The 120528-nt window shown below is 46.2% G+C and overlaps 1 protein-coding gene and 2 long non-coding RNA genes across 5 annotated transcripts; 1 reads left to right on the top strand and 2 right to left on the bottom strand.

Moving 5' to 3' along the window:
• Positions 1-26410: 26410 nt before the first annotated feature.
• On the bottom strand, positions 26411-112361 carry ADCY9 (adenylate cyclase 9). 2 transcript variants are annotated; one of them, XM_032703899.1, is made up of 10 exons: positions 110488-112361; positions 65008-65180; positions 59691-59795; positions 55226-55443; positions 50906-51008; positions 47537-47745; positions 40479-40638; positions 37294-37442; positions 34365-34406; positions 26411-28576 (listed from the first exon to the last, which is right to left on the bottom strand). In XM_032703899.1, exons 1-10 carry the CDS (start codon positions 112184-112186, stop codon positions 27388-27390), a joined length of 4047 nt encoding a protein of 1348 aa, XP_032559790.1. In that variant the 5' UTR covers positions 112187-112361; the 3' UTR covers positions 26411-27387. The 2 variants fall into 2 exon arrangements, with proteins under 2 accessions (XP_032559790.1, XP_032559791.1); XM_032703900.1 differs by lacking the exon at positions 59691-59795.
• On the bottom strand, positions 38381-39118 carry LOC116794809. The gene is made up of 2 exons (XR_004359887.1): positions 38857-39118; positions 38381-38670 (listed from the first exon to the last, which is right to left on the bottom strand). It is a non-coding gene; the product is annotated as an uncharacterized LOC116794809 (long non-coding RNA).
• Positions 112362-112989: 628 nt separating the features above from the next.
• LOC116794874 lies at positions 112990-117132 on the top strand. 2 transcript variants are annotated; one of them, XR_004359906.1, is made up of 4 exons: positions 112990-113255; positions 113364-113429; positions 114494-114592; positions 116664-117132. It is a non-coding gene; the product is annotated as an uncharacterized LOC116794874 (long non-coding RNA). The 2 variants fall into 2 exon arrangements; XR_004359905.1 differs by having other exon boundaries at positions 112990-113429; positions 116664-117131.
• Positions 117133-120528: the final 3396 nt, after the last annotated feature.

Below are 120528 nucleotides of genomic sequence, written 5' to 3'. Positions count from 1 at the left end.
TTTTAGCAGTTGCAATTAGTGGTTTGTGGGTGGTTTCAGCCAACATGGGCCAAAAGAAAGACATGGAACTTTTTCTCCCCTGCAGATTACGGTGAAAGATCCCTTCCCTGAGCACACAGAAAGGCAGGATGCCCATAGATACACTCTGGCCATTTGTGATGGGAAGATTTCTGTGTTTCCCACCTCCCTGCCTTGTCCTTCAGTTAAAGATTTGGCCTTCCCCATCACACCATCAGGAGGAGGGTGCATTAGCAAGCTCTTCAGGTGCTGCTGCTCACACCTTGGCATGAGGTCAATCCCAGATGAAAGGCAGTCCAAGTTCAGGTGCTGAACTGTGAACTCTGGCAGCGAGCACTGATCTCAATTCCCCTCTGGATCCCCACAGGATCCACCTCTTGCCTGAACCCATATATTGGAGAAAGACCCCATCCTTCCCACGAGGCTGATGCCTCCCTCCATTCGTTCTCCTGTTCTCTCCTGGCAGCTCAGAGCAGTGGTGTGTCAGCATCTTCAAACCTGGGGGAGGGGGTGATTCCTCGTCCCCTGAAAGCTGTCTCCAGACTCCTCCTCACCCATCTCTGCCCTCTGCTCTTCCCACCATGGCAGAAGAGAGACGAGGCCAGTACCTTCCAGTACCTGAAGGGAACTTATGGGAAAGATGGGGCAGGACTATTTACAGGAGCATGTGGTGACAGAACAAGATGGAATGGGTTCAAACTGACAGACAGTGGTTTAGATATTAGGAAAAAAATCACCCCTGTGAGAGTGGTGAGGACCTGGCACAGGTTGCCCAGAGAAGCTGTGGCTGCCCCATCCCTAGAAATGTTCAAGGCCAGGTTGGACAGGGCTTGGAGCAACCTGGGCTAGTGGAAGGTGTCCCTGCCCATGGCAGGGATTGGAATGAGATGAGCTTTAAGGTCCCTTCTAATCCAAACTATTCTCTAATTCTAGGATCAAGGGCTCAGCATGTTTGACCACACTAAGCATTGCTCCTTTTGATCCAAGGCCATCCTACCATCTATTAACTCCTTTGGACACACTGCATATGTCTTTTATGGAAGCAATTCATTACTATAAATCTCAAAGTTCAGGGTTTTTTCTCTCTCTGCATATAGCTTTCATTTTTTTACTGGTAGCAGTGCTCACAGCAATGCAGTGACTTCCACGTAAGTGTCTGGGATGACATTTGGAAACGCCCTCCCTGTGTTCTGGCTGACGGTCCTTATTTTTTGCTGCAGCAAAATCTGGTGTTCCCAAGAAAACTCTGCCCAAGCTCATAGTCTCACCACCATCCTGTGAGCAAAACTCTGCTGAGCCACTGCAAAGCCAGGCCATGGGGACACTGGTGGCACTTCTCCCTGCTTTGCCACTGCTGTGGCTGGTGGAGGCAGCTACAACAGCACAGCTCTGCAGTTCCTCCTGCTCCATTCAGCCTTGCCTGTACCTCTGCCTCTCCTCTCCTTGGTGTCAGCCATGGCTCAGTGCAAGGCTTTGGTGATCTCTAGGAGCTTCATTCCTGGGAAATTCTCCATACCTTATCAATGTTAATCTTGGCTCCCCCACCAACCTTTAACCTTTTGCTGTGGGTTCAATTCTTAAAAAACTTTATTTCTCATCAGAGACTCTCTTGAACTCCCAGAGTCACCCAGAGAGCAACTCCAAGCTCTTTTGCAGTGTCAGCCTCTCTCCATCACCCAGGTTAAAAGCCAACTGTGAAATGTTTTGGATTTAGGTGGCAGACAGGTCCCTCACCTTCTGTGTTAGGCTCCAAGGGTCAACTCTGCCCAAGTTCTTGGAGAAAGGTGCAGCCTCAGAGGTGACTGCCCTGTCCTTGCTCAGGCACTGCCATGTGCTATCACAGAATCATGGAATGGTTTGGGTTGGAAGGGACTTTGAAGATCATCTTGTTCCACTCCCTGCCATGGGCAGGGACACCTTCCACTAGCCCAGGTTGCTCCAAGCCCCGTCCAACCTGGCCTTGGACACTTGTAGGGCTGGGGCAGCCACAGCTTCTCTGGGCAACCTGTGCCAGGGCCCCTCATGGAGAAGGATCCCTTCCTGCGGACTGCGTGCTCCTCCCAGGGAGGAAAGGGCCCCCAGCGGTGGCCAGGAAGCCTTTCTGGAAAACTGTCCTGCTGAACCAGTTCCAATTTGTATGAAATTCTTCAATATTCATCAGGGCAGGGAGCATACTGAGTTGGGCTGACAGGGGGAATACATTAACTGCCAGTTTGTGCCTCCACCCTCTGTCTTCCTCTACCAGAAGGTGTTTTGTTTTGTTTTGGACGAAAAAAGGGCAACTTCCAAGGAGTTCAGAGCTCAATGCTGTCTGGTTTGGGACCAGTGGAAAGTGGGACCTGGCCCAGTCCCACATTGCCCCACAAGTCGGATGATGATGGCTCTTTTCCCCCTTTTTCTAGCAGATAACAAGTTTGTGGAAAACTACTTTATTCAGGTGGGTAACTCTGGAGTATTCAGGGATTCAGTGAGTATTCAGAAACCCCCTGAGGTTTTAGTTTTTGGAATTCGGAAAGCACTGAAACCTTCTGATCTATTAATTGATAAAGAAAACACTTAATTTCCATGCTGTGTGAGCAAAGCTTTAAAAACAGCTTTTACCTCTGAAACTGAGAAAATGAAAGAAGTAAGAAAGGACAAAGTGACATCAATACACCAATCCACTAACCTTCCCCTCACTGAATTTTTCACATCAGTTTGATTCAAACCAAATTCCTTATTTTTTCTTTTTATGGCAACAACCAGTTCAAAGGCCCCACTGTTTCTCCAGCCCCGTGGTTCTCTCAGAGAGCTCCTTGGGTATGGTCTGGCTCTCGTGCATCATCCTGCTGGATGCTTCTTGCATCCCTCCTATCACCTTGTTTCAGCTGCCTGAATCACACCTGGAATCTCCTGGGTGCCCAGCATAGAGCCAGACCCAAACTCTTCCTGGTGGCCAAATCCAGAGTTTCTCCCATCACAGCACGAGGGCTTTAGCTGGAAAACCTCTTTTTCAGCAGAAATCACCTTTCTCCATAAGTTTGCACAGTGCCTAAACAGTGGGCTCAGGTGAAAGTAGAAACAACTATTGTCATTGTATCTTCTAGCTCACAGAATCATGGAATCACAGACTGGTTTGGGCTGGAAGGGACCTTAAAACTCATCTCATTCCACCCCCAGCTCATTCCACCACATTCCACTAGACCAGGTTGCTCCAAGCCCCATCCAACATGACCTTGAACCCTTCCAGGGATGGGGCAGCCACAGCTTCTCTGGGCAACCTGTTCGGGTTAAGGGGATCAGAGCAGGGCAGCAGAGTGGCTGTGGAGGTGGTAATAATCAGCACAGGAAAAACTGGGATCATTTCCACTGGAAAATCGGTGTGAGAATGACTCCAGTGAGGTGCCCGACTCTGTTGTTTCAAGGTTATCAAAGAAATGATCACCCTCCCAGCTGTGATGTCCCACTCTGTGACATTAATGGCAGGGAAATTTAAAGCCGAAGGAATGTCTTGGCACAGTATGTAATTTGCCTGGGGAAATTAGTTTCAAAAAGGATCAGAAAGTTAAATACTACTGCTGAGCTTAAACGAAGGTGAATAATTTTATAGCCAAAATAATATTTTTCTACGATAAATTATGTAGAAGGCGAGAGTAATAAAATGTCATGCTCCAGGGTATAAAACAATCCCTGTAAAGGTCAGGAAGCTCTTTTAACATACCTGCACATCCCTCCAGATGCATTTTAATTTGTTTGGATTTTGTGTCCTTGATTGGACATGATACTTGTCTCGCCTGAAGTTCCTCAAGGCCAAACACCTCGTTGGGTGGACAGAGAAACCTTCCCCGGCTCTCCCAGGATATTGCTCCATCCTTTTAAGCATGAGGCAGAAGATTGTTACACATATCACTCCTGTCCCATTCCTGCAAGACTTGGCATTGGTGGCATCTCACCTTCTGACTTGTGACTTCACAATTTTGCTGTCACAACACTGCCTCTGATTACATCAGGATTAACTTTTCAGCCCAAGCTGTCCACCCTGGGCATGATGCTCAATTCCTGCAATGTGGAGTTCCACAGTTTGGCTGTCGTTGTTCTCTGTGCTTTCGCCTTGGATCAGCCACAGCACATTCAGCATTAAGAAGAGAAACTCCCTTTTTTCTTGCTTTTCTTCCTGCCACACATCAGCCATTAAAGCTGATCCCAGCCTTGTGCTCAGCAGGGGAGTGGAGCCAGGGCAGCTCCGAATCACCCAGCCTGGAGGTCCTGTCATTGCCATCCTGGAGTGGGGCTTGACAAACTGCTGCCGCTCATCTCAGTCCCCCAGCTCCTCCACATCCAGTGTACTCTTAAATATCCATTATGTGCTACTAAACAACCCCCAAGCAATAAGTTTGGCCCCTCAGTCAGGTCAGCTCCGCTCTCCGTGGCCCAAGCCCACATCTCCCTGCTTACCTGAAGGCATCTCAGCTGCCTGCCAGGTTCCTCTACACAAGACAACATTTGGTGCTCATTCAGGGCAATTTACTGGGCTGGTTTGAATATGAGAGCTCTGAAATTTATTTCACACTTGTGAAACGAACCCAGACCCAGGCTCTTCACAGCGGCTGTCAGTGATGCTTGCAGCATCCTGCAATCCTGTGTGGAATTTGCTTGTGAGCTTTGTACAGTTACCCTCTGGGAGAGAGAAAATAGGGGAGAATTCAAGCTAGGAAAGGCAATTTACATTATTGAAGTGTTAAAGCAGGACAGAGCTGTTATCTCAAACCTAAAAGCAGCCAAAGACTTCGTAAAATACAGGATTTTCATAGAATCATAGACTGGGTTGGGTTGGAAGGGACTGTAAAGCTCATCCAGTTCCACCCCTGCCATGGGCAGGGACACCTTCCACTAGCCCAGGTTGCTCCAAGCCCTGTCCAACCTGGCCTTGAACACTTCCAGGGATGGGGCAGCCACAGCATCTCTGGCCAACCTGTGCCAGGGCCTCCCCACCCTCCCAGCCAAGAATTCCTTCCCAATATTCCATCTAACCCTGCCCTCTGGCAGTGGAAATCCATTGCCCCTTGTCCTGTCCCTCCAGGCCCTTGTCCAAAGTCCCTCTCCAGCTCTCCTGGAGCCCCTTTAGGCCCTGGAAGGTGCAGAATACAGATCACCTGAGGCATCTGCAAAGAGGTACCAGTAACCACTGCAGTCATGACATGGCCCTGGTCTCCCCCCAGCCTTCAATCAGAGATGCCCAGAATGATCTTTGCCTCTTCCAGAGCAACAGCAGCTCCATCTCCTCCTTCTCCACCTCTCCTTGAGCAAGCAGTGACCCTCTGCACCTGCAGGCCAGCGCGAGTTCCCCCCGTGACACTGCGACATCTTCACGGCTTTGGTTATGAACCTGCATCATCTGTGCCCAAACCAACAAAAATACATCCCAAAACTGTCTGGCTTTGTATTTTCCTGGAGTTTGAGTCCAGTTGAAGGCATTAGACCGTTTTTTCTATATTTTTGGATGCCACAAGTCAGTGCATTTCGGGTGAACATGGAGCCCTGTCACTCAGGTCAGATTAAAGCCTCAAGAGAGCAGAGCTACTGTCTGACAAGATGGGAAGCCACGAGGTGCCAGCACAGCCCCGGCGCTGCCAGGGAAGGTTTCGAAGTTCACAGCACCAGCCTGGTGCTCAAGTCTGAAGGAAGGGGGACAATCCAGGCACCCCAAACCCCCTCCCTCCCCAGCTGGCACAGGGCACCGAGCTTGCAGCACTTGGGCAAGGCAAGAAATCCTTGTGGCTTCACCTCCCAACTCCCCACTTGCAGGCTGAGCCCTTCCTCCCAGACACTGATTTAAAGACGTGCAGTTGAAAATGAGCTAATTTTGCTTTAAAGGCTGCGAGCCCCGACACGGGCACTGCCCCCCTTGCCCGCTGTCACAGTGCACAGAGACTGTCACTGTGAGAGAGCTGCGCTGCATTTCAAGGTTGAATTTGTCCAGCTTCAGACCCTGAGACATTTACCTCCCTGGAAATAATGTGGGGATGCTGCAGTCCATTATAGCAGAGCTGTCACTTCCCTTGATCAGATCTCTGGACAGGAGCTTGGTTTTTAACACTCTGATGTCCCCACATACTCCCTTCTTTATACTCTCTATTTTTTCTTTTTCTTAGACATTAAGGAAACCATATTTTATTTTCAGCCTTTTCCGTGCAACTGCAAGGACCAGATACTCTTCTTAAATGACGAGAGCTGAGAATCTTGTGTGCTTGCATGACCACAATGATTTTAAAAACTCCTTTAACTAAAGCACTGCCCAGGTTTTACCGAAGATGCGCGAGGCTGATGTACGTGCGGGCTGCTGACACCCAGCGCAGAGCACGCGAGCTCCAAAGTGCCTCAAATTATCTCCTGTTGGCTTTTGAAGATACGTCTCCACCCTCCATTCAGAATGACAACTTTTGGCAACAACAAGAAAACAGAAATGACAGATGGTAACAAAATCTGGTACACAAACATGACAGTAGGCAGTATAATGAACATTTCACCCACTCCTTCATTTATGCTAATCGGTGCTTTTGAGCAACCGGAATTGTTCTGCCAGACAGCCGCGGATCTGAAGCACAGCAGAGCAAATCTCAGAGGGCCACCAACCTGAAACCAGGGTAAAACCTACCAAGTGACTCGTTGTGAATGAAATTAAAGTACCACTAAACTCCAGCCTGCTCTGACGGACACTGAAAAATCCCCCCGCTCCCAAAAAGCACACTGACCTCTCCTCCTCCCCGAAATTCCTGCCCGGAAAACACCACGTCCACAAAATAGAGGCAGTCTGGTCTTCCTGCTACCCAAAGCTCCACCAAAACTCAGAGGAACCATCAAAACTGAGAACTAGCAGCCTTGCAGTCGGTACATACTGTGATAACAAAATGTATTTGCTTTGCCGATGAAAAATTGCCTCTAGAAAGCCCCTTTCTCCCAGATTCAGCTCTCTGGGATGGACTCTGTCCCCACAGGAAAATGGTTACTCTTCCCTTTGAAGCCCATTTATCTCACACTGACATTCTCAGTGGAAGGTGCTATGTCACCCACAGACCTCCTTTTATTTCCTATAAAAATGTAAATCAGCCTATTTTTTCCCCCCAACAACCTTATGTAATGAGCAGTGTTCTCGCTCAATCATTTTGAAGATGCGCTTTAGCCTCTATTTTATGCAGGAATCTGTTGAGACTGAAACCATTCCTCTCCTCTTCCTGATATTTCAGTGCTTGCAATAGATGGAGCTGATGCAAAGCTCTATCGCTGTTTCTGGGGTGGGCAGGACCTGAAGACATCTCAGAGAGCAACAGCAACACCCTTATAATCTCCCAAGGATATAAAATAATTCTTCCCATAAATAAATTGCCAGGGCTTTCAGGAAAAAAGGGGCAACCTTGAGCAATTGCCCCCAGAGCCAGCTGGGGTGTGTAATTGTACAAAACTGTGTATATTTGTAATTATAAATGAGGTCCTCCATGATGAACATTTCCAGATGCTGCCCTTGTGGGTCCCAATTTTCCTTTGCTTACAGTGCTGTCAAACATAACCCATGGCAGATGAAACATTCTCTTCTGGGACAGAATCACAGTGAAAACTCATGAGAAAAAGAGCAAATTTTGGCCAAAACATTTCAGTTGCTTTTGAGGTGAAAAACCCCACTACATGATCCTGGTGTGCTTCCAGTAACCAGGTCTGTGCTCAGCCCCAGGAGAAGGGGCTGGAGATAGTTTTTATGTCAGCAGTTCATCTGATCATAGAATCACAGATCTCCCATTGTACTCATGGAGGTCCACCCAGACTTCTCTGACATAGAGAAAACTTTGATTTTCCTGCCTTTTTTCTTATCCCTTTGTCATTTCCTGCCCTGGGTGAAGCATCCCGACCTGTTTGGTTGTTCCTTGGGTGGAAACTACTCCATTTCTTTAATTATCCTTGTTGCCTTCCTCCTTCTCTCCTGGCCCTTCTGAAAGCAGGTTGCCCAGAGAAGCTGGGGCTGCCCCATCCCTGGAAGTGTTTGAGGCCAGGTGGGATAAGGCCTTGAGCAACCCAGTCTAGCGGGAGATGTCCCTGCCCATGGCAAGGGGGGTTGGGACTAGATGGTCTTTAAGGTCCTTTCCAAGCCTTAATGTTCTAAAGTCCAATTCTATGATTTGGACTCCAATGCTCCTCCCCAGCTGGACTGTGCCTGGGCCAGCTCCCAGCCCACACACAGTCTCCATCGACGGCAAGAAGACATTGCTCAATCTGGCTTTCCCAGACCTGATCCCATCTCAGACCAAAGCCCTTTCATAGTATAGTTTGGGTTTGAAGGGACTTTGAAGATCATCTTGTTCCACCCCCTGCCATGGGCAGGGACACTTTCCACTAGCCCAGGTTGCTCCAAGCCCCGTCCAACCTGGCCTTGGACACTTCCAGGGATCCAGGGGCAGCCACAGGTTCTCTGGGTAACCTGTGCCAGGGCCTCCCCACCCTCACAGCCAAGAATTCCTTCCTAGTATCCCATCTAACCCTGCCCTCTGGCAGTGGAAATCCATTGCCTCTTGTCCTGTCCCTCCATCCCTTGTCCCAGGTCCCTCTCCAGCTCTTCTGGAGCCCCTTTAGGCACTGGAAGGGGCTCTCAGGTCTCCCCAGAGCTGCTTTTTCTCCAGGCTGAACATCCCCAGCTCTCCCAGCCTGGTTCCAGAGTGGAGTTGCTCCAGCCTTCAGAGCACCTCTGTAGCCTCTTCTGGACTTGCTCCAGCAGTTCCACATCCTTCTCATGTTGGGAACCCCAGAGCTGGAGGTAGCACTGCAGGTGGGGTCTCACCAGAGCACAGCCCACCCTCACCTTGCTGCTCCTCTTCTGGGGATGCAGCCCAGGACGTGGTTGGCTTTCTGGGCTGCCCCTTCAATCTGTAGGTACAGATGGCATCTGTTAAAAGATAAGCAAATCCTAATTTGTTTTGGTTTTAGGGTTTTTTTCAAGTGTTTGCACAGACACAGAGGCTTCTTATCCCCTACCACCCATACTCCCCTCTTCCTTTGCCTGGTGTCAGAGTTAGGAAGACACACATGATGTTCCTTCTCTCCAGGACCTGGTGAACTGGCTGGCAGGTGGTCTGGTGAGAAGGGATCTGTCCTGGGATGTTGTGAAAAGGTGGGAGCTTCTGCCTGTTGTTTGCCATGAAAAAGGGAAGATGTCTGTGTTCAGCTGCTGCCAATACCAGGAACACCAGCTCAAACCCAGGAACATCAGCTCAAACCCAGGAACATCAGCTCAAACCCAGGAACATCAGCTTGGGACGATGCTGCTCCAATGCTGCTGTGGCTGAAGGAGGCTTAACCCCGTGTTCTTGGCGGCCCAGGTGTGTTCACAGGGGTCCCACAGCCTGAGGTCCCCGGGTGCTCTGGTGCAGCCCAGCCCCGGACACCCAGCTCTGGCACGGGATGTGTGGGGCACAGGGGCCGGGATGTGGTGCTGGGTGGTCTCTGTGGCTTTGCTGCAGCCCCTGGGGCCAGAACCTCAACAGCCTCCAGCTCTGCCGGGGCCGTCCCCACATCCCAGCTCGCTGGACGCACTCAAAGTTCACGGTGCTATAAATACCCGGAGCAGGGCGCCAGTGCTCCCGGCCGGGTGGGGGGGCTGAGAAAACCCGAAGGGGTTTCGTTGCAATTAACCCTGTGGGTGCACAAGTCCTCTCTGTGTGGTTTGAGAAAGAGGAATCATCCGATTCAGAATGTTTCTGAAGCCAGAAGAGTGCAGCAAACTCCTTCTGTGGGCTGATTCCTGCTGGGAACAGCCCTGGCATGGGGACTGGCATTGGAGGAGTGCAGGGAATGGGTGGTTTGTGGCCAGGAACATCCACAGTGTGACCCCCCAGCTTGGGCAGATCCTCGTGCTGGGGACATGGTGATGTGAGGCCAGCATGGCTTGTGTTGTCCCCTAAAGCAGAGGCTGCCTGTGCACCTCTCACTGCCCTCAGAGCACAGCCTGGCACTGCACAGCCCCACACCCTGCCCTCTACGGCCCCATACACTACAGCCCTGGACCCCCGAGCCTGCCCCGTGTCCCTGGCCCCATGTGCAGGTCTCACTCTCAGCAGAAGGTCTAAAACTTGTTGAAAATCCCGGAGTGCCACAGAAATGCCCTAAATCAGGACAAGCTCCATCGCTGGCTCAGGGACAACCCCAAAACGCGGAGTCCCCAGTGGTGTCTGGTCACCTGAGGCAGAGCACAGTGCAGTGAGGTGTGAAGGGGCTCTCTCTGGAAAGCCAAACACATGGGGAGACTCTCACTACCCCTCCCGAGGCTGTACAGAGCCCTTTCATGGTGCCAAATGTGTCTTTTTAACCATTTCCCTCACAAACTCTACCCTGCTGGGTTGAGGGGCAAGACAGTCTCCAAGGAAGAGTCTCTTCCCCCTTTCACCCTGTTCAGACCACGGGAGATGGAAAGCTCAGAGCGATGGCAGAGGACAAGCCTGCAGAGCAGAGCCTGATGAGCTGTCTGTGACCTTGTGGCTCCTGCTGGGGCTGGACACAACTCAGTGCACACATGGCTCAGGACCGAGCAAGGTCCTTGTCACCAAAGGTCTCACAGCACCCAGGGCTGATCCCCAGCTCCAGCAGGGCCAGGCTGTCCCGAGCACAGGGCTGGACATCCCCAGGGTCTCGCAGGCCAGGAGACCCTCTCCCCACTCTCCGGGGAATCTCACGGGCCTGCTCAGGTCACAGTGCCCAGCTGACCCTGCCACCAGAACAACCTCATTTAAGCCTCGGAAATGTCACCTTTCGTGTCCCTTTGGGCCAAGCAAAGGCACCTTCATCACTTCACTCTCCATCATTTCCCTCTCCTCCCCATCACCACCACAGTTCCACCCTGGTGCTGCGGGATGCCACAGCTCTTCCTGACACTGGACCAGAATTTTGTGTTACTCAGGTCATATCTCCTCATGCCGACAGGGTCCTGCCCCACGGCTGTGCCCTGTGCCCTGTCCCCCATGCTCCCTGTGCCGGCTGCCCCAGGGTTGGTCCCCCCACGCCCCCACGGCCACCGCGTGTGGCATCGCCGGATTCCGTGCCCGGCACGGCACCGGAGCAGAGGAGCCGGAGGCACTAGGGGGAGATAAAGGCCGGGACATGCCGGGCCCTGCGCCCTCGCCAGCCCCTCTTGTCCCCAGGGCCACTCTGGTCCCGGCTGCTGGCAGGGACAAAGAGGAGAGCTGCAGGTTTCCGCCTGCCACAGTCCCGTTGCTTTGCGGGGTCTTTCCTGGCATCTTCAGTCTCTGGGAAGCACCTCTGGCAACGAGAGGCCTTACAGCATTTACATCTTCAAGCAGCAGGTATAAAAGCAAGAAACCACCTTCTCCCACGTGCAAAGAGCACAGGGGCACCCCAAAATCTCACCCAGGAGGAAGGAGAACAGCATACAGCACCCAGACCAGGGGTCAGCAGGGAAGGAGGGGTCTGGGGACCCAGCCTGGAAGCAGAGAGTGACACACAGTGCAAGACCTCAGCTGGAAGCTCAGCCTGTTGCTGCCCCAACTTCCCTTTCCCAATGCCCCTCAGGTGCACTTGGCATTGGCACAGCTGTGACAGCCTTCACAGGACCCCAGCACCAGCAAACTGGGCACCTCCAGGGCTAAAACCATTCCAGGGGACATCTGGCTCTAGGCACCACCCTGGTATCACACCAGCTCTTCTCCTCCCATGGATGTTCCCTTCTACAGGGGCTCCCTCACCAGAGATGGGAAGATTTCACTGGGCAGAGTTTGGGGGAGGTCCCAGGAGAACAAAGAGCCAAACCAGCAGGACCTGTCCCCAGCAGAGTTGTTTGTGGCCAGCTGGATCACACAGGGCCCCGTGGGTGCAGCCCTGGCTGCAGTGTCATGAATTGGTTCCAGATGCTGGGTAGGCACAATGCGAGGGCAGCTCCGTGGGCAGGACCCACGTGAGGGAGGCACTTCTCCCTTGTATTTTCTATGGATTAGAAAGAAAAGTTACATCTCACCCCCCTTTTCCAGCGTGACTGGCACAAAGTTAACCCAAATACTACTGATAGAGGTTTGTACGTTGCCTGTGATGCCATCAATCCATAGTGCCCTTGGGACCTCGGCTCACCAGGCACATCCCTGAGCTCCCCCTAAAAAACCCACACAGCACCTGCCCCCAAACCACCAACCTACCCCAAACTTGTGTTTTCTCTCCCACTCTCCAGTTTGGTCACACCGTGGCATCGTTTCCCCTGCAGCCACATCTCTGATTTGCTCATATTCACAGTTATTTACAGCTCCAGCTCCACAGTTCTCAATACTTGAACTTTCCATCTGCCGGGGGAGATGGGAGGGGAACAGGGCGGCTGGTAACGCAATCGGGATGTTGGCCTCGGACCAGGAGGCTGGATGCAGAGGGAGGAAGGCAGAGGGGTGCCTGGGGCAGGGTGTCATCTGAGCCCCTGCGGGAACAGGGTGTCTTTGCCTGGATATGAGCTGGCAAGAGCGAGAGGAGGGAAGGAGATCCTCCGTCAGCGCTTTGCTATGCGCCGCACTCCCTGTCCCCCACTCCAGGGACACACGGACTCACCGCTGTGGTGGCAGCACACCCATACCCAGGTCTGCTCATCCTGGCTCCTTGCTCCCTCCCAGGCCTGGAAAGTTTCACGTTCTACTTCAGCTTCATTACAAACACATGCTCAAAAAGCAGAGATTCGGTGCATCGGTGCTTTTCCCGTGCTGTGAGGTGAGTGAGGTGCACACGGGAGCACCCCGTGGCTCACCCCGTGTGCAGAGTGTGCTGACAGAGGCGGCTCTGACACGATGCTGAAGATTTGTGCTCAGCCCCCAGCACAGCCCCTAAACCTTTTGGAGGCTCTTGTGCAAGTCTGGGGTTTGCACTGTCTCTTAGCCAGTAGCAGATACCCGTGGATTTGCAAACCAACCTGGAAGCAAAGGCTTTTTTTTCCTGCTATTTTTCAATAACATTAAATAAGGACAAAGGCACTGCCTGGGATTGCTTGTTGCACCCACTGCTGTGACTCCACCACAGCTTCCCCACTGCGAAACGCATCCTGTGCCACCATGGGACACCAGTCCAGGATCTTGGGCTGCAAACAGGCAGGGATTGGGGTTTGTTTCAGTTGTTTCCACGCTGCTGTTTTGCTTTTAGCAAATCATTCCTAAGACGGTGCCATTCTGCTGCATGTTCTACCCATTCAATTCCCATCTCCCAGCTTGGACACAACCTTTGAAAAAGGACACCTCCAGTGCACCCCCAGCACTAATCCAGCCCCTCTTCCCAAAGGCTCCCGCTCACAGGCGCCTCGTGCCAAGCCCAGCGTGGTCACTTGTCTCGGAGTGTCGAGTACAAAGCATATGCAGGACAGACGGGTATGAGGCTTATAAGATAATTAAGCATGTTAATGAAGTTCATTTGCATCTAGCTCTTAAATTCCCATAAACTCGACGAAGCTGGGAAATGAGAATCGCTGCTCGACGCCACAAAGCAGCAAAAGTTTAGTTACCAAAAGAAAATGATAATTACCAAGTCGAGACCCAAAGTCATCAAGGCCCAGCCGGTCGCAGCCCCCCAGGCCCCCGTGGCAGAGCTGTGACACTCGATGCCACTGATGCCACTGCAGCAGCCACAGACGTTAACACAGAGTGCTGATGGGCTCTGCTGGACTGAAACAGCACAAACCCAGGGAGAGCAGGGGGAGTTACTGCTCCAGGGAAAGACCTGACCCAGAGATGGAGGAAAAGCTCTGAGTGGTGTGAAAAGGAAAGACAATGGCTGGTGTGGGGAGCCAGGTGAGAGCACCTGCTCTCCATGGGCTGCCCCTGAAGCAGGACCAGGGCAGGGTCCTTTGGTGAAGCCTCAGTGATGGAACAGCAGAGAGAGGCAGGTGGGTACCCCTCAGGCACAGAGAGAGCTGGAACTGCCTCATGAAACCAGGGGAACAGCTGGAACTTGGAGATTGCCAGGGAACACCCAGGAGAACAAGGGTAGGAGCTGAGAGGAGATCTGCCCCACGCCCACCTTCCCCAGCGCCGGAGCTGGGAGGGCACTGGGGGTCCCCGTGCCCAGCCAAGCCCAGGCCAGAGGTCACCTGCAAGTTTTCAACTCCCCAGGAAAGCTGAAATATCACCTCCAGTTCAGCAAGGAGGGCACAAGCCAGGCAGCTTCCAGCCATCCATGGATCACAGACTGGGAGACAGCTCCAGCTGCTGCAGCATCTCTCCATCACCCCCGAGCTGATGGTGGTTGCTCAGAAGCAGAGACCCCACGAGCAGCACAGCCGTTGTCCCCCATTGTCCCAGAAAGCCTTTTGGGAACTGCTGTGAAACACATCCAAGAGATCTCTGGGCTTTGGAAGGAAAGTCCCCACGTGAACTGATCAAGCACAGGGTGGATCTTTCAATACACCCAGCGTTGGTGTACGACACATCCTGAACAAGAACCAAAGCACAGAGAGAGAAGAAACTTTAACATGGGGTTACCCAGGACAAGACAACACCAAACTGAACACAGGAAGGCAGGGTTTATTTGAAATACCTTGGTAAGATTTATTAAAAAATATCCCTTGGCAGTTGACAATCACCATGATCCACAATTGGAACCTGACTGGACAACATTGGAACAGTTTTTGCCCCTAACAGAAGGTGAACACACAGGAACACCACAGCAAGGCCTACACATCCCTACTGGCATCAAACACCTGGGCTGGAACTGAGGAGCACGGGGTGCCCTGGCTGTGGCACCAATCACACCACAGGCATCACTGTGTGCTCTGATACTTACCTGGGCTGTGGGGAAAACCCAACTATTTAAAATACAGGGAAAAGAATTATTCAGAACCCAGATCCCACCTCTCCATGCTTCCAGAGGGACAAAGCTCTTGGTCTTGCTGCAGCTGAGGAAGAGCAGAAAAATAGGAAATGGGAGGTCTGGCTGGACCCATCCTGATGCTATGGCTGCCCCATGAGAAGGGTCTGGTGCTGCAGGACAGGATGGCAGTGGGTCGCTGGTCATCGACAAGGAGCAGGATCCAGAGGAAACCTTCACATCTTCCAGCTCAAACCATGGCTGGGCAAGGGCTCAGGGCCTCATCTGGGGCTTCATCCCCCAGTGAAACCCCATGAACACACGGTGGGAGGCTTAGGAGAGACCCCAAGGGAGGCAGGGGGTGGTTGGTGGGACAGACAGACGGACAGGATTTGCTCTTTGGGTCAGATTCCGATTTTGGAAGCACCAAGGCTCCTCTTCTCAACCAACCACCCCCACTCAGCCAGTCCTTGCTCTGTGGATGCTCACTCCAGAATAACTGCCTCACTCCCCTTTCCAAGCGCATCAAGTGGATCAGAGTAAGGCATTGCTATTCCAGAGTAAACCATCGATGCTCTCTGCTAAAGAGAAAAATAACTACTTCAAATTCATCCCCCATTCTGGCCAACACAAGCTCCCTGGGGGGAAAAGCTCTGCTGACACCTCCTGCCACAGCTGGCAGTGACCTCCGGTGGCTGCACGGCCCCTTCCCGACACTTCAGAGCTGCACTAAAATGAGGAAAAATCAGGAAGGAGTCATCTTCTCACCCAGCACTGGGAACAAGAAGGTCATTTACCACCAACTTCATGTGACAAACTCCTTTCACGTTTAAAACACGTCCTAGGTACGTCCCTAATCAAAAATTAACTCGGTGGCTTCGTGATTACCAAAGAAACATTGTCAAAAGCCAGATCCAAACCAAAGGGCTGAAAAACCTTCTGTTCCAAACTGTTCCTCTTCCAGACCATGTGCAAAGGGCTGCAGCTGAAGTGGGGCTGGAGCAAAAATACGAAAGCAAACCGATTTGGAGTTGACATAGTGTATTGTGAATGACTTCTCAGCTTTTCTACATCTAAGAGAGCGTGAAATGAGCGTCCGTACAGTGAAACAGTTCAATATACAATTGATTACAGAGCTGCAGATAATACGTTGGATCTATGTACACACAACGCTTAATATTTCACAGATACAACTTTTTTCCATCTCGGTTTTGTCCACAAAGCATTGGCAGAGTATTTACAGTGAGGCCTCTGTGAGGAAGCCCCATCCCCTGTCACAGCCCCATCCGAAGCTGCCCGAGCAGTGGGTGTAAACAGAGGTGTTCCCTCTTCCTGCAAGGGAGGGACAAGGTGGGGAACACGGGCTGAGCTGGGCAGGAGGGAAGAAATGATGTCCAGCTAACCTGGAGGCTTCAAAACACTTTGATTTGCCTTTTAAAAAATTTGTAACTGGAAACTGTTCTTGGTTAATTTTCATTTCATAATTCAGTAACGTTTCGATGACGTTCTCAGTTAATGCTTTCTACCCGTCTGTATTTCTGTTCATCCCCACGTGTGCCTGTGCAAGGACAGGCAGTGCTGAAGCCTTGGGGCAGCACCGAGGCAGCTCCTCAAGGAAGCAGGGGATGCTCAAGGAAACAGGGGAATGCTCAGGGGTCTGTGCCGGCTCCCAGACCCACCCCCTGGCAAACCAAAGCCAACCCTGGTTTCAGCTGATTACTCCAAAAATAATCTCTCTCAGGCTGTTTGTAATCAGGTACTGCCACCCTTGATGGCTTATACAGGTGGACGTGTAGGTGTCACTGTGTGGACGGAGGGTGGGCAGACCCATCCCCATCCCCATCCCCATCCCCATCCCCATCCCCATCCCCATCCCCATCCCCATCCCCATCCCCATCCCCATCCCCACCCTCATCCCTTGCTCCAGTCCAATCCCCATCCCCATCCCATCCCCATCCCCATCCCCATCCCCACCCTCATCCCCCACTCCAGTCCAATCCTTATCTCCATCCCCATCCCCAGCCAGCCATGGTCAGACAGCAGCACTCCAATTTCTAGCGCAGGGTTTCAGTAACCAGCTGAAATTTGCTCCCACAAGAAAAGCAAACCAACAGGCAGGAGGGGAGGTGCATTTACAAAGGTGTCCATGGACTGGCTGCAGGGAGCAGGCAGTGGGATGTTGTCCTAGAGCAAACCTTCTGTATTTGTGCTTAATTAGATGCTGCTACTTTTGGTCTGTGTTTGGCCCAGCCACCTGTGAGAGTCTGTTCTTTTCCTGCCAAGTTATAAGAAAACAAGCACTGATAAAGGAGAACTCTGTCCTTGAAGGAAGCACCTCGTATAAACTGAAATGAATTGGTGACTGGCTATTGGCCAACAGCCCTCCAAGGGCATTTGAAGGAGGAAGAGAAGAGGAGGAGGATGAAGTAAGCCCCCAGACTCATTTAGGAAAGACCTCCCGAGGTGCAACACGCAGGTGCAGGGAAATTCCAGTGTACACAGGCGTGAGCAGAAGGAGCACCACCTACACCACAGGGGGGAGGGACAGAGGGCCTCTGGCTGGGCAGTGCTGGCCACACCTGCCCAGGTAGACATCACAGGTTAATTGTATGAAAAGCAGAGAGCTCATGCTGGGAGCAAACTCAAGCTTCACATGGAGGACAACGTTGCCTTTTGTGGGTGTGGCAATGGATTTGCCATATGTGGGATGGAAGAAGTCCTGTCAGAGATGGACTAGTGAAGAAAAAGAAGAAAATGGTTCAAATGTTACAGAAACAGAAGTTTTTAAGGTGGTTTAAACAGGTTTCAAAATGGCTTTTGCTTTCCTGCAAAGTCATTGCTCCTTCTTCCCGACACCCCCTGTGAAGGACTACTGTCTCCCACACAGAGTGTTCTGGGAAGGTGTCCTGAGGTGTTTCTCATAGTCCTTTGTTAACCCCTTCCTATTGGTTGTTGACTCTTTACCTGATGGTTTTTTCTGTGTGCCCCTGAACTTGTGATTGGTCCCCTTTTGACCCTGCTAAAAGCCTTATAAACCCCCACCCCACAATAAACTTCCTCTTTCGTCCGTCCCTCCCTGGTGCTCTGTGAGCTCCTTACGGGGTCGCAGGGCCACGTGCCGGGGGGCAGGGGGGAGGAGCATTCACCTTCCAGGTAATGGGCTGGCACCCAAGAGCCTGAAGGTTCCCCCTCCAACTAATCTGTCCTAATGTGGGGACACCCCCTCCCCTGTGAGCCTGCCGACACTGCGAGGATGCAGCCTCTGCTATGGGGAACTCTGAGCATTCTGGGGTCAGTAACACCTGAGTGAGTGGGGAGTTGTACTGAGGGCTTATTTCCCTCCTCTTTCCTCTCTCTCGGGTTCTCGTTTTGTTGGCCACTTCTTTGTGATAAATACTGTTTTGTTGAGCTTTCAGTGGTGTGGTGGTTTCAGTTTCGGCATTCTCCAGGCTATGTAATTTGGTGACGAGGGTGGGATGCTGAACATGAAACACATCATTGCTGGGGAAAAAGCAGACTCTGCAAGTAGGGTGCATGGCTTGTGGAGTTGTGCCACTTATTGTGGAAAACAAGCAGGACCCGCCAGTGGAGTGCATAGCTTGCGGGGTGCGCTGCTGTTTGGGGTTTTTCGTGGAAAAAGTGGGACCCACACAGTCTGTGGGGCTGCTGCTTATTGCTGGGGGGGGGGCAGGCTAGAGAGTGTAGCTGTCACCTCCTGTTTTTGTTGTTCTCTTGTTAACTGTGTTGTCTGACCATCGTGTCATTGTGAGCTCAGGGTGTTGTTAATGGTACTGTCATCTCTTATCTGTTACATGGGGGTTTTCTTGGACCCTGCAGTGATGGTGTGTGCAGGGTCGGCTGGTTGCTGCCCGACAAGACTCTTCCCGAGTTGAGTGTTAGTGTGTGTGAGCGTGTTGGGGGCTGTGGGTGGAGGAACGAGCATGAGTTTGTTAGTAACAGTGTCAAAATCCCAGGATGAGGGTCCAGAAGGTGCCCCTCCCGTTGAGCATCCCGGGTGGATGCAGGAGCCTTGGAATATGCTCTGGGATCGTTTAGAAGCCGCGCCAGGGCCAGGCCACTGCGCAGGAGCCGCAGGGAGGGAGGTGGCCCAGTGGTGGCCGCAGCAGCAGGAAAAAAGGAAAAAACCTCTCTGAGTCTCCAAGCCCTCCAACATGTCGGGTCTGAACCTCAACTACACAACAGGAGGAGAGCTTGGATGCAAAGAACAGAAAAAAGAAAGGGGAGAGCTGGGATGCAAAGAAAAAGAGAAAAGGGGGGAGAGCTTGGACACATGAATCCTCTGAAGAGTGGACTCACAGCGTTGGAACCATCGAATCTATTTGAAAATTTAAGTGTCTACAATTTTGGTTTTGGTAACTTTAAAAAAGTGAAATTTTTTATTCAGTGTGTTTTGTGCTTTAAAGCAACAAACACCAAGTGTACAATTGCATGTGTACAATTAGATGCCCTCACACACATGCCATAGTTGAGATTTAAAGAAGAAAGTTAAGAATAATATTAAAATTGATGAAGAGAAGAAAAAAAAAGTTAAAACTTCAGGTTGATTGATTGATTTACGCCTGTGTCAGGGATCTGAGTCGTGTTTGAGACTCTGCTGTAGTGGGTCCGTGGTTGTGTTTGCCAGTGTGGCGTGGGGAAAATATTGTATGGTTTTACTGTTGGGAACTTGACTTTTGGAAAAGATACAACAGAGCCGTTGTTGGCACGAGGTTGGTATCAAAAGCCGTTGTGATTTCGGTCATGTGTGAGCCGGTGTCACAATGGGAAAACACCACTCAGGTGAGGAGAATGAGACCACACTGCTTTGATCCACGGGACACCCTGAAGGTGCATCACCTGAGTGAGTGGGGGGTTGTACTGAGGGCTTATTTCCCTCCTCTTTCCTCTCTCTCGGGTTCTAGTTTTGTTGGCCACTTCTTTGTAACAGATATTGTTTTGTTGAGCTTTCAGTGGTTTCAGTTCTGGCATTCTCCCTTCCCAGAGCTTCACTGCTGCGCCAGCGACGGGGACAACTCGGCTGCGGGAGCTGCTGCTGCCTGGGCACCACTATGGCACCTACATGGCAGCTCCAGGGGCACATCCAGCTCCTTCCCAATCCCCCAGCCCTCCCATCATTTACACCCCTGCCTCCTCCACCTCAATGCCGAAGGACCGAAAGACCCCAAGGGTGGGAAAGGAGGAATCCAGCCCCTGCCATCAACAAAGATGATGTTTTATGCCTAGTTAAAAATGCTGTTTCTTGGGAAGAAGCAGCTTTGCAGAACAACACAACACCTAAAGCCACCCTGCCGGCACTGGGGGAGCGAGGTGACTTTCCTGAGAGCACAAGGAGGGAGCCTGTTTACCTGTTCCTGGGGAACTCAGTGAGGGTGGCCAAGGTCCTTGTCATCTTTGGATACTGCTGCTGCCTCCTCGCTAACTGGAGACATCCACCACTGAGCAGGAAAAATTCCCAAATATTCAAGTGCAAACTTAGAACTGGGTTGTTTGTCTCAGCAGATGTTGGAGTTGTTAAGGCTCTTGGCTTTAGAGAGTTTATTACTTTGGAAGTTTAAAACTGTGGAGTGGGGTGTAACAGGCTCTGTCTTAGGATATATATTGTACATCTCTATATCTCAACAGGGTCTCTGAAACTAGAAGCAAGTCAATTGGGGAGAGGGTCTCCCTGGAAACCGTGGGCTCCTGCACTGGGACACAGGGAGAGGAAAAGCTGCCGGTGCCGCTGGGACTGTGCCGGGACCTGTGCGGTGGCCAAACCCCGGCTGAGGCAGCAATGCAGGACAGCGCTGCCCCCCTGCCTTTGGACACGATGGAGTCGTACAACCAACACTGGAAATAAACCCCAAACACAGCTCTGGGCTCACTCAACAAAGGCAAAGCTTCAGAGACTCTGAGGAGGCCCTTCCCCCTGGGCACACCCACACATGGACCACGTGCCGTGTCCTTCCCTGCCCCGAGTTAAAGCTCCATACAAACCATCTTCAATTCCAAACTAACACTGAGCAGGTGCAGTAAGGTAGATACAAAGACATGAGTGACCAAGGGAGGAAAAGAAGGAAAAACTCGAGAAAGTTGCTTCGTTTTGACTCATCTGGAGGAGGATTTGGGAGTCGATGTTCAAATCAGGGATGTGCAAGTGGTGGCACTGGTTTCACCACACACCTGGCACTGAGCTGGATGACAAACTGGTCAGAGCATCACTAATAAAAGCTGAAACTTAAAATTTTATTAACTGTTCCCAGCCATGATCTTCTCTGCAGTTCTTCAGCTTCATCGAATGCTGAAATTTCTGGACATTAAAATCCATTACGGTCACAGAGACGCTCCAAGGGCTGGAGCACCTGTGCCATGGAGACAGCCTGGGAGAGCTGGGGCTGTTCAGCCTTCCAGTGCCTAAAGGGGCTCCAAGAGAGCTGGAGAGGGACTTTGGACAAGGGCCTGGAGTGACAGGACAAGGGGGAATGGCTTCACACTGACACAGGGCAGGGTCAGATGGGATATTGGGAAGGAATTCTTGGCTGGGAGGGTGGGGAGGCCCTGGCACAGGTTGCCCAGAGAAGATGTGGCTGCCCCAGCCCTGGAAGTGTCCAAGGCCAGGTTGGACAGGGCTTGGAACAACCTGGGCTAGTGGAAGGTGTCCCTGCCTGTGGCAGGGGGTGGAATGAGATCGTCTTTAAGGTCCCTTCCAATCTAAACCATTCCAGGATTCTATGAAATTGTGGCAGTGAGCCAGAAAACAGAGAGAGAATGGAGCAAACCACACCAAGGCAGGACAGGAGAGGCTGAGAGCAGTGACACTGACCTCTGACTTGGAGACACATGGGACAGCTCCTGAAAAGGATGTCAAACTCCAACTCTGGAGCAGAGTGTGGGAAGACACCGGGCATCTGCCTCCTGCCCCTCACCAGCCTCAGGCTCGGTGGTTTGGTCAGGGCAGAAATAGTTTAACGGCTACAATAAGGGACCAGGGGAAAAAAAAGCTTTAAATATCTTCTACCAATCTATTTTTTCCAAGCTAATCTTCTTTCTCCCAAGCCAATATTGACTCCTGAAGATGAGCAGCAAACAGTTCTGCACATGTTGTACAGCCCAGCTACTCATCAGGGCTGAGACAGAAGTTCAGCTCACATCACAAAGACCTGGAAAAGGTTTTATACCCAATATTTGCACAATATTTCTACCCCGTGTCCACAAAGCACCTCAAACCTTCTCACCACAGCACCCTCAAACTGCACCCCTAAGACAAGACACGTTCCACCTGTTTTATTTTCTCCTCCAACCTCTTCAGAACCTGACATTTGATTTTAAAAGAAAATCTCATAAGGGCAATAAGCTCCTGGTGTCCCATTTTCACCAAAGAAACTCTCTGGACAGAGTTCAGAGCGTGGTGTTAATGCAGATTTTAATAAAATCAGCCTATTTTAAGGCACCTTGGTGCCCCCTCTGAGCACAAACACAGCTCAGCTTCACCCCCGAGATACCTCCCCTGCAGCCACCAGGCACAGACATCACACCTGGAAATGCAGATTAGCCTCTGGAACCACCTGACACCTCGTTCCACGTTCCCTTCTCCTCGTCTCCTCAGCTCCAGGACATGGAAACACACGTTCCCATCCAGAGGCTCTCGGTGAGCCAACCCCACCGTGGCACCGAGTCCTACCCATGGCTCTGAACTGAAACACATTCAGCCCCTCACAGCACTCCCAGCTGCAGCACCTGCAGGAACTGCTGTGCAGTGGCTACAAATTCCACCTTCTTTACAGGATATTGCAGAATCCCACTGCAGCTGCATGCACAGCACAGTCTCAGCAACCCAAGTTTTACCTCTAGGAAACAAAACAAGGACTGCTACAGACTGCATATAAAACTCACTAGGTAAAAACATTGGAATAAATGATCTTCCTGCCCAAATTGATGTTCCCCACGTAGCCAGTCAAGTCTTAGCATTACTCTGAAACCCCAACTGGGTTTTCACAGCTGCCTGGGCATTGAGACAGCAGCACCAAGGCACTGGGGGATCCCTGAACCTCCACCTCTACTGTTTCCACACACAAATCATTCTGTACTTACAGTGGCATTTCCAGCAACTGGGAAAATCACATCAATAAATAACAACTGCCTTTTTAGCAGTTATTTACTAAATTTAACTGCTGGGACGTGTCTACTGCTCTTCTGTGTCTTCTGTCACCACCATGATGAGGAAGCTGCAGCTGTGACTGGGCAAAATGGACCGAGATATCAAAGCAAAAACACTCTCCCTTTTCCATGAGGACACAGAGAGGCACCAGCAGGGAGAGCAGCACCCGGAGCCGTGACCGGCAGCGGCAGAGCTCAGATGCTCTGTGCAGTGAGGAAAAGACAGGGGTTACCAGAGGTGAGGAGGTGGGAGGCAACAGCCACTCATGTGTCCTGTCCAGAGAGAGCAAATGAGAATAAGCAGGGAATGAGGGAGAAAAAAAGGCAGAGTCCTTAAATCTGGCAAAAAACCCCTCAAGACAAGGTGCCGAGTTAAACATCGATGGCATCACAGCCAACACAGGCGCCCTCGGCCTCTGAGATGTTGCAAAATGAAGACATGGAGTGACTTAACTGCTCCCTTACAACACTTTTTGCTGTATTCAGGATGAAAGCTTTAGAAACAGGTCAGAGTTACCAATTTTAAAATGCTGGAAATCCTAAAAGTTTGGCTTTTTACTCAGGAATAAGCTCCTCTTTAGCTCAAGCTGCCATGGTTAAGTGTTTGGTTTGTAGCTCCCTTCAGTTTTGCTCCAGGCATCTCCTTTCTATGTTTTAGCCCTAAAGTAACATTATCCAAATACTGATGTGTTTTGTAAAGCCTTTGGGGAATCCATCCTCTCCTCCCCTCATTTTATCACTCCAGAATCTTCCTGGGACACAGCAGGAGCCACAGCCAGGCAGCAGCACTGGCACACCCTGCTCGCAGTGCTCATGTTACCTCCAGCAAAGGAGAACGGTCCCAAATCCTGGGAAATAACAGGCAAATCCATCCTTCTCAAAATCATAATGCCAGACATAAATCAACGGGAATGCCATTTACCTGCTCCTCAATGAGAAATCTCTCAGCTGGGAGGAAAATAAGCATTTTGGTGTGTTAGCAACAGATTCAGACCTCCCTGCTGACAGTATTCTGTGTATTCCTCGTTACTCCACACTCCAGAGTAGGTCCTGCAAGTGGCAGAAGGGGACACGGGGATCTTAAACACTCAGCAACCTTCCCAACCTCCTCCTCTGGACCAGTTTTAAATCTTCACCAAACCTCTGGGCAAAGCCCTCTCCGTTCACTGACAGCTCTGTGCTGGCACCCACAGCACACACAGGGATTTTAACAGAGTGAGCTTTGCCCGTGGCCTCCCAGCAGCACACCCATGTCAGGAATTCAGCAGCAGAGCCGCACATCCCGCTGAGAACACCCCCGGAGTCGGTTCTGTGTTAGGATGTACCTTCAAAGGCATAAAGGGAAGGTGTAAAGGTTCAGCTCTCAGAACTGAAACAGGTGGCTCCTGGCTCTTTATGCCTGGAAAATCTCCCTCTCCAAATTACACACCAAGAGCTGGACCTCTTGGTTTGGTTGTTCCACTGCATTAGAGAGATTTAACCCCCGAGAGCCGCAGCCCCAGCTGTGGAAACCTTGTTGCTGCCCTGGCAAGGAGCAAACAGGGCACCACTGCTCACCCAAGGTTTTACGACTCTTTTCCCAGCTCCAGAGTTAAGGCAGAGGAACGTCGCCGGCAGTTCCCAGAGCAGACAACAGCCCTGATTTCAGAGCCCCCTAATGCCCCTGTCCTCAGTCCCTGTATTTGCTCAGTGCCAACACAAAGAGGCCCTGGTGGGTTGTATTTTGGTTTTCCGATGTTCCCACAAACCCAACGATCCCCCCGCAGCCCCCCCATGGCAGCACAGGAACGTTGTGCACTTTACAGGCTGGAGGAGAAGGGTTTTGCACCTGCAGTGCTTGAAGGATGAGGAGGAAGGTGCTCTGGGTCCAGGGCCCCACTGCAGCACCTCCTCCTTTCGGGTTTAACCACAAGATGCCAACCTGTCCTGGGGTGCAGGGCTGGGGCTGGGGGAGGTTTGGTTGTTGTGCAGCATCTCAAGGAGCTGGCACATCCTGACTGAGCCCTGCCACTGGAAACAGCTGAGCAGGGAGAGAGGGGGAATGGCCAGGCTCTATAAAATGGGGAGAAAGAAGAGGCAGGGAGAGAGGCTGGAACAACTCTGAGAACAAAAATATAACACTAGAAGGCATGTAAACAGTTCTGGACCATGTTAGCTCCTCGACTGTAGGAAAAGGAATACTGACACACCTCAACTGAACCGAGAGCCCTAGAAGTGCTTCAGGAATACATTCTTCGGATGCAAGAGGTATTTGCAGAATTACTACCTGAAAGTTGGAAGTGCAACTCACTACGGGGAGGGGGGAGTTGTAACCTAGGGAGAAGGAAGCTGCTGGGAAACTGTGCACTCCAAACACCTCACGCTGCTGCTCGTCAGGAACAGCTTCCAAACAGGCAACAGCACTTGTGGCAGAGGGATTCCGGGATGAGGATCCCCTGGATTTTTGTGTGCTGGCAGATTGAGCAAGATGAATTCTGAACAGCTTTCCTATCAAATGGAATACTGCTGTGCACAAACAGCAGCTTTTGTGGGACCAGTGTGCAGAGTCCTGTTTAACTGAGGTCCAGAAATCCCACATCTGAGAAAGGCTTCAAGGGCTCCATGCTGGCCATGGAGAGGAGATGGCTCTCCAACAGCTGAAGAGGAACTCCACAATGGATACAGCTATTACTCATATCCCAAAAATCACACGGGGATAAGAAGAAGAATCAATATATTCTGCCTTGAGTTCAGATGGAAAGAATCAGAGCCCACAGCACCATGCAGCCAGCGCAGCACTGCCCTCCCCCAGCTCTTCCCTGGCTGATGAACTTCTTTTGGGCATAAAAATAGTTTATTTGGTGTCACAAGGAGTTGGCTGAACGGGAATAGCTGAATAGCCAATATTATCAAACATCAGTGAAGGAGGTGAGGGAAGCAGAGGACAGACTGGCACAGCCCATGGCATCCATCTCACAGCTCCCTCTGTGCCAGCAGCTCCTGTGCTCTCGCAGGCCTCGCTCCCAGGGACTGCACGGAGTCATCCACAGGACTGGGAAATGATTGTGCTTCTCAGCTCACTACAAGGATTCTTTCCCTATTCCCGCTCTCAGTGGCATGCAGGGAGCACACTGACCTGTTCCCTGCTGCAAAAGCACAGTGTGTGTGGGGGGGGAAATCCTGAAAAGTATTGTGCAGCACCATTGGTTCAGTCCAGAGGGAAGCTGGGATACTCAACCACGTTTGGTGGCTTCTGAAGTGTCTCCAGCTTGGAAACAAATATTGCCTAAGGTAACATCCTCACAGTGGTTGGTAGCTTGAAGAGGCTGAAACACCATCTTATTACTCCCATTAAACCAATCCATGATCCATCTCTCCTGATCCCTTCCGCACACGAAAATCCCCAAAGGAAAGAAAATAAAAAAAAGCCAAACAGGAATGAAATAGATAAATAAATAAATAAAGGCATTCCCAAAACATTTATTTTGCTTTTTTTTCTCTCTCTCTCTCTCTCTCTCTGTCTCTCCAATCAGCTCAGAGACACTGACGTCACCTACCTTGGCCACCTCAGCCACGCACGGAGCAACCCCGAACGGCGCTGGAGTCGTGAGCCCTGAGCTGCAACACTCCCACGGTCTCTTGTCTGCTTCTGGAAACCTGTCCCGAGAGCTGGTGCTGTCCCAACCCTTATTCCACTCCCACATATCAGTAACTCATTGGCTATATGGAAAAGAAGTGTATCCAAAGCACGCGATGGCACGTGGAGGCTGAAGAAAGCATCGGTAAAGGAGAACAGAACTGCAGCAGCTGTTCCTCCTGCCCTAACTAAAGGCTGAGCCACGGCACGACTCCTCCTCCAGCCCGACCCAAAGTGTGTCACCCCTCGCCCAGACATTCTTGTGGTGCATTACTGGCACTTTATAGCAGTCTCATATGGTAGATACATGCACATGTCTGTGTGTTACATACAAAAGGTCTGATAACAGTAAAACATTGTTCCGAGAGATATAAAAAACCCAAGGAGTTGCATTAGCCAAAAAAAGTGTTTTGTGAGAAACAACAATAAAAATGATATAACCACAGCTTTTCTTTTCTTTAAAATTAGATAAATACCCAAAGCTATGATTTCACTTGGGGCCTCTGTACCTTGACAGGGAGTCCAATGGAGTATATCTGAAGGCACTTAATATCCTCTACTCAGCTGTAAGATGGTTGCACAGGGAGCTGGGGAGCTTGAGATGTGATTTGGGGCATGAAGGAGAGAGATGGATGGAAAGAAGCCCTGAAGAGCTGTGATCCACACAGCCCCAGGTGCCGAAATGAACACAAACGTACAACCCAGGTGTGGAGAAGGTCTCTCTTGAAAAAGAAAACTGCCAATTGCAAAAGTCAGTGTGTTTCTATGGACAGAGCACTTCATGCAACTCTGACAGTGCATCATACACTCTTAGAGATATTTAGCTTTGTCAGTTCATTGACCTCCTCAGTCCCCGCTTCCTCACAGTCAGACTTCTCCGCGGCTTTGCCGAACCTGCCCTTCTCCTCCGCCTTCACCGCGTCTTTCTGGAGCTTCTTGGCAGAAGGAGGGATGTCCTTGTTTTCTGAGTTATCTGTGCCATGGGCTATGTTATCAGAATTCTGTACAGAAGGCACCAGGTTGGCAATCTCGTCGGTGGGAGACCGCCCAATGCTGCCATCCACTTGAACCCGAATGTCTGGAGATATGGACAACTGGTGATGCGGCACAATCCCGTTGTCCATGCATTTGGGGTAAAGGTAGGTCTTCATCTGACCCTTGCCCTTCACGTTGACCGTCCCCCTGTAGTCAAAGTCATACCCCATCTTGCTGAGGATGCGGTAGCTCTCCTCACTCACCTGGATGCGGCACTCGACGCCGGTGGTGTCCATCCTGCTGGCGATGTTCACCGTGTCCCCCCAGATGTCGTACAGCAGCTTGGTGGTGCCGATGACCCCGGCCGTGAGGGGGCCGTGGTTGAAGCCGATCCGGAGCTTAAAATTAAACCACAGCATGTTGTTGTTGAAGTCATCCACCACCCGCATCATTTCTTTGGCAAATTCGAACAGGGTCTGCAGGTGCCCGTGGGGGTGGCTGCTGTCCTGGCACTGCGAGGTGTTCAGCCCCGACGCCGCCATGTAGGTGGCCCCGATGGTTTTGATTTTCTCGATGCTGCTGTAGTGGGCTTTGCTCAGCAGCTCGTCGAAATCCCCGATGAGCTCGTTCAGGACTCGGTAGCACTCCTTGCCCCCCTGGTAGTTCTCCTCGTAGAACTCGCTGAAGTTCACTATGCTGGCAAAGATCACCCCGCCGCTGTCGTGGTTTTTGGAATAGCTCTGGGACACCTTCAACTGCTCAGCCACGTGGTATGGGATAATATTCCTCAGCAACCAGTCAGCTTGATCCCTCATGCTCTGGATTTTGGTGCGATGGAGATCGGCCTCCACGTCCCCGTGGTAGTGGAGGCGGTAGCTGACCTCAAACTCTCGGTTCAGAAACCAGACCAGGAGCAGCAGGAGGAAGGAGACCAGAACCACCTCCTGACCGATCAGGTCTGCCGGCCTCTTGGTGTCATCTGGCACTGAGCTGTTGCATGGGCTCTTCCTGGAGCTGGAGAGAGGGAAAAACAGACAGGGGCATTTAAAACCACAGAGTCAGGGCACTGCCATTGCTGCTCCGGAGACAGAAATCCTGCGCTGGAAAAAGAAGTGTGGGAAGTGCAGTTACATACTGAATTATAAAATATGCATTGAGAACTTCATCTGCTGTTAAGAAAACATTGAAGAATTAATTTCATTCTTAAACTAACTGATTATTTCCCTTATCGTCAGGTTCAGCACCATGGAAGTCGTCCAGTACTGTTTTAAGGACTTCACCAAGGAAACAGTTATCTTTATACCTAAATATATAACTAAAAGCATACATGTAAATATGCATATACAATGTTTAATAATAATTAATAATGTCTAGTGTGTTCAGATATCTGTGGGTATGTGCATGTCTGTGGGTATGTGCCCTCTGTACAGAGGGGGTGTGTGTGAGTTTTGTGGGATTTACCTCTTTTTTTATTACCTTCAATATTCAGAAACATCTGCTTTACCTTCCTTGTGCCTTTTCCTCGTCTCTTCATCAAGAGGACCTTTGCTCTGTGCCTTTAACACTACACATGAAGGGTTTGGAAGAAGGTAATACTGTACAAGACAGGTCGTGGAGAACCCCCATGGCAGGGGGTTGGGATGAGATGATCTTTTAGGTCCTTCCAACCCAAACCAGCCTGTGGTTCTGTGAACTGCATGGAAGTGGAGAGTATGGCGCTCTGGGCTGACATCTTTTCTATGATAAAACCGCTGAGGCTCTTCATAGTGGAGACAAAGTTTCTCAAAGTGCCAAGATTACATAAAATAATAAAAAATTCCTGTCTCACAGAGATTGAGAGCAATATTTCAGATCCTTTCGACAGTTTGTCGCCTGCCTGTGCAGATTATGAAGCGTCGATGGAGCATCTGCCAGTGCCAAACCGCCCCTGACGAGGAGACATCTGCACTCTACAATCTCAACTTTCTGGAGAGAGGCAAAGACACAAATTGAATCTGAGAAGGCCCCACCTATGTAATCCTAGAAACCAAGGCTAAACCCAGACAGCTTGGCACCCAGTCATTTCTGCAGGCACCCAACTGCATTTTTTTGTATAACATTATGCCAAAGTTTAAGATTCGATACGAGCAGACATGTGCTGAAGTTTTCCAAGTTAAGAGATGTTTTTTTTAAGGGAAAGTGTCACATCAACCTTTTTCCTTGTGAACCAGAAAGGCAATCCAAGCTCAGTGCCTCCATTTCTTTATGAAGGTATGAAGAGTCTAAAACTCAGCTCCAGCACAACTGGAGCAACAGCTCAAGAAGAAGAGGCTGAATTTGTTCTTACAGCACATGAAAACATTTCTCAGCTCATATTCTTTCTCTCTGTTCATGGGGGGACAGGCTTCCACTTTGGAAATATTTTAGAACTGAGCTTTATTAGAGACACGGTTTCTTTTTTTGAATTTCATTCTCAAATTCTGGATTGACAGAAAAGTGTAACAAAGCAAAACCACAGCACAGCTGTGGAACAGATGAACATGCCCCATCTCCGAAAACATTTCTCTGTGCCGTGGTCTTTGTTTCTATAGGGAAAAGAGCTCCCTGTAAGTAAAATATTTGCAATACAGAGTGTGCAGATTGGATTTCAGATTAAAGATAAGACAACGTATTATATTGGAAATTACTCCTTTTGTTTTCTACCATAAATATGCTTCTCCCAGGAGAAGGGAAGGTATGTTCATTTTATTCCCTCTTCAAGAGGGAACAATGAAAGGAGGAGATATGCCCAGCTCAAAGTAGGTCCCCACCATCAGTTTCCTGTAACTTACAGCTCCTTTTCTCAACAGAACCTCTGTTAGGAACCTAATTATTTCCTCCCTTGAAAGACAAGTCAGAGACATGGTTTAGTGGTGGCCTTGGCAGTCTTGGGTTAGTGGTTGACTTGATGATCCATGTTGGTCCCTTTCAACTCAGGATATTCTACAATTCCCTGATCTTTGGGGTCTTTTCCTGCCTAAATGATTCTATAATTAATGTCTAGAATGGGGACAATTCCCGAAATACAATCCTTGCTACCTATTTTGCAGGTGGTAAAATATCCTCCCAGCTCAATAGGCTTATAAAACAAAATGAGGGGAGGGTAAGTGAGAGAAAAGATCTTGGAAAATAAAAAGAAGGTTGGGGAAAGGATCTTGTTTAAGAAAAACAATTCAGGTTCTTTTCAGAATCTGAGTTTGTTATTTCCTGCATCTTGTGGGCAGAGACCTGTGAGAAGATCTGAGCAATGATTATGTTACTCCTTTGAGAGTACAAGTTTGATCCAGATAATCCTCTGTAACATCAGACATCCCTGCCACAGGGATTTATTTCAGTCATTAAAGGCTTTTTATTTACACTCTGTTGTACAAAACACTCCTCAAAGTACTTTAACTCCTCTCCAATGAATTAGGTGAGAGCCACAAATGGTACATTAGGAGAAGGCACGATCTGCTTTCTGGGAAGGACCTGCTGCCTCCCATTGCCCATTCCTGAAGCTCTGGCATCCATGAGCTCTCAGTCACCTTCTCAGCACCAGCCTGACCTTCTTTGCCATGTGGGCTCCAACCCAGAGATGTGCAGGGAGTGACTCACTGTTCTCTGACCTGATTTCATTAATAAGGAATGGGTTTGGATCCCAAAAAAGAAGGTGCAGAGTCTTCTCCAGAGCAGGCGTTTTTATCCCGATGCGACTGCTGGAAGCATCAGGATGGAAAGCTCTGATTCCAGCCTGGAGCAGAGAGTGGTCACATCGTCCTCATTTGCAAAGCAAATTTCTGGGTGTCCCAGTGAGCAGGCTACAGGACCCACAGGACTATAAATCACCTCACAAGTCAGTCAGCAGTAATGACCCTTTAGAATGAGAAGAAGAAAAAAACCCCACAGCTCTAACAGAAAGGATCACCTCCCCCAAATTCTACTTTTTTACGAGTTGCCGCAGCAGAAAACGAATTTTAAAAGTCATTCAAATTGAAATCTTAGGCTGACAATGTTCCTTTAACTCAAACTGGTAAAGTGCTGCCTGGCACAGCCACCTCACTATTAACTTGGCACCTCCATCCAGGCTGTGTGAATATGGAACAAGTGAGAGCTCCAGAGACAGGATCTCGATCACAAATCACAAAGATAATGGCTTTCCACTTATAGTTTTGGAAAGTCAGTTTGCTTCTGAGCCAGTAACCCCTGTCTGGATTTGGATATCTTGCTATATCTAAGGAGGATGCCTGCCTGCTGAATCTGAGAGAAGAATGCAGTGGAGGAATGGAAAGGAAAAGGGGATCAAAGTGCTGCTTTTGATGAACAAAGTGTTACTGATGCCTATAAACCCCTCCCTACAACCAAGAGATTTCAGTCCTCCCTATTGCTGATCCTCCTCAAGCAGCCACAGTGGAAAACAATACCCCCCACCTGCTCTGAAGTAAAGAATGAATGAAAATGAGAACTATTTCCTGCTTAAAAGACAAAGTTAACGGTTGCATCCTTTGGGCTGAACAATTTGGCTGTCTGGAAAACAAGGCAGATTCCATATTTTGATTCATGGACAATCCAGAGATCAACTTTGTGCTAAGACTTCATTACCATTGCTAGTGTCTCTCCTCCTAGGCAACATTAATGTTATCTCGATTCTTGATTAAGGAAAGGGAACAACCTCATTAAAGGCAAAACATAACTTTTTTGGGCCCTCTTAGAACACAGGAAAGCTTTTGCAGTGACTGGGGTGAGAAAAGAACCTGATTTATTTAATTCCATGAGAAAGGTGCTGCAAAAAAAAGTGTGTTAGGATAAGGAAGTTTCACCTTTTTATTAGTCCATCACCAGGAAAAGGGGAGATTCTGTCTGCACAGCACTCGAGAAATGTGGTACACAATAATGTACAGTAAAAGAGCCCTGAAAAAGAAGCCAAATTCTGTTTAATGGTAGAAACAGAACAGGATTAACTCCCAGTTCTCTCTTTTAACTTCCAATACTTGTTAATTTACAAGTTTGGGCAGCGTCAGGTCCAGTGGAGCCTGCACTGAAGGGCAGTGCTAAGCAGTATTAGCTCATGCACATGTGTCTCTTCCCCAAATAAAGGAGCACAGACAACATACAAACCCAGTACACCTCCAAAGGAAAAGTGAAAAAATAGGTTTAGAAATGTTTAATGAGCAAGATATTTTGGTCACTGCCTTATTTGGCCCTTAAATCACAAGTCAGACTTTGCACAGAGGCAGAGCCCATTCCACACCTGCTCAGTGACATCCGTGGTTTGGTCTCTCACCAACTCTTACCTTCACCTGCAGTGACTTAAAAGTTGTGTATTTATGGAAGAAAAATACTTGCATGCTTGATAACTGATTTTTTCACAGATTTCTGTCATCGAGGGGAAGACCTGGTTGTTAATGATTTAAGACAGGATGAATTACTTAGTAGTGATTAACAGCTGGTTGGGAGCCTGTTGAGGAAGAGGTTTGTAATTCTGAGCAGCACAAAAGCTTTAGTGATTTCACAAACTAATAATAAACAACTAAGGATCCAAACCTGGACTGATCCTAAGACATTACTGGAGTGACCACCACACTTTAATACTTTGTTCATTGCCTTTACAGCAAGTTCCTTGCAGAGCTTGTTTATAAAAAAATCAAGCTGCCTCTTCTTTTGGCTTTAAATTTCCATTCTGGATTCAGTGAACCGGAATTCTGCTGTTAAAATGAAGTTACCTTTATGAATCAAAGCCATGAAGAAGAAAAACCTGTGTAAGAAAACCCCAAACCCCAACACTAAAGTGCTGACTCCTTGGTGAAGAAACACCTAATGTGAAAGCCCAGTTGCCATCTCTCTGTACTAAACCCACGTGTCTTCCCCACTATCACAGAATTCATGGAGATGACAGGTTTTAAAAAGTAATTTTGTTTTGACACATACTCCCAGGAAAAGCATCATGCTCCTGAAAACCCATATGAGATGAATTACTGAGTCCCATATCCACAGGGTTAGTAGTTCAGTCAAGCACAGCATGACCCCAGTATTGTCCCCAAACTTGTCATTAGCAAACACATATTTTTCTAATACCAAAGACAAGTAAAAACACTTTAAAAATGGTATTGCAAAACTTGCAATAAAACCCATGAGAAACTCAACACTGAAATAATCAGAGTGAATCTTTAACACGCTCATTTTTAAGGGGCCATTAATAACCCAGGAAGAGATTTTTGTTTGATTGTTTGGAAGTCTGGGGGCTAAAATTTCCTTTGCTCTCAATTTTCTTTTGCTGCTCTGCCCAGGTGAGCCGAGGTGACAGCCAGTCCCAGGCTGTCACATCTCATCTTGGGAAGGCACCTGGCTGCACATCCAGCTTTTCCAGCAGAAGCTTCTCTCCCACAGGGAATTCTCCCCCATCCAGCTGTGGGAGCATCCAACTCACACTGCTCCTGGATAGTGCAAACAAGCCAAGTGAACCAAATAAACAGCTTGTGATGTACAGATAATGCTCTAAAAACTGCTACTACCAGAAAAACAGATGCTGTTTTATAGAGCTCCTCCACAGTTCTATTTCCTAGAAATCCAATTTAAAGAGAAAATATCATTACACAACTCTGACTGCAGCATCAACTCTGATGAGTTTTGGTCATACCCAAGTCCCCTGTAAAGGAAATTACACATATGAAGAGCTTAAACACAACCTGCTGAACCAATTTGTTGAACTCCCAAGTTATTACTGTGGATGCAAAATCTCGCTACGCATAATTCACTGAAAATGTTTCCATCCCTAAACATAAAGATAGTAAGTTTATATAAAGCTTACCTAAAGTTCTGTGCCAAATCTAGATGAGGAGTTTCCATGGAGCTGAAATTAAAAAAAGCACTGATTTCAGAGGGGAGGTTAAAGCAATAAACAAACTATCCTGCAGAATTTCAGAGAGAATGTTAAACTGCTCTGTTATATAGGCCAATAACTGCACCACACACCTGATCAGCCTTAAAAATCTTTGTTTGAACACGACTTATCTGCTCTTTTGGCTCAAAAGAAGGAACCAGCCAGAGATGCAAATCCCTGCAAAGGGAAACTGATGGTTCCTGGAGTGAGTAATTGTTAAACAATCCCATCTTACCTGGGAAACAGGGAGGAGCAACCTCAGAACTCTAAAACTTGGTTATGCCTTCATCTTATCTGAGCACACAGTACAAAGATCTTAAAAATAAACCACAAAAACCCAAACCCCAACTGCTCCAAACAAACAAACAAACAAACAAACAAATGCCTAATAAACATAGTTTTTTTGAAAGATGCCATTACAGGAAATAAGTAGTACTTTTTCAAATATTAAGAGAGTATCAAATTCTCAGGGTTAGTTACATCTGTTAAAAGAAGTAAAGACACATGCAGAATGGATCCATCTGTGGTGCAGACAAAGCTGCAACAACCATTGTGACAGAAAATATTATCCAGATTCATGGTAAGAGAGGAACAAAAAGATGAATATTAAGAAACAGAATTTATGAGTTTCACTAATTCAGCCTGTATTAGTTTTGTTCAGGATAACTTCTATCAAGCACCTTTTCAGACCTGCAGTTGAACTGAGCTCTATTACTTTAAACATTTATTTCTGAGGGATGAAATGACAACATATTCCACGATTTCTGATCTTTCCTCATTAATGGTCACCACTGTTCAAATCACAGGTGGAATAACACTATCATTAGCAACATTTCTTAAGATAATGATTTTGTAACATTCATAGAACCCCTCTAGCACTCAGCAAAAGCTGATGCTGTGAACTGACACCACAGCAAGGCCTCCACTTCTGTGCTTTGGAACAGCCTTTCTCCACCCCTTAATAAAGTTGAAAGGCAGTAAAACCCCCCAGTTTTGTGTTTCTTTCTGCACAAAGTCCTAAGACAGAGCTTGTGCACAAGTATATTCTATTACCCTCTTTCAAAGGTGGCTGTGTCATGTCAGCTCTGTGCAGACACCCCAGCACGTGAGGAGCTGAAGGAGCTGCAAGAACTCCTGCCTGGGGAATTATAGAAGAGTAACCAGGGAGTCAAGGACTGGCATCAAGGGTTTGCTCTTCACTGACTTCCCTGAAAAACCAAACCTGGGGCTGAGGGGGTCGGGCTCTGCTCCCAGGGAACAAGTGACAGGACAAGAGGAAAGAGCCTCAAGTTGTGCCAGGGGAGGTTGAGGTTGGATACTGGGAAAATTTCCTCATGGAAGGGGTGGTCGGGCCCTGGCACAGCTGCTCAGGGCAGTGGTGGAGTTCCCATCTCTGGAGGGATTTAAAAGCCACGTGGATGTGGCACTTGGGAACATGGTTAGTGGTGGCCTTGGCAGTGCTGGGAACAGTCAGACTCCATGATCTCAAGAGGGCTTTTCCAACCTAAAGGATTCTGTGATTCTATGGCTCAGTGAAGCTGGTGGCTGGCCAGTGAAAGCATCAGTGCTACAAAGGGAAAAGCTATGGGAGAAAGTCATCTTTGTTCCTGGGAGTTCCTGTTCAAGTGCTGGAGGACAGACAGTGTTGGCTACACCAGGAATCTAAACCCAGTGGGACAAATCCATGAGGAGAAAGGGGAGTCTCCAGAACCCAGACACTCCTTCCCTCCACGGAGGCTGGAAAGAACTGTCCTGCCCTCCTTGTCTGAGTGCTCTGCAGACTGACAAGAAAGGGATTTTTCTTTAGTCCAGTATGATCTAGAAATCATTTGTCAACTGGCTCCAGCTCTAAGTTATTTTTTTCGAAGGAAAGACTTTCTTCCCACAACCCTTACAGCCACCTCCAAATCACAGCTGTGAACAGCTGTAAGGGGTGACCTTTATGGTCCCCCTTTTTTTAATATAAATTAAATTGAGATTAAAAGAACCTACTGAAGATACTTTAAGAGGGGATTAAAGCTAAATACTCACATAAAACATGTATCTGCCAACTCTTTCTGCTTTGTTTGGTTTTTTTTTTCATGTTTTTCAACATATGATACAGCAGGTCTCTGACGAAGGAGAGGAACTAGACTGATCTACCAGAAGACCTTGAAAAGTCCATCCCAGGAGAGCCAAAGGCTCTGAGAGGTCTTAAGCCAATGAGAAGTGCAAGTAGATTATAAAATTTTGCCAATAGAAGTGTAAGGCTGGAAAGACCCTCCTGACTCTCTTGGCAAGAAAACAGGAGAAAACTACAAACAATTTCTCCTTGGGGAAAACTGCTTATCAGAGGAAAACTGAAATAACCTGGGGTTATTGCACAGAAACTGCATTATGTTGATTCTCCTGGTTACTGTCCTGCAGCATCCTCTGAAAAGGCAGGAAAGTGAGAAACGAAACCGGTGCATTGAGGGAGGTGGTGGAAGAAAAACACATGGTTCCTAAGGGCAAAAATAAATCCAGAGAGGTGTGGGGGAACATCTGGGCTCTCTGGCACCATCAAATACCTGGGAAGTTCCTTAATAAGACAGATTATCAAACAAATGGTAAAAGGCAATTCTATGGGCCTGATAACACACGTGTGCCCTTGAAGCACAGGAGGTGAGGACAGTGTCACACAGGAGAGGGCCCTCGGGTACCATCCTGAAAACCTCAAAAAAAATAAACAACGCAGAAATAAAATTACTAAAGTTGAGGTGGTGGAGAAAGTCACGGCAGGTGGTACAATCCTGTGCACTAGATCCTCACTGCAGCAGTGCAGAACCCCAAACATGTTCCCCTGGAGCCGAGCGTGCGGGGCTGGGGTGACACTCACCTGTCCGGGCACAGGGAGACGTAGAGCAGGATGAGCAGCACTGCTCCCACCACGGTTGCCAGCAGGGACCTCATCCAGGAGCTGAGCTGGCAGAAGTTACAGTACTGCACAATGGTGATGAGAATGGCACAACACATGAACATGGTGTACTGCAACAGAGAGAGAGAGCGAGTCAGCGGCTGCCCCGCGCCCTCGGGCACCAACACCAGGGAAAAAGGGGCACAGGGAGCAGAAGGGTCTGATTCCATCTGTGTTATGGTGCATCAGGAGTCAGCACGTGAAGATGGACATCTTCCCTTCCAAGGGCAAGAAAACCTTTAGCACAGGTGGTTGGTCACAGTTTCCCCTGGGTGGAGTTTTGTATCGCTGCGTTACACGGTTATTTCAGCGACTTCCAATGCCTCCAGCTGACCTTTGCAAAAAGCTCAGTGCCTCTTCTTGTTAAAATAAAATAAAATTTAAAAAAAAGGTAAATATTCATGGTAACCTCCACTCCACTGCTGGGGTTAGATCCCGTCTGTTTTAAACTGAATATCGAAATTCCGCTGCATTGAAAATGCGGAATGCAACTTCACCCACCTGCCTGTTTTTAAAAACACTTCTTAGGGGACACTGTCACCCTGATCAGCAACAGAGGAACTCAGGTTGAAAAGATCTGCCTTGGGAACAAAAGGCAGGTATTGGTCATTGTCAATGGACACCTTGTGACACGACCACTTGTGCCAATTTGCAAGGACAATTTTACATTTTCTGTTCCAAATGCCTGATCTCAAACCCCCTTTCCCTTTCCCACAACTCCACCAGATAAAGAAAAGGACGGGCAGGACAGACACATTGCCCAGAATACCTTCATTTCCCCGAGATACAATCCTACAGTGGTCAAACTTCTCAGGCTGATGTGCCAATTTTGGTTTTAGCAAGAATATTCATGACCATCCAAGCTAAAACAGAGACTCCACACTTGCATTAGGGAGTTCTGTTCTAGCTTTATGCTGTGTTTTACAGCATGAAATGATCATTCTCTCCCTTTCTTTTATTTTTAATAACAATCCTTTCATTAGTAATCTCTTTTTTTTTTTAATTTTACATTTCCTGTACAGCTGAAGCACAGACACTGCAATCCTGTAGCACAACAAACAAACATGTGATTCAGAGCAGATACAGAGTATAGGAAAAAAACCTTACATAATTTACCATTTTTAAACCACAAGCACAGTTGTTGGTTTTTTTGAAATGACTCAAAAACAGATAAAAGGAGTTTCAGAAGTGTCCATAAAAAAACATAACTTAAACTTACTTTTTTCCCCCCATTTCAGGTCTCCTAAAGTGGCAGAGCACTGGTTCTCACTCCAAGTGATGCCCCAGCATGAAGCCAGCCTATAGAGGGTCAGGATGTGCTGGATTTTACTATGGATGCATGGCTTTGGAAAGTTTTTTTTTTTTTTTCATGGCTGTTTTTTTGTTAATTTTCGTTTAAATTATTTTATATCCAGGGAGGGTATAAAATGCTATGAATAAAAAAAAACTTTGCAAAACCATGTCATAGTAAAATAGGACACTTACCTGACCCTCTATAGATTGACTCCATTTCCTAGAGCTCCATGAGTGTGGAAACACTGAGCACAAGCCGAGTTGGGACATCTCTTGGAGAGGGAGCCAACAGCCCCACGACTCTGGAGGACCTGCAAGAGGAAAGAAAGCAAAGTTCATTCTCAGTTTGGTGATGGAAATCACCATTTTACTGCTGCTGCCTCAAGTGTTTCGACTCAGCCTGTCCTGAACAGGTATTGAGAACACACCAATAAAGGTTTTTAACATTTTTTATTATTTTTAAACATTTGGAGAGATGATCAAGGATGGTGATGAATGGGATGATATCAAAACCAATGGACAGATTTGAAGGTTTTTGGGTCCCTTCACTTTAAAGAAGACATTCCTACAATTAAATTACTGATAATCATGTAGGAGGAAGACCATGTTTAAACTGAACTAACAAAAAATAAATTTACTGCTTAAAAATTCTTAAGCAAAGTTCCAAGAGGTGGAAGCTGCAGAATGGTTTTAAACATGGGATGTAACAGAATGTCAAACACACTCCTCTGTGACTGTGATAACCACGGGATATGTGTTTAAATCAGCAAGGACCAAAAAACATGTGGTCACATGTTCCCATGGAACAAACACTTCCCAAAAGCCAGGAATAAGCTGTGATAGGAAGAGTGAGGAGGATCTGGCCATTACCTACACCCAGAGCCCTGAAATAGGAAGAGCTTTGTGAAGCAATTCCCTGAAGCTCCTGGAAAGGATCACTGTGCTATGAAGAGAAACTTGCAGAGAAACAAACTTTCATCTCCAGTTTGAGGCCATTTTATTCACAGTTTTAAAGCCCTGATTTTATGCTACAGTTGGCCTTTAAATTAAACTGTTCTTCCCCCTTCTCATCACTGCCCATGGTAGGGGGTTGGAAAGAGATGACCTTTAAGGTCCCTTCCAACCCCAACCATTCTGGGATTCTATGAATTCACAGAATTTACAGAATTTATGTGAAATTCTTTGAATATTTAACCCCTTGTTCTCCCCTTTGGAATGCTCTCATTAAGAGAGACATCAAATCTCCTGTGGATCTCTGTGTCTGGGCTAAATATACCAATTTCCTTCTGTTCCTTTTCAGAAGGCAGGTATTGCATTCCTTTAACCACTTCCACAGCTCCTGCAATGATCATTTCTAGGCACTGAGAGCTCTCTCTCTCCTTTGAGTTCCTCCATCTCACTCTGCAAAGCCCAAACACCCACCACTAATACTGTGTTCTCATTGCTAAGATTCAGTAACTGCACAACATGTCCACCCAGAAACTCCAAATTCAGCCTAGATCCACAAGCCTGAGATAAACTCCTTGCACTGTCTCGAATAAAGCCCTGCAGAAGTGCTTGGTCTAAGGAAAAAAAGGTAGGTAAGTCACAGGCATTTCTAGGTTTGGCTCTCCTCTTTTGTCTGAGAGTTTTCAAAGCAGCCGTGACTGTATTTACATAACAAACTAGGAATTCCATCATCCACAAAGCCCTCTCCCTCCAAGGGATCTGTATCAAACAGATGCAAAGCCAGGGAGGTGGAGGAAGGCGGCAGGCAAACAGCAAGCTTTGTTCCATCCAAAACATCACATTAGGAACGGAGTTCGACAACTTACATGTATATTTGTTTCAAAATCAGAGGTGAAGTGTGAAAAAACTGCAAGAGCCGGGAGAGAAACCAGGATTGCGCCGAAAAAATGTCGAGGCAGCCAGCCAGATATCACCTCCAGGAGACGCTTGGTGCAAGTCATCACCTCCTCCAGAAAGAACGCCATCCTGGAACACAGGAAATCACGGAGCGGGGCGTTAACTGCAGCAACATCACCTCCCGTCTCTGATCGACCTGCAGGAATTCAGATCCCTCACTGGGGCTGTGTGAGCAACCACGGTGTGTTACACCCACAGCACCTGCTGGTGATTCCAGGGAATAATCCACCTTTGCTGACAGCTGACTGGGTGTTTGCTCCAGCAGGGAGAGCCTCGGGATGGGGGCTTCGAGGAGGCAAACTGAAAGCCAAATTTCACTCACTTGGACGGTTAAGCACAGGGAAGACTTCTCTCCATTCATAAATAAAGCAGGCAGGGAGAGGGGAAGCTTTTACAAATTCAAATGACTGAAAATAACAGCAGAAATGTTTGAAATGCAGCGCTGTGCACCCCACTAACAGCTCCAGCACCCAGGGCTGTGCAGCTCCATCCCACTGCAACCAAAACCAGTTCTCCCAGTTGCAACCACCCTGTCTGCAACCAGGCTCCGTTCCCTCTCATTAGGGAAGGGGAAGAGGAGCGTGGGCTGAGCTCTGGCAGCCTGGCAGGAGCAGAGCTGGAGAAGCAGTTGGGCTGAGCCCCTCGTGGGCCAGCTGGCACCCACCCCATTCCTTGGGAGCCAGCACAGCATCCCAGTTGGATCCCACACGGCACACAGGGAAGGAACGGCTCCCACCTCGAGCTGCCGATGAAACCACGGCCCCAACCTGTGAAGAGCTGAGGGAGCCAACTGGGAGAGCTCTGGAGAGCAGCTCACCGGAGATGCTCCTTAATGAGAGCAGCTCTAATTGCTAAAATGAATAAGGGATGGTAAAAGGATGCTCAATGCTCAAGGGCATTGCATGGAAAACTATTATTTATCCACAGAAATAAATCCTTGGGATAACTTCCTTCTCAAAGCTCAACATTAGTCACTTGAGAAAAACTGCAACTGCTGTTCAAGTGCCTAATTATTTTTATGGAGACATAAAAAGGTAGTGGAGCACAGTTAGCTGCATCCAGAGCCATTAGTGGGATGTGTGGAATTCCCAGACTCAGCCCGGGCAGGTACTTCTGGACAACAGCAGACCCCAAACAGTACAGAATTACACCTTTTTTGAACAGAGATGCTCACAGTTGAAAAAAAAAAAGTATCACATACACTAAATATGAAATTCCCAATCTTCAAAGTTACATAAATTACCCCATATCACCATACTTTTAAAAAGAGAAAAGCAATACACTTATTTTTACCCCTGTTGTCTGAAATACAAGGTTTTATGCTGGATAAAAGCCTGATACAAACCACCTGAATTTAAATTTCTTTATGAGAATTTGACACTCATTCCACACCTTTAAATATTCATTGTTTACGGATGATATTTTAATTCTCTGGTCTGGACTTCTGTGAGTTTTGCGAACAAAAGCATTTTTCGAAGCATCAAGAGCTCTCCTCTAATTTAACTTATTTAATTTTAATACATTCAAGTCTGGAAATTATCCTTAAATGCATTAAAAAGAGAAATCTGGGAGGATGGCATACACTGTAATACACCGGGATCCCACGAGAGGGTGCTCACAGATTTGCCAGTTTTCAGTTTAATGGATTTCCATTCACACCAAAAATTATACCTGTATTCCATCAGGAAACAGAGTTTCCAACAACGCATTGAAATTTAAAAACTGGATATAGAGCAAGATAAAATTTTAAAAAAAAACCAAAAAACTCTGCAGAGTAAAAATTGGGGTTTCTGAAGGGTTGTAAAGTGTCCTACCCTGATGACAGAACTGTCCCTGTGCTCAGTGACAGCCCTACTTTCTCAGCACCAAGTACGTCTGAAATCAAGTTCCTGCCTCTAAAAACAAAGTTCCATTCTCCCAAAGCCTACAGACTGGGATTAGGATCTCCATGGCTGAAGTGTGAGAGGAAAGGGAATGGGGCTCCCTGGGCTAACAACCTGCATCCCCAGACTCTCCCAAGGCAGCTCGGCAGCAGCTCTGCCTACGCTCCCCTGGATCCCCGCATCGCTCCCATCCTGCCTGGCACAGGACCCAGCTCAGTGGCAGATACCCAGTGCAGCTCATGTCTCTCACCCCAACCCACACACCAGGGACTCCACTTCTTCAATGTTCCTTTTTGCCAAGCCTCCATGCCAGGACAAATTCCTGTGGGAACTATAGCAACAAATCCACCGGCGAACGCGATCGGTTAATCCTGCGATGAGGACACTGCTTTATTTAGGCAGCTGTGTGTTTCCAAAAGGACAGTGCAAATTCCAGGGCAATGTCACATTTCTCCTGATAATCTTTACCTTCTTGCATTGATTTTTGGGCTGGTATTTATCGCAGAGCTCTGTGCTCTGGAATTAAACGACTGAATTCCCGTCCCTAGCAGGGAAAGCCGGCGGATCCAGCCCAGCGCTCCCAGCACAGGAAGTCAGGAGTGCATTAAATCCAGACAGCAGTGAGAGCTGCAGACAGATTTAATGGCTACAGGGCAGTATCAGTAAATAATGCAGTGTCAGTGGGCAGCTCAACGGGGCTTAAATGCTGAAGCTTCCGAGATGTTTACACAAGCTGGAGTTCAAATTAGTAACTTTGACATAAATGATTAATGGCTAATGGAGACTGTTACCATCATTTCTGTATTTACTGGCAGTTTAAAATCAATTCCCAGAGTTCAAATCAAAAGCTTTTGGCACAGCAGCAATTTGGTGGGATATTAAATACCAGATGTTAGAAATAAATAAAGGCAAACAGACTCCATTGTTTTCCCCGGCATCAGGACTCTGTATCAGTCGTGTTAACAGATCTGGTTCATTAAGCTCGGGATGCAGGAAACAATTTCTGCTCCTGGTCACTGGGAATTTAGGAAGATCCAAGTGCTTGGCCACAGGGTCCCTCGTGGGTGGCACTTGAGCAGGGCTGGGATGGTGAAGCACAACTTCAAGGAAAAGGGCAGTTCTGCTCAGTCAGACAACAGCACAACTTCCCATTCCAGTGTTCGACTGCACTCGCTTGCTTCATCCAGGAGATAATTTGTTTTGCTCTCTAGAAAGGCCCTTTTAAATTCATGAATCAACTTGAAGTGCTCCCACCTTTCACTCTTTTGAACAGGGCTGAAACACCCACTCTCTGCCCTCAGCTCTTCACCCACAAGTCTTCTCTGAAGCACATTATCAAAAGCAACATATTTTTTGTAAACAAACTCATTTACGGCGAGTTTTACTCAAGAGCTATGTGTCAAAATCATCTAGTTAACAAAAATCCTGTATTTACACAAAAATAATGGGCAGCTATCTTTTACCTGCATTCCTGCAGACCCACTCCTCAGACTCCCAAGTGAAACCTTGCATTTGTACGTTCAGTGACATTTCCCAAGGTTTTTTTATAAAAAACCAGAATTTCAGGACCTCTTACGCTTCAACTGAACTTGTCAAAGTAGTTACACTTCAAGTGGGCCGAAGGACATTCTTTACAGAACATTTACAGAGCAGGAGATGACATTTTCCATGTGCTCACAAATGAAGCACCAATTTTTGCGTGCAGCTTTATACAATTAATTTTCAAGTGGCTCTTGTGTTAACAGTGGGATCCTCATCTACAGGTACTCCAATAATTTATTATCAGACACTTCAGAGGAATCAAAACATCCTTCTCCCTCGTAAGCTTTGCTCCATGAGGCCTTCTGCTCTTCCAGAACTCAAGTTTTGTTTCTCAGGCAGAGACAGTGCTCCCCTTCCCTCTCCCTCAGCTGGACTGAGGGCTGAGCCACAAGAGCCAAGTGATCCTTGCTAGGCTGAGTCCTGGATTTAATTACAATTTAGACTGATTTAAAGACAGGGTGTTTCACATCACGATAATGAAAATACAATGTGAAACTTAGGCAAGAATTTTCTGGTCTTAAAATAATCCCTTTTCCTGAAATTCTGGGATTGTGCCCAGCATTGTAGTCCGATCTCCTCCCTGCAGATATCTCGCTGGTATTCTGTGATTGTCATTTGGGATGACATTTCTGCACAGGAAGTTCTGCACTGCATAATGAGTGGTCAGAGGGAGCAGTCCTCACTTGGGAGAGGATTTGAAGAGGAAAAATATGATTGCCTTCTTTCTGCTCAAGGGAACCGTACAGCAGTGTGTGCCCCAGGAGACTGGGGTGGCCCAAAAGTCTATCTTATGTATTTACTATAAAACAAATATGTATTATAAATTCAAAACAACAACCAAAAAAACCCTCCAAACCCAACTAGACACCTTTTCTTACCAAAGCTCCACCCAAATACACCACTGTCCTTACATTTAAAACTGAAAACCTGCCAGAAAGCTTCTGAGGCTTTTCACCTACAAAGCCTGCTCTGTTCAGGTGAGGTCTGAGACTGTTTTCAAGCAGGTACCCTGGGTAGGACCAGCTCAGATCTGAGATGATCCTGGGTTTGTACTGTAAGAGATTTACTCCAGTGTTACCTTAGATGGGATGATCAGAGTTAAGTTAAATACAAATTAAATCTCGTTAGTAGAGGAAAGATCACAAGTGTGAGCCCATGGCAGGAGGTTCCAGCCAGGAGCTGGACTCAGTGATCCTTCTGAGCCCCTTCTAACTCAGAATATATAAGTGCTAAAATACAGAGTGATTTGCAGACACTCCAAGAGATATCTGGGGCCTCAATTTCTACATCCCTACTCCTCAACAGCTGGTTTGACAGAGAGGGCAGGGAAGGGCAGCTGGTGCTTCTTCCATCCAGCAATTCCTGGTTCCCAAAGTAACCAGGAGAATTTGTGGGGTCTCTGGGTTGACCACACAGTGCTGCACTGAAGCCAAACCCCTGCACAGCCACACGCAGCTCAGGAAGGCAAAACTGCTTTGCCAGTTCTTGACTATATAGACAGACTGAAAACAACAATTTTCCTTCTCCTTAAGAAAACCATAAACCACCAATTATAGAACAGGACTGCAATAAAACCTTATGTACCTACCTATAAATATTTCTAAGATTATAGCAATAATTTTTATGAACGGACAAAACAAGGAAAGGCAAATGCAATGTGGCATTGGGAAAACAAGTGGGAAAAACAGTGAATTGAAAAATACTAAAATGAAGCAAGAATTCACCTGAAAAGTGAGTGAACACAACTTTTCTCCAAATAATCTGGATAGCAGAAAAGTAGCTCTTCAGCAAAGTGGGTGTTGAGCTGTTCACAGCTGAGCAAGTTCATGGCCACCAAACCCAGACCACCTGCTGTTGGTGAGATGGCAGAGCTGCCTGGGCACACTGAAGTGCCAAACCAACTTCTCCCCCACCCAAATCAGCATGCAGAGACTTCTGCAAAGGGGAAAATGCATTTCTGATGCAAGAGAGAGGACAGAACATGAGTTAATCCATTTTAGGATACACTACAATGACAGCCCTACAGTTCAACCATCTCCCAGTACAGCTTTTAACACCTTCTGAATTTCTAGGTTTTCTAAAAATTATTTGAATCGCAACAATCAAATACCCCCACTAAGAAATACTATCTTTAAAAGCATTTCCACTGTTCACACATGATGACCTCTCTTCACTCTGTGTGCCAGCTTTGATGTAACACACAGACATTTATATGCTCATTGAGATACAAACTTCCTTCAGTGGCTAAAGCACTAATCCAGTATTTTTACCTTGACCTTGTAAAGTCAAAGTAAGAGTGCACACTGTAATCTCTTGTTTCTCTTGAAACAGCAGCAGAATTGCTTCCAACTTGTAATTACAGAAGCATTTTGACTTACACATTCCTGACAGATTTGCAGAACTACAAGTGAGGACACAGGTTTCCACACACCACCCTTATCACGCTCTGTGTCAAGGGAAGCGCCGGGAAAAGGGGGCTGAGGAGGGCACAGTGAACTTGCTCTCACACGTACACACACACAAACAACTTATTAATAGGTCCATCATCGGGGTTAATTACAGGTTACACGGGGTATCTGCACAGATCAGACAACACACCCAGGAGAGCACGAACACTGAACACACGGACAACTGCTGGTTGCTACACCTGGATGTGAGTAACCCCTGGAACCCCATGTTCCAGAGGAACTGCTCACTGAGTAGTTACCACAGGAGTAAGGCCTGCAGGTGTCCTCAAAGCCCAGGACACGTCCTGTGGGTGACTGGGTACAAATGGGGAACGTGGAGTCACTGTTAAACAGCCAAGCCTTCCCCTGCAAGGGCACAGAAGAGGCTGAGGGGCAGGACAAGGATTCAGGGACTGAGGATTCTTTGCTGCTATGTGGGGCTGGCACTGCAAAGTACCACTCCTTCTGCAGAGACAAACCAGTGCTCCCTTCCCTTCAGTAGCAGTGCCTATCCCACAGCCCTGAATCCAGGGAAATGCTGACCTCCAGTTACGTGTCAGACAGAAAACACAAGCTCTTACAACATTAATCCACGAAACTTTAAAAAGAAACTATTTCTGGACAGATGCAATGTGACTTCATCAATTTTTCTTCTTTTTTCCTTTGAGAGAAGGACTGCTCTTTGCACCTCTGATACATGATTTCAGTTTTAACCCGAGAACTGTGTACTGTTATCTAGGAATTTTTTGGGTGGGTTTGTTTGAAGGACAGACAAAAGTTTCCTGTTTGGATTCTGATGGCCCTGTGAGGGGAGGCTCATGGGGCATCCCAAGGAACAGTCAGAGGCGCAGGCATGGTGTGCAGATCCCGTTTCCCTAAGTGGCCTCCATCAGAGCCACACTTCTCCTGCCATCCCTGCAGCCAGAGCTCTCCCTGCACAAGATCTGCCGCCAGCCTTGGCTGCGCCGACGCTGCTCTTCAAACATCCCAGACCGTCCAAGCATGTTCCTGGGGGGCTGTCAAACAAAATGTTCCCGAGCCAGCCACCACCTCAGCTCCCCCTGCTATTCCCAGGCTCCGTCACTCCTTATTTACCTGATGGAGACGACGAGGGACAGCACTTCCAGCAGGATGGCGACGACGAACACGGCGACGGCGGCGGGGGGCGGAGGGGACGCCACCATGCCGTGTTTCAGGAAACAGGTGATGGAGAGGATGAGGAAGACTGTGGTGGACAGGAACACGTCCAGGAGCGAGCTGAAGGTAGCGCTGGCAAACGTCTTCACTGGAGCATTCTTCATGACCTGTGTGGAACACAGGCATTGAGGGAAGGGCTGGACATGAGTAAACGCCACTCTGTTGAATTCAACTGGGTGATAAACAGCAGCTCAAAACAAGTTGGGGAATAAAGAAGTTTTGGCCACTTCGTTAATCCAATGTAAGGAACGTTTGGAAACATGAAGCAGAAGAGGTGGTGCCATGGCTGTCACAGTTCCCTGAGAAGACCGTGTTGAAAAAAGCATTGGCAGCACAGCCCCCAGGATTGAGGTGATTTTTACACACTATTATGATACAGAAATAAAATAACATGAAAATTGACTATTCTGTGCAAAGAAACATGAATATAATTACTAGCAGATAAAGCTGTGAGACATTTTCTTCAATGATTTCAATTTAAAATAATAACAGATTTTACTTTTTAGCCTCGATGGGTCTTTAAGAAAACCCTCCAAACACCTCCCCCCAGTAACAGCTCCTGTGGCAGGGTTCACATCTCCCTTTCAGACCATTAAAATTAGCCACTGAGATTATGTGTAATCCAAATTGATCAGAGCCCAGAACACCAAGTCCTGCTCTTCCCTAACCCCTCACCACACATTCCCATCCCCTCTTGTCCTGGCCCAGTGCTTGTGCAGCTGTGCTTGTGCTACTGTGAACAGTCCAGCTGAAAACTAATCATGAGCTCTACATCCCAGCTTACTCAGGTGAGCCCAGTTTTGGGACTGTCTGTATGTGCCCAAGGGACCACAGAAAGCAAGTTCCAAAGAAAAACAGAAATTATGTTATCAATGTCAACATGAAGGCACCCAGTTGGAGGGCTCTGGTTTAATTTGGAAGTTTCCTTTGCTCCTCAGAACACTTCCTGCACTCAGCAATACTGGGAAACAAACCTGTCCCTCATTTGTACCTCTCTGCAACCCAATAAATTCAAGCAGCATCACTTCAGTGCCAAAATTACCTTTTAACCTGAACAGCAGCAGAATGCTGTTCACACCCCAAGTCCCACCAATTGAATTAAGGGAAGCAGCACCATATCCCCAGGTGACAGCGTTAAAGATGCTCTGACAGGGCTAAGTAGTGCCTTCATTTCCAAACAAGAACAGGCTAAACAAGCTCCTGGGAAGCAGAGCTGACTCTGGAGAGAGATCACAACCCAAGCATGCAGCTGGCACTGTGTAATTAGAGGGGAATTCAGGGGTGCTGGAAGTTACTTTCAGCAGCAGTTGACAGCCAGGCAATTAGAGATCTAGGAGTGCTGACAACTCTTTTCACTCTCCAAGAGAAGATTTTGTTGTTGTTTCGGACCAGTACTCTGCTAATATTAAGGCTTTAAAAGGTTTTTGCCCCAGTGCTGCAGAGTTACTATTAGAGAGTGAAGATTCCCATTTCCAGGGAGATTTATATAATGATTTTCAAATTAATAACTTACTACTAACAAAATGCACAGACCTCATCGGTGCTCCTTCTAGGATTTCCCTACGTATCCACATCAATAGGTCAATCTGTATATGTTTGGTTATTACTACTTCCTTTCTCTTTCCAATCTTTCCATTGGAAACAACTTGATTTACTATTTTCTGTGTAGTTTGCAAATTTTATTTTATATCTGCAAATAAACCAGTGTGCCAGGGGAAGTTTCTCCCTGTTGTTGCTACAGGAGCTTTATGCAGATCCCACTAGACTATTTTGCTGCAGGATGAGTATGAAGTGAACAAAGTGAACAGGCTGAACTGTAACACAACTGGGCTTTCCTTTGGTAAAATAAATTAAGTTAGGTCTCACCTGGAAGTATTGGAAAACAAGCAAACAGGGGCTATTGCCAGGGAGAACACGACAACGCTGCCCAGAACTGAAAACAATGAGCAGCAGAAGCAGAAATCCCACCTGCCCTCAGATGTAGGACATACTACTGGGAAGAAAAGAAACCAACACCTACATTTATCCCAATGCAATTCTGCAGCTGGATGAACCAAACTAACAGCTCTGCACTGCTGGAAGGGAAGGGCCCATTCCCCTTCCTGCTGCCGGCCGCTTATCTTGGGCTGGCTCTGGCATCTTGGGCTGGCTCTGGCATTTGCCAACCCCTCTGAGAGCTGCTGGGCAGAAAACAGAGGGATGGGAAAAGAAAGAGCCCCAGACAGAAAAACAAACCATGAATATTTTATGCTGGGCCAGTAAATGAGCTGCTCACAGCAGGGAAGGCTGGTGAGCACCAGAGCCATTAGGAGGAGCAGGGAGGAGGAGGAACAGGGAGGAGGAGGAACAGGAAGGACAGAGCAGAGCAATTGCCTTCTTCTGGCAGCAGCTTTTCAGCTCCTGGTGAAAATGCAGCCTCAGTTCTAACTGACACCTAATGTCACTTTATGTAAATGCCAGTTCCTATCAGCCAGGCAGGGATATCCACTGACATGGAAAGCCTGTGATATTATTAGCCCCCGAGGGAATTGAGGGCTTGTTACACTCGGTGCAGAATCCTGGAGAGAGTACCGAGTTCCTCACAACTTACTCACTGCTCCTTACAATTCCACAGGGTTTCTGAATGCAGCACACTTATGGAATTAGGGCATTTGAGTTCAGCACAGGTTTAGGTTCCACAGGGGTAACTGTGGGGCTGTGACTTGAAAAAAAATCAAACTCAAAGTTGCCATTCTCAAAGCTGGGATATTTGCTGAGAAGGCAAGTAGCATGTGGTCCTTTACTTTCATCTCAACATGGTTCTCTGGCCAACGTAGAGCCTTAAAACATTAACCTGAACATGGAGAAAAGGCGAGTGAGAAGTAATTAGTGAACCTTGGTCGACTGTGAAAATGGATTTCTAGCCCAAATGTAAGACTAGATTCGGGGTACAGGGTATGTTGATGCTCTGAGGGCTGGAGCCCCCCAGCTCTGGAGACAGGCTGGGAGAGCTGGGGGTGTTCACCTGGAGAAGAGAAGGCTCCAGGGAGACCCATGGCAGAGGGTGAAAAAAGATGAGCTTTAAGGTCCCTTCCAACCCAGACCAGTTTGTGATTCTGTGATAAACTGAAAGGAGACTGTTTGCAGAGGCAGCAATACCAGCAGTATTTGACATTTCATGACCCTTGTCATCAACTACAACGAGATGTGTTGAAAAAAACCCCCAGAAAATGACAGAAAGTTTCTCAGATGGATTACAGAAGGAAACCAATGCCAGGAGAAACACACCTCTTCCTGGTAGCTTGTCCTGTAGGTCATCTCCAAATCCTGATCCAGGAAGTTCAGGCTCAGCTTGTTAATAGGTGGTTTAAAGAAATAATCTTTCATGAGGCTAAAAAAAAAAAAAAAAAAAAGACAATATAAACATCAGTTTGTTCAGCTGTACCTCTTTCAGACCCCCTCTAGTCTGTGGTTGCTCTTTCTAGGGATGCTGGACCTTGGCTTTGAAGTTCCTTTGGCTTTTCTCTGCTCTTGATCACCAAAGTACCCCCTTAGTTACAACACTCACTCAGTCAAAGGAAATATTCCACAAAAGAAATGAGAGAGCAAACTTTTACACTTTCAGGAAGAGACTAACAAGTCCTTCAAGAAACTTAACAGCTCTCACTCCAGATGACTCCAGATAATTGCAATATAAGCCAGCAAACAGTAAAGGTTAATTGCTGCTACAGAGGCACAAGCTCAGGAGACACGTGGCTGCGGGATATTTGTGCCTTGGGTGGAATTCTACTGCTCAAAGCAAGCCAAGGATGACAAAGGTGACAAATTGTTAGGGGAAAAAAACCATTGTCCCTTTTAGAAAACAGCAGTTTCTTGTTATTTCAGACACTAAAATGACTCAGTAACTCAACTGGTAAAATACTCCCTTAAGAATCTGGGCTGCAAAGAAATGGAACTTGAGGAGACAGAGAGCTTAGATTTACTGTTGAAACAGAAGATTTAAAATGACCAGAATCATCAACAAAGCCAGTGACAAATAATGACACCAGCTCAGAAGGGCTGAGAGACCCAGAGGCAGCATCCACCAGAGGGTGTTTATGCCCTCCTTCACCTTCTCTTCCAGTGTCAGGTGCAGAAAAAAATCAAAATAAACAACATAAAAGAGGCTTCAATCATTAAAAAGTTGTTTATATTTCCGATCCTCTGGAGGGAAAATAGAAAGTTGAATTTTGCATTAGCTGTAAGAGGTTTATGAGTGAAGTTTCCTAAAGACAGCTCTGCAACTCCTCTTTTTTTCTTTCTTGAGCAGGTGTCAGAGAGCTGAAAGAATTTCACTTAGAGATGCACATGAGGTCAAACTCTCAGCAGATGAAGAAGCTGAAAGATCCTGCAGAGCCTCTTTTTGGGGGAGGCTGGTTATGGGTTTTGTTTCTGTTTAATTTTGCTGAACTCTTGGCAGAGGGGTTTTTTGGAAGTACAGGCTCCTCAGCACACAATGGCATGTGGGAAGCACTTTTTTTAACTGAAATGCAAGACCAACCAACCACAAATTCTTAGACTGATGCCAGAGAAGACAAACGACTCTAACCATGAATATGGCTGATACTTCATAACCTTGGCCTTGGCCAATATATTAAGAACATCAGGATGCCCTGAAAGAAGGACAGGACACATTCACTTGAGTCACCCTTCTGTCTGTCATTATTCCTTGTCTTTGTTCCTCCCCTCTCTTAGATGTTTCTAAGAGTATCTTATAATAAGAATTTTGAAGGCCTTTGGTTGTTTTTTTTTTTAAAAAAATTGTTGAATTCCCTTTCTTCCTCCCAGGAAGCTCAATAGAGGACGGTGATGTTGTGCTGGATGATGTCAGAAGAACAATCCAGCTGCCAGTGCAGCACGAAACAGAAGGTGCAACAGGGTGGAAGGAGGGAGAAGGCAGCATTCCCAGTGCCAATCCAGCTCCATGTCAACCCACGTCTGTCCCAAAGAGGAAGATCCCACTTTACTTGACTAAACAGTCAAGTACATAATGTGCTCCCCAGGAGGCCACTGTGCCTCCCAGCACAGGGATTTGTGTGTTCCCCGGATCAAGCAACACTGGGAAGTGGGAGATGAAAGAAACAAACAAATTTTAAAAGTATTTAAACAGGAAGCTGACCCAAGGAGGGGATGAAGGGCTGCACAGAACCCAGTTCTGGGGGAGCTCCATACATCCCTGGGACTGTGCTCTGTAAGTCTAAAGAGATTACTGGAATTACTGCCCTGATCAGTTCATGAGTACCTGTTTCTTGTACTTCAGGAGGTTTATAGCCTAAGGAATACCTAATTTTTCTTGGAAACAAAAATCCCAAAACAGAGAATCCTTTGAGAATATTCCCAATGAAACTAAGTTCGAACACTCTGTACTCTTACAATGCAGTTTTCTTTTAAAATACACACAGTAATGTGCAGATTACAATGAACAGTATTTTTATAGTGATTGTAGTAAAGCCAGACTCAAAGCTCAAACCATACCCTGTTTGTCAAATATAGAGAAACAAGTTGTAAGAAGTGATAACTTTTCATAAAAGTATTCTTCTATAATTACTAATACAAACATGCCAGACTAAGACTGTCTTCATTACTATTATTTTTAAAGGCAGTGCTGAGGTATCAGCTCCAAGGTTAAATCTCAGCATGCAAAGAAGTTCCCAACCACACAGCTAAAGCTCCAGAAAGAGACTGGAAAGGAAAAATATCACCAGTGTCCAGCACTTCCTCCCAGCCAGCCCCAGGCAGCTTCCTAATGCAGTGTCCAGGCTCCTGAATCCTCTGAGGACACATTTACTCTTCCCAGCTCTCCAGGAAGCCTGTGGGGTTAATTTATGCACCTTAGCATCATATCTGGGTTAAGTACTTTCTGTCAATAGGAATCCTGTGGAAATTGCTGCCCAGTGCTCAGGGAAAATCACTTAGCTGCTGCTGGGTTTGCAGCAACGTCAGACCAATGCAACAAAACCTACTGAAAATGGGGATTCCTGTGAAACAACACCTCGAATTCCACATCCAAAGATCCCCACAGATGCTCGATTCGTCAAGACCAACAATTATGTTTCATAGCAGGGGATCAGGAACGCTTTTAAAGGGACTTATTCCATATAATTTCTCATTGAGAGATGTTGAAAAGATCAGTGTAAACCAGTAGGCTTAAAGCATTTTGCTTAGAGCTAATTAATCAGAAGATTATTTTTGGAAAGTTCTGTTTACATGAACTGAACTCGGCAGAGAAGTTTCCGTGGCAACAAGAAATGGCCCACTTAATATGGTAATGATGATATTTAATTGAGACCAAAAAAGAGCCAGGCTTTGACTGATCTCAAATCACAGTCCTGCTTCTTCCTTTTTTCCGAATCAGAGAGAATTATCCATTTGGGGAGTGCGGGAGGAAAGCACCGGGAACACGAGAGCTTGAGCGAAGTATCTTCAGCAGACCGAGGGCATAAATTAAGCTGCTTCTATAAGTTAAAGCCTGCAGTGTGCTGGTTACATTTTAAACAACAATCCTGTTTGTTCTTGCTGATTTCTGCCAACACTTGGACTTTCCCGATCCGACTGTCTTCTAATATCTGAAAATATCAGCTGAACACCAATTCTCAGCCACCAGTGCCAGAACACACACAGAGAAAAACACTAAAGGAACCTAAGTTTTAACTGAATTTGAGCACAGGAGAAAGGCAAACTGAGAAAACCTGGAAAAGAGATTGGAGAGGGACTCCTGTCCTTTGCTGTCACCTCTCCCTGCCTTAGTTATGTTTCAGGTTCAGGTGATGGGTCCCTATTCCAAGCAGCCCAGAGTCCACACAAGCACGCAGCAGTTTCAAGGATATTTAGACAAAACACCTTCAATTTGAGTGGAAGCAGTGAAACAAAAACAAGAATAGCCATAGATAATAACAAACTCAAGTTATCTGTTTAGTTGCTCCAGTCAAGTCACTGTCATAACAGGGGCTATATCATTTTGTGTTTATAAAAATCCCACACTACTGAATTTTGGACAACATTTCCTCTGCCCAAAATCATTTTCCTTTGTTTGAAACAGAGCGAGAAACCAACTTTACAATATGCAAGGAGGCAGCAGTTGCATGAGAATTCTCTCCTATTAATTCTGTTTCCAAGCCCAGCATGATTTCTAGGTGTTAGTCACACAATGTTATCAGCTGTTGTTCTCTTGCTATACAAAAATGTGAGTTTCGTGGTTCAGATTTTATGTTACACCGTGAATTGCAGAGGAAGGCACAAACTACGCGCATTAGACGACGTTCGACTGTCGAGATGGAGCTGAACTTCGTGACAAGGGATTTCAAGAGCAATTTCCTTTCCCAAGGTTCGACCGAAGGAGGACTGTTCACCATGGAAGCCACGAAAAAAGTGGCTTTGCATATTTCTAAACAGAATGTTTCTGATATCAAATTCCTACGGTAGTTTAAGAAGAATAAAGACGGAGAAAACGTAGAACGTATTGTACGTTAACAGTAATTAGACAAAAAAGCACACAAATAAAGACTAAAGATATGGGACCCTGGTACTGCCTTTTCACCTTTACAAGATTTTACACTCCATTTTCCTTACCTGTCCTCTTTAATCACATCCACAAAGTGAGCATCTGTCTTTTCTCGGATATTTTTGAACCTCAGAGGGAGGAGAGCTGACTGATCCAGGCTCACCCCGCCCCATCGGCCTTTCTCTTGCAGCATTTCATATAGAGAGGTTTGACTGTTGCTGAGCTTTTCCTCCTGTGGAGGACTCAAAAGTCCATTCTGAGTCTTGGGACTGTGTCCTCCCGGAGCCTGGGTGGCAGAAAGGAAAACATACACAGGGAATGTTAGTGGTTGAGAGGGCAAACAGATGAGATTCCAAGGAGCAAAAGCTGGAAGAAGCTCTTCCTCAACACACTGAGTTCTGACCTGACCACGTCAAAGACCAAACTCCACCTGCCCTGAACCCATCCACATCTCCTCTGGATGTACCTCCTCCATGTTCTGCAGGCACATCCCTATTTAGGTGTCTTTTTGCTTTTTCTGTACCAACTTTCCAAGGAGCAGGAATGTCCATTTTCACACATGCAATGAACAACCAACCACAGGCCCAAATTTCATTCCCTTGTCTTAAGGTTCAGATTCCCCTAAAAAGCTTTTTAAACACCCACGTCAGCTGTGCTGACTTTCCACAGATCATGAGACAACTCACTCTGCCAGCCCTTGCTGATCCTTCCAGTGACCACTACAGCCCTGCTGCTTTCCCAGAGCTTCCTCCTCTCTCCTACCTGTGGGAACAGCCCTTTTGTACATCTCATCATCCCACCAAAAAAAAAAAAATCCTACAAATTAAACTACATTTTCTTCACTGACTAAGGCATACTTCTTCTTTCTGGTTTTCTTCTGCCTTTGTATTAATTAAGACTGCAGTGTTAATTCTGACAACAGCCTGCAACACAGCTTAGGTACAGCATCACCAATTCTGCTTCCATTTGAGAACACAAATTACTTCTAACCAAAAATCATTCTATTTTCATGGAGCATGGAGTTCCTTCTTTTACAGTTTGTTTGACCTAGACCAATATGCACTGAAGCAATTCCAAAAGAATTAGATAACTAAGTGTGGTTAGAATGAAAATGAACTGCAGTTAGTCAGGATCATTTTCAAATGCAAACACAGAGCAAACTTAGCATATTTGAATGTTCATCTCCCCCCTCCACGTCTTATCACTTATCATGCAGCATTTATCCTCATCCTGAAGCCCACTCATGACAGAAGTTTCTCCATTCCTGCCTGTACAGCTCTGACAAGCTCCTCCAGAAGACTATTCTTGGATGCCACCGCAGTGACCATAAATAAATACCATAAATATCATCACCACCCCAACCACACGCTGAAATATGTTACTGACATTGTAAAATCAACTTAGTTAAAGTTAAAAAATATCTGGTTGCTGGCTGCTCGTGCAAAATTAATTCAATTTCCTCGTGTGATCTATCCTGTGAAGCAAACAAGGCACACGAACACAGACAGGTGAAGTGAAAGGTGCAGGCACGACCAGGGGAGATGCAAAGCTAAGGGAGCAGCAGGAGAACCTCGTGCAGGGAGGAGTCAGGGACCGCTCAGGCTTGGCCTCCCTGTCACAGCCAAGACCTCAAGAGCTGAAGCCATAACAAGGTGTGTTGGAATGGTTCCCTGGAGCGACAGGAAAAGCAGGAGGGAGGTGGGTTGTGCTTCCCCTTCCTCCCTCCCAGGGGGACGGCGGGATCCTTGGGCTGCCCCAGCGGAGGTGTGAGCCCGAGAGCTGGGAGCCAGGAGATGGAAGGATTCCCAGTCTAGTCCCTTCTAGCCCTCACAACAGTTGTTTTGGCAGCCTGCAGGTGTTCACTGCGCAGCGACAGCAGCTGAGGAAGGAATAGGAAATTGGGTAGTTTCCTTGGTGTGCTGCCAATGCTTTGCTACAGACCATAATAACCAGGAGAGAAAGGTGATTTCAGCCACACATATCCCAGCAGGGGCAGACCAAGAGCCTTCTTGGACGGAGAGGTGCTGCCTGGGACAGAGGGACACTCCCCTGTAAGCCAGAGGCAGGAGGACTTCTCACATAAAAGGTCACCATGTTCTTTCTTTCTAAGGGAAAACATTTAGCAGCTTCCAAGCAAGTCCTCCTGCATCCCTACCAGGTTATCCAGCCTGCTCAGAGGGAACATGGCTATGGAGCACAAGGCATCCTGCAGAGCCAGGTTTGGAGATAAGGAGAACTAACAAAGGCAAACCAGAGAGAAAGGACCAACAAGCTGCTAGTGAAGGGTTTTCTTTGTTTGGTGGGGGCTTTTTTATATTTATGCTAAGGATTGTATTTGCTCAGAGCACTTCCCAGAACAACCTGAGGCCTAAAGAAAAACTGAAGGTCATAGTTACCACCTTTTTTTTTCATAATAAACTGTCTTTCTCCTCTTTCTCACCCCTGCAGCCACTTGTTACTTGAAAAGCAGTAACTGAGAGCACATAGTTTTTGCTATGATCAGCTCAAATAAAAGATCTGGACTCCTGTGCACTGTCTGCTCTCTCTGCTGTTCTTTAAGATCATCTGAAAAATGCAGTGAAAATTTCTGCTCCTTCAAAGAAGGTCAGCATGGACTTTCTCTTCAGCTCCTTGGCAAAGGCTCAAATCCCCAAGAAAATTCTTTCCTTCAGTCATCTCAAGGTTTCCCTGTGCTGTCTCCACTCTGTTAATCTTTACAGGCAGGGATTAGAGTGTGAAACTGTTTGTGTAGGAGAAAATCTCTATTTATTAAATGCTGTTAGCTCCAGTGTTACTGTGGCTTCTGAAGGCAACAGGGTTTGCTTGAGAACTCAGAGACACGATGTGAGAGTTTCCTCTCATCAAAAGACAGGGAAGCTCCAGAGGCTGTTGGGACCCACAGAGGTCCAAGGATGTGGTCAAACATCAGTAACATTCCCAAAAGGCAGAGGACATGAGGGCAGCATGTGGCATGGGAAGGGAACAGACTCCAGAGATGGGTAGAGGGAGCTTACGGCTCCTTTTCCCCAGAGACCTGAAACTTCAAGGAAGATTTGGAAATCAAATGCCACAGTAACTTTGTGCATGTGGCTGTTCTTAAGGCTCTCAGTTAAAGAGGCATCCCAGACTTACTGGAGAGCCACGTAACAGCTCCAACTTTTGGCTGAGTAATAACCAAACCAAATCCAAGGAGGACGTGCAATTTGGTCTCCACTAACATGTTTCTTCCAGCAAAATTACAGCCCTTTTCCTCTGCTCTGCACAGACCTCCTCCAAGCAGGGTCAGATGACTGGCTGATTCACACACATGAAGCCAGTACAGCTGCAGGAGGAAGGAACTTAAAGGATAATTCCAATGAAGACATCGCCTGACACCAGGCAGTCGGTACCTGAGGACAATCTCTGTTTGCAGTTGGATCCTGGAGATCCCTGGCACGTGGGCAGAGGCAGCGTGGAGAAGAAACATCTCCTGCCCACCTGCAGATCTCCCAGGGTTTTTGTCTTAAAGATCTTGTGCTGGTTTGAGAGCAGTACATGCTGGCCACTCTGCTCCACCTCCCTCAGGGCTGAAGGGATTATTATTTGACTCTTTTCTTAGGCTGTTTCCTGGGAATCCTGGCACAGAACTGCTGTGTAACACACCCCTACAGCCCAGTAAGGCAGGCCTTGCTTCTGAGCTTACAATTTAGGCATGAGACAACAGGTCAAGTACAGACAGAGAGCAGAGAGACAAACACAGAGTAATTGAGTGGCTGAGCAGTGGAGTAAGTGCTGGCAAGGTTTTCAACCACCTTTATAGGCAAGAAGGGTTTTAAGCCAGACGTGAAGAACAAGACTGTTGTCTCAGTGTGTTTATGAAGTGATTTGCTCTGAGGAGGGAAAGCATTAAACTTATTTGAATGTATAACAGTCAGGTGATGAGCACTGGTCCCCAGTCTGCATTTAGGCAGGAGCTTAATGTTCAGGAAGGAGAGGTGACAGGCAGAGCAGGGGCTGTGAAGGCCAAGAACAAGATGACAAACAGGCAACGTGTGGTGAGGCAGAGGAAGAAGTAGGTGGCTTCAGGAAAGCAATCATGGCAACAGCAGCACGAGGAACATGTAAGGTGCTGTATCTGTTGGTCAGAAAAGGATGCAAAGCGACTGAAAGCTGGGAATTTCAGCTGTGTGTCTTAGAGCTGCAATGCAGGAGACATTGGCAAGACACATCACTTGTGGTGAGGTGACACAGCCCACGGGGGTAAGGGATGGAGAGCCTGGCAGTGCTGTTTGTGCCTTCTGAGTAGCCTCAGCGTAACTGAAAGAGTCCAAATTTTAGGTCCTTCTCAGTATCAATCTGAGCCCATAAAATTACTAAAAATCCTGAAAATTGAGGCGGGGGACTTGAACTAAATTTTAGAACACAACTGCTCAAAATCAAAATCCGTTCTGCTGCTCAAGAGCTTGAATAAAGGAACAGCAGAGCAAAAATGAGAAAGCTGAGGGAAGCAGAGAAATAAGGGAAAAGAAGGGGAGTGAGAAATACTTAAATTACCTTTGTACTGTTTTTATGCTCATCCTGACAACCATTTTGGATAGCTCCTTCCTCTATGCTGACATCGCAGTGGGGAGTAAGGGTGGTACTACATGAAGGGCAAGGCTGCAATGAGACAAAAAAATTTTAGCCAGGAATGTTCTGGTGTCCTTGTAGTATTATGCAATTTGTAATTCGGTCCACTTGTATACTTGTAGCATGGTTAAAAGATAAACAAAGCTACAGAATGGGAAGCAGGGAGCAAAACTTGACTGGAACAGAATGCACCGTTTCAAAAATAAATCACAGATTTGCTGTTCACTGGAGCTAAATCTAACCCAGGAAAGCTTCACTAGTGCAAGATCACAGATACACTGTAATCGCTGCATACTAGCACAGGACCTCCCCGAGAGGAGTAAAATGCTCTTTAGTAGGTGGAGTGCAATTTTCTTGTGTAAAAACTGCCTGCAAAGGGACCTGAACGGCATCGGGAGTGAAGACTTAGCACAAAATGCAGCAAAATCCAGAAAAAGCACGAAACAGTGTGATGCATTATGAGCAGCACAGGGAAATGGAAAGCAACAAATCTGAAACTAAGGAAGGGAAATACTTTTTCATACAGAGGTCTAAGGCAGGGGAGTGGAGCTCAGGCTGTCGTATGTTGTTGAAGCCAAACACTCAGTAAACGTCACAGGGAACACGGAAAGCGAACCCATCGGGATTTGTACGAGTTCCAGGTTGTGCGTTTTGGAAGCAACCTGAAATGTTGCACTTGAGCTTTTAAAACAAGCTAATTCCTTCGAGTTAAAATGTGATTTCTTTAGGGGAATGAACCCCAGACTTGTATCTTCCAAGTTCTTCGCTCTCTCCTCCTGTCCTGCCAGGATCCTGCTCGGAGCACCCTGTGCTTGAGCCCTCTTGGCAACTGCCCTGCTCTGGGGATGGTCACTGCGACCAGGCTCACCAGAGGTCTGCTGATGTGTGGGAGGGGATTCACTGAGCATCCTGATAAGTTTTTCAGAAAGCACTTTGAGCCTTTTGTCCCAAACTCAACATTCATTTTAGCTGTTTTTTCTGGACTCAGGAGGGGCACGTTCAAGTCTCTCTAGTCTGTCATTCTCCTGGTCCAAACCCACAACTTCTGCCTTTGGGTTCTCTCCTGGTTTCAGAGACCAGGCTGTTAAGTCTTTTCAGAACCGACTCTTCACCCAAAGCCCCTTTTCTCTCTCTGGTGTCATGCCTGAAATTGAATCACCCAGAATGTTTAATTTGCAGGTGTTTCTCCCAGCCCACTCTCCCTGTGACTGCTGACCCACCTCACCACTCACCAATGCCTCTCAAAGGCTTTCATGAAGACCCTGAGCCTTCTCAGAGGCCAGCAGACCATTATATCTGCTGTTCCTCAGGGGCACAGTCCAGGTTGGTGCACTGAAATTACTCTGAGTTTCCTAACTGGCATCAGAAAAGCAACTTATGTCCACTTCTGAACCTGCACAGTTTGAACAAATACCAGCACAGCTGAAGAAATTATGAAGCTGGTTCTCAAACGGTTGTGTTTAAAAATAATCTCGGACTAAATGCCAAGAATGTCTTGACCACTCTGTGGAAGGCATTATTAGATGGCTTGAAAAACAAACTGGCAACAGGCTAACAAGCCCTCTAAACTCCTAGAGGGTTAGTTAATAGATTTATCCATGGCAGAAGTCAGTTAATGGCAACAAAAACCAAACACCTCCAGCAATAAATAAAGAAAATACTCCCTGTTTGATCTTGCTAATAAATTAGGAAGGCCACCTCAAACACTCAGCTCCCAGGGTTAAACCAGGAGACAAAGGGCTCGGAAAAGCAGCCTGATCCTTGGGAAGAGGCAGAAGTCCCTCTGACTTTCCCCACGTGTTCAAATGAACATCATTAAGTTCCTTCTCTATTGCAGGCGCTCACAGGGCTCCGTGTGCTGTGGCCTCACCGCCATGAATAAAACATTAATGCACTTCCAGCAAACACCCAGACAAGCAAAAGGACCTTCTGTTTTCATACCAAGCAATGATTAAAACATTTTTACAACAGCTTATGATTCCCTGTCAAGTGAGGCATTTCATTAAAGATAATAGGGAAAATAAACTGATACCAAAACTGCTTAAGCAGGTTACAGCGTTTTCATTCAAAAACCAGCTGCTATTATAGACTTACTTATAGTTTGAGCCTCTGTCTTCACCATTTTAATCACATACATGCACTGTATTGATATCCACACTTACTGCAGTTTGCAGTTAAATGAACTGCAGATACACCAGAGGAGGAAACACGATTCCTTTCATGGATCAAGTACTGTTGCATTCTCCCTCCTGACTTTCCTTGACATTTGTTCAAGCCCCAAATGTGAAAGTCATCCTTGGCATCCAATATGGCCACTTATTCCCTTTAAAGCAAAAATATTTCATCTTGCCTGTAATTTTGCCCCTCCTACTTAAGTCTCTTTTGCAGAGCTGGAGTCATCTCCTCCTACACTGACACTGTTTACAGCTTTGTATTTAAAACAGTCGCATATAAGTCATGATTCTTTTGCAAATTATTATCTCCAGACCCTACCAGTGAGCTGCAGGCTTTAAAAAAAACCAGCACACAAATCCCCAAAGAAACCCACTCCTTTTCAAAAATTGTGCATGATCTGTGATTAAACTGCAGTCGTTCTTTGTGGACATTTTTTGATACACATATTTCTTTAAACTGAAAGAGGGTAAATTGAGATTAGATACTGGGAAGAAGATTTTTACAACAGGAGTGGTAAAACACTGGCACAGGTTCCCCAGGGAAGCTGTGGCTGCCCCATCCCTGCAAGTGTCCAAGGCCAGGTTGGACAGGGCTTGGAGCAACCTGGGCTAGTGGAAGGTGTCCCTGCCCATGGCAAGGGGTGGAATGAGATGAGTTTTAAGGTCCCCTCCAATCCAAACCATTCCAAGACTCTGTGACTGTAACAGCAGAGAGAAGGCTGGTGCACCTCCACCCTTGTGCTGTGGAACCTGGAATATCTGTACCTGGCCATGCTGTGAGAGGCAAAGACACTCTGCACTCCTGTGCTGCAACTACAGTCCCAGAACATATTTTTAAGCCCGTGCTCAGCACTCACAGGATTGCTCCACCACTCCATGGCATCCACCATACAGATGCTTATCAGACCACAGGGAATTCACAGAATTCAGACCACAGAATTCACTCCAGCGTCAGTGAACTGTGAGGCTGTTCAAGGAATCCCTGGCCAGACGAGCAGGGCTCAGGGTGATGAGTAAAACCAGGCACTCATAAAGACAAACTCTGCAGTAGCTGTGGCACAACAGGGTATCCAAGGCAGCTGAAAGCAAGCTGGCACTTGTCCGAGATGCTCCTCTTAGCAGCTTCTTTTAGCTTCTCCTTCCCTCACTCAGATAGTCACACTGGCACTTCTGCACTGCACAGACCATCACTCAGCACTTAAACACTTCAAGAGCCAGGAGCTGCACTTGGATGATCCTTGTGGGTCCCTTCCAACTGAGGATACTCTAAACAGCAATTAACACCAAGCAACAGCCCCAGAGCAGAAAATCAGGGACTAGGCAGCAAACAAAGCATGGTGGGGCACATATGTGCTCCACATCACGTATCAGCTGCTCAGGGACAGTGGTGCAGCTGTACCTGCAAACACAGAGCTGATCCTTAACAATAGATTTCATTTTGGACCTGGTTCATTTTAAGAAGTGCCACTGTAAGTTTGTATATAACAACCTTGGTCAGTCCTGTACTTCGCTGTAGTTTCAGGGTCCTCAGTCACAGCCTCCTCTGCTGCCTGACGTTCCCACTGTCTCTCAGAACAGCACCCTCAGCTTCACTGCTTTGTTTCAGCCCTTCTCTTTCCCTTCTGCTCCAGAGAGACAGCTCAGCAATGCTGCTCCACTTGGCACTTTCTTCCTTCACTGCTTGAGATGAAGGAGTTTCCACCCTCACTGTCACACCTGGACTCGTGCACGGCCACTCACTGGGCAGTGCTCATGGGTTCATTTGAACAGCTCCCCACCAACTCTAAGGTGTATTTTCCTGCCTTATTTGCTGGTGCTTTCGCTGAAAGGTAAGAAGGAGATGGAAAGCTGGTGCCTGCAGGGTGCCAAATATATTCTTTCTTACACAGGAGAAGGAATAGAAACGTATCACCAGCAACTTGGATGCTGTCAAACCACAGACAGTGCATATTTTGTGGAGGGATAAAGTTGGCTACAGCTGCCTTCTGCAGTTAAACAGGCCTGGCTTGCTCTCTAAGGAGCTCACTTGACTTTGGACAGTGCAGCTGATCTGACTTGTAATGCAGTGCCTTTACTGCAAAACATAAAACCATGTGCAGAGGCAGGGTAAAGGGGCCCTACTCACGCTCTCCTAATCCAGACAACAAACAAACAAGGAGTAAAAATGGAGTAGCACAAAAATCATCCCCACATGAACTCCACCAGTTCAATCTCAAACTTGTGTTGAAGGGATCCAGTCAGGACTGAATACACTGAAGTCTAAGGACAGGGACCCCGGTTCTGACATTTGTGCCCAGCTCAGGCTGCCCAGGATAAGGAATTCTTAGCACGAGTGAAAAGAGAGAATAGACATCTGTTGTTTGGGAAATCTGTTCTGAGCTGAAAGATGGAGAGTAACAGCAAAGCTCTGAAGCAATACACATTGTTTCACAGATTTCCTTGTCAAGAGATCTTGGAAGAGGTGTGAACATAACAAAGTGTCATCATTCCTCAGAGCTGAATCCATACAAATCCTTGCCCTCAGCTCTAGATACAGGTTTCTAGAGCAAACAGATATAACAATGTCACAGCCCCTCAGAGCATTTTCTCCCACCACACAAACAATCCCGTTATATTTTTGCAGGGATGTCTGTTAAATACCCATAAAAAGGCTCACAGGTACACAACCTGCATGACAGAGGAATGGCAGGAGCAGCAAAAGCAGAAAATCACAGAAGTTACAGTAGCTGCATAAATCATGTTCTTTTTCCCCCGCATAAAATCCAGACCATGGAAAAAGCAGCACTGACCTCTCGGTCCTGAAATATAAAAGGAAATACTTCTTTGAAACCACCTTTAAAAAGTGCTCACCTTACTTGAGGGATTGCCTGTCATTTGGTGAGCGGAATTTTTACTTGGTCATTTTTTTCCTCCCTCAAACCATGTTTTGTCACTCCATGTATATAAACAAATACATACGTACACACATATATATGTAAAGCACTGCATAAACAAGCCTGTAAGGTTTCCCCATCCCTGGTTTGCCTGGTTTGAGGTCTGTGCTGCTGGTCTTTGAGATCAGAACTCACCTTTGGTTTCTCCACCTGTTTGAGAGCCTCGGTGGAGTCTCTGGGGTTCTCGGCTGAGGATGCTCCCTGTGTCCTGGCTCCCTCTGGGGACTCCAAGCCAGGGAGCAACGCTTGTGAGCAGCTGCAGTGGGGCTCCCTTACCTTCTGACCTGAGATCAGATAGGTCTTCAAACCTGCAGAAAATAGAAATGAACAGTCAGAGCTGCAGAAAGACAAAGACAACACTCCTTTGGGCTTCTCAGATATGAAATACAGTGACTCCCAAAGCACTGCCAAGGCTCGGGAATACAGCACACAGGAAAAGGCTGGGAAGAACAACCAGAAATATAAAGATGTCTGAAGTGGTGGCATGTAGGGTTACCCAAACCTGCTGCCCAGGCACAAGGGACGACTCAAACACACAGCAACAGCCAGGACTGAAATGTACTTTCTTTATTCCATTTTCACTCATCTGCTTCTGAAAAACACAGCTCAGACCTTATGTATTCGCTTCCAAGTTGTAATCTGAGCTCTCACATTAACCCTTTACTTGTGGAAAGGATCTGCAGCCTGGTTTTCACTGATATCTGTATTAATATTCTCCTTCTGAAAACCAGCATGCATTGCTCCACTTGCCAGGGAGTTGTCGTGAACATCACTTAGTGCTGGTAGCACACCGAGAAAGGAAATGGCATTTAAGTGCTAGAAATTCTGATGGGTTTTCAGAGTTAGTGCAGACTTCACATTTTTAAAGAACAAAATCAATCTCCCTCTCTCGCACGTACACCCACACACGCCCTCTGCAACTGGTGTATGAATTGAAGCATAATTGGGAAGCAGATCCAATATTAAAGGCCAGGCTGGTAAATAGCAGGTTGTATCAAGCTGAGCTGTATCAAAAACCTGTTCAAAAAATGAAAGCTTGGGATTTTGTTTAGCATATCACTTCTTCTACTTCCTTGAACTTTGCGTTGTGATGTTCTGGGTTATTTCTAGACACAAAGATGAAGAAGGAGCTGTTAATCACTGCTTTCTGAATTCAGAGGAGTTCATTTTATTGCCACTGGATGGGCAATCTCCTGCTCAGCACTGAAAGGCGGCGACGTGCCCTGAAAAGTGTGGAGGTCACCAGTGTGCAGAAGGGGAAAGCGCTCGTTCTTGTGCGCTGCCAGATCCCAGTGTCCCTTGGGATGCTGCCCCTGGCTCGTGGGATGGCTGCTGGCTCCCATGTGGGTCAGCTCTGTGTCCCCTCCCTGCCCTGACACTTGTCACCCAGTTGCAGCCAGACCCGACTGTCACACCATCGACCGCACTCGATCGCCTCTGTCCACGGGGCGAACGCTGGAAATAAACATGTCCAGCTGCAGCCTGTGGAAGAGGGCAGGTTTCTGCTCTGGGTGATAAGGTCACTCTCTCATAACCTTCTTCACAGACGCAAAATCATATTCTATAAACCTCAGGTTAGCTCTGTAATACACAACACCCACCATCCCTCGGCCGTAACCTCTCCAATAAATGTGAGCCAGGCACACTGGCAGCAATTTTGCAGTTTCTCTGTCTACTCCAGTTGTATCTCCCAACTCCTGAGCACTCCAACCATCACAGAAACCCACAGCCACATCCACCATGTCCCCCTCAGGCTCCACAGCTGAGGGGAAAGCTCTGGTGCTCCCACACAGTGCTCTGAACTCCAACTCATTCGCTCCGTCTTTGAGATGCTGCCCCACAGCCAATCTTCATTTTTAAATCATTTATTGTAGTGCTTGGATTTTATTTGGCAGTGCTGCTTAATAAAATCCTGAGCTGCTGCTGGCTTCCAGATGTCAGGCCCTGTCCTTCAAACTTCCATCGATGGGGGCTGTCGAGTGAGGAATTCACCACAATCAGCTTACAATTATATGTTTAGTGTGGTAAAAGCTGAAGCATTAACTTACTACTTCTATTTTTAAAAGCTACCTTAAAGCAACAGGATTATTTCTCTACTCCTATTACTCCTTCTTTATTTTTTTTCCTAAACAAACATCTTTTCTTTGTTTACTGTATTTTTGAAAAGGCACTTTTTATGTCTTACCGTGCTGTGCAGCAGAATTATTTTGTCAATCTGCTGCACGCAGTAAAATTACCTCCAGGTTGAGCTCCACGCTGAGGAAAAAGGGAAAAGGCCACAGTAAACCAGACATTAAAAATGGGTTTGGGAAAGCAGAATTCACCACTCCTTCCCTGGCAAACATACCAGCCCACGGCCACATTGACAGCACCCACTCTGCCCCCCAGGCTTTAAAGTCGGCTGAAAGGGTTGGGTTTGGCACCAAGGACTCTAAAATTTAATCTCTTTATTCCTTTCTCATGCTCCCCAGCCCCACCACATCCCTGCATAAGGAGTGATACTCAACAGGGGTCATTTGAAATGGGACAGAGAAAAGCCAGTATCCTGCAGAATCACAGCACAGGTTTTGTGTGGAGCCAACAGGAGAGCAAAGAAGGAAAAAAAGGTTATTTTTTCAAAGTTTTGGAAAATGAAGAGGTGTAAAAACCTTTCATCTTTACAGAACTTTACCAACATGGCCTAACTAATGCTTTGTTTGTTATTAAATCCTTATGATAGGGGAATTCAATTTGCTTCAGTATTCCTTGGGACTCTGTGACACTTCACAAAGCAACTCCTACCCTGAGTCTGAAACATTCCAGTATAAAAAAGGGTCATTAATGGAGTAGAACTGTAATGGGGTAACCAAGATGTATTATTTGGGAAGAGTATTTTTCCTCCTTCTACATACCCCAGGGAATTAGTACAACCAACACTGACATTTTCCACACAAGTGGTGTATGGAGTATGGAAAAACATCCACACCACCGTGCTGCACGTTTAAATCAATGAAGTAATGTGACAATAAGGAATAAGCAGAGGAGCTGATATTTTATTTGAAAGTGCAACTTTCAGTGTGTGTTGCTGTGCAACCAAGTAACTCAAGACACGGCAAGAAGAAAGTGCTATGAGGTGCTTGGAGTGTTATTTCTAAAGGCCAAGCTCAACCTTTTACTCCCCTATATTTATTCAAAATAAATGCTGAAACACAACCTCGAAGTGGCTGATAGTGAATTCGTACTCTGGCAGGCTTTATCCTCAAATTCTGCTTTTTCCAGAGGTGGTTTTTGGAAGCAAAGACAAGGGAACGAGCTACAGCAACCCACCCCCCAACAAAGCGATTTAATGTAGACAGTATTTTCTGCCCTGGAGGAAAAATGAGCTACATCATGTATCTCTGAGAAACACAAGCCATTTCCTTCACTGGACTTCCAGGTCTGAAAACCTCTAAGTGTTACAAAGACTAACAGCTCCTGCACACTGAGCCAAAACACTTATTTCTTTAATCCAACTGCTCTGAATATTGACATGGCAGCATTCGTAAAGGATATTTTTGACAAAATAACAACAGGTAAGATGTCCACTGTGGGTTTATTAGTCCTGAATTTTAAAAGAAACAGTAAATTTCTGTACTTGGCTCCTTTGTTCAGTTTGCTTTTCTTCTATCAGGCATTTCTCTGAACTTCAAAAAAACAGAGAACCATCCCAACCCCTAAAAAATACTCCTAACAACGACACAAAAATCCTATGCAGGCACTCACACACAGATTATTTTCTGCATGCACAAAAATAAACAGGAGTATAAATAAGGCCGTGTGCAAACATGTCAGGTGGAATTCCAGCAGGTTTTGGTGGTGTGAGAAAAGCTGGTGGCTGTGGAGCACAGGCACAGGCAGGGGATGGGGCTCCCTCCTGCCCAACCCTGGGAACACTGGGATGGGCCACAGGAGTGACTCCACCATCCCTGGCTGCAGCAGGAAAACCCTCTCAGGGAATTAGTGGGAAGGCACTTGCTGGGAAGGAACAGGGAAAAGGAGAGAAGAGATGTCTTGGTCCTTCAAGTCCCAAATTCAGGCATTTACACCTTCCTTTCAGCTCATTTATCCTCAGACTTCGGGTCAGGAGTTGCTGTTATGCCAATCTAATCCCATTTTTACGTCCCTCCCTGCAGCTGTTAAAGATGGCATGTCTGCTCCTACAGGGGAGGGGGGATTACCACAAATACTGATAAGCAATTCCTTGGCAAAATAACATTCGAGTTTCAATTTTTGATGTTTCACCTGTCTGGAACTGAAACTTTTTATCCCTCTGTTGACAGCAGACAGCAAAATTCCCTTCTCTCTGGCACACATATTGAGGCTTCTCACGTCTCTATCTAATGAAAGTCAAATGCTTTTGAAACTCTTTTCAGCACCAATTCGAACAGACACCAAAAAAAATGGCAATATTTCAGTCGTGGTCTTACTGATTCATTTAATAAAAATATAATCCCACTTTTGTTATATATCCCTGTTCCTTCCTCCATGGATCACTTCACCTGTTTAGTTGCAGTATGTGCAGTTTAACCAACAGGTGAGCTTCCTTTTCTGATTCCATGCTTTCCAGTACCATCCCTCTGTGCTGGGACACAGCAATATTCCTTACCCTGATGTAATAAAATCCAAACTGTATTGATTACACTCCTTTTGTAATAATGCTGTTCCTTCTCTGTTTATCTCTCCATCATTTCCCTTAGAGTCCCCATGGTTTAGCCATTTAATCTCATCTCTTCCCGATAATTAAATTTACAGAATTAAATTTACCTGAGCTCTATTTTCACACCCCTCTCCTGCAGTATCTTACCTCACAAAGCTTGAATTTCCAAGAAAACTGTTTCCCTGTGAGAACCCCAGTGCCTGTCACTGCCAGGGCAGGCCAGAAGTCCCTTCCCAGCCAGAAAGTGGTTTAATCTCCTGCTGCAGTCTGTGATGGACAGTGTTAACTCTTCACTTTCAATAATTTAATATCTCGTTTTATATGACTGATACCAGCAGCCAGCAAGGTCATAACAAGAGCTCTGCAGCTCAGGACTGGCTTGAGCTCCTTCCTGCACTGATGGGTAACTCACTCCTGGGTTGTGCTTCTCTGCAACCCATCAGCTCTTGCCTTCTCTTTTTAGAAAGACAGGAGGAAGTTTTCTCCACGCCTTTTAAAGACACCCTCTCTGCACTTTGCCAAAAATCTGGGAGTGCAAGTATTGATATTCAGGCACTGCCACTCCAGGAAAAGGAAACAGATACCTACAGTGAGATTTGCTCACACCATTTCATCAGACTCTGACCTGCTCTGTAAACTAAATTTTGAACTGTGATTTCTGGAATGTAACGTGACAGCCAAATAATAATTAAAAAAAATAAATACCAAAAAAACCCTCAAACCAAACCAAAAAAAAACCCAGAAAGGTATTTACCTCTAACTGCAATCTCTTTTTGGCTTCTCTCTAACTTTCCTGTGTTGGTTTTCTTTTTTTTATCTGGTCAAAGCTTACATGATTTTTCAAGCACTAACCTAGTCTAATGTTCATGCAATAAATAATATAGAGAATACCCTCAGCCTAGGACATTTAGTATCTTTTGGGTCCAAGATGCTGTTGAATCTAAGGTGGTTTTCAGTAGCAAATACCTCTCCTATTTTTAAAATTCAACAGTTGCCAAATCTGTATTTATGAGGACTATTTTCTCACTTTATCAGAGTCACTCTTGTACAGGGAATTCACACAAACCTCTTCCTCCCCAGCACAGCTCTCTCACTTACTGAGTTGGGAGATGGGATTTTACACCACAAAACCCCTCTGAACTCACAGGAGCTCAGCCCAGCCACTGACCCTTCACAGCAACTCTGGTGTGTCCTGCTCACATCCACAACTGCTCAGTCATAAAATCATGGAATGGTTTGGGTTGGAAGGGACCTTAAAGCCCATCTCCTTCCACCCCTGCCATGGGCAGGGACACCTTCCACTAGCCCAGGTTGCTCCAAGCCCTGTCCAACCTGGCCTTGGACACTTGCAGGGATGGGGCAGCCACAGCTTCTCTGGGCAACCTGTGCCAGGGCCTCCCCACCCTCACAGGGAAGAATTCCTTCCCAATATCCCATCTAACCCTGCCCTGTGCCAGTGGGAAGCCATTCCCTGTGTCCTGTCCCTCCAGGCCCTTGTCCAAAGTCCCTCTCCAGCTCTCCTGGAGCCCCTTCAGGCACTGGAAGGTGCATAATACAGGTCATAATACACAACAGACGTCAACTGAAGCATCTTCAAAAGTGGTACCCAGCACCCAAGCTGAAGGTGGTGCCAAGACATGTGCAACTGTAAATGTAAATAAGGGTCGCTATTTATATAAAAATGTTCTCTCCCCTCTTCTGCAACCTTTATTTGTCAAAAGACTGTTACACCAAAAATAACTTCACAAAGTTTTCCCCCTTAAAGCCTCAATTAATTTCACGATTAAAGAACTTGTGTAAGCAGAAATGAAGAGAGAAGCAAAAGCTCAGAGGAATGTTACCTGGGCAACAAGACCTGGTCAATACAAACCAGGGGCTGTGACAGCCCTGCAAAACACTTTCCAACCACTGAACTGTCCCAGCTGTGAGAGCAGAGACACTGCCCTGGTACTGACTCCTCACCACAGACCCAAGAAGTCGCTCTGACTTTGCAGCTCAACTTTAAATTTTGGCTTCCACACGTAAAGGCCTGCAGGTATGTTTTTAATTTGAAGGAAGCAAGTGCATTGTAATTAGACTGTCTGGAGAGAAAGCATGTCAACAATTGGGGGAAAAAAGTATTTACCAGTTTGTGTTTGAAGCTCTGCAGCAGCCCAGCACTCGTGGGACTGTGCAGTGCCACAGGCCCTGCCCAGAGGCCACTCCCAGGGCAAGTGCTTGCAGCACCTTCCTCCCCGACAGGGGCCTGGGCAGATGATCAAACACCTTGGCCATGCTGAACAGAGAGGGCAGAGCTTCCAGGAGATGCTCCGAGAGTGGAAATGCTGGCCCAACCCCAGCTGCCAGTTGCTGTGCCAGGCAGAGTTTATCCGATTTCCTGATGGAACTACCAGCAGCTGTGGTTAAACACCACTGGGCACAGCAATCAAACCAGACTGGTCTCCCTCACTCCTCAGGAAAGCTCACGGAGAAAGGAAGGAGTACTGAACTGGGTATCTTGTCCCTACTCCAGCTGCAAGGCTGTCAGAGCTCCCACCCCACGTACCCACAGGGTGCTGCTTTCCCTGCTTCTGATCACAAACCCACAGTTCCCTCATTTTTACTTTTCTAGACCTTCACCTTTTTCACCACTCTCCCAGTTAAGTTAAACAGTTTTTTCTCAGAGAGGACTAGAAAACGTTTCCATGATTAGGCAGCAAATACACATTTACTTCATTCTTTTAGAAAACATCCCCAGCTGGTGTTGTTTAGCCTGGAGAAAAGAGGCTCAGGGGGGACCTTCTGGCTCTCTGCAACTCCCTGACAGGAGGGGGGAGCCAGGTGGGGGTCGGGCTCTGCTCCCAGGGGACAAGGAACAGAGGAGGAAATGGCCTCACGTTGTGCCAGGGGAGGTTCAGGTTGGACATCAGGAAGAATTTCTTCACGGAAAGGGTTGTCAGGCACTGGAAGGGGCTGCCCAGGAAGGTGGTAGAGTCACCATCCCCGGAGGTGTTCAAGAAACAACTGGACATGGCACTTAGTGTCTTGTTGACAAGGCAGTGATCAGTCACAGTGATCTTGGAGGGCTTTTCCAACCTTAATGATTCTGTGATTCTGTGAGTCACTTCTCTTTCAGGCACAGCTCTCCTCTCACCAACCTTCCTCCAGGCACAAGGAGAGCCCCACATCCCACAGCCTCATCTCATCTCCAAACCCAGCAGGAGAGGCTGGTGCTGCTCCTGGTAGAGAACCACAGGCACAGCTGTCCTTCCTTGCACAGTCCCTTCCTCCTGTGCTCCTCACAATTAAAGCAACCTGGTCCCTGCAAGCCAAAGCTGGAAGATTTCTTCACACAAAACTAAGGAAGACTTATGTTAATAAACCCAATCAAATGGGTTGATTCATAACCCCAGTAAATGCTGACCAATTTCTACTCTTTCTGCATGATGGTTTGTGTGTAACATCACACACCACAGTGGTTTACTGAACATTTAAATATTATCAGATACAACCTAAAGACCCTCACATCATCATATCTTCTTGGAAAACAGTTGTGGAAGCACCAGGAAAGGCAGGCACAACACATCCGACTGCTCTGAACGGCTACGTAGAATAAGATGAAATGAATTCATGAGGGTTTTTTCTTTAGAGCCCTAAAATACTCATAAGAGTTGCATGTGAATTCCAGTTTCTTATCTCCAGATATTTCAGGGATATAGGTGAAAGCCAGAAGCACATCACTGTCTTTTACACCAGCAGACAGTGTGGTGGTCACACTGCAGGACTGTGCAAGAGGACACTGGATGACTTCACAAGAAATAATTTTCCCCAACCTGCAAAGCAACGAAGCAAGTCCCACCCTCTAACCTGTAGAAACCACTTCCAGCTCAGTGCAAATAAAAGCACATAACCCAAAACACCTGGATTCCAACAAAATTTCCAGCCTACCTGGAAAAGCACTTTGAATTAATGGAGCAACATTTCCTGTGGCTAAAATGAGAAAGGGAATTTCTGAGCCAACTTGCTATCTTAGGTCTCTGGAAAGCAGAAACAATGGTAATGAGAAACAGAACTTTATAGACTGGAAAGACAAAAGAAACTACAAAAAACCAAACCCCTAAACCTATCCTCATAATCTCCAAAGAGCCAGAGAAACCAGAGGCATCTTCTGAATTATGGAAAACCGCTGTTTTCCTTATGCCTCTTTTGTTTAGCAAAATACTCACTTTTGATCAGCTAACAGACATCAGCAGGTTTGGAAAATGCTGATCAACAACACATGTAATTTTGGTATTCAGCATCTGCCAGTTTTAAGTGGGGAATCCTGGATCCAAACCCACAATTTACATTCATGGCTAAACTGCAGAAATGAAGTTGCAGCCTGGCAGTCCATCCTCCTTCAGTCTCTTTTATCTTCTTCTCAACCTGGGTGAGATAAAATAACCCAACCAAACAAAAAACTCGGGGGAGAAAAGGCCTGGGCAAATCCAGCACAGACATGTAGCTCAAACACATCGGTCCAGCTGCCACTGCTGGCTCAGGAATATATTTACATTTTAAATTTATATCTTTAAACTCTGCTGGCAAATGAAAGATGGGCTGAAGAGCCAGACTGATCCTTACCCCGGGGTTTACAACTGCCCCTGTTCACGTTCTGCTCCACCTGTGCCACGGACCGTGGCCTGAGAGCAAACAGCAGATGAGCCTGTTCTCTGCAACCACTCTGGGTTTTGAACACATTTTTTACCTCAATACAACTCACAGCTTGACACCTTAACAGGAAAGAAAAGCAGGTTTGAGGAAAGGTAAGCCTGGGATTTTGCAGTCCTGCCAGGGGTAAGAGCGTGCTCCGCAAGGGAAGCTGGAAGTCCTGCAAATTTAGTGGCGTGCTGCAGAGGAAAGATTCTCTCTATCCTAAGGGTTCCTCCCAAAACCTAAAGGTATATGATGTTCCTACATTTAAAGCTAAAAAGAGGGCCTTATTTGGGATTAACTGGTAAAGATACTGTCTGGCTTTTCCTGACACTGATCAACCCTCCTGTAAACCCTCGCAGTCTTGGTCATGAAAATGAATTCCATGATGGGATCACACGCCTGAAAAGGGATTTGCTCTTATTAAATTGACATTATTTTTCACATTTATTGACCATCCCTTTGCAATCTGTGTTAATTTTAACACCTGGAAAGGAATAGGCGTGATGAGAGAAAATGAAATGTTTGAACAATGCAGCTGCCCAAACAAAAACGACCCAAGCCCACGGGGACACGGTGCTTGCAGGGGGTTCCAACTGCTTCAAAAACTATGATATTCCTGCCACAGAATACCTTTTCTGAAAATACACTTAAAGAATAATGAACTAGAAGTTGAATTTAACTATGAATATAGTTTAGAAACTCAACATTTGCTTCACTGCTGGGTTGGGAACGAGGGGCCAGCGCTGAAGAAACTGCAGAGGTGGAGAAGCAGAAGGATGGAGCAGCAGGGATGGAAACCAAGAGCCTCAGTCCAGCACTGCCCAGCCCGCTGGGGCACCCACTGCAAACTGGGAGCTGTGGGATGGAGAGGTCCAGGCTGTGGGCGTGGCTGCAGTGATGCAAAGCAGATGTAAATGTGTTTGAGATATGTTTTGGCAGGCTGGGGACTCTGCTCTTTGAGAAAAATGATAAGGCCACAGAACTGCAAAGTCTTCTGAAGATATTAAAGAGAGTCTTTTTCTTCCACTTTTCGTGTTCAGGATGCAAATGTGGGTTTGGAGTTTTCATAGGGAAGGTACCTCAGAGTCCAAAACCAGACAGCCAAGGCCACAACCAACCCAAACTCCTCCGCTTGAACTAACGCAGGGCCACGGCTCAGCCCCTGGAGCTCCTCCATCCCACACATCCAGCCGTGCATCCCTGTCTGTGCACTGAATTCCTGCTGCATGGCGACAGCACGGAGTCAGCACGATGACAGAGGAAGCCTTTGGGAACAGCTTCCTGTTCAGCCTCTTCAGTCCAAGCTCTCGGGCAGGATCTGTCCAGGCTTCCCCGGTGAATTTGCATATGTGGGAAGTTCTGACATTCCACATCGCTCCAAGAGTGCAGCAGTCCTTCGGGGATATGCAGAATATACTTCCAAAACTTCCCTTTTTTACAAAAGAAAAAGTGCTTCCAACTTAAAGCTACATTTTAGTGTGGGAGGGAAACGAGATCTGAAAACTGGACGGGGGATATCTCTAAGGCAAGGACTTCAAACAAGCTGTTCAAACAGCAGCATTATAAACCAGAGATCTATGGACAGATAAGGATTTCTCAAGAATAATTCCACTGCTGTAGATGGGACAATTATACAAAGCCACAAACATTCCAGAAAGACATCACATATATTCCATTTTCTGCCCACACAGGGCTGGCACACCTCAGGAACTACAGATGGCCATGCCAGCCTCTACTATGTGCAGCTGGAATTAAAAGGTTAAAGACAGAGAGACTCCAAGTGCAAGTTTTCTCAGCTCCAGGCTCTCAGGAATGGGAATTTATTCATTTCAAACTAAACAGGCGAGGTCAGGGTGAAAGCAGTTAGAAGTTTATTAGAAATCTCACCCAGCAAAATTCCACTGAGGACCAGAAGATGCCACCTATCTTTTTGATTGATACTTTGGAACTGATGAATAACAAACATGCAGGATGGAGAAGAGGATTCCAATAAAAAACAATAGTCTGATGCAACTGGAGCCTGCTTGGCCCTTGGTAACATGTGGCTCTCTGGACTAACACTTCTTAATAGAAACCAGACCCAATTTAAACAAGACTTTAGGAGCTGATTTTGTTATACCAGTGCAATCTCTGTGTGTTGACAGGACTACAATCAAGCAAATTCTTTCCCTCTTGCATAATGCAGGTAGCTGGATGTGACATGCTAACTCAGCATTTTGTTCAAACCAGGGCAATCCCACGGGCTGACACTGCCCTTGCTCTCAGCTGAGACTGCACCACACTCTAAGGACTCACAGCAAAGTAAACCCAAATCGCTTAAAAACCACGTGCAAAGCTGGTGGGCTCTGCATGTGAAACTTTTTTGGGTTGGTCACTGCTGAAAATGTAAAGTCCAGAGTTTAGAAGGTAAAATAAAAACCAAGTGTCATCCTGTCATCAGTAGGTTTTAATTTTTTTTTCCCAAGCAACTGATGAAATAATATTGAAAACACACAGCAAGCACCCAAAGTTTAACTTATGTCAGAAATATATAACCTCAGGCATCTTTGAGACCACATATAAGGAAACTGTAATTCATATGTTTCCAGATACCCATCACATACTGGTCAGAAGGACCCTCCTCATGTAACCTTTGCTCAGTATTGGCTACTCACAGGTGTCACTTGTCACCTCTTCCCATGACAAAAAGCCACAACAAAATAAAAGCAATGATGTGAGGAGGCAGGGCAGGGCTTTAGGGAATGCACAGCCCTGGTGCTGCTGTTCTGCTTCACTACAAACTCTGGCCAGCTCTGCTCCACACACTAGGGCATCTTCATAAACATGAGCCTCACGCTCTCCAAGTAACCTGAAATACTTACCTGAAAAGAATGAGACAGAAATGTTCTCCAGGCAATGAGAATCGTTCTATGGTTCTATGAAATAGTATTTCTGACTGTTCCTAGGGGAATGCTTTATGAAATTTTACCAAAGTACATTCAGTGTTGTTACTTTGAATAACACCTCTTAAACTTGATTAAACTAACTCATACTTGGAGAATATAAAAGATTTGTCCTTAGGGGACCAAATTAAAAGAAATAAATCTACATATTGTAGACAATTCCCACACTAAATATAAGAGGATATTAGGTTTTTAAAGTTACATCTCTGTATCAGTGTTCAAAGTAAAGAAAAAGATCATCTGGGATCCTCAGCACAGGAAGGACATGGACCTGCTGGAGTGAGTCCAGAGGAGGCCACCAAGATCAGAGGGATGGAACAGCTCTGCTACAAGGAAAGGCTGAGAGAGTCAGGATTGTTCAGCCTGGAGAAGAGAAGACTTCAGGGAGACCTATTTGTGGCCTTCCAGGACCTGAAAGGGCTGACAAGGAACATGGAGAGAGAGTATTTACAAGGACCTGGAGGGACAGGACAAGGGGCAATGGCTTCAAACTGACTGAGGGCAGGGTTAGATGGGATATTGGGAAGGAATTCTTCCCTGGGAGGGTGGGGAGGCCCTGGCACAGGTTGCCCAGAGAAGCTGTGGCTGCCCCATCCCTGGAAGTGTCCAAGGCCAGGTTGGCCTTGGAGCAATCTGGGCTAGTGGAAGGTGTCCCTGCCCACAGCAGGTTTGGGGAACATGATGATCTTTAAGGTCCCAACCCAAAGTATTCCATGACTCTATGGACATTTTTTCACCTATCATCAGAGCCTATCAGCACAGTTTGAAGAATTAATGTTTAGATCAAATGCTTGTTAAATACATTTTATTGTTATTAAATCAGTCAATAATGGTATTTTTCCCCCATCCAAGCTCTGTTGCTCTTTGGGCAGAACTGCCAAGTTACACAGTGAGCAAGCACAGCTTTGACAGAGCCTGCAAGAAATGCTGCTCACCACAGGAGCCAGCATCAAGCCAGCACACTCCAACACATGGGAAACCAGCAGTCTCCCCCCAGGACAGCTGCAGGAATCATGGGAGCATCGGGGTATTTACTCAAATGGGCTACAAGAAAGCAGACAAATAGAGTAATGACGTTGCACTGGCGAGTTCAGTGATTTCCCAACTCCCCCAGCCCCGGGCCTTGTGCAATCCCAGCAGGCAGTTGTAATTCCAGGTAAGTTGTTATTCATAACTCACACACCACTTGTTTACATGTGGTTGACAGTTTTAAATGGTTACTAATTCAGAACTGAAAAATAAAGCTAATGCAAATAAAACTGCTGCAGGAGGCACTGCAGAATAGCAATATGTAGCAGTGGTACAAACACGGGCGAGGTGGTGAAGAAGAAATTCCCAAGAGCAGCCACCACCTAAGTATCCATCACTATACAGCTGTATTTTAACTGGCAAACTCCAACACTGAGTATTTGCAGTGTTTCTAGCTCAAAATGAGATTAATTTTGAGAGCCCCTGCTGAGAAAAGCTACCGGGTGTTGTGTCTCCCCCAAGAAGAGGATCAGCTTTTCAGTTTACTTCCCCTCCTTAAGTAGAACACATAAAAAAACAATCCCTCCCCAAAATAGAAAGCATCTGAAAGTCGCAAAACAAGGTTAAAAAGGAAATATTTCCAGAACTATGTTTATTCACCCAGTGAAAACGTTTCTGAAATTCCTTCCATTTCCTCAGTGTAGAGCACGGAGACAATCTCCAGTCCTGACACGACACATGAACCGGCCCCTTCCACTTCACAGAGCAGCCAGAGTTTGGGATCCCTGCTCAGATCCACAACACCCTTTTACCCAGGACATGGCACTAAACCCACCACGGAGACCAACCAGGTGTTGTACACCCGGAGCAGACACTCAAGGCCGTGGCTGCAGGGCAGCACCCGCTGCTCCACGTGAAGGATGCTGAGCTCTCGGCCAGCGAGGGAGAGGGGAAGAACATGGCCAAGCCTGGAAGAGTCTTGTCCAACAGCTGATTTGACTTTCAGTTGTTTCCAGCCTGTGATTCTCAGACTCTGGCCTCTAAGTGAGCCAAACCACCCATACCCAGAGGAGTTTGCAAACCAGAACAGCTTGAAAACCACCACAACAAAGGATGTACAATAGTGGAATGTTTTGGGTTGGAAGGGACTTTAAAGCCCATCTCATTCCAATGCCCTGCCACAGGCAGGGACATCTTCCACTACACCAGGTTGCTCCAAGTCCCACCCAACCTGGCCTTGATCTTCCAGGACATCTTCTACTGCCCTCTCCCGCTGTATCACTCCAATGGAGTTCACTGTCTCTCTTATTACTAGAAAACAACAATGATGGGCAAGAAGGGTGATGATACCCCCCCCCACCAACTCCAAGGACAGAAAACAAATTCTTTGTCACACAAGTAGCTGTTGAGGGTCTTCATCCCATCCCTCAAAGCTCCCAGAATAGAGCAGCCAAGCAACTGGGTCAGGGGACTTCAGAGCCAACACAGGTATCTTGTGCCCAGCCTTAAACCATGTGTGGGTACCTCAGGTAAACCTGTGCTCCTGTGCACTCACTCCAAATGCTTTATCACTGTCCAGTCTAGCAACTTGTACCTCACCAGATAAAATAATGGGACAGATTATAACATGATTTGTGCCTATAAAATACAGAACATATGTAATGACCTCTTTCAGGTATCCAAATGGTAAAACTACTTGATGAAATGAATATTGAGATTTGTCACTTGCTACTTAACGGATTTGCTTGATCACCATTAGGTCATGTCACTAACGGGAATGACATTAAATAACATACAGTTAAATAAACATTCTCCAAATGCAACTCCACAAACCTGTTTGAAGTGAGTTCATTCCCACACTTTGAGCAGCAAGTCTTTGCCCAGTGCTGATACTCAAACACAGTTTTAAGAACAAAGCAGAGACTAACACCAAGCTGAGAAGTGAGTAGAAATCTTTCAAGTGACATAAACCAGACATGGGTAAAATCAGCATTTCTGGTTTTCCAAGGTTTGAATATTCCATAAATCATCTATTATTATTCTCCACATTTGGCCCAATCCTGGCAGCTGCTTCATACCAGAGCAAGCCCCCAACAACCAGCTCCTCCATCAGCTCATGGCCCAGATTTGATTTCCTCATCCTCTGCAAAAACATTCTCAGACTTTGTGCTAATAACTAGCTGATTACATTTCAAACCCTCGGGCTAAAAGTTATTACTGGGGAGTACAGGAATGTGTCTGGAATGCAAAAACAACCGGGGTGAAAAATCAGTGGGCTCTGAGCTGGTATAAATAGATAGTTCACTGCGGAAACTCATCTCCTCTCAAAAACCCAAAAACAAAGACCCACTATCTCCTCCAGTTAATCTTCCAGAAAACTGACTCAGCCAGTCTCCCAGCTCTTAGGAAAAGGCATCTCATATCTACACAGCTACAATATAAATAATGTTTCTGTTGTGTTTGCATGTTAAATAGAGAACGACCCTGTGTAATCTGTTGATAAACTCATGTAAGAAACAGTAGTTTCGTGATATGCCAAATACCTCACACCTTCGAAAGAAAAGGGGGAAAAGTTATTCTTAGGGAAGCTTTCTTTATGGTTAAATGACACCAGGTTTATTGACAGAAAGTTTCTGTCATGAAAACTTACTTTGGGTCCAAGCAAATTCCTGCATCCCCTCCACCTGGTAGTTCCAGCCGAGTAATAAACCATGAGATCACCAGGAAGGTCTGGTCTCTCTCTCTCCAGGCTCTGCAAAGGGTGTCACAGCACACAACAAGAGAGCAGCCCTGCAAGGGGCCTGCACAGACAGCCCCAGGGATCTATGGAAATTAGGGGATCAGTCCCCTCAGTTTGATTTTTGGGGCTTTATCTGCCTAACTGACATCCCTTCTCATTTAGATGTGCAGTCAATCACTTTGAGGTGTAAAGGACATGAGGGAATGAAAAGATTTCAGGTCTCCATAAGAAGATTTTTGTGAAAACTACTTATTTAACTGCAGCCAGACTCCGTAGAAAAAAGCTCTTAAAAAAACAACCTAAAACCTGAAAGTCAAGTGGAAGCACAGAAACAAAAGAAATACCCTCTTCCCCATCAAACCCTAAAAAAAAGGGCTCTTGGCTATACTTGGCAAAACTGAAAGAAATCAAACCAAGGCTAAATATTTCCCCAACCTCTGTATTTGCATCTGTGCTGCTGTTGCTGTTTCCTGCCATAACTTGGTTAGAATTGGAAGAGGCAACTCCAAGGTCTAATTTCTCTGTACTTCTACTGAATCACTTGCCTAATGAAGTCTTTCATGACTTATTTGAAGATCCAAGCATTCAAAAACAAAATCCCTCAATGGAGAATGAAGTATTTTGTGGGATTACTCTTTCCCTGAGGTTAGGGATCGAGATTTCTGAGAAACACAATGAATCACAGTGGGTTTAGCTTACTCATCTTAAAAAGTGTGGGTTTTCAATCTGATAACAAGCAATTCTTTTTTTCAAAAGCATTTCAGAAACACTATGAACTTGTTTGAATGAGAAACACAATATACTTTTGTTACCCTCACACTTGCATAAACTGTTTTATGTAAAGGGAGGATTTCATAACAAACCTTTGACATTTTTTGGTGTCAAAACTGGGATAACCCGTAGGAGCTCTTGCTGCTTTAGAAGCAAGGCAGCTGCACACCTCAGAGATGCAGAGGAAGCTTCTAACCAGAAAAATTTACAATGTTGAAATCACTCTTCAATTTGCAATGTCTTCCTTCCAGGAAATTGAAATTAAACACCCAACATAATGAGATTAAAGTCACTGATGCCATGAAATGGTTTTAAACAAAGTGCAGGACTTACAGGTGAGCTCAGAGGTGAGTCAGTGATATATTCCCTGTCACCAACATCAAAACTTCAGTCACACAAGTCCACATCTCAGTTTTCACATCATTTTTGTGTGCAGTGAGATCTCTGGTCTTTACAGACGTTTTGCCTTCCCAAATTGTCATCTGACTGCACTTCACTTGCCCTGTTGCTCTTGCATACTCTCCTTCCTTAAACCAGCAATACACAACTACAGATGAATTTGATGTCAAAATAAAGAGCACCTCCCCATATGATTAAATCTAAGTACCTTTGTTAACAAACTTGTTTAATAGAAGTTTAGTTTTTACTCTTTTCAATAAGAAATGCATAGTGCAAATAATTTTTAATATAAAGGAAGGCACATCAGTACCATGGGTATCACAGAGAAGTGAGAGATTTTTCTCCCTTAAAAAGCATCACCTAAGGTTATCTTCAAAACACCAGGAAAATCAGAATTACAAGTATATTATGATATATATAAACTCACAGATATACATGGCTAATACAGTGGGGTTTGTTCCACCTGGGACACTTCCCTAAGTTGGATACCTCCATTCATGGCTCTCAGGAAAACGAAGCTTCAAAATGAACAGAATCATCTTCCTGCAGAGCACAAAATCCAACCTAAACCAAACTTTTTGCACTAAACCCATAATTCAGTAGCTTTTTTCCCAATTAGCTGTCTAGTCCAAGAAAGGACATTTTAATTTCTCATTGATCCATGCCACTGGAATTTCATGCAAGAGTTTGCTTGGGAAACAGGAGCAGGAGAGTATAAACTTTCAACTGAGAGAGGAAATACTTCTCTAATAATTACTGGAGGGCTCCACTAAGTCACAGCCATCGACCCAAGGTATCACACAACAGCTGAGTGTCTTTGCAGAATACAAAGATTATATAGAATACAGAATTCATATAGTATTACCTAGGAAGAATTGCTCATATGAAGCCTATACAATAGTTTTAATTTTCTTTTTTTATTTATGAAGCTGCTACAATCTTAAGGAGCGAGGTCTGGTTTTAAAAGGAGGTGTGCTTTTCATCTTTTCTGTCAGAAGCTTAAAAGTTGTTTACTTTAGAGGAAAACTGATTATTTGAAGTCTGCTCTCCCATTAGCACCAAAGCACAAGCAAAGCATTTGTCTTTCCAGCTGGACCTGATGGTGCACACACATCCAGGGGAGCTGCACTTTCTCTCCCAGGCAAACCAACAAGCACAGAAGCCTGGAGGTAAAAAATATAATAAAAAAATAAAAATGCAGCTGTGCTCACTGAAGCCTGAATCGGATCTTTTGGTGTGAAGCCTGTGCTGCTCTTAGATTGCCACTTTATCTACTGGAGGGTACAGCAAGTCCAGAAAAAGATTTGCCAGCTCAAACAGGGAACTGCTGTGAGATCCATCACAGCAGCTATGCTTTGCTCGAGATAACAAGGTGATTTTGGGAGTTCAGCTGAGGGGCCCAGAACAACATCAGACATCCTCACAGAGGAAAAAAACCCCTCACAGTATTTCAGGAAGACACAGAGTAGTTGTTGCAATATAAACACAAACACTGTGTACTGAGGTGAGGCCAAGCCCTCTTTAGCCTGATGCACTGAAAGTGCTGGGAAGAGGCTGATCCCAAAAAAGAGGAGCATGAAATACAGAACCTGCCCTGAGAAACCAACCCTTCCAAAGGGTTCCGCTTCGATGTTTCTCTTTTCTGGGAAAAGAAACTTGGAGGACAACATCTTCCTCTAGTCCAAAACAAAGAATGCACTGACCTTCCCAAAGGCTCTTCATCCTCTTTATCATCAGTGGCAGAACACGTGGCCAGAGCAGCGCCTGGACCAGCCCTGGCAGCTCCTCGTGCTCCCGCAGCTCCAGGAGCCCCGGTGGCACTATTGCTCCTGGATGATCCTTTCCAGGGTCAGGAATTGCTCCTGGATGACCCTTTCCAGGGTCAGGAATTGCTCCTGGATGACCCTTTCCAGGGTCAGGAATTGCTCCTGGATGACCCTTTCCAGGGTCAGGATCTCCTCGGGCACTCCATGTGTGTTCAGAGGGACACACAGATCCATGCTGGGCCTGCAGCAGGGCCTCCAAGAGGAACCCCTCGGTTGAAAATGAAAAGATGTTCCTTTCCCTTCCTCTACTTTTGTTTGTGACCAAATGGACCTGCACATCTCCACATCTCATGTTTTTATTCCCTCTGTTTCATTCTAATGAGAAGAGGTGGAGTCCATCTTGTAATTAAATTTTGGGAACTATTTTTCCTGATAAAAGGTGGGTGAGACCATTGATTTGTGTTAAACCAAGCACAGAGAGGAACCAAATCTTATGCTGGTTTCAAGAGACAACATAAGGCAGATCCCACAAGAGAGGAGTCAGAATCAGGCTACAAGCCAGGCAGTCCAAAGGGAACTTCTGGCCAACTTCTTCCCTGGAGACAGGCCTGGACCAGCTCAGAACCAGCAGCAGGTCACACATCAGGACATGCTTCACAAGCAAGGCAATGGTCGCAAGGGTCGCTCATCAAGATGCACGTTGCCCTCTGCAGATTATTTCTGCAAACATGTGCCCACAGTCCCACACAGAAAGGTCCTTGATGGTCAGAAAATAAATGTCCCTCTGGCTCCAGCAAACCCATGTGAGGATTCCCTGCTGTCCTGAGCAGGCTCAGCCCACCCTTTCGCTGCAGAGAAGAGCCACCAACTGCACCAAGTGCAGGAGGGTTTGCGATGAAGTTCTCCGAGTGCATTCTAGAATCTCTCCAACATGAGAAACCAGGTTTCACCAAAACATACACTAAGGAAGAGCCCAAGTCCTCACAGAGCAGCTAAAATCTGCCACACCATTTGCAGGAAGGAGACTGATTTCCCTCCCTCAGCCTCTTCCACTGTGCTTGCCTCCCCAGGGATGAGTCGCAGAGGTCACGGAGATCCGAGTCCTCCCTGCTCGTAGCTCCCTCAACATGAAAGCAAGGTTTGAAAGCAATGTTCAAGAGCAAGGTTTGGTGCTTCCCCCTCCCTCTTCTGCTGTGCTTTAGAAAACATGAGGGCAGGGAGAAGACAGAGCCGGGCTCTTCTCCGAGGAGCACAGAGACAGGACCAACACACGGTGAGGACAAGTTGCAGCGGGGGAGATGCCTAAAAACCAGCTCTAATTGAACCTCTATTGAGCATGAGTTTGGACAAGACATCTCCACAGATCCCTGAACAACCTGGTTATGCATAGAAAACTAGAGGAAAAGTTTGGTTTGCCTCAGAGATTTGCTGCGTGCCTGTTTGGTTTATATTGTCACCGATCCAGCAGAAGAACACATAGGCAGGAGGAAGTTTTCCAAGTTTTCATCATATTTGACTTAAAAATTCCACTTCATGCCCTAATTTTCACAAAGAAAGGTCAAACTAGATGATTTCTTTCAATTCAGGTAAATCTGAGTTCCTGTATGGTTTTCAGTTGAGATTTCAACACTTTTCCTTCGACGTTCTCATTGCTATTTCTTCAGAAACAACAAGTGGATTAGAAATTCCCACTCTGCTCTCTGACTGAGGAATTTCCACCATAACCTCACATGACCTTGGAAAACACTGACCACATATGCTGAAGTTGTATTTATGCACCGAAAGCTTCATAAAACACCTTCTGTGAGATGTTTATGTGGGGCAAGACCTTCTAAATCACTCCTGACCCACGGCGATAAACCAAGTTTCGAGTCCAGTTGTTGAAAGGAGAAAGACTCAAGGGTTCACCTGACTCAAAGCACGAAGGTTACAGCTGAAAAGTACCCATCTGAAATGCCAAAGGAGTTATTTTTATCCCTTTTCTCATTTAAATTTAAAGCAGGACAGCGGGACTGATACTGTGAGGTGCTAATGTTGTTGAAATGCAATGGCAATCAATAGCTTTTCCAGGAAAGGAGAGGAGCAGAGCTTCACCTCTGCCAGAGGCAGCTTCAGCCACCTCCTGGATACTCAAAACCCAAATTATCTCCAGCACCTTCCTTCTGCCCAATGCACTAATTTTTCTCTCATCACCTAACAGGTCCCGAGCTCTCCCACTCTCCACAGCTCGTCCACTACAAGTTAACGTAACGAATAACAAAAATGCAGCACATTGAATTGAAAAAACAACCTGGGAACAGCTCTGCCGGCTCTGGATCTGCCGTGCAGATCTGATTAGTGCTGCACAGCGAGGCAGAGCGTCCTCACACAGCCGCCCACTTCCCAGTTCAAGAGAACATGAAGCTCTTATCGAGCCTCACCCCCCACGTTTCCAGGTTGAAGGAGAGTCCAGACCACAATTTAATGAAAAGTGGTTCTGATTCTCGCTCTCCATGTGCCTCTGTAAACTTCCCACTAAGGCCATACATCACAGCCATATTTTACTGGTAAACAACTGACTGTCTGTGTTTAAATTGCTTTCCTTTAGAAACCTGCAAAATTCTTGTGTGTTGTGGGGAAAGGAAAAAACAGAAAGGGAAGGAGAAAATGCAAACAGAAACGGTGAAGCCATTTAAAGCCTTCACGGCCAAATCCTTTTGAATTCCAATTCAATTGGAATATGGCAGCCTCGGAAATGATGGCTCTAAACCACAAACAAGCCAGGGAATGTTTAGTAACCCCAAGCAAAAATCCCCTTGCCTCTGTAGCAGCACAGCTCCAGCCTGAAGCTCTCTATCTATTTATAGACCTGGGGCACATATCACCACAATAGCTGATTGTGCTTTGCAGCTGTTTTGTATATCTAGAAGGGCAGGAAAGAACAGGCTGCACTTTGATCTTGCCCTTTTTTGGAGTAAAAACAACAACAAAAAAAAGGGCCATTAGGAAGGACTCAATATTGAGGACTCACAAGGCTCCCAAAGCCACAGCTTACACGAGGCGAGGAGGACTCCCAGCAACATCTTCAATTGTTTACTGGGATTATAAATCCAGGCTGTAGACAATATTTATTCTAGAAGCATGCAAACTATTTCACCTTGCAGGAAAACATATGTCAAATCTAATTATAGGAGTCTTTACTCCCCAGAGCATCTGTTAAGTGATACACACATAAAATTAAGACTCAACCTGAATGCGACTGCATTATAAATTAGCACTGCAATTAAAGAAATTAAGTATTTGCTCAAGATAACATTGTGTGATAAGAATTAACTATGTACAACCTGTAAGGTGGGTTGGGATTAAAGCTTTATAAATTATACAAATGAATCAGAGCTGGTGCTGCTAGAGGCAGAAATACATATTATTCACAAAGTCAAATGATTGATTCCCCAGCTTAGGAAGGGAGCTGCTCCTTCCTGAGCTCTAGGTTAGGAAGGATTTATTGGCCACTGTGTGTGTCACTCTAGCATTCAAACAGCTGGATGATGGGCAGTACCATGAGGAGAAAAATCTTGGGGTTTTAGCACTAGGAAGGAAATAAGGCAAAAGCAAGCCCCCTCAGAGACCTGCCCGTACCATATCCAGTCTCCCTGAAGAACATTTCTGATCAATTACTGACAGGATTTACAAACTGCAATAAAATGTAAAATGGGATATAAACATCCAGCTTACAGTTACTACCTAAATGAACTCGAGTAACTCATTTCCAAACAGCCACACGGACTGATGAACGTGTTTATGTTTAAAAGACAGTGACTGAGTGTGTAGAAGGGATTTTAAAAAATAAAAGCACCATTGGAGAGACACAGAAGGTAAAAAGAGCTTGTGGTGAGCCCAGTAGCAGACTAGAAGGGAAAGGCTGAGGGAATTGGGATTGCTCAGCCTGGAGAACAGAAAGCTCAGGGATGACCTAATTGTGGCCTTCCAGACCTGAAAGGAGACAACAGAAAAGATGAGAGAGACTGTTCACAGGGGTGACAGGACAAAGGGGCTCCCCACTGACACAGGGCAGGGTTATAGATGGAATATTGGGAAGGAATCCTTCCCTGGGAGGGTGGGGAGGCCCTGGCACAGGTTGCCCAGAGAAGCTGTGCCTGCCCCATCCCTGGAAGTGTCCAAGGCCAGGTTGGACGGGGCTTGGAGCAACCTGGGCTAGTGGAAGGTGTCCCTGCCCATGGCAGGGGGTGGAAGGAGATGAGCTTTAAGGTCCCTCCAACCCAAACCATCCTGGGACTCTGTGATTATCCCCTCCCAGTGAGCCTGGGTACCTCCCTGCTGCACAGTGGGCTGCAGGGTAAACCCTGCACTTCCACATTTCCCAAATGTTGATTCAAGAATGTCAGGGAGAACAAATAAACAAATAGAATTAGGGAGATGGAAAAGTAGCAGTAGGTTGCAAGAAATGCAGCTGATCAAATGGAGGAGAGAACAGATTTAAGAGGAAAGTTGGCAAGATCAGCCTTTCCTTAAGTGCTAAATGGCCTCCTAATTATCTGTATGGCACCATCAACACAGCACATTTGATCATTCAAAACAAAGCTTTTAGACTTTTAAATACTTAAGATAGGACATTGAATAGTACTTTGTAAAACCTCATTTTGAAAGAAAATATTTAGGCATATCCCTATCCTGAACACCAATTTATCTCTGTTGTGCCCTGTATCTTGTTTATTTAAACCAAAATTCACAGGGATGGAGAATTAATTATTTCATTTTTAGAGCACTTGAGAGAATGTTCTTGATTTTCATTAGCACTATTATATAATTATCTATTACTTTAGGAACTAATATATAATTAATAACTTAGTAAATAAATTATTTATACTGAGGCAATACTAAAAATGTTACTACACCACCCTGAGCAGGGGTATCAGAGTTGAAGAGGAACTATTTATTGCTAAGTATATATAACGATATCACATAGATTACAAAACCCAATAAATTAAATAAAACTCATCAAGACAAAGTGTGAGCTAACAAAGACACCAGGAGCATCTAAGAGACTGTGAAAATGAACATTTATAACAGAGATACCACTGACAAAGTTATTAACCTGGTCCAAGCAACATTTCAGAAAAGTGAGGAATATCCTGAAAGGCGTCAGTGTATTCACATCCTGCAGGGCAATCCAAGACTGAATTTCTACATTTCAAACTCAATATTTTAAGAGCTGGAAAAGCTGAAATTCAGAAAGATCTCTCACATTATTCCCTTTTACAAAATTTGAAGTAAAAGCATGTTTTACACACAAAACATAACCTTTCCAAAGCAGATTTAGCTCAAATTATCAGTGGAATTCCACATACGTGTTACCACAATAACTCTTTCCAGTACAGGGATGCCTTCCTATAATGTTATTGCTACAGTAAAACATGTTAAACATTAAGTTTAAAAGTCAAGTTGGCTTGGCCTGAGCTAAACTTTAGCTCTGAGTAGTTTACAGCTGTTGTGCAATGTCACAGCACTGAAAGCCTCCATCGCACCGGGTTTGTGCCCACGTGGAAGCCACTCAGCCCTCCTGACACAGAGAGGGGACAGGAAAGCTTGGGAATTACTGCTGCACCCCACAACTGTGCTGGAACAACACTTGGGCTCTTCCTTAAGTCCACAGGAATGGGAATTCCAGAGGAGAGTCCCTCGACAGAGGGACAAGGTACTTCAAGGCGCGAGGTACGATAAATACCCTGCTCTTGCAAAACACAAGTGCTAAAGATCAAGTTCCAAAGAGAAGGAGAAAAACTAAACTCCACTTGTCTGGGGAGAGGCCTGAGATGAGAAAAGTTAATTCCCAGTATCTGTGAGGGGCAGCACACACATTCCCCCCGAGCAGCTTCCCCAGGGAGTGGTGCTTACGCCGGAGCCAGGATGAAGCCCAGGACCTTGAGCTGACTCAACACTGGCATTTGATGAAGCCAGCCCCCACTGCCCGACCATATTCCTCATTTTTTGATTAGACAACACCAAATCCAGACTGGAATATATGGATAAACCTCTGAGAACAATAAACTTCACTGCCCATCAATTTGTGCTTGCTGACCTTCCCTGGGAACGAGTGACAAACACGTAAGGGATCGTGTCACAGACGTACTGGTGACCACTTTGAGATCCACTTTCCAAAACAGAAATGCAACTTTCAGAAAACATATTTTAACGAGCCCTGGTGCACACTAACGGAGCCCTGGAAATAGTTTTACAATTGAAACATTACACACAGTAACCGCTATTTATACTTCAATATGTCAGCCTTAAATATTTACTTTTCCACTCACTTGGTTTACATGGTGTGCCAGCAGAGCACTTTCTTGCATCATTTAAAGAGCTTATAGAAATTTCAAATTATCAGAGCAATAAGGAAGATATCATAAAATAATTCAAACTAAATGATGAGGCAAAACGTATTTGCTCCTTTTTCATGCGAAATTTAATTTCATGCAAAGATGCACGATTTTTACCAATAATTAGACACTTTGCATTATTGGTCCTGATTTAAAATAAGGACTTTTTTTAAAAAAAACTGCTTTGAACTTTAAATCTCTAACCAGGCTTTACATCTCTGCATGGAGACCACTCATCAGCTGGCAGCATTACATTATTCCCCTGCCCTTGGGGCTCTGAGAAGCCAAGGAGTGAGTTCAAAGTAAATGTTTAGAGGCTGAGCTGCACATCACACGGCTGTACCAGCAGTTACTGGACATTTTTCCCAGAAAGCAAAAGGGTTGGGCAGCTGTATTTTGACAAGAAATGTTGTTTCCTTTTATGGCCCACAGTTGGTGGCTGTGGTCTGTGGGGGGAAGGCAGCGGGAAGCACCACGTGCTTCATCCAGTGGCACTGCTATCCCCGGGCAAGCTGTTCTTCCCATAGTCACCCTGATGATTCCCTTCCTCACCCTCACTTATTTAAGTGCAGAAGAGATGCTCCAGATAGGATATTGTATTATTTACTTTCCATTTTGCTCTATTTTAAGTCCCATAAACCCAGAGTTTAAACAAACCACTTGGATTGAAAAATGTTTACGGGCGCTTCCGAGCCCACCGGATTTGGGCTCATCTCCCACAAAGGAACCAAGACAGGGCTCAGCTACTCTGCCACCTGCTTTTCCATTTGTGTATCTAAATTTCTGTGTCATTAGAACCAGCTAAAAGGGGTTTTGAAGAACGAATGGCCTGGAGATTCAACACTGAGATTGCACAACGTCCCAGATCGCAGCCCATATGAAATTAAAGGGTGACTGTGACCGTTTCCAATCAAGTTTTTGGCTGTTTCTTTGGGAATTCTGTCCTGATGGGCACATGAACTGAACAACTGCAAGGAAGAAAATAAGAGAGCCGAGGATGTGGGAAACCTCTGCAGTAGATGAGCTGCAGACAGACAAGGAGCACCTGTCCAGGAGCAGACAGATCTGCAGAGCAGGTTTCCAAACCTCCCCTGGTTACTCACTCCCACTACTTCATTTACTCCCTTTGCTTCAGCTTTGCACTCCTTCAGTTGAACCAAACCCTGAACCAGCCCTTTCTTGTGGCTTTAATCTCAGAGCGGAAACCTGGAATAAAGGACTGGGAGGAAGGAAAGGGGAATGGGGAAAAGTAAGAAGCTGGAGGCATGGAAGGAAAATATTTCTATAAGGAAGATAAAACAAGGTTTCCAAGTGGCAATCGGAAATTCAACAGTTCTAATAGACAGGGAGGGGGAAAGGCCAAGAAATCACGGCTGAACACTGCCTGCACCATGCTGCAAACAGCAAAGCCTCCTTACCTCCCTGACTGAAAAGTCCTTATCTGACTTCTGCCCTTCCCTAAAACAAAGCAAAACTGACATTTTGTATGAAGGCAAACTCCAAGCAGCACTTCACAACCACTGCACCAACAGAAAGAACCAGCCTCTTAAACTGGATGCACTTTCCCTTGTGGTTCCTTAATTCAATTTGAATAAGAGTTACACTAACGAGAGGAGAGGGGGAGAAGCAGTAAAGAAAGCAGGGAAACCCGAGTGCAAGCGAGCAGCAGGAATGCAGGGATACAGCCTGAGGAGCAGTGACAGCGAGCCTGGAGGTGGCTTTGTAGGGATGCAGGTTTGCTGGGCAGTTATTTGCACAAGCTTTACGGGCATGGGAAAACTGCAAACGTTGTCAGGAAACACCCAACCTCCTGTAATGGAAAATCCTGTGGAGAAACACATCCTGGCCACCGCCAGCGCTGGCTGAGCCCCAGCCCGGTAGGGATTCTCTTGTCCTCCAGCAAACAACATCCAACTCCAGCAATTCTGAAAAAACTGAGTTTGGAACGTGGACGGAGAAATTGAAAAACTCCTCTTCTTTCCATCAAAAGCACTGGCACGGGTTGCCCAGAGAAGCTGTGGCTGCCCCAGCCCTGGAAGTGTCCAAGGGCAGGTTGGACGGGGCTTGGAGCAACCTGGGCTAGTGGAAGGGGGTGGAACGAGATGGGCTTTAAGGTCCCTTCCAACCCAAACCATCCTGTGACTCCATGATTCTGTGAGAAGGCAGGATTTAGATTACTGGAGTAAATCTCAGGTCTACCCCAACTGCATGGATCTCACACGAGCGGGAGACTGGAGAAACAGGTCCCCAGTTCTCCTGCTGGTGGGTCAAAGGCTGGACTCGATGATGTCAGAGGTCTTTTCCAACCAAGTTGATCCTGCGTGTGATTCTGTGATCCTTGGGAATGTCCCGTATTGTACCAAGTAAGGGCTTCAAACTGCTCAACACAGCTCATTTCCTCCTTAAACAGCCTCACTGACATGAGTGAAATATATTTATACTTTGCTTTATTTCCCCCAGTCCAAGGTTAGAACTCTGTTTCCACAACCTGTCGATGTAGAGATCAAAATGAGTGAGGGACACAGCTCTCAATGAAATTTTAAATTGCAAATTAAAGGCAAGGCATAGGCTGGAGAAGCTCAGGGCTTGTGGAAGTCCAGTGTTGTAGAAACTGTTTGAATTGTAAGGAGGTTATAATGGGAAATTTAAATAATTCGATCTGGCACTGTTACATCAGACTTGAACAAAACCAAATAAAAGACTCGAGTTTCAAACTCTCAGAGAGAACAAATTATTGAGGGAACTGGATACAAACATACACTGGCAGCCTTTTGTAATAAACACAGGTCTGTGCGATTTAATAAGAAAATCAAAGAGATATAAAAATTAATTGAAACAGATGCAACAAATCCTTGGGTAAGAGCCCTCATAAAAATTAATCTAAAAAATACAATCCCCTAAAACTTGCTGAGACCCTTAAAAATTAGTACTTGAAGGCAATGAACTTCCCAATTAGGAAAAGAAACACAATTGATTAAAAAAAAAAATACCACAACAAAACAACACCATCCCAACCCCCAAAACCAAATGAAACAACCAAAAAAAAAAAAGCACCACAAAAAACCAAACTATGGAGGGGGAGGGAAGACAGTCTCAAGTTTTCAGTACCTAAAAACAGCCCCTGAGGTGCTCCTCCCCGAGGATATTTTGATCTTAGTCACATGGTTTTTTCTAAGGTATTTTTATTTAGTCTCCCTGTAGATAAGTGCAAGGAGAGAGCTGCTAACACGGTACTAAATTAATGATTTGATGGCTGACCTCGTGGCTGAGAGAGGCATTAAGTCTGAAATATTATCAATAAAACCATCAGGGCTCAGCGACCTCAGAGAACATTCTCACATTCACAGACTGTTTCTATCACTTGCCACCTCTGTCTCAATCAAAAAAATCAAGTTTATTTTCTTATTCTTTGATATTTATCTGCTTATTGATAAGCCTATACAATTGTACAGGTAGATAAGAAAAGAATTCAAACAAGAAGAGAAAATATTTGAGAATGTCTCATGGTACACAAGTGTTCTTGTTTACACAAGGAGGAAATGGTTCTTTTACTACTGTGGCTCATATTTTCACCCAAATCACCTATTTTTTTGCTTTCATCTTGCCAAATGCAACATAAATTTGGAAAATACACAGAAAGAACAGCTCACACAACAACCTTTCTAAACAGCTGTGTCTGGTTTCTGCAAGTTTACACAGCAAGAGTGAAGCATCCAGTTAAACAGACTTGGAAATGTTATGGGCAAGGCCTGCGAAGCAGAGCAGAATAAATTCCAACAACAAATACATCCGTAATCACAAAAACTTATCACACAAGTGTGCCCACAACAAAAGCAGCTCCAGAGCAGGAATCAGCAGCGCTGGGAAGCGAGGCTGGAGTTGGATTCGGCCAAAGAAACACGGATAAGCACGGCAAGAGAAGACACAACAGGCAGATGTGCTCCTGCACCAGCCACGCTGGCCTGGGCTGTCACACCTGCCTGCCAGGGAGCTTGGAAAGGCACACACAGCTTCTGTCCTGGCATTTGGAAAGGCTGCAGCATCCAAAGGTTTTCACATCAAAAGCAAACTCCCCCCCTGCAACGTATTTTTTCAGTTCTGAACTCACTGAATGGATGTGATTATTTATAGACTTACACATGTGCATATAACAGGTAAAAATTAGTATCATTAGGTGTTGGATTTTTACCAATGGGAAAAGTTTTGGCAATGAGAAGCAGAGACAGGGAGAGAGGGGGGAGAGGGACACCAACCCTCTGAAGGCCCTTGCTCTGCTCAGCTGCCCTCAGGGGGTAGGAGAAGTGCCCAAGCATCTGTTAAACACCACATTTCCCTGCCAGAAATGGGTTCCACGATATCAATGGGTATCTCACACCCTGTGTGGGCAAACCTGCATCTGTGCACCCCTGTGCTCCTTAGGGAACACACCACTGGGATGGGCCACCGACACTGCTGCATGCTGAACTTCCATGGAAAGGAAAGGCACAGCTCCAGCATCACATCACTGCTCCATGGAGCTCCTGATGGCAACAAACACCATCTCTATCCACTTCAACTACAGCAATTCTCTTTCATTCAGTGTCCTGGACAAGTCAGACGATTCACAACACACACACACAAAAAAACCAACTCAAACCAACAACTTCAGTAAACCAGCCACAGCTCTATGCCAAATTATTCAAATTATTCAAAAAGAAGATTAAAATTCCTGTAATGCCATCCTGCTGAAACACTGCAGCGTTATTTGCAGCTGAGCTGTCAGGGAGCAATCCATGGCCACGGCCAGCTGTCCCCACCCCCTGGGAGGTGGGAGTTCCCTTCCCACAGGTGACAAATGCTGAAGCTCCAAGGGATGTTGGCTGGTCCAGACCTCACCTGCTCCGAGGCCAGACTCCCAAAGGTGTTCCCACAGAGCTCCTTAACTCCTGCTGGAGGTGTCGGTGTTCCCCCCACATTTGGTTCACATCTTTTTAGATGACGTTTCTTCTATTATTGAAACAAGTTACGAGATTTAAGGACTAGACAAAGAGACATTCCACAAAAAGTGCTTCACAGCAGCTTCCTGCAGATTTCAGCTTCTTGTAATCTCTTCCCCCGCACTGTCACCCAACATCCCTTTGATTTCCACTTCCCCACTGCCTCCCAGTTTTTCCAAATACCAGCACGAAATTCCTCCCTAATTTACTTCTTGAAGATACAAGCTAACGGGCAATTAAAAATACAAAAGAGAATTTAGGAATAACTGTTTTCTTTTAACAGCTTCCATCCCATTAAAATATTTTGCTGTTATAATGCCTACAGGGATTATCTCCAGTTGCAAGAGAACAAAGAAAACAAACACTGAAAAATTATCTAAATAAGCCACAGTATTTTGAGAAAAGTTACCATCGTGCTGTTGGACCTTGGAAACTTGCATCAAAATATGTGAGATATTGCTCAGAAGTCAGTTTTGCTCTTCAGTTCTATGGCTAGAAACCATAATAATACCAATGTCTGCAAGTACTGCCTTTTCTTTTTTACATCAGCAAATTGCATTGGTAACACTATTACAGCTCCCAGGACAAAGTCCACCACTGCCTCCACTTGTTTATGCTTTCAAACTATTAGCATACAAATATTAAAGTAAATAAAAAGGGGGGAATAAACTACAGCATTAACATATGATCAGCTACATGGAACTGTAAATAAAAACACAGAGTCATTTTTAATGGGGGGAACAACAACTACTGCTAAGTTTGTTTATAAAGGAGTCTGGTTCTCTTCCAAGTTTCACGTTCCAGCCTGAAAATAACTTCTTAAAACAGCTGTCAGGTTTTTTTGGGAGGAGGGAGAATGATCTACCAGCAAATACGACCTTTCTTCAGAGCACACAAGTTATCGTGGGTAATGGCTTGGGCTTCACTGAGAAAATTCAACTCCCTCCGTGGCTCCTAAAATCTGCAATCAAGAAGGAAAAGGAGCATCCAGAAAAAAAAAACGAACCTTCATGGAGAGCTCACGAAATAGAGAGACACCATTGTCTCCATGCTCTGAGACCACGGGAATTAATCATCTCCCACCGGGCCAAAAATCAGCTGTTCATTTTCCTTTCACTTAAGTTCTTCTAAACTCCCAATTTCTCACTCTAAACTCCCAATTAAGTACTCACTTAAACAGCTGTGGTAAGCAGCCTCTGTACCCAAACAGTCAAATATTAGCTGGATATGTTTACTGAATCAACCACTTCTACACCTGGCACAGGTAGAGGCTCTTCCACGTTTTAAAAGTCTTGGAATTTACTTTGGGGAGTGCAAAATAATAAAAAGTATCTTAGATTTAAGGCTGCTGCTGCTGCAGTATGGTCTTTCCATCTCCAACATCCAAAAAGCTCAGTTCTGGTAAATGAAGCAGCACAAATCACCCCAGATGTGAAGCAGCAGCAGAAAACTTTAGATCGTTAAAGAATCACTTCCTTCCAAAAATATGTCACTTAAATCCCCCCTCTCTCTTCTAGAACAAGCATAACATTGCATAAGAAAGGTAAATCATTATCTGTTTTGTATTAAAGAAAAAAAAAACTTACTGAAAAATATCGTTTCTAATGCTGCTGTGCTGACCCTGCAATCCTTCATCCTGTTTTTGGAACGACAGTGCCTGGCATCCCCACAGTCCCCCTTCTCTTCTCATTCTAATGTTTGAGTGCAGATTTAACTTTTTTAAGACTGCAAATTATTTTATGAAGGCCACAGTAAAAAGTGCAATTCTCCCCTATATGTCCCCTTATTTCAGCATGGGGTGAAAAATGCCATAGGTGGAAAATGTGGAACTGTGATGGGATATGAGAAAGGATTCCCATCTCAGCACAAAAAGAGTATCTGCAGAAAACAGTGACCAAGCCAGACATCATGTCCCATGGAACAATAATACTATTTTTATCTACTCACTATTTAGTCTATTTAACTCTCCTCCAGCAGCAAGCACCTGGATTTCTGGAGAAACCTCAAAATCAGCGTTTTGGGAAACACTGTCACCAAGACATTTAGCACAGTTTCTTATCAATAAATGAGCTCATGCCCCTGCCTCAGCACAGACCAGCACTTCATATCCCTCATCTGACCACAAAGACAATTTAGAAGTGAACACATGTGTGACTTCTTGGGATTTAAACCCGGTTTTAGGAACCCCAGAGTAGAATGTAGAGCAGAAATCTCAGTTACAGCAAGGCAACGCTTCGTCACCACCTCTTCAGGATGTGCCTGGTAAAGCTTCACATTAAAAAAACCTCACATTAGCAACTGTCAAACTTCACAGAGCAGGAAACCAAAGTCAGGTACTCCTGAGGTTTGTTAGAGGAGGCAGGAACACCACAAAACATAAACACCGAGACCCCCCCAACAACATCTCAAACTGGAGCGTGACTGGGGAGCACCCACCTCCTCTGGAGGTTATTGAATGGGCACGGCCAAAAAATGGTACATTCAGCCAAATATCTAGACAAAGGTTTTTTAGGAATGGGCTCCACAGGTAAAAATCAGGAGTTTATTAATTAGGAAAATAAAAGGACTCTATAGAGTTTTCAAACCAGGCACTTGGCTCACTCTCACCTCAGTATCCACGTACAAGTAACCCACCTTTAATGCACACAAGTTACTCAAATGCCTGCTGATCTTTCCAGTCCCTGTACTGTGCCCATGGGGTAGATTTTTATCGCCTGACAAGGGAGAGAGGAAATACTAGAGAGTAAAATTTCATCCCCCGTTTGTTACGGGTCAACTATATATTACTAAAGGAATAACTAAATGTATACAAATCAAGACATTTATTTTAGGCTTTCTTGAAAGCAAGAGGGTTTTTTCTTCAGTTTAGGGGACAGGGCAAAGTCACATCAGGAAATAAAAAAAAAAAAAAGGTCATAAAATGAGAACTGTTCCTTTGTCCTGCAAGGTTCTAACAGGCTCAGCCCCACTGGCTCCTCGGCACCTGAGAAGCCCAGGTAGCAGCACAGGCTGCTTAATTAATTCAGTACTGCTTCTTGTCCAAGAAGTGCCTCAGTAAATTAAGATCAAGGGATGAACCCTTTCAACGACCATGTGATACCAGCTACATTTCACTGGTTCATTTTCCATAAGGTTGTCCTCCAGTAGTCACTGCAGCAGAGCTGTAATGTTATATATGCACTGGAAGGACAATAAAAACTCTCATAAATACTGCTGGCCATCCTTCTTCTGACTCCAGAGTCTGTGTTTACAGCTGGAACTCCGTGTCCATTGCCCAGAGAAGCTGTGGCTGCCCCATCCCTGGAAGTTTTAGGGCCAGGTTGGACGGGGTTTGGAACAACCTGGTCTAGTAGGAGCTGTCCCTGCCCATAGCAGGGCAGTGGGATGGGTTGAGCTTTAAGGTCCTTTCCAACCATTCCATGATTCTCTGACTTTATACTGAATCACCTAAAACCAGCAGCAAACACTTTGAGAACACCATTTTGCTTTACTTGTATTTGTGAAAGTCACTGGCTGCTTTTAAAGTTGTCTTATTTAGATAAGCTATAGGCAGGCTCAGTGTAAATTAAATGCAGCTCCTGAATGGAGTGTTATGTATTTTCCTCACTCAGGCTGTTGTGTTACCATAATGTCCCAAAGATCACATTTAACACACACACAATCACATTATTTCCACAAATCAATAATTCTGCTGTTAAAACCAACTGGCTCTTCTTTAAAATTACACAATCATGAACGCAAACTTTAACAAGTGCCATTTGAATTCAGAGGATTTAGTGTTTAAAAAGCTGCCCCAAACACTGGTGGGTCATGGTCCAACTCCTGAGCTTACTAAGCAGTGCAAGAATTACCAAATCCTTTGCTCCAAAAGGGTTAGATAAATAACACACCGTCAGCATAATCCAACTGCAAAGCCTGGTCTGTAACAGCAGCAGCAGAACTCACACTAATTTATGACCATCTTGGCTGCACACTTGGTTATGGCTGATATCAGGCTCATACAACTCAAATCATAATCTAAGTCCCAAAATACATCTGTAATACAGTTTATTCAAATGTTTTGCAAATACACTGCTTCAAAGAAGCACTGGTGAGGGTGGAAGCCGAGCAGGCAAATATCCTAACTTGGAAAAACAAAATCTTAATCTGAATTTTAAGGCAACTTCCAACTTTGTCACCTCCTGAAATCTTGGAAAGAATTAAATGCATAACAGATGTACTCCATTTTAAATATAGCCACATCACGCACGCGTTTTTTTAGAAAACACTGTGCCTGCTCAAAAAATGCCTTCCTGTATGGGCTGATTCACTGTCAGCACCCAACCACGGACACAAAATCATCACTGACTCCGGCACAGCAAAGAGCCACGGCCAAACTGCCTCTGTCCCTGAGCAGGGATAAGCAACACAGCAAAATGGTCATCCCAGAGCTTCGGCAGGGCTGGGAAAACAGCTCCTTCCTCTCGCTGTCCTGGACCTTCACATCCTGGATGTCCTGAAGCTCCCACCTCCTGTTACCAACAGGTTGGTTTTAAGATGCTCCCCATGAAATGCAGGGAGCCAAGCAGAACATTTATTCAGAAGTGCCACCCAGCTGATGAACACGTAGCCATTCGTGCTGCAAGAATTAAACACGGTTTCCAAGCCGAATAAACACGGTTCAAGCATCTGATTACGGAGAAGTAACAGCCCGCGACGACAACTCAGAGTATTTTCACATAAAAAGCATCCTAAGGATGCACATAGTTACTGAAATGCTCTACATACACACATGTATATGGGGGAAAAGAGACTATTTATAAGGGCCTGGAGTGACAGGACAAGGGGCAATGGCTTCCCACTGGCACAGGGCAGGGTTAGATGGGATATTGGGAAGGAATTCTTCCCTGGGAGGGTGGGGAGGCCCTGGCACAGGTTGCCCAGAGAAGCTGTGGCTGCCCCTGGATCCCTGCAAGTGTCCAAGGCCAGGTTGGATGGGGCTTGGAGCAACCTGGGCTAGTGGAAGGTGCCCCTGCCCATGGCAGGGGTGGAAGGAGATGGGCTTTAAGGTCCCTTCCAACCCAAACCATTCCATGATTTTATGACTGAGCAGTTGTGGATGTGAGCAGGACACGCCGGAGTTGCTGTGAAGGGTCAGTGGCTGGGCTGAGCTCCTGTGAGTTCAGAGGGGTTTTGTGGTGTAAAATCTCATCTCCCAACTCAGTAGGTGAGAGAGCTGTGCTGGGGAGGAGGAAGAGGTTTGTGTGAATTCCCTGTACAAGAGTGAGTCTGATAAAGTGAGAATGGGGTGGAATGGGATGAGCTTTGAGGTCCCTCCCAACTCAAACCATTCCATGATTCTACGAACACAACAGCTTTATGTAACCAAGATTTTTGGACTTATTTGTGGAAAACTATTGCCAAATATCAAATTAAAGTATCTGACACAGGTAAGAAAATGTGACTTCAGTGAAGACTATCAGACCTTTGTTTACCCCTGTATCCACAGCAAATTCCAGTAGCAGCAAGGTTTCATAACCAAAGACATATATGTTACTTTAACATCCTCAGCAGAAAAATTCAGTTACTGATCGTTATGGATTCCAGAACCTCGGGTGAGGCACGGGGTGTGTGTGCTTCTCTTAAATGGTTTATTGGAATTATGAAACAACTTACAATAAATTTTCTCATCCTCACGTGGTATTTTTAAGAATGCTCTCTGGTTCTAGTTGATGCCACATTGCCAAGCAGCAACTGAAACATCAAATATGATTCATATTGTCTCATCAGTACCTTATAGGTACATGACAGAGAATCTCTTTCATAACCTGTATCTTAGTAGCAAGATCAGTCCCAAATAGGGAGTCAGCCAGAGCCAAACAAGTTCCTGGAATCCTGGAATGGTTTGAGTTGGAAGGGACCTCAAAGCTCTTCTCATTCCACCCCCTGCCATGGGCAGGGACACCTTCCACTAGCCCAGGTTGCTCCAAGCCCCACCCAACCTGGCCTTGGACACTTCCAGGGATGGGGCAGCCACAGCTTCTCTGGGCAAACTTGCCAGGGCTTTACCACCCTCCCAGCCAAGAATTCCTTCCCAGTATCCCATCTAACCCTGCCCTCAGTCAGTTTGAAGCCATTGCCCCTTGTCCTGTCACTCCAGGCCCTTATAAATAATCTCTCTTCATCTTTCCTGCAGAGTCCCCTCAGGTACTGGAAGGCTACAATCAGGTCACCCCAAAGCCTTCTCTTGTCCAGGCTGAACAATCCCAATTCCCCTAAGCCTCTCCTTGCAGGAGAGATGCTCCATCCCTCTAATCATCTTGGTGGCCTCCTCTGAACTCGCTCCAAGTAAGAACCAAGTTTTAAACACTGGAAATAGATGGGAAAGGTTACAAAAGCCTTGGATCAAAGCCTGATTATCTCCTGGTACAGTCACAGCACCAGGGTGTGTGACACAGCAGAGTCTCCATCTCCCTCCTGGAATCCTGTGGCTGTTTCTGAGGGCAGGCCCAACACAGACCTCCTGGAAACACGGACAGCATCCCGCTGTCCAAACAAAGGAAATTCAGAGCTAGCGTTGTACCTGGTCCCCTTGCAAATAATGCCCTTACAGGAACATTTCCTCGTTACATCCTGCCTGTGACACTGCTCCTGTCAGGCCCTGAGCACTTCCAAAAGATTTATCAGCTGGCCATTCGTCCAAGTCGGCCAGAGGTGAGAGACACTCAGCACCTACAGGACGGACTTCACGTGTCCGTTCAACACGAGTTAAGGAAGGCAAGAACCTGATTCCAAGAACTACTGGAAACAGCTATGGAAAAGCTTCCCAGCAGGGTCTTCTGAAAATGGCACACCAAAAATTAACATCCATTCCATCTATCAGGCACGTGCATCTAAGTCAAACACCAAAGCTGCACATTCAAAAACCGAAAGGATTCCATTTCTGACTCAAACATCCTTATTTATCCAATGAACATAAAGAATTAATATCAGAAGCAGAAGTTTTCCTACATTTCCTGTGGGCTGAGTCAATGTTTCATAGCATGTTTTATTTCAATTACAGACTTTTTTTTTTTTGTGGGGTGGAGTGTTTCTTGTAGGGTGCTTTTTTTCTTTTGCTTATTGTGCAGTTAAACACAGCCAACCAAACTATCACCATTTTGGCCCTTAAAACATAATTAATTGTTAATATTGGTAGTACTGTTTATCCATAGCTTTGCTTTCCACTTTTCCCTCTTCTCTCTGCTTAGAGGAAAGAAAAGAATTTTCCTATCAAGACCTACAAATTAATAACACCAGAAGGAAATTAAGTCTTTATAAATAGAAACAGCTGGATTTGGATGCTTTGGGACTCTCTTTGTGCATGGCCCCTCTGCTCCCCTTCCAGTGGCAGGACCTCTGGTTTAAGGAATCATGTGCCCAGCAGGAGCTCTGGGAATTCCAGCCCATGACGACATCCACACAAACAGATTTGAATTAACTTCAGCTGAAGGAAAAAAAAAATAAAAAAATCCAAAGGAAGCAAATTGCTCTTTCACTTGTAGATCATCAAGATGTTACTTTTCCTTTGTCTGCATGTTCCTGTGCATGTCAAGCAACAGGCAGAAGGAAAGATCCCATCACCAGGCTTGTGGACTTTATTCCGCCAGTTCCTCTGCACTGTGCCAATTTTGGAGATTTTATAAACAATGCTATTTTATGACAATAACGTGATTTCTAAATTTACCAAGTCATGTTGCAGAGAACAGTTTTAGACGTGCAACAAGAGGAACAGCAAGTGCTATCAGTGAAGTAAAGACTTGCAATATACTCGTTATTTATGTGTTTTGCCAAGAATTCCCACAGTAAGTTACTGTAACAACTACAAACCCAAAAAATTTACAGGCAGTTGTGAGGGACATTTTGATCCTCAGGGATGCAGGCTGAAGAAATACATCCAGAACGTTTAGTCCCTTCACAAAGAAATTTCAGAGCCACGAAAAAAATACCAATCCCCAAAGCCATATATCTTGCAGGCTTATTGCTCAAGGTTAAAACATTTTCGGGAGGGGGAAATGAAAGAAAGTATTAATTTGTTGAAAACAATTTGGCTTGTAAGGGCAGTGAAGATCTCTGGGGCAGTCCAATCCTGACAAATGCCTCTCCAGAACCACCTAACCAGCCAAATCTGTCCTGCTGCCCAAGACAACCTGTGCCCAAACATGACCTTTGGGGAAAGAACGAGCTGTAACGCCCTGGTACATCCCCATCCCTGCTTCTTTTCCAACTGCCACTGGGTATTTTCACAGATTATTACTTGGAAGCAAGCAGCTACACTTTCAAACCCTGCATGGCTCCTCTTTAAATCGAGTTTCAACAATCCCCTCCCTCAAACCTATGAAAGAGCCATCACAATAATGCAAACTTACATAACAGAACCTGTTAAAATGTGTTAATGAGGCTATATTGACTAGCTGGCTTCTTTGCAAGAGCAACTCCCACTGGAAGTTAAAAATCTAAAAACTAGGAAATTTTTTTTCTTCTTCTTTTCTTTTCAAAGGACAGAAATGAGACTGAAATCACCTAAAAATAGCTGAGAATTTTCAAGTGTCAGCTGTAACATAAAGAGGAATGGCTGTCTCTCCTTCCAGAGCCAGGATGGATGGAGTGAGCTTGTGATTCAGGATCAAGACAGAGAGCTTACACACAAACTGTAGATGGTAGGAAATAATCCTAATTTCCTAATTTTAATAATATTCCAGGATAATCTACAGCAACTTGAAACCCAGTGAAATCGTACTTTGTTTAAAAGTGGTGAATGTAAATTCTTATATCCTTTGCCTGCCAGAAGGAAAAGTGAAGTACATATTGTGAAATAACTGCAAAAAAAAATGTTTTAAACAACCCATTCAAATCATGCATCCTCCTCATGACAGAAGATGAATATAAACTATGTGTCTTTGACTTTGCTTTGCCTTTTCCATCAATCTTTTTTCCCCAAAAAGCCACCATGTCAAGGCTTTTATTTATAGAAGACATTCTCTTGCATTTAAACAGTTTCCTATCTCTGAAGACTTACTGAAGCAAACAGGGAGAAGACAGCTCAGATTTGTAATTTGTAGGGTACCTGTGGACACGGCAGCACCAAGGTTTGGGGCAGCCAGATAGAAATCCAGGTGAGAAACACTGCAGATGGCAACCCCAGAATGCAGCAGAAGCCACGGTGTCCCTCTGGGATCACAGGATCCCGGATTTCAGCGCTCACCTTTCCCACATTCTGGGATGCAGCTCCGCTCTGGCCCCGCTCACTTCAACTCTTGCAGGATGTAAATGTTTGAGGTCTATTGAAACTGTTCCTCCACTCCCCAGGGCTCAGACAGGGCTTGAACAGGCAGAGCTGCAACACTTCACCACCAGCCCCGCAGCACTGCCTTGACTTTCTCGTTAATTAGTGTCAGGGCACGACAAATTAAACCAGAGCCCACGTTGTTAAATGGAGTGTATGGTCAGGGTCAAGCTCCATCTCCTTCAAAGGGAAGAACCTTATACAGATTCTAACTATGCTTATAAATTTTTTTTCACTGGGTCCAGTCAAATTAGCCCTTAAGTATGACACAGAGAACTCAAAGTCTCAAACACTGTCCAAGTTTCTTGTAAATAATAAAAACAGCTGAAGTGTGAGTAATTTTTTAATTGAGATATTTTTCTACTTGGTCTTCAACAAATCAAGTCATGAGCAACTCAAGAAATCTTCTTCACAATTTGGAGAAATTGTGACCTTCCTGCCCAGGCCTGGCAGCAAGCTGAGCAGTACCTGCACACATACACGGGTTTACTTACAGAAAGTTATCACTGCATTGTCAAATATTTAGAAAGCTCAACAATCACTAGGTTAAGGTACTTAACTACAAAGTTCTTTCTTTTGTTTATAGCTATGAAAGACATCTTCACTGGGTAATGACTTGACAAGAACCTGGTTGAGCAACTATATTCACTATTTACCTCCTTTTTTTCTTGCTATTACATGGTAAAATTACAGATCATGTCAAAATGTTCCATCAGTGCAGAATTTGCTTCTCCCTGGCAATATGCCTTCATGCAAATTACCTCTAATTATAATTCTTTATCTGTCACCATGCACTTTTCATTTTTGAAATACAGGAGTGAAGTCAACTTGTATATGATACCTTCTCTTCAGTCTCACACATAAGATCATGAACCACTGCCTCAACAAGAAGTTAACAGGTCAGATTATGCAGAACTGATAAAACTGACTGGTCGCTAAAATTTTCTGTCACTGTCAGCATGTGGAATTCTGTTTGGGGGAAAATGGAAATACATATACATGCTTAATCCATTACCACTTAAAAAAATGGACATTTGTTCTATCTATTTCTGCCTGTCTGATTAATATCAGAACACGTGAAATCCACAATTATAATGTCTGCCACAGAAAAAGCCTGTATCTTAAGGTTTACATTTATGGAACATGATGAAACTAGAGGATGGACAGAAAGACCTGCACAGCAGCTGGCAAGACCCTTAACCCCCCTTATTCATCCCAAAACCCTCCCTGGTCAGAGACTAAAGCTGCTCTCAGCCCCAGAGTTGAATGCATGAAGAGCTCTGCAGAGCCGTCCTGCTGGCACGAGCACAGACCTTCTAGATTTACACTGTGCCCAGCAGGCTGGGCTCAAAAAGCCAAGGAAAACTTTCATCTGATCTTTCCTCTACCTATGAACTTCCAGAAGCACATGACAGCTACAGGTCCCCTGGGTACAGGGCTGGTAAAGGACACAGAAACAGGGCAGGCAGAGATTTCACTGCCATCGGGGGGTGATCGTGGTCTCCCCTGATCTGCTGCAGAGGGGAAGAAAGGAAATAAAATCCAATGACTTATCTCTTCCCAACCTTACCCAAGACTTTTGTCTTTCAGGAACACCCATGCAGTGCCCCCTGTAACCCAAACATGAAGCAGCAGCAGAGTATCAAGTGACCAAGCAGTGCTGTATCCCGTGTGCCACGGGAAAAGCGTCCCACGGGTCACAGGTTGCCATCCTGTAAGGAGCCAGGCTATTTATGGAGTAAAAGGCTTCAGTATAGAGCAAAATGGTGACTTTTGTAACTAATTTACTAAAGAAATGCTTAAAATTAAAGGAAACATGGAGAACAGTGAAAGACAACACATCGAGCTGGAGATCTTTCATAACCTTTATCAGGAACCAGTGACCACAGGTGAGTTTTCCTGCAGTAAGTGCTGTAAAAGCCAACCTTCCTCTGCCACCAGGCACAGCTCAGCCAGGTGATGGGAGAGCACAAAGATCCCTTTGCTTTTTTCCACGACGAAATAAGGGACAAAACCCGAGAGAAAAGCGTGGCTACATCGTGTCAAGGGCTCCTAACAGAAACACAGCAGCAAAGCCACTCCTCGAGGCAAACTGAACAAGATGTCTGGCTGCAGAAAGTTCGGGAATTATTTAGAGGATCAGTGAACATAGAGAGGCCCCAAATGAAATGGTGGTTCTGCTGTGCTATGCTCTATAAACGCAGAGAAAGCATTCTTGCCTCAACGTGCTTATGTATTTTGAGCACTCAAAAAACAAGATGCTGGTGACCCTGGTATTTCTGGAAGAGTTGCTGGCTGGTAAATAGCAATATTGTGACCTCCCAAGTAACAAGAAAGAGAAAGGCAAACAACCAAGAACAGAGAAAAACAAAAATATTTCCATGAGCAGAACTTTTTATATCCCAAGAGGAGATATCTGTCTCCAGAGCTCAAAAGGGACACATTAACCTGTGCTATGAGACTTCAATAAATTTATTTGCTAGGAAGCTCAGCAAGCAAACAGAAAAAGTGAATTGTCTCAAATCCTACAGCAAAATTATTATGGAAAATAAAATTGAACTGATGGCTGGGGTTTATCTGTGTCCCTCAAAAAATCAGTGCAACACTGTTCTTCTGTGCTCCCCTCACATCCAAGGGGATCAGGTGCTGTGAAAACAGAGGCCCACCAGAAAAAGGGGAAAATACTGTAAGGCATCACTGGCTTGCTCTTTGTTGGTTTATTTTAGACACCATCTACTTAATTCCAAAGTCAGAAACAGGAGGGAACATACGAGGGCCCCACTCTTGCACTAAGGAGCCAAGGAAGCAAAGGATGAAGAAAAGATATTCCCATCCTAAGATTTCAGTGAACCACAAAACAGGAAGAGAAATTTAGTTTTGCCTGGTCTACTCCAATAAACCAGGCGAGCAGCACTGGGACAATCTGGGGTACATCCACCTGAGTATTCCCAACGGAACGGGGAGCAGGGTTTGGAAGCAGTTTGCCCAATCCACTCCTCCTCAGCCCGCTTTGGTGCCCACTGGAGAGCTGTACCTGGGTTCCTGCCGGGTGAGCCGAGCCAGAGGACTCGCTCCAGGGGCACAGCTGATGTGCTCCAACCACAAAGGTGCTTTTGTTCCGAGACCATCCAGAAGCAGCGTCAGGCTGGAGTCCTGAAGGGTGACACGGACACCGCGGCCTCGGCACCTCCCAGTTCGCTCTGGGAAGAGTTTGCTTGCCCTTGTTGACTCAGCCTCACAAAGGTACCACGACTGCTGCGGCAGCTCAGACAATTAAGAGATAATATACTAGATATACAACGTAAAAAATAGGATATAATTAAGATACCAGAGGTTGAAAGGAAGCTGAGAAGTGAAGCACCAGCAGGGAAACAAAGCTTATGGCTGTTATCTCCGCAGCATTTTTATACTTGAAGAAAGTATGAGGTATGACATAATTAAACAACCACAACAAACTTCCTCTTCTCTATCACTACTATCAACAGATTCTCAGGGAAAATAGTAAAGCAAAGCTTCCTAACAGCACCTCCATTCACAGAACCGAGCAGGTGCTTGGCAGAGAACAATTAATTAACAAGTGAAATCTCAGTCTCCCTTGTTAAGTCTCAGAGCTGCTCCCTAACAAAACCCTCTCCTGCAGCAGGTCCCAGACACCAGCCTGTGGCACTGCTCTTCAGTGGCTTTTATCACTGCCTTTTTTTTTTCCCCTGATGGCATTTACCTACCAGCTGAGTAATCTGGCTGTGGAACAAAGTTCTGAGGAAACAAGAAGAATGGGCAACTCAGCAGCACCCTCCATGTGCCCCTGAAAATCTGGGCATCAGAGGGAAAGGAGCTACAAACCTGTGGATAAAGATGGTCACAGCAGAGGTGTGCTTGGTTTAGAAGTACAGATAGATTCTGATTTCTAAAACTGTGTAAGACATTGGTAAGAAATGGAAGCTAATTATAGTGCCACAACAAAACATAGAAGGGAAATGGGGAAGAAAAAAAAAAACCCAACCCATATTCCTTGTTAAAGTAATTCTTACCACATGCTCCAGCTGCTTTCATAGCTACATTTCAGGGTAAGGAGAGACCATTAAATGTCAGTCCACAAAGCAAACTTCATCTTATCTAGACTGCATTTCAGTTTGTCCATCTGTATTGCCCTGGCTGAAGCAGGAGCTGTGAAAGGCACTCAGAGCTGCAAAATCCAAACCACTGTACTGAGGAGGCACAGCAGCCTGTGCCCTCTCATGATAAACATAACCAAGGACAGAAGTCTGAGAAATACCATGAAAAATCACTCCTGGCATGGGGTATAATTGCTCTACACTGTGCTCTTGTGATCTCCTAGAAAATATAAACAAATAAATAAGAATATTTAAGAGCAGTACTGTCAGTCTCCACAACTAAGTTCATGTCATTTTGGGATTAATATCAAGTATAGTGATAAACACAGCAAAAATACTGAATTTCATTTGTTGCTACAACACGGCCTTCACACTGCATCTGGCTGCAAAGGTGCATGGAGGAGGGAAATATCACAGGGATGTTTATCTACAACCTATTCAATGTATTTTCAGCAGAACAGCAAAATTCATCTTAGAGTAACAGGGAGATCACGTCTGATCCCCATCTTCTTGAAAGCACACTCCCACTGACACACATCAGCGTCAACAGTTTTCAAAGAAATTAACTGAATTTGTATTTTTAGAAGCTAAACAGAAAGCCAAAGCCCAGGGACACACATCTGCTTCAATCCTATGGCTTCCAGCCACCAATGTCACTGTGGATCTCGTTGCTCCCCGTGAGCCTTCCTCTGCAGCCCCGTTGCCATCTGCCTGTGGACAGCCAGCTCACCAAAAATAAGTTTTTGTGTCACAGCAGAACAAGCACCTGCCAGGGGCGAGTGGCTGCCACTGCTGCTGCCACTGCTCTGCAGTGCTCTCCCCATGTCCTTACTCACTGACCTTTCCACAACCAGCCCGGCCTCCTCTGTGTTTGTTGCAACAAATACCTCCTTCCTCCATCACAACGCCTGCCTATGACTCCTTCGGGTTCTTTCACTCGGTTTTCCATGCTTACTTCAAAAAAATGGGTACTTTTAGACACAGAGACAGCATAGAAGGGTTTGTCACATATTCCACTCCCATTTTGGTCCATCTGCTCCCCACTTTGGGGAGCTCCCCACTGCAGACAATCATCTCTCTGTGAGACAAAGGCACAGAACCAAAGAGACAGAGCTTTGACAAAAGAGACAATTAAACCCTCAGCGTGTACAACCCTCCTGCACACGCCTCCAAGTGCTGCTAGAAAGCAGCCAAGGGTTTCACTTCAAAATGAACACTGCAGAAAAATGAAAATCGGACCCTTAGCCAAGGGGAACCAAAGGATCCCTCATTTTCTTCTCCAAATGGCAAATCTGCAGTTTCATCCCCAAATCCTTCAAGCTGCAGAAAGGAGAGCATCTGCCAGCTCACTGAGCCACCTGAGTAACTTTTTCCAGCCTAACTCCGAACTGCAACAACTTGCCATATCAAACTGCCAAATCTACAGTGCTCATTTCTTTCTGTGAATCCAGCTGTCATTTTTCCCAAATGCCTTCGCAGTCCCAACTCTCCAGATGCCAGAAAAACCTTTTCACAGATATACATAATTTTGCAAAACACATATGCTCTTTGTATGGCACATGAAGTCAATTAACAAGTTTACTTACTGAGTTAAAGGATGACACACAACAGTAAAACAAAAACCTCTTGCAGACAGCAAACACACGAACCTTCTCATCCCTACGAGGTGACTCTCACAAGGAGTGCTGAGTCTTAAAGCCCGTTTTGAGTACCCCAGATATTTCACACTTATCTCTGTGGCACTTTTTATTCTGTAATTACCACGGTGCCTGTGATCACCAGCACGGGGAGTTAAATGTAAAACACGTTCAGTTTGCTGGTCAGCAAGCACAGAGCAGGCACCGGGGCAACTATTTTCTCTCCTAAAAGAAAAACAAGCACAAATTAAAAGCACTAAGAGCACGTACCTTTCAACTGGTCAGCTACCACGCTCTGACCAACGCGCTCAATCACCTTCCCATCCTCCATTTCATAACGATCATCCAAATATTTGGCAGTAGCTTCTGAAATATGGACCTTCCCAGCCACCCCGAGCTGCTCCATCAGATTGGCCAGATTGACATCGTTGGACCACACGTCGAACTTGAACCTCCTCATCCCCAAAATGCCACACAGGACCGTCCCAGTGTGAACACCGACTCTCATGTTCACCATTTCTTTCTTCTCCTGGCAGAACTGCTCGATGGCCCTGATCATGCCCAAGCCCATCTCGATGCAGCAGTACGCGTGATCCGGCCGGGGCTCGGGGCAGCCGGCCACGCAGTAGTAACAGTCCCCCAAAGTGCTGATCTTCTCACATTTAGTGTCCTCACACAGACGGTCAAAGCGCCCGAAGAGGTCGTTCAGGAGTCCCACCAGCGCGTGGGCTGATTTGTTGGCGCTCATTTTCGTGAAGCCGACGATATCTGCGAACAAAATGCTCACTTGCTCTATCTGCTGCATTTTAAAGGGACGGAATATTATGGGGGTTTTCTGTATGGAGGGCTTCTTCTTCCTGTTTTTGGGGCTTGAGGTGGAATGACGTTTGATGGAGTTTTCACTTTCATCATCACCCTGCTTCATTAAGTCATCGGCTATTATTCTTGGCATAACAGAATGAATCATCCTCTCTTTCAGGGCTTTTTCCACTTCCAAGTCTTTTCCATGCATGATGGATTGCCCCACTTTCAGGAATGTGCTTCTCGATCTGACTTCGGACATGATAAATAAATGAATGCCAATGGCATGGATGCAGATGTGCAGGAAGGCTTTACTCAGGAGCTCCCAGTAAACCGCGCCGGCTCCGAGAGGTGTGAAACAGTTCTCGTTGCGGAAGTGATAACCAAAGGTCTCAAACAGGACCGAGTAGGACAGTCCCAGAAACAAGCTTAAATACAGGGGTAAGTGCATCACCGTGTAAAGCAACAAGAGCACTTCGATACACATAGAAAAACTGCCCACTTGAGAAAGACAAGTGTCTGCGGGATCTGCCGGGGGAGTCCGATTGGACATGTCACCACTTCCTGAGACAGGCTTCAGAGCCTGGAACTGCGGAGCGAGGGTCAGAGCAAACACCAGGAGGGTGAGTATCAGCGAAGTCCAGACGTAATGGCGGGCGTAGGTCTTAGTGAAAGTGAACACAAAAAAAGCTACACATACCAGGAGGAAGCACAGAGCCGGCACCATGAAAACAATCTGTTTCTCTCTCATGTGTACGCCGAAGTAGATGCCCCAGAGCAGGCAGGCCACGCCGATGTAGAAGAGGGCATAGCGAAACCTGCGCTGGGTCTGCGGGAAGCATCTCTCCATGCAAGCCTCCTCCAGGTTGTTGGAGTCGAACTTGGGGTTCCACCACTTGGAAGAGGCCCTCTCGAAGAGCTGCGGCAGCTTCTTCGGCCGGCGGAGGCCGGAGCCACTGCCGCCGGCTCCGCCGGCTCGGCGGGTGCCCCCCGACTCCCCCGAGCTGCAGCTGGAGGAGATGCTGTACTTGCAGTGCTTGGAAGAGGAGCAGCCCTGGTGCTGCTTGGGGTTGATTTTCACCGTCACGCTGTTGCTGTCCCCGCTGGAGTCGCAGCTCACCTCGGTGCTGTGGTGATGCAGCAGCTGCTGGTGCGGTGGGGAAGCCATGTTGTCAATTCCTCCTCAAGAGCCCGCGACGGAGTTGGGTCTCAGGGGCTGCCGAAGCCACCGGGCTCCTCGCAGAGTCGCCTCTAGTCTCCCCCGGTCCTCGCCGCGGAGGGGCGGCCGGGCAGCGCCGCGGCGTTCGGCCGCTCGCCGGGCTCCGCACACAGCGCGCCGTGGCAGCCCCGCATAGTCCCCTCGCCTGGGCCGGGGCTGCCGCCGCCCGCCGCTGGCCCCGCTCCCCCGCAGCCCTCCCGAGGCGCGGGCCGGGCGGGCCGCTGGCTCAGCCCCGCGGGGGGGACGCCGGGCCCCCGCCGGGAGGGGACCGCTCCTCCATGTCGGTGCAGCTGCCCCGCCGCTTCCTCCCCTCACGGCCGCCGACAAGGGGCCGCCTCCCGCCCTCAACCGCCCGCCCAGCCGGGACGGCAGCGGCGACCGCTCCCCTGCGCTCCGCCCGCCCGCCTGTCTGAGGGAGGAAGGGGAGCACTGGGACGCGCTCAGGCGGCCGCCACCATCTTCCCCGCGGCGCGGGGGGGGCGCGGGGGGGCTGCGGGAGCGCGCCCCCGCTCGCCAATAGGGCGCGGCGGTGCGGCGGGAGCGCGCGCCCCCCCCCTCCCAGACTTCCCGCCCCAGCGCGAGGGGCGCGGCGGGAGCGGGGAACGGTCGCCTCAGGGAGGGACGCGCGCGATGGCGGTGGGACCGTCCGTGAGGGAGCGGCGGGACAGCGAGGGGTGGCAGGAGGCGCGCGGGCCCCTCAGCGGGGACAGCCCTCAGCGAGGGGCCGGGTGCGGGGTTCCCGGGCTGCCCCCGCCACCGCCCTCCCCTCCGGCTGACACTTGTCGTGCGCAGACAACACGCGCTGTACCAAACAATTCAGCCCGAGCCCTGCTGCAAACTCGCCGCGTTATTTTTCTCCTCCGCTTGTTTATGGCTGACGCTATCTCCCTGCACCGCTCCCTCGGTTTCATTATCTCTGCTCGCAGATGGCCCGTGGCTTTCCCTCCTTCGCGGGGTTTCTGCTCGTGGTACAGCTCCATCTCCCCCTCCCAGCTCTGTCCCTCACCCTGGCTCACAGGTGATGCTCCCAAATTGGTCCCACCTCGTCCCTCTCAGCCCCTCAGCTCCAGCCCCAGTTCTTCCTGCTGTGGCTTCTGCTTCCCTGAATCCCATTTACGGGTTCCAGGTGAGCCTTTCCAGAAAAGCACTTCACTCCAGCAGTCCTGCGTTCTGCAGTGCCTCTTCCCAAGCAGTAAGTCCCTTCTCTTCTGAAGACCGCACCATTCCATAAAATAAATCCAAAGGCACCCTGGCTTGTACCAGTAATATTGTGGCCAGCAGGACCAGGGCAGTGCTGTGCACTGCTGAGGCCCCTCCAATCCTTGGGACAGTTCTGGGCTCCTCACGACTTGGGCTGGAACGTGTCTGGAGAAGGGAACAGACCTGGGAAAGGGTCTGGAGCACCAGGAGCAGCTGAGGGAGCTGGGGGGGCTCAGCCTGGAGAAAAGGAGGCTCAGGGGGGACCTTCTGGCTCTGCAACTCCCTGACAGGAGGGGGGAGCCAGGGGGGGTCAGGCTCTGCTCCCAGGGAACAAGGGACAGGATGAAAGAGCCTCAAGTTATGCCAGGGGAGGTTTGGATTGGATATTGGGGAAATTTCTTTCCAGAAAGGGTTATTAGACATTGGAAGGGCTGCCCAGGGCAGTGGTGGAGTCACCATCCCTGGAAATGTTCAAAAAACAAGTGGACGTGGCATTTCGTGGTATGGCTTAGTGGGCATGGTGGTGTTGGGTCGAAGACTGGACTCGGTGGTCTTGCAGGTCTTTTCCAACCATAATGATCTTTTTCAAAATCATAATAGAAATCCTTGGCCACACAGTTACTGAAACTGAAACCTGCCTTTTTTTCCCCTCTCCTTTGTAAAGATGCTTCTTCTCCCCTTAACCATGCCGTAACACATGTTTTTACTAATACTATTTTGAGGAAATTTTTATTTCCTGACATGCTCAATACCAAAATAATCTATAATAAAAATTTCCAATCAGTAGCAGTACTTGTTCTGGTTTTGCTATGACACAGTTGTCTCTTGGATTCCAGCTAATGGCTCAGCTGATCAATATTTTATAGTGACTGCTGCTTTCCATGCGGCTCTTACATAAACACTGTTGGGAGGAGAGAAATCCCTGAGCTGACAGAGCAGAAAAGGCAGGATGGCCTCCTGGGCTTGCTATTAATTGATAAATTTACTAAAAGTTCTGTCCAACTTTTTTATTGATTCATCTTAATGTACTTTAAGTTACGTTTTTACTTCATAAAGGATGATGAATTTATTAATCTGAAGGATTAAAGAAGTGCTACAACTTCAAGGATTCAGAGACGTGGTGGAAAAAGTGACCTCATTGGCAAAGACTTTAAGGTAAAACTATGTGTGTTTTTTCACTTTGTTATGTAAACCTGTAAGATTTTTGTTGTTGTAGAAATCGTGTGATTTGAACTTTTGAGATTTAAGAGGTACGGAAATTTCAGCATAGATTTTTATAGGCTTTTTAAATGATGGTTTTGTCTATTATTATTGCTTTTGAGTTCAACTGCCAGTCTGGGTCAGCTCCATTTCCCAGGAACTAGAAAGAACTAAAATATGGTGGAGGACAGAAAATAGTTTAAGCCACTATTATTTCTAAGCAAGGATGTTGTTGAGAAGAACATCAGGGTCCATTTCCCTCCAGCTGAAGATGTGTGTGTTCCCTCTGGTATCAACAAAGTCGTGACTTCACTCAGTTCCTTTGGTCCAGGGTGATTGAGAATATACAAGCAGTAAATAAGTAAAATATTACTTGCCTGGAGTGTAGTGAAATTTGAGGCCTTTAAAATTACTGAAACTAGCTTGGCTGGGCTTCAGTTTTCACCTGAGATGAGGATGAGGATGGGAATGGCTCCTTCATTCCAAATGAAGCTGTTGTGTGTGTGCAGCCGTGGTGAGCGCAGGGAGAAGGAGGTTCAGGTGTGTGTCCTGCCCAGAGGGAGCTCAGGTGCACGAGTGTGCTCACACAGTCCAGGGAGAGATGCCACTCATACAGAATTCCCTGTGTGCACTTAGAAGAATCCAGCATCTTTTGGACATGGACCAACGTGTGTGCAGGAGGAGGAGGAGGAGGACAGGCAAGAGCAAAGCTCAGCGAGAAGCAAGAGAAGTGTATCTTGTTCCCCCTGTGCTCAATAAAGCGGGACTTTGTATGTCTTAGAATAAACAGAATCACATCAAAGATATGGCTACATCACAAGTTTTCACTGAGTGACCCACATGATCCCAAATTTTGTCTGGGCTACTAGTCAGAGACAGCTTTTGATCTCTGCTAATGAAGTAGTTCCTCTTTCCCAGCTGGTTCGAAGGAGGTGAAGTGGGATGGAAGGAGACATCTGACTTGTCAAACCCTGCTTTGGTGAGCTTCACATCGGATTTTGAGGTTGTTCAGAATCCTTGCTCCCCAGGGAAGTTCCCATTACTGACTCACAGAGTCCTATCCTGGTCCTCCTCTTGATCTTTGGATGGAACAGATGCCCAACACTTACTGGCCCAGCCATTCTCCGACTTCCCCTCTCATTATCAAGTGAGAGGGCATGTGGAACACTGTGGAAACACACTCTGTTTCCATTGTTGGGAACCAGTTGTCTTGTCTTCATTTTTTCATTAGCTCTGTTCTGGCTGGGACAGACCTAATGCTGTCTCCTGAAAGACTGAATTTTTAACTTGACTTTGCTTTTATCGTGATTTTTTTTTTCTCTGTTGAACTCAAGAATAAATACATATAAGCAGCAAACAAGAAATGCCAGTGATGCTTGGATTTACATCAAGCGTGAGTAAGGTTTGTTTTAGAGGGCAAGAAGTGGTTTGAAGTTGTATCCATTATTACCCCCCGCCACCTTCTGGTTGTTTTTATCCAGGAGGAGTTTAACCCCACACTATTAGATAATACAGGCAGTATTATATTCCCCTCTAAGGCAGTGCCTCAGGGGGTAATGTCTGTAGCTTTCTTCAAGGAAGAGGCTTCCTTCGAATCACTTTCTTAGCAACCACACTGAGCACATCCTGGTAGTGCTGGGAGCATCCACACAGTCTGGATTTTGAGTCTTGGGTTCCTTCTGGCCTGGGTTGTGCTGGTCTCCTGTGGAGAATTCTGGCCACCCTTCCAAAGTACTCTGTGACTGGTTTCCTTTCGCAAAGGCTGGTTAGAAGAGATACTTTACAGAGCAGTAGCTGGGCAAATACAAATCCTACTTGCAGAGTTCTCTTAGCTTCATGCCACTAATATACATATTTAGTCTAGAGAACTGAGTTTACTTCTCCTCTCAGAGGCACAGCTTTGTCAGCTCTAATGATGAGCTCTTGCTTGACGTTCATAATATGTACTTCGCCGCTTATCTGATGGAGCCACACGGAGTTATTTAGGGGGTTCTGAAATGTGACAACCCACATGATGCTTTTTTAGACTTCACAAACCGCCTTCACGAGGCAGAAGAATATGACATGGGAACGGCTGGCTGGAACAACGGCGTGTCTTAATGCCAGCGTGGTTGGTGGAGCTGGGGAGGAGGAATGCTATTAAGAAGTTTGCAGCTTTTATTGTGTGCTGTCAAAGGAAAACTTGCAGCCTGAAAGAACAGGCGTCATGGACTATTGATCCTGTCTGGAAACAGAATAAATATTGGAGGCAAATATGTTAAAGTCTGTTTTGACCATCACACAGACTCAAGGGAGACAGCTTGGATGCCCCGTTGCCTCCTTTCTTACCTTAATAAATGGCAACATCTCACTTTCTTACAAACTTCTCTGTCTTCATCCTTGTGGACATGTGCAGCATTCATTGCAAGCTTTGTTTTGAATCCTGGTAACCTCTAGGTGAAAGAACTCGTTAAAAAAACCAAAACCCACCAGATTTTCTGACTTCTGTTCACAGATTAACAGGCAAACATTAGAAAATATTGTGAAACATTGTTCCTGCTCCATGGTTTTTAAAATTATTCAAGTATCACAGTGCTTATCTCATTTTTCCATAGCAGAAGAGCACAAGGATTACCTTTGACATCTTTTCCATACGAAGCCACGGAAGCTGAGTAAGTGGGTGGTGTGTTCTTCTCACTTCCTCACAGTGGCCAGGTTGGTTTTGTGCTGTGTACTTTTATCCTTCTGAAATTGCTGTTCAACTTATTCCTGTTGCTGAGGCAATTTTGTATACCAGATGCTCAGATAAAATGAGTAAGCAGTAGAAGACCTTTTTATGTGAATTGGATCTTTTTATGTGACTCAAGAGGGAGGATAAATCCTGGTCCGTTAGAGTGGGAATCTCTGGCTCCTGTGGGACCAGGGTTTTACTTGCAGGCTTTATGGTTGTTTCATTGGAGAGGTCTTTATGCTGAAAGCAATGCAGAATATTCTGCTTGTTTGGCAAAATGTCTGCCACCAGGAGGTGGCTTCACTCAAATATACATTTCTGTAAGACGAAGACAAACTTGAAATTTATTGCTCATTCTGTTCATAACCAGAAGTTCTCCTGGCTTGCCAAGCTGCTGAATCAGCTTGGGTACCTCACCCTTGAGTCAGCACAGCCCAAAATAGAAAGTTGCTCCGTTTCCGAAGAGAGGAAGTCCCACTGTTGCCTGTAAATGCAGCCTCATCTAACGGGCTTTTACAGCTGTGAGCGCTCAATGGAGGGACTTGTGTGACACTCTGCTTCTTTAAAAAAAGAAAGGGAAATAAGAAGGCATTTTCTGACTCAAAACAGGAGTGTTCATGTTGCGGGAGTGGGACTGTGTGGGTGTTGGAAGTACCAAGGAGTAAAGAGCAGGAGAAGGGCTGTACAAGTGGCAGTTGTTGATGTCCCCTCAAGTCAGCATCAGGCTCCTGCTCCAGCTACTTGCAGCTTCTCAGGACATTCAAATTAGAGAGACAAGGGGCAGGCTACAACCAAGCCGAAGCCAAGTCTTAAGTCATTAAGAAATGAGGGCAAGAAGACAGGGTAGAAGCTCTAAAACACTGACTAGAGATCAGCTACAGTGGTGCTCATCCAGCATTCCCAAGGTAGAGTTGAGTCACTCCCTCTGCCATGCGGTAACTCCACTTTATAGCCCAGCATAAAATAGCAGAAACCAGTGAAAATGACCAAGAGCTGCAGTCAAATAGTGGAAAATGACACTTAAAGTCATCAGCCAGACTTCATGAGTAGGTGGAAGGCAGTGAAAAGGCAATATAAAAGTAGTCCTTATGTGGTTAAATTAGGGAGGAGTTTCTGTGGCTCCAGGTCAGGCCATTCTCATTTGCCCTTCTCAAGCCAGGCAGCTTTTCCTCTTGCAGATGGAGCATCCGTAATTTTTGGCACTCTGCAGAAGGACACACATTCAAAGGTGAAGCTTCAGGGGTCTGCAAGCAGCAGTTGCTTGGTGCCCCTTCCCATGAGTGCTCCTCGTTTTTCCCTTGGGCAGACAAAACCCAGTAAACTCTTTCAAACCCTGTGCAGGTGGGATATACAACCATTACTGAGGGAAAACAAACCTTTATCTCAGGCAAAGTCCTGTTGTATTTTACTTTCTCTGGAAGCTTTCCTTCTGTCTCTGAAAGAAGGGCTGGATGCCCATGTGCTGTTCCCCTGTGCCTTGATGCTCCTCCACCTGTATAACATCACACCTTACAGGATCTTGCAAATAGGTTTATGAAGCCAAGGGGGAGCAGAAAATAAAACCTTTCCATTCTCACAGCTCACTTATTTAGCCAACTTGTCTTCATAGCAGTTTGTGTGGGAAGACCCTGATGGAAAGGGGAGCTGTCTTTTACAGGAGCAGCAAAAGTAATTTGTATTATTACAATTTAAAAAGTAAATTATTCTAAACTAGTCTAAAAGTATTCATATAACCTTGCAGGCAGGATTCCTCTAGGGTGACCCTTGGTACAGGAATTTCCTGCAGAATTATGAAGGAAACTGTAGAGATTTGAAAAAAAAAAGTTGTTTCTGCAATAGGTGTGAATGTTGCAACAAGCAATTTACCATTTTCTGATTTTTGCAATAGCACAGTTGCAAATTGCAACACATTTTATATTTAGTGGTTTTGGATTATGGAGCTGAAAAGTGGCGGGAATGAGAATTTACAGGCCCAGTTCCAGGGTTCTGCAGTCACCTCGTGCACACACCTCGGGTTTGGGGGAAAGACCTGCTGCAAACCCACAGAAAACCCCCGCCAAGAATTGCAAGGAATTACACAGCGTAAAAGTTCTTGAAACATGTGCTATGTGTGCACCAAGCCCTTTTTAATTTAGGTTTCTAGGAAGAAGAGAGAGTTGCTGTGGCATTTTTGCGACTTGATCCCTCGTCTCGGTTGATCCGCAATGGAAAGGTGACCCCGAGCCCGGCTGAGCTGGGAATGGATCTGGTGAGAGCCATCGCTGTCCCAGCTGAGCAGAGTGTTCCCAAATGCATCCCTGAATAGACTCACTTGCTCTTTTCCTGGCTGTATTTTAACCACAGATCTGTCATTCTGCCCTGTGGGTGCCAGAATTAAAAAAACCAATAACAGAACTCAGTAATACTGGATTTTTGGTGCCTTTATTCCTCTCCCCCCAAAAAAAAGGTAGAGGAGAGCATTCTTCTCACCTGTACCTGGGATTCATCTCTTTGGCTGCAACTCTGGTTCTGTCCAGGAAGATAGATAACTTCCACTACTCCAATCAGAGCAGATATATTTGAAAAATTTAGCAATGATGTGCAGGTATGAAGTGGAAGGCATTGAGAAACCATTGTATCGATTTTTAGTTGTATTTAAGATTTCCAGACTTTTGTTCTTAAGCTTGGAAAAAGCTCACTTCTGTCTGCCAACACTGGAACCAGTCCTTATTTCAATTTACTGCTGTGGTGGTAGGCTTGAGATGTTGATGAAACAAGAAAAAGTCATACAGGGTAATTTATAGAATCAAAGAATCATGGAATGGTTTGACTTGGAAGGGATCATAAAGATCATCTGGTTCCAACCCCTGCCATGGGCAGGGACACCCTCCCCTAGACCAGATTTAGTGTGAGAGCAAACACCTTCCCAAAAATCATGTTTAAAACTGAGGGTTGAAGGCATGTTTCCGCCACGTGCTAGTTCTGTTTTCAGGGGAAAAAAATTTGGTAAGAAAATGTTGCTGAGAACATTAAAACATAACACTTTGGCTGTGGTGGTGATCACATCTCCCAGGCATTTTTACCTATGGTGCTGCCCTGACAACTGCAGTGTATTGTGGAAATAAGTGTGAACTCACTCGGGTCTGGTCCTGCTGGTTGTGGATGAGGCAGATACATTAAATACCTTTTGCCAGAGGTAAGA

The sequence above is a fragment of the Chiroxiphia lanceolata genome, chromosome 16, assembly GCF_009829145.1.
Source record: "Chiroxiphia lanceolata isolate bChiLan1 chromosome 16, bChiLan1.pri, whole genome shotgun sequence".
Classification (NCBI taxonomy): Eukaryota; Metazoa; Chordata; class Aves; order Passeriformes; family Pipridae; genus Chiroxiphia; species Chiroxiphia lanceolata.
Note: the sequence above shows the minus strand (reverse complement) of the source record. Positions and strands in the feature narration are given on the sequence as shown.

Excerpts from the sequence above, each read along its gene's own strand:
- ADCY9 (XM_032703899.1), bottom strand. The coding sequence starts at position 112,186 with ATGGCTTCCCCACCGCACCAGCAGCTGCTGCATCACCACAGCACCGAG. Across the intron at positions 34,407-37,293 it reads GTCTCCCTGTGCCCGGACAG|CTCCATGGAAACTCCTCATC; the intron begins GTGAGTGTCACC and ends TTTTAATTTCAG. Across the intron at positions 28,577-34,364 it reads GATTTGGCACAGAACTTTAG|CTCCAGGAAGAGCCCATGCA; the intron begins GTAAGCTTTATA and ends CCCTCTCTCCAG.